The sequence below is a fragment of the Hoplias malabaricus genome, chromosome 15 (genome assembly GCF_029633855.1).
Source record: "Hoplias malabaricus isolate fHopMal1 chromosome 15, fHopMal1.hap1, whole genome shotgun sequence".
NCBI classification, from domain to species: domain Eukaryota; kingdom Metazoa; phylum Chordata; class Actinopteri; order Characiformes; family Erythrinidae; genus Hoplias; species Hoplias malabaricus.
This window is the reverse complement of record NC_089814.1, coordinates 8,734,579-8,878,757: the sequence shown is the minus strand read 5'-3', so window position 1 is coordinate 8,878,757 and position 144,179 is coordinate 8,734,579. Positions and strand designations below refer to the sequence as shown.

General features: G+C 43.3%; 3 protein-coding genes and 1 long non-coding RNA gene across 12 annotated transcripts in view; 2 read left to right on the top strand and 2 right to left on the bottom strand.

Moving 5' to 3' along the window:
- Window positions 1-9,031, top strand: part of LOC136668750 (dual specificity tyrosine-phosphorylation-regulated kinase 4-like) — a 9,467-nt gene extending 436 nt beyond the window's left edge. The window contains exons 2-23 of one of the 3 annotated variants that reach the window (XM_066646433.1): window positions 295-387; window positions 672-749; window positions 1,180-1,272; window positions 1,574-1,651; window positions 2,449-2,532; window positions 2,763-2,831; window positions 3,157-3,234; window positions 3,681-3,764; window positions 4,154-4,306; window positions 4,540-4,654; window positions 4,908-5,071; window positions 5,172-5,308; window positions 5,463-5,603; window positions 5,854-5,992; window positions 6,458-6,536; window positions 6,625-6,797; window positions 7,041-7,101; window positions 7,206-7,329; window positions 7,421-7,581; window positions 7,934-7,997; window positions 8,270-8,582; window positions 8,784-9,031. In XM_066646433.1, the coding sequence (XP_066502530.1) occupies window positions 295-387; window positions 672-749; window positions 1,180-1,272; window positions 1,574-1,651; window positions 2,449-2,532; window positions 2,763-2,831; window positions 3,157-3,234; window positions 3,681-3,764; window positions 4,154-4,306; window positions 4,540-4,654; window positions 4,908-5,071; window positions 5,172-5,308; window positions 5,463-5,603; window positions 5,854-5,992; window positions 6,458-6,536; window positions 6,625-6,797; window positions 7,041-7,101; window positions 7,206-7,329; window positions 7,421-7,514 (2,037 nt within the window). In that variant the 3' untranslated portion in view covers window positions 7,515-7,581; window positions 7,934-7,997; window positions 8,270-8,582; window positions 8,784-9,031. Of the gene's footprint in view, window positions 1-294; window positions 388-671; window positions 750-1,179; window positions 1,273-1,573; window positions 1,652-2,448; window positions 2,533-2,762; window positions 2,856-3,156; window positions 3,235-3,680; window positions 3,765-4,153; window positions 4,307-4,539; window positions 4,655-4,907; window positions 5,072-5,171; window positions 5,309-5,462; window positions 5,604-5,853; window positions 5,993-6,457; window positions 6,537-6,624; window positions 6,798-7,040; window positions 7,102-7,205; window positions 7,330-7,420; window positions 7,582-7,933; window positions 7,998-8,269; window positions 8,583-8,783 lie in introns of all 3 variants that reach the window. The other 2 variants (XM_066646432.1, XM_066646435.1) reach the window with 2 other exon arrangements.
- A 21,763-nt stretch (window positions 9,032-30,794) lies between these two features.
- LOC136667960 (uncharacterized) lies at window positions 30,795-35,991 on the bottom strand. The gene is made up of 4 exons (XR_010795452.1): window positions 35,864-35,991; window positions 31,968-32,085; window positions 31,822-31,872; window positions 30,795-31,586 (listed from the first exon to the last, which is right to left on the bottom strand). It is a non-coding gene; the product is annotated as an uncharacterized lncRNA (long non-coding RNA).
- Window positions 35,992-37,746: 1,755 nt separating this feature from the next.
- Window positions 37,747-43,585, top strand: zgc:86839 (Cyclin-dependent kinases regulatory subunit 2-like). 2 transcript variants are annotated; one of them, XR_010795502.1, is made up of 4 exons: window positions 37,747-37,972; window positions 39,604-39,731; window positions 41,968-42,463; window positions 42,546-43,585. XR_010795502.1 is itself a non-coding variant. In XM_066646000.1 (3 exons), the coding sequence occupies exons 1-3, from the start codon at window positions 37,914-37,916 to the stop codon at window positions 42,009-42,011; spliced, it is 231 nt and encodes a 76-aa protein (XP_066502097.1). In that variant the 5' UTR covers window positions 37,747-37,913; the 3' UTR covers window positions 42,012-43,585. The 2 variants fall into 2 exon arrangements, 1 of the variants encoding a protein (XP_066502097.1); XM_066646000.1 differs by having other exon boundaries at window positions 41,968-43,585.
- A 7,756-nt stretch (window positions 43,586-51,341) lies between these two features.
- Window positions 51,342-138,643, bottom strand: sema4d (sema domain, immunoglobulin domain (Ig), transmembrane domain (TM) and short cytoplasmic domain, (semaphorin) 4D). 6 transcript variants are annotated; one of them, XM_066645690.1, is made up of 17 exons: window positions 138,509-138,643; window positions 111,139-111,244; window positions 94,373-94,443; window positions 69,064-69,197; window positions 66,432-66,577; window positions 66,070-66,132; window positions 65,834-65,932; window positions 63,578-63,671; window positions 63,081-63,197; window positions 62,443-62,594; window positions 61,927-62,102; window positions 58,575-58,731; window positions 57,598-57,820; window positions 56,968-57,083; window positions 55,752-55,927; window positions 54,701-54,747; window positions 51,342-53,959 (listed from the first exon to the last, which is right to left on the bottom strand). In XM_066645690.1, the coding sequence occupies exons 4-17, from the start codon at window positions 69,158-69,160 to the stop codon at window positions 52,965-52,967; spliced, it is 2,658 nt and encodes an 885-aa protein (XP_066501787.1). In that variant the 5' UTR covers window positions 69,161-69,197; window positions 94,373-94,443; window positions 111,139-111,244; window positions 138,509-138,643; the 3' UTR covers window positions 51,342-52,964. The 6 variants fall into 6 exon arrangements, with proteins under 6 accessions (XP_066501787.1, XP_066501788.1, XP_066501790.1 ...); XM_066645691.1 differs by lacking the exon at window positions 138,509-138,643 and adding an exon at window positions 120,992-121,374; XM_066645693.1 differs by lacking the exon at window positions 138,509-138,643 and adding an exon at window positions 114,734-114,764.
- Window positions 138,644-144,179: the final 5,536 nt, after the last annotated feature.

The window sequence follows — 144,179 nt, the reverse complement described above, 5'->3', positions numbered from 1 at the left end:
CATTTTGTAGTGTTCTTAGTTCGCTCCAGGTTTACTCTGCAAAATGGCGGACAGGATTGAAGGAGTTGTAGCGACCAGTTTTGTTTATGATTGTGGTGTTAATTGTAAAAAGTTTAACATTATAAATTGTAATGTGTGTCTCTCTTTTATGAAATAAGTTCCTTTTTAAATTGTGTGTAAACAGCCGTAAGCTAAAAATGTATGAATATAGTTTAACTCGTTTTTGGTTGTTGAGTGGGTTTATAATGATTTAATTAATCACAGCTACTGATCTCAGCTTATGTACCTCCACAGGGTGGGAAGCTTGATGCCCTCCCTGCCCTTCCCCAGATTAAAATACCTCAAACTGGGAAGGCTAAACTGGTACCAGGCAATCCCAGAAAACTGGTAAGACTGAAATAAAAGTCTGTTAGTTCATGCAGTGGTAAAGCTAATTTGTAAAGTATTCCTTTTACCACTCATTAAGAGTGCACTGTGTTCAGTTTCACGGTGTATAGACACATTTACCTGTCTACTGGTTTGTACACAGCTAAATCCCTACTGAGTGTTGTTCTTGAGTGGCATGTTCATAGGATAACCAATTTTGCTGCCTTAATTGATTTGTGTGTGTGTCGTAGGGTTTATATTTAAGTTATCTCATCTTGTACTACTCTGTTTATTTGCCCTCACAGGGTGTGAAGCCTGATGCCCTCCCTCAGCTTAAAAAACCAGAAGCTGAGAAGGCTCAACCAGGCTGTCCCAGAAGACTTGTAAGACTTCCGTTCATACATGCAATAGTAAAATCCACTTGCAAGGAACTCCCTTTATCCCCCACCAGGAGTTCCCTAATTTTACGGCTAAATCCCTAAATTTCCCCTAGGGAAATTTAGGGATTGTATTACCACTTTTTAGGGATTTAGGGATTGTATTACAACGAATACGGCTCTATGCCATTAACAGAGATGACAGACTTGAACTGGGATACTTTCTTTAGACTGAGCTACATTTAAATACATTTATCCTCGTAATACAGTGTTCTGTTTCACAGTGTATAGCCACATTTACCTGTCCACTGGTTTGTATACAGCTGATACTCTGCTTAACACTGTCCTTGACTGGCATGTTTGCAGCATCAACAATATTGCTGCCTTATTTGAGTTCAGTGTGTGTGACTTAGTGTGTGTTTATCTACCTCCACAGGCTGGGAAGCTTGATGCACTCCCTGCCCTTCCCCAGATTAAAACACCTCAAACTGGGAAGGCTAAACTGGTACCAGGCAATCCCAGAAAACTGGTAAGACTGAAAAAAGTCTGTTAATTCATGCAGTGGTAAAGCTAATTTGTAAAGCATTTCTTTTACCACTCATTAAGAGTGCACTGTGTTCAGTTTCACGGTGTATAGACACATTTACCTGTCTACTGGTTTGTACACAGCTAAATCCCTACTGAGTGTTGTTCTTGAGTGGCATGTTCATAGGATAAACAATTTTGCTGCCTTATTTGATTTGTGTTTGTGTGTTTCGTAGAGTGCGTCAGAGGGTTTATATTTATTAAGTTATCTCATCTTGTACTACTCTGTTTATTTGCCCTCACAGGGTGTGAAGCCTGATGCCCTCCCTCAGCTTAAAAAACCAGAAGCTGAGAAGGCTCAACCAGGCTGTCCCAGAAGACTTGTAAGACTTCCGTTCATACATGCAATAGTAAAATCCACTTGCAAGGAGTTCCCTAATCTTTGACTGGCTGGATTATTTCTTAACACTCTCAAGTGTTTCCTGCTTATATCAGGAATAGTGCTGGATGAGACTGACACAACACCAAACTACTGTATAATAGATAAAAATGGTACCACAACCGGGGCGGCACGGTGGCGCAGCAGGTAGTGTCGCAGTCACACAGCTCCAGGGGCCTGGAGGTTGTGGGTTCGATTCCAGCTCCGGGTGACTGTCTGTGAGGAGTTGGTGTGTTCTCCCCGTGTCCGCATGGGTTTCCTCCGGGTGCTCCGGTTTCCTCCCACAGTCCAAAAACACACGTTGCAGGTGGATTGGCGACTTGAAAGTGTCCGTAGGTGTGAGTGAATGTGTGTGTCTGTGTTGCCCTGTGAAGGACTGGCGTCCCCTCCAGGGTGTATTCCCGCCTTGCGCCCGATGATTCCAGGTAGGCTCTGGACCCCCCGCGACCCTAAATTGGACAAGCGGTTACAGATGATGGATGGATGGATAGTACCACAACCCCATTTCCAGAAAAGTTGAAACGCTGTGAAAAGTGTGAATAAAGAGTGCAGTGATGTTCAAATTATTTTAACACTATTTTTAATTCAAAATGGTACAAAGACAATATCAGATATGAGGAAACAAAACGATATATATATATGTCTGTTGTTATCTGTGTGTGTGTGTGAGAGAGAGAAAGGTTTGTATTTTTATTTCAGTAATCTCAGTTTGTATTGAGCTATGTTTATTTGCCCCCACAGGGTGGGAAGCTTGATCCCCTACCCCAGATTAAAAAGCCTGAAGCTAGGAAGCCTCAAATGGGACCAGGCTATCCCAAAAAACCGGTAAGACATACTTTCTCTAGACTGAGCTACATTTAAATACATTTATCCTCATAATACACAGTTTCACAGTGTATAGCCACATTTGCCTGTCCACTGGTTTGTATACAGCTGATACTCTGCTTAACACTGTCCTTGACTGGCACGTTTGCGGCTTCAACAGTATTGCTGCCTTATTTGAGTTCAGTGTGTGTGACTTACAGTGTGTGTGATGTGTTTATCTACCTCCACAGGCTGGGAAGCTTGATGCACTCCCTGCCCTTCCCCAGATTAAAACACCTCAAACTGGGAAGGCTAAACTGGTACCAGGCAATCCCAGAAAACTGGTAAGACTGAAAAAAGTCTGTTAATTCATGCAGTGGTAAAGCTAATTTGTAAAGCATTTCTTTTACCACTCATTAAGAGTGCACTGTGTTTAGTTTCACGGTGTATAGACACATTTACCTGTCTACTGGTTTGTACATAGCTAAATCCCTACTGAGTGTTGTTCTTGAGTGGCATGTTCATAGGATAACCAATTTTGCTGCCTTAATTGATTTGTGTGTGTGTGTGTCGTAGAGTGCGTCAGAGGGTTTATATTTATTAAGTTATCTCATCTTGTACTACTCTGTTTATTTGCCCTCACAGGGTGTGAAGCCTGATGCCCTCCCTCAGCTTAAAAAACCAGAAGCTGAGAAGGCTCAACCAGGCTGTCCCAGAAGACTTGTAAGACTTCCGTTCATACATGCAATAGTAAAATCCACTTGCAAAGAGTTCCCTTTACCCCCCACCAGGAGTTCCCTAATCTTTCACTGGCAGAATTATTTCTTAACACTTTCAGGTGTTTCCTGCTTAAATCAGGAATTGTGCTGAATGAGACTGACACAAACTACAACGAATACGGCTCTATGCCATTAACAGAGATGACAGACTTGAACTGGGATACTTTCTCTAGACTGGGCTATATTTAAATACATTTATCCTTGTAATACACAGTGTTCTGTTTCACAGTGTATAGCCACATTTACCTGTCCACTGGTTTGTATACAGCTGATACTCTGCTTAACACTGTCCTTGACTGGCATGTTTGCAGCATCAACAATATTGCTGCCTTATTTGAGTTCAGTGTGTGTGACTTACAGTGTGTGTGATGTGTTTATCTACCTCCACAGGCTGGGAAGCTTGATGCACTCCCTCAGCTGAAAAATCCTCAAGCTGAGAAGCCTCAACTGGGACCAGGCTCGACAAGAAATCTGGTAAGACGTCCGTTGATTCATGACTAGATAAAGCTCACTGTAAATATTCCTTTTACCACATACCACGCATCCGCCAGAGTTCCCTAATTTTTGACTGGCAGGATTATTATAATTTCTGAAAAATGCTGAACGTATCATGTGACTTGACTGAACTTTAAATAAATGTTAATAAATATAATTAAAATGCACGATGGAAAGTTTTCGTACGGTTTGTTTGTGTTTTTTAATGAAGATTTCATGAATGAGGCTTATTTTATTTAAAGTACCGTGTTGTACAGTTAAAATGGGTATACTTTGTATACAATGTAATTGTGAGTGTGGATGGAATAGCAGGCTAGACATGTGACTGTAATGCCTTGGGCACTCACTTGCCTTTTCTTTTTATGTAGAACAATGGATGTCACAAACTTCCACAAATAAAACCGAAGCCTCAACCTGCAGCCTTTGCTAAGTCCAAGGTCCAAGGAGTGGGTAAATTGCCTCATATCAATGACAAAAGGCAGCCCAGTTCCGGCTTGATGACACACAAACGTCTGAATCCTGTAAGTAGCCTGGCACCCAGCTTTCTACAGACACTGAAGCCATCACAATTAAAATAATTGATTGTCAAACAGAACTAAAGTTGACATATCTCCTTTACAGTGGGACTGTTACAAGATACACATACTACAATATGTGTGTAATATATGCAAATATATGCAGTAGTATTCTTATTGGCCAACACTGGCACATTTATCTGATTCATGTGCATTGTCTGTGGAATATTATCAATAAGGAGACAAGGCCAGTTCAGGGGAACTCTTCAGAGAACAGTGCCTCCAATTGCTCATCCTTCATGCAGCAGCACAAGAGGCATCTGGAGACTTATCCGCTCCCCATGTGTCCACAAGGTAAAAAAATGTAGAGTCTACATTTAAGAAGCATCTCAGAATAGGAAAGCCAGTCTGTACATTTTCCCTCGGCTCCAAGAGATTTCTTGTGGTCTTTCTTGCATATAGAAAATGTTCTTCCATTTGTATCCTTGTAATGTCACAAAAAGTGTTTCTGAAACTCTTAATATCAATGGACTCCTCACAACTACACCTATTAGGTAATGAAATGGAATCAAAAAGGTTTATTTACCATTTTTTGTATGTCTTTCAGACGTACAAAAGAACTTTGGGCAGAGGCTGACTGTGTTTGAGCAGCAAGAGGTTTTGGGGTACTCTGAGATTTGGTACCTGGGACTGAAAGCCAAGAAGATTCATGGCTGTTTTGGCAAGGCCCATAATCATGGCTACGATGATAAGCATGGTGCCTACAAACAGGTGGGGTTCTAGTTCATTTCTACATGAAGAAGCTTAATACCGTCCGTCATTTCAGTAGATGAAGGGGAGGAGATCAAGTTTGTTGTTGTTATGTTTTCAGGTGATTCATGACCACTTAGCGTACCGCTATGAAGTCTTGGGCTTCATTGGACAAGGAACCTTTGGCCAAGTCTTCAAGTGTCGGGATCACAAAACCCAGAAGATGGTGGCTATCAAAATCATTCGAAACAATCCGAGGTTATTATGTTTGGTCATATAATGTTTAACCTTTATGACTTCTCACAATTGATGTCTGCAGTATGGTGCTAATTAGTTAATACAGTATATATTGCTAGCTTACACATGGTACTTTCTAAACTGGTTTTCTGGGTGTTGTTTTGCCTGTGTTTAGTCACCATAAACAAGGAATGGTGGAGCTAAGAATGCTGCATTATTTGCGGAGGAGGAACATAGACAGTACCTACAACGTTATACGTATGGAGGAGTTCTTCTACTTCCGCAATCATCTATGCTTCACCTTTGATCTCATGGGGTGAGTGTATATGTGTGAGCACAGCTTTATACTACTCTAATTGCTCCCCGTCCTGGAGAACAAACACATCCACCCTGTTTTAGAAAGGGCTTGTTAATTAGCAGACTAATGATAATAATTAATCAGCAAAAAAACATCAAAACATAGAAAGCAGAGGAACTCCAAGATGAGTGTTGGAAACCACTCGACGAGGTATCCCCTTTTGCAGCATAGGGTCCTTAATTAATATTACACCTTTTTGTCTGCTCAGGCCAAACCTGGATGAGAAAATAAAGAGGGAAGGCCCTTACGGCTTCAGCCAGGAAATGGTGCGCCACTTTGCTGAGATGCTGCTAAAATCCTTGAACATTCTGAAGGAGAAGAAGATCGTCCACAGTGACCTTAAGCCTGTGAGTACCACCACAGCCAACATTCGCTGATGTTTAAAAACCATTTGAGGATGTTGGAGTCTGTTGGATCATCATTTTAACTCAATTTTAATTCTGGTGTTCCAGATTTTGTAGATTAAGAATGGCTCATGTTGTGTTCTGTACTGTTAAACCTATCAGCCCCGATGCCTGGTTGTGATATTTTCAGAGAACTTGGCAGAGTCACATTGTAAATCAAAATAAGGAAATGGAAATTTTCCATCATTATATAAAACAACAGAATTGTTCCACACGAGTGAACAAGCACACTTAGAGTTTGTATTGCTGAATGCTGCTATAGATATTTTTCATTTGAGCAACAACACACAATAACATGATCAAAATCCATGCGCAGCAGTGAGACTTGTCTTATATAAAAGGGAAAGTGTAAACAGGAAAAATAATCTCATAAATAAACAGCTGATCACATCATTATTATGTGTAAAGGGGAACATCGTGGAATCACAAGACGGCCTAGGCATCACTGTGGTTGACTTTGGATGCAGCTACAATGAAGATTTCAGACGTGAGTGAAACAAATTTTGCGTACCTGTACATGTATGTGGGACCAATATATCTTTTTTTAATCTTTACGTCTACATCTTGCTCTTTAGCGCGCACAGGAATCGGAACCCGGTTTTATCGCCCTCCGGAGTTAATGCTGGGTCAGCCCAGCTCCTGCGCTATTGACATGTGGAGTTTGGGCTGCATCCTGGCTGAACTCGATATGGGTCGCCCTCTTTTTCCCGGAGCTGATGAGAATGATCAGATTGAACAAATCGCTGAGGTAAAGGCACACTTTGCTTTTCTAGTTATATATGTAGTAATAATAAATAACAGTTTTGAATTCTCATCACATTTCCCAATATCGCAGGGGTCTCTGAGCTAGTTGAAACTGGTAATATTGTTCGAGTTCATGGGCAATAAGCCTCATGATCATACGGCACACTATTTAGCACATTAACATTTTAGATAACATTATTTTCTATGTGACGTGTGTGTGTTTATTTTCTGTAAATGTATATTTCAGGTGATTGGCCTGCCACCTTATTACGTTCTTCAGACTGGTTACAGCAGACACCGGTTCTTTGGTGAGCACTTCATGTGGGAAGGATAAGTGTGTGTCATGATAATAGGCAAGGATATGGTATTGAGCGGTCTGTTTTATATATTTTTATTTATTTTTTTGTCACAGATGTAGACGAAAGCCTTAATTACACACTCAAGGGCAAGAACCGAAAGCCCAGCTCCGTAGATCTGGCAGCAGTTCTAAACACGGACGACCCAGCGTTCGTGGACTTTATCAAACGCTGTTTGATGTAAGTGATCACTGAACAGTTTTATTCAAAAAGGGATCTGTTGTTGTCTGTCTGGGTTAATGAGGCATGTGTTATCACTTGACCCCTTAAGGTGGGACCCCATGATGAGACTTACCCCAGAGGAAGCTTTGCGACATCCATGGATTCAGGGTGGCACAACATCCGACTCTGAATCCAGCGAATGAATCTTGGGATGATGACGGGCTTTGCCCGCGAGCAATGTTGAATTAGCCTCCCTTAAATGCTGGAATTGTGAGTACATTTGTTCATACACTCAAAAAAATTCCCTTGTCTGGATACAAGAGTATTGACATATTCTTAGTCTTTAAAAACCATGCTGTTTCTCACTAAAATTCTTTTTGCTAAAGTTAACTTAAATTTTCAACAAACAAATTTCTGTTTATGGAGTCACTACCAGTAAAATAAATAAATATTCATCTCAGTGGAGCAGGAATAGAGCAATATCCTCATTTTATTCATGCTTTTCAATGTATGGAGTTCTCTCCATTGTCTAAAAATACTCCAGGTGCCTCTGCCATGAGCAGAGAAAAGAGAAAGACAAGCACTCCGGACTGAGACCGTTTGTTTTTTCACTCATTTACAGACACTGAGGCTTCATAAACACATCAAACTGGTTTCCAGCACGCAAACTGGAGAGCTAGCAAATGGTGAGGAAACCTCTTCTAAATTCTATATAAAAAAACGTGTTTTTGGTTACAATTTTGTACGTTACATTTAAATATGACCTTATATCAAAATTATCATGCATTTGTTATTAAAGCTGTTCAAGCTTCTTTATTGCTCCAGTAAATTCAGTTGTAAAGGTTTTTCAGATTAGAGACACTGTAAGAGACTGAAACATGACGGAGGTGTGACCTATACGTACTGAGAGAAAGCCAGCTTCTGAATGCAGAGTGGTTCTATTCTTTTTATATTTCAGGTGCTTGGACTACCACAAACCAAATTTCTCAGGCTTGCCTATGTCAAAGGGGTCAACAGGAAAGCTGGTCAAGAAAACTTCTCTGCAGCTGGTTCTTCATCTGGAATCAAGAGCATAAATATAATCGCTCCATCACCTATTTCTATCAAATATAGAACATCTGAGGTGTATTTCAATGACACTACTTTGCTCCTTTTCTAGTGGAGAATTCAAGATGGAGGCCTCCAGCCATCGTCTCCCGCCAATAGGAGCCAGTGGAGCAGAATGCCCAGAGAAGTTTGCCAGATGGGTTACTGGACACATGGTAGTTGAGGTGATGAAAAGAGAAATGACTTGACGTTTCATTGTTGGCTAAGTGTTCTTCATAGTTCATGGGATTGCCCACTGTGTGTTACATGGTCAGAGAATCTTGAGGCTTAAATCTCATGGCATATCAAGAACACTTGGCACTCTAAATGTAAGTGTTACATTCCGTCTCCTGTACTGACGTGGGGTGTGTGTGTTCTCTTTACAGATTATTCAGAGTATTATTACCAGTAGACTGACCAGAGGAGGATGGGTCACCCCTTGTGAGCCTTGGTTCCTCCCAAGGTTTCTTCCTCAGCTGAGGGAGTTTTTCCTTGCCACTGTCGCCCTTGGCTTGCTCACCTGGGGATTTTTACATTTCATTTCAAATATTTGTCTTACTGGAATTCTCTGAAGCTGCTATGTGACGACACCAGTTGTAAAAAGTGCTATACAAATAAATTTGATTTGATTTGATTTTGCCTCAAGTGTGTCTTTCAGCATCTTAACCATGTACAACATTGCCAATATGGGTTAATAAATTGTGATTGTATCTAATGTAAGGATTTGTGGTTATTGTGCTGAGATATTTTTGACTAAGCACAGTCCTGCTCATAAACATATGTTTGTGCAACTGAATGTGTATGTTCCTTTAGGGTACAGGAATTAATTACTAAGAAAAGGTGTCTGGATACTTTAAACCTTACAAACAATGACATAAAACTGATAAACTGATGAAAAAAAATTTGTTTTAAAAAATAACATACACTCTGTTTCTACTGCATCATCATCATCATCATCATTTTCTTCTCCGCTTCTCCATTTCAGGGTCGCGGTGGCAACAGGGCGAGCAAAGAAGCCCAGATGTCTCTGTCCCTTGCAACATCCACCAATTCCTCCTGGGGGATCCCAAGGCGTTCCCAGGACAGCCAGGAGATATAATCCCTCCAGCGTGTCCTGGGTCTACCCCGGGGCCTCCTTCCAGTTGGAAGTGCCTGGTATACCTCCAGTGGGAGGCGTCCAGGAGGCATCCTGATCAAATGCCCAAACCACCTCAACTGACTTCTCTCAATGCGAAGGAGCAGCGACTCTATTCCGAGCTCCTCCCTAGTCACTGAGCTCCTCACCCGATCACGGAGAGTACGCCCAGCGACCCGTCGGAGAAAGCTCATTTCGGCCGCTTGTATCCGCCATCTTGTTCTTTCGGTCATTACCCAGAGCTCATGACCATAGGTGAGAGTGGGAACGTAGACTGACCGGTAAATTGAGAGCTTTGCTTTATGGCTCAGCTCTCTCTTCACCACAACGGTGCGGTACAGTGACCGCATTACTGCAGACGCTGCACCTATCCTACGGTCAATCTCACCATCCCTCTTCCCATCACTCGTGAACAAGAACCCGAGATACTTGAACTCCTTCACTTGGGGCAGGTTCTCACCCCTTACCTGAAGGGAGCATGCCATCTGTTTCCGGGAGATAACCATGGCCTCAGACTTGGAGGTGCTGATCCGCATACCGACCGCTTCACACTCGGCTGCAAACTGCTCAAGTGAACGCTGGAGGCCTCCGTGCGAAGAAGCCAGAAGAACAACATCGTCCGCAAAAACCAGAGATGCCACCTCCCGAAATCCTCGACGGAAGCCCTCCTGCCCCAGGCTACGCCGCGCCACCCTGTCCATGAATATCAGGAACAGGAGTGGAGATAAGGCACAGCCCTGACGGAGTCCAATGCCCACACTGAACAAGCCTGACTTACTACCAAGGATGCGAACACAACTCAAACTCTGAGAGTACAAGGACCGTACGGCTCGCCAGAGCGACCCTGGCACCCCATACTCCTGGAGCACCTCCCACAGAATCTCTCGGGGAACACGGTCATATGCCTTCTCCAAATCCACAAAGCATGTGTAGAGTGGAGTAGCAAATTCCCACGCCCCCTCAATCATCTGTGCAAAAGTAAAGAGTTGGTCCATAGTTCCACGGCCAGGACGAAATCCGCATTGTTCCTCCAATATCCTAGGTTCGACTATCAGACGGATTCTCCTTTCCAGCACCTTGGCATAGACTTTCCCGGGGAGGCTGAGAAGTGTAATGCCACGATAATTGGCACACTTTCTCCGGTCCCCTTTTTTGAAAATAGGAACCACCACCCCGGTTTGCCAATCCAAAGGCACCGTTCCCGAGATCCATGCGATATTGTATAGGCGTGTCATCCAAGACAGCCCCACAGTATCGAGTGCCTTCAGTAACTCGATACGAATCTCATCCACTCCTGGAGCTTTGCCACTGCGAAGCTTTTTCACCACCTCAGTGACTTCAGCCAAGGAAATGGAATCTGACCCCCCAGACACTTCTGGCCCTACCTCCTGTACAGGAGGCATGTCTCTCGGGTTAAGGAGTTCCTCAAAGTGCTCCTTCCAACGCCCAACAATACGCTTAGTTGAGTTCAGAGTTTCACCATCCTTGCTGAGCACAGCTTGGACAGTGTCCCCCCTCTCCCTCCTGAGCTGTCGGAGTGTTTTCCAGAACCTCTTTGAGGCCGCCCGGAAGTCATTCTCCATGGCCTCTCCAAACTCCTCCCATGCTCTGGATTTTGCTTCAGCAACTGCCACAGCTGCAGCCTTTTTCGCCTGCCGGTACCCATTCGCAGAATCGGAAGTTCCCCGAGCTAGCCAATCTCGAAAAGCCTCCTTCTTCCGCTTGACAGCTTCCCTCACCCCTGGTGTCCACCAACGAGTTCTTGGGTTGCCGCCATAACAGGCACCGACAAGCTTTTGACCACAGCTACATGCAGCCGCTTCCACGATGGAGGTCCGGAACAGTGTCCATTCAGACTCCATTCCCCCTACCTTCCCCCGGAACATGTGAGAAGTTCTCTCGGAGGTGAGAGTTGAAATCCATCCGGACAGAGTCATCTGCCAGCTTTTCCCAGCATACCCTCACAATACGTTTGGGTTTACCAGGTCTGTCCGGCAGCTTTCCCCGCCATCGGATCCAACTCACCACCACATGGTGATCGGTTGACAGCTCAGCCCCTCTCTTTACCCGAGTGTCCAAAACATATGGCCTCAGGTCAGAAGACACAACCACAAAGTCGATCATTGACCTTTGGCCCAGAGTGCTCTGGTACCAAGTACACTTATGAGCAATCTTGTGTTCGAACATGGTGTTCGTTATGGACAAACCATGGCTCGCACAGAAGTCCAACAACATCACACCACTCGGGTTTAGATCAGGCAGTCCGTTCCTCCCAATCACTCCTCTCCAGGTTTCCCAGTCATTGCCAACGTGAGCATTGAAGTCCCCCAGCAAAACAACAGAGTCAGTGCATGGAATCCCCTCTAGAACTCCAGTCACTGCCTCCAAGAAGGCCGAATACTCTGAGCTGCTGTTCGGTGCATACGCACACACAACAGTCAAAGTTTTCCTCTCTGCAAGCCGGAGCCGCATTGAGGCGACCCTCTCGTTTACTGGGACAAACTCCAGCTGTACAGGCGCCAGCCGGGGACTTGTGAGTATCCCCACACCCGCCCGGCGCCTCTCACCCTGTGCAACTCCTGAGTAAGAGAGAGACCAACCCCTATCTAGGAGTTTGGTTCCAGAGCCTACACTGTGTGTAGAGGTGAGCCCAACTATATCTAGCTGGTATCTCTCAACCTCACGCACCAGCTCTGGCTCTTTCCCCCCCAGTGAGGTTATGTTCCACGTAACAAGAACCAGTTTCCGCTGACAAGTTCCACGACGCCAGGGCCCCCCTTGCCCCCGCTCTGTGCCCGATGGGCATTGCACCGCACCCCTACTCTGGATCTTGCGGGTGGTGAGCCTACATGATCCTCCCACGTTGCCATTTCGGGCTGAGCCCGGCCGGGTTACGTGGGCTGCCCAGCCACCAGGCGCTCGCCGTCAGACACTACCCCCAGGCCTGGCTCCAGGGGTAGGTCCCGGTAACCCTTTCCCGGGCAGGGTACACTAAATTTTAATGTGTGTACTCATAGGAATGCTTTTGGATCATGTTTGTCTGGATCTTCACTCCAGACCTGTTTGCCATGGGAGACCCTACTGGGAGCTAACAGCTCCCGACGACATAGCCCTGGAGGTCATGAGACCACACAAGCCCTTCCGCCATGACAAGGCCCTGATCCAGGAAGGGCTTCTACTGCATCATAATCTGTAATGAAAAATATTTAATAGATGTGAGGTTCGTGTGACAGTAGGAGTTTATCAGTGAGATGGTTCTAATTTGTGCAAACAGTTCCACTTCTTGTTGTGTGAACTTCTTTTTCCAAACTTTTGATTTTTGATTGATTTGACACCTGACAGCACACTGCCCCCTCACTAACCAATCTGTGGTCTAAAATATGTAAGATCTTATTTAAATTTGCTCCCTGCAGGTAACGTGTTTACACATTTTGTGTATGATTGTAATAATTTTGCATACAACCATTTGTCTTAGTCCTAGTAAAAACATACAGTGGATGTGGAATTAACTTAAGGAAATTTGTGTTTGGTAGATTATTACTTTGTTGTAACAATGTAGCGATCAATCTTATACCGTTGGAAAGTTGTTAAATACCATTTTAAATGGTGCCACATTTGTAAGGAACAGGCACTTGTGGTTTACCACACCACAGCAGATTTTTCAGCAAACTTAGGCTCAAACTACAGATATTTAGAGGATAAAGCCATATACCTGTGAACACAAAGTCGAGTGAGGGATTTTCATACTGTAGTTAAATATGGTGTTCCACAAGGGTCTGTGATTGGCCCGGTATTGTTCACACTCTGCATGCTGCCACTGGGTAGACTAATCCGTAAGCATGGTATTCAATTCCACTGTTACGCTGACGACACACAACTGTATATATCAGCCAAACCTAATGATGTTGCTTGTCTAAGTAAATTAACAGAATGTCTCTCAGGCTGATGTGGGAAAAGAGACAACCGTTCGCAGGAGTAGAGAAAAGACTTTAATCACGCAATAATCCGAAATCGAAGTGAGCAATCCAAAAGGTCATAGACTGAAAAACAAGTCCGAGCAAAAGTACAAAAGGGGCAATAGCTAAGAGGAATCAGAACGACAAAACCTTTTTCAAAAAACGGATAACACATTGAATGCTTGGTAAAGAATGAGACTAGTCACAAAACAATACTTCACAAAAGAGTCACAGAGAGCATGCCAAATAAGTAGACCCTGACAGGTGCAAGCAATTCAGTATTCAGGTGATGGAGAACAATCGCTCCTCTTAGCTTATAAATCTCTAAATGCTTTAGAGCTTTAGAGATTTAGAGAGCATTTATATCTAGCTGGTTTCTCTCAACCTCACGCACTAGCTCTAGCTCTCTCCCCCTAGTGAAGTTATGTTCCACATACCAAGAACCAGTTTCCGCTGACAAGTTCCACGACGCCAGGGGTCCCTTTGCCCCCGCTTTGTGCCCAATGGGCATTGCACCATACCCCTACTCTGGATCTTGCGGGTGGTGAGCCCACATCATCCTCCCACGTTGCCATTTCTGGCTGAGCCCGGCTGGGTTATGTGGGCTGCCTAGCCACCAGGCACTCGCCGTCGGACACTACCCCCAGGCCTGGCTCCAGGGGTAGGTCCTGGTAAACCTCTCCTGGGCAGGGTACACTAAGTTTTAATGGGTGTACTCCTAGGGATGCTTTTGGATCATGTTTGTCTGGATATTCACTCCAGACCTGTTCGCCATGGGAGAGCCTACTGGGAGCTAACATAGCCCTGGAGGTCATGAGACCACACAAGCCCTTCCGCCACGACAAGGCGCTGATCCAGGAAGGGAAAAACAATCATTAATTACTGTAAAAGCTATACTCAATATTGAGAATAAACAAAAAAAGATAAATAATGATATAAATAACCATTTAATCATAGAAAATTTAATCTAAATTGCGCATTAACCTTCTAATCGTTTTGAGGGTCCTTGCTGAGTTGTTGATTGACGTACATTTCATCCAATCACATGACAACATTAAACACAGGAAACCAGGGGAAGGGGGATTAGTACGGGGATTTACGAATAGGTTTCACAGCGGTCAGTCTCCCAGTAGCAGTGTTGCCAACCCCTCAGTATGGAAAGTAGCTCTTAACGTGTATCTTATGCACATATGATATTAAGTGCAGCACCAGGAAATGTTTCACTGTTTATTCATATGGGTTATTGTTGCATGAGAATAAAGTATTTGTAGTAAACTCCTTTCCTGAAAAGTAAGAAGGCAGGAAGCTATCATTCTTTTTTCCTTTCCTCAGTCCCAGAGCAGGAAATAATGTAAACAAGATACTATACCATTACCTTATATAGAAAGAAAACAACCTATATAAACCGTGAACTTGGGGGGTTGATGTCAAAACTTCTCAACAAACAGTCCACTGGTGCTTGTTTGATGCAATTGTTCTCATTGTAATGAAACCTTTTTTTTTTAAAAAAATGTAAAAAGGTGTCTTGAAGGCGTATAAGTCTTCATCATCATCTTCTTCACAACATTGAAAATAAACAACAGTCTTTATATGTAATGTGGTTCTAGACAAAGTGATAAAGTCATGAAGGTATTTTGAGAAGTGTGGCATATTTCAGTGACTAAAATAACAAGCCAAGAATCAACAGAAGAAAGAACTACATTTGTAGTTCTAAACATGCTTAGAGGCGACCGCTAACTGCTAATTGCGTTAGCTAATAGATGCCCGCAGTGTTGTGCTGAGTGATGGTGGAATGGAAGTTAGTCCTCCACTTTCTGTGATCTTTGCAATGTCTTGTGGCAGATGGCTGTGGCATCATCAGAGACTGAATTTGCAGTGTTTTAAAAACAGGAACCGTGTTTAGATATTGGTGCTATTAAAAATATTTATATCCCTGTCCTTGTTTGCATTCAGCTGACAAAAGTGTATCCAGGTCATCTAGTGTCCTCTTTCTCTTAAACTGTGCATAAAGAAAGAGCTGCTTTAAGATTGGCTTCATTTAAAAAAACACACCACACATTTTACGCATGTCCCCAAAAGACAACCTTATTAATAAACTGCTTATTTAGTTAAAGGAACAATCAGCGCTTTTCATTTGTGCTTTATTTCCCTCAATAAATTAATCAATAAGGTATCTGTCTGTCTGTCTTTTTTATTTCACATCATAAAAGTCATTATACTATCGCCTAGTGGCCTAAGTATATCAGTGATTCTGCACTAAAGTTTCACACACCGTCTCTGTAGTGAAGAGTATTCCAGCTAGATCTATGACATAAAGAGTAAGAGAAAACCGAAAACCAAATTAAACATGACCGTCCGCACTGAGGGAACCACAAGGTCACAAGGACTAAACATTATTTCAACATCCATCCATTCATTATCTGTAACCATCCATCCATTATCTGTAACCGCTTATCCAATTTAGGGTCGCGGGGTTCCAGAGCCTACCTGGAATCATCGGGCGCAAGGCGGGAATACACCCTGGAGGGGGCGCCAGTCCTTCACAGTGCAACACAGACACACACACATTCACTCACACCTACGGACACTTTCGAGTCGCCAATCCACCTGCAACGTGTGTTTTTGGACTGTGGGAGGAAACCGGAGCACCCGGAGGAAACCCACGCGGACACGGGGAGAACACACCACACTCCTCACAGACAGTCACCCGGAGGAAACCCACGCGGACACGGGGAGAACACACCAACTCCTCACAGACAGTCACCCGGAGGAAACCCACGCGGACACGGGGAGAACACACCAACTCCTCACAGACAGTCACCCGGAGCGGGAATCGAACCCACAACCTCCAGGCCCCTGGAGCTGTGTGACTGCGACACTACCTGCTGCGCCACCGTGCCGCCCCTTTATTTCAATATTTTACTCTTAAATTATTATTATTAAAAATTGTAAATAAACTAGTTAAATAAACTGATCTTTAAACAACAATTACAAGCTCAACAAGACAGGTCTGATAAAGCTAAAGAACATTGTACTAGTAACAAAATAAAAAATTAACCAGAGAATTTCCCATGAAAAGCAAATTGTCATGCTTATGGTAAGTGGAGAAAGGCAGCACAGAAAGAGGCACATAGGGAAAAGGACCAGGTGTGTAAGCACACATCAGAGACCTCACATAAAAAAAAAGAAACAGTATTCGGTGGTCAGTTTTTGAATTTGCAGAAAGAATCCCTGGATGATTGGCCTCCTCCTCCTCCCGCGCCGAATAATGACGCAGATGAAACAGCAGAAGAGGGAGAAGAGAATGCTGGCAATGAAGTCATTATCAACCCTCCTCTAATCTCAGCTACTCCCCAGCCCCCACAAGCTCAACCCAACACCAAAGTAGTAGAAGGGATGAAGACGAGAGGAATCTTCCTCCATCAGCAGAAGGATGAAGTGTTTGAACGTTTGCAGCAACGTGCTAAAGTCCTGGAAGAACAAATCAGAGAGCTGGAAGAAAGAAGCAGAAAAAAGAAAGCAGCAAGACCTCCTCCCACTGCACCACCTCAGGAAAGCGAGGAAAAGAGGGACCGAGCACCTTGCTTCAAATGCCGAGTATCCAGGTGATGGGGCCTAATGGGGCAGATTATGTTTTCAGACCATGGACAATGGAACACATAAAGACTGTATGTGAAGATCTCCCTCCGATTTCAGAGGGAGGACCGAAGTTTGTGGTCAAGCTGAGGCTTTTTGTGAATGGGTGGAAGCCCTGTCGCTGGTGTGCATGAGTATGAGACAAAGAGTGTCGTCCAGGACAAAACTCTCCCCTTTCAAGATAATGTTTAGCCGTCCGCCAAATACAGGATGTGCTCCCAAAAGATAAACACTGGCCTTGGAAGACGATCACATGCAAAAATGTTGTGCAACATTGTGTTCTGTTTTGTCTGATGTGCACAGGAGGGTGAGAGAGTCTCTACCGAGCAGTTACAGGACACACGGTGAAGCCTGGGGACTAGATCCTGACTAAAGTCTATAAGAGGGCGAACTGGAAAGTGGATCGCTGGCAAGGACCGTTCCAGGTGCTCCTGACTACTCACACCGCAGTGAAGATTGCTGAGAGGGACACATGGGTCCACATCTCACACTGCAAAAGAATAGACACAACAAATTCACCATGGCAGGAACATTTTACATCTTGTTCAGCCTCTGCAAGGTGACAGCATTCATCTTCGCCAGCATCATCCTGACAGCGTCCATCTGGATGACAGTGAAAATACGCAGGGAAGCCAAACCTGAGACTACAGAAAGGTTTATAGACTACAGTAAAAATGTTTACTGGCAATATGCAAACTTCACAGTGAAGACAACTGGTAATGACCATGACACATGCACTGTATGTTCACTAATGCCACATTCCAGTACTGATCCTTCTGAATCTTCAGTTTCTGAAAATACATATGATGAAGTGAATAAAACTTGGATGGGTTTAGACACAACTCGTTATAATTTTACCAGCAAATTTATTCAGGAACCTTTAAATCCCCATTCTCCATTCTCAATCCATCTTCTTAACCCTTCTAAAAGGTTTCCTATATGTTTCATGCGATATGATGGGAATGGCACTGAACCAGATAGAGAAGCAAAAAATAAGTGTGAATTAACAGACCCATGTACAACAGAGAAATGTGTTCATTTAACCAATGGTAGCTCATGTAAATGGCAGAAAGGCATACAGTTTTCCCAATGTAATACAACTATAAATCTTAAAAATAACTCTGGGGGCATCACAACTTTTAGCTTGGACTGAAATCTGTGGCTCCCAGACTGGTATTGGTGGTGTGGGCCAGGCCATGGCAATAAACTTTGGTTCTATCTTCCTAAATTGCAGAGAGGACCTTGTGCTTTAGTACAACTGGATGCCCACCTTGTGGTACGCTCTTTTGAAACAAAATCTAGTCGCACCGTACGTGATGTAAGTGAAGTAACAGGGCTCTCTGTCCCAGATGAACATGCTCTAGTAAGTGAAACCACCAGATTTTTTTTAGATACTATTCCCAAATGTTGGAGTGGGAAAAAGTTAGAGTACAACTTAACAAAGTCCACTATAGGCTAGCTTTGTTTGTTAATAGCACAAACAAAGCAATTGAGGGGGTGAAGGAAGAACTAATTGCTCTTCGCCTCATGGCAACTCAAAACAGAACAGCGTTAGATATGCTCCTGGCAAAGGAGGGTGGGGTTTGTGTAATGGTAGGGAAACACTGTTGCACCTATATACCACCTAATGACTCTCCTGAAGGTAACATTACTACAGCTTTAGGCAACATGAAGAAAACTGCCCAACAGCTTAATCAAGATGAGGAGGGAGCTAGAGTGTGGGGATGGGATTTTTGGTCCCTCCTTGCCTCATGGAAAGGTATTTTCATGGCTATGCTACCCACCGTTGTTCTGATATGTCTCTTAATCTGCTTTGGACCCTTGTTTTGTCAATGTGTAATGTCCTCCGTGCAGAGACAATTTCATTACCAAATGCTCCAACAGGTTGATAATCTTGAGGAACTTGAGGACCTAACGGAGGCTGAGACAGAATTCTTTAAAACCACCTCCTATATTGAAATTGATCAAACCAATAACTCAGTTTAAATGTGATGATATTACAATGTTTTGCCTCTATTTTAAATATGAGAATTTATGAAACTGTTGCAGAAAGTCTAACATGTAACAGCGGATGTTCAATCTTGTATTTTTTTCATATTCTGTAAAGGTTATATATATATTATTTTTTCCTCTTTTAACCTCTATGTGTACTAATACAAGTTTCTTTTTCGGTATGCAGATCCTAGAGTTTCTGTATGTTCTTAGTGTCCTTAGAAACAAGGGGAGGATTGTAATGGACAATTTTATATTTCTCTGTTGCTTGTTTTGTCTGTATATTCATTTCTAACCATCAACACAACTCAGAAAAAGTGTGTGTCAGGTCAGTTTCGAGGTCAGTGTTCTATCAGAAACAAAACATTTTGTCCTACATCTTGTTTATCAAACTGGAATGTCTCTAAGGAAAATAAGCTTGCAGAAACATAGAGTGATTATCTTATGCTTATGACGAATAAACTACCTTCATAAACACTCTGTGAAAACATCATCTTTGTCCACATTCACATAGTGCTCTGTGCTATTGTGTGTTGACCACCTTAAGGTTAATAAACTACTTTCTGATTGTAAATGCTCTGTTAGATTTCAATTCTTAACACTTGTACTTATTTTCTCCACCACAGTGACCTTATGCTTGAGCAGCTGCTCCAGAGCGTCCCATTCCTATCTGCTCTTCACCAGAGATCATACAAGCAGTGAGAGCACAGTTGACCTCCTGTGCCAGCAGCTAGTGCACCTTAAAACAGATATATTTACCCTTTCATACGAGTATATACATGTCCTCTTTTACCCGGACATGTCCTCTTTTTTAGACTTAAAAAAAATGTCCGGGCGGAATTCCACAAACGTCCGGGATTTTGTTTTTCTAGAGTTTACATAGAATTTTGAGAAGCGTTTTGTTCACAAACTAGTCCCGCCCTCCCCTACTCCGTTTGGTACCACATAAACACGATATCAGAGCAACAAGTTCTGCGCATGTGCAGTCCACATCTGGCAGCAGCACAATTCTAGTAGCAACCAAATCTCATAGGACAGTTAAAGTACCCGGAAGTAGTTGTTACTCCGCATAAAATCACAAGAAGGCATTGGTTCATGACTTCCTAATGAGAAAGATCTGAAATCCCATAATTTACGACGGCATCACGAATTTGTTTATGCAGGGAACATTCTTTTAGAGTAAACAAGTCCTTTTTGTGGTTTTGTGTCTAGAGAAACGGCCCTAGACTAAGTTGAAAAGTGCCAAATTACTTGTTATAGTATTCTTCCTAAAATTATTATTTGTATTTAATTTTTCATATAGTTTCTGTTGTGAAAAACAGGCTGTCAACAAATTCTCTTCTTCATGTTGTTTGTTAACAAAATGAACACTGAAGGCAGTTCTCCAGAGCTACTTTTGATAGTGCACCTCTGTTTCCGTCTAGTGGTGGAGAGCACAGCCCAGGCTCAGACAATAAAGTGTAACACATTTAAAAGTGCTGTATGCAGTTCTGGAGAATGACTTTTGGTATTTGAACTCATCAGAAAAACAAACACACTGCTACCTTCTGTACTCCTTCAGAAGCCCTGCCTCCAAATTCATGCACATACCTGTAGATACACAGTCACCCTTCCTCTCATCTTCCCAAACCTGAACCTGAACTCCTGCTGCACATTGACTACAACAGTATTTGTGCTTCTCTTTCCAAGCCTCGTTCATTGTCTCCTTTTTGCAGAGACACAGCTGAGTTCATACACCAGACAGTTTCCAGTGTGTAAACAGACCCTAGTGCTAGTGAACGGTGAAGGAACATTTTCTAAATGTGCACAGGGCCTTTAATTACAATGTACTGCGGGGCTTTTAGAACAACGTTTACAGATTTACAGGTTTAAAAGGCGTTAAGGTGAATGGCAGGATCAGTGCTGTGTGTGCTGCTGTGTTTACTCTGAAAGGACAGTTAGTGCCAGAGAGAAGTGTGTTTTGTGAATTATTATTTCTACTGAGACAGCGTTCTGAGGTGATGAAGTGGGGTAGTTTCTAGTGTAGCTTTGGAGAAAGCTGTGTTTCAGTTCCCATCCAGGACACAACAACATGCTACACCCATAAGAGGTCATGAGTGTGTATATGACAGAATGTCTGTGTGTGTGAGTGAATGTGTGTGTGAGCTCAGATATGGATTGGAGCTCTATCCTGGGTGAAACCCTAGAGCCTAATGCAGTCCTCCGGGTGGACAGTCGTTCCTGATTGAGGGTACACTGTGCGTGTTTGGCTGCCATTTCCCGCCACTTCTCATGTGTGTGGATTGAATGTGGATTGTAAATAAATAAATGGGCAAGAAAATAATAATTATTGATTTTATTTATGTACCACATTTCAGAAAATTCAGCTCTGCTTTACATTCATTAAAACAATCAAAGAGAAAAGTGCATAGGAACATTAAAGGCTATAAAATTCAGTTCATTCATTGTCTTAAGCGCTTATCCAGTTCAGAGTCACGGTGGATCCGGAGCCTACCCTGAATCACTGGACGCAAGGCAGGAACACACCCTGGAGGGGGCGCCAGTCCTTTAAAAATGCAGTTTATTTAAGAACATAATATAAAATACAAACATGAGAACATTAGATCAAAAATAAAACAGTGAAGAAGAAAAGCTGAGCTTCAAAAACAGACATTAGCTCATTTGTGCCTCAAAAAGATGTGAGTTTCAGGAAGTGGTTGAAAGTGGTGATTGCTGACTGGGGAGTTTAATGAAATGTGACAAATTGACTAAGACCTGATGACTACAGCACTGAGGATCAAACAGCCCAGAAGCCTGTGAGACATTTTATAGAAGTTCCAGTGTTCTTCCTCTGAGGTTATGACACAGAGGCAACAAACAGGAGGTAGGTGACTTCAGCTCTTCTCACTCTGACCTGAAACACCTGTTCATTCATTCATTCATTCAGTCAGTCATTCATTCAGTCATTGTCTGTAACCACTTGTCTAGTTCAGGGTCGTGGTCTTGTACATTCAGATCATTTTTATTTTATTTGTAGTAACCAGAGCAGAGCCCATCTGAGATGTCTGAGATGTTTGAAAGTCAAAGACTTTGGGAAGCTAAGGTTCATCAAAGGTTCATTAGTATTGTGTTTACATTTTTTGCTGTGCCTAATATCTTGTAATAATTATTTTATTTATTAAAATTAAGATTTGTCAAAGCAGAAATACCCCTGACCTCACCTTCACATAAGAAATGCCCCAAAATAAGAAACATTCTTGATCTTGGCAGTGTGGCGTCTGATTTTCTAGTAGTGTACTAACATTCAATTACAATTACTAGTATTTACCTGAGACAGTCATAAATACTCAGTGTGTCATTGTCACAATGCTGATGTATATATGTATGTATCTTTGTGAAGTTAGATGTATTTTCAAAGTCAGTTTTAATTCAAATGAAGACATTTACCAACAGGTCAGTATCTGTCATAAATAATGATTATCAGAATATTATCCAGTGGATGTTAACCACTCCAGTATATTTCTCCTGAACAAGCAGATGTAGGTGTATTTTTTTTAGACAGGAACAGAAATGGTCATATCATTCATATTTATGTGATTTATTTTTGTTTGTATTATTTTATTTTAATTTGTTTTATTTATATTTATTTTATTTATATTTTTTATTTTTATTATTTATTACTCAGTTTTCCCTGCAGTCACCACCACCTACACTCATCTGTCAGGACCCCCCCCCCCAATGTCACTCTACAGTCACAGAGTCAGCTCCTATTCACTGATGCCACTGTGTTATTTATTCTACACTAGCTACTATATTCATAAAGAAATACAGAAACAGCACTGTAAACTGCTGTAGGAGAATAGTATGTAGAATATATTAGGAACAGGGTTAAGGCTGATTTGTCAAGCTGAGGAGGTGTACATCAATGAAAGACAAATTACATTTAGTTTGTGTGTGAAAATTCACTGAAAATCACAGGAAAAACACTGATATGACATTTCACAATTTTTTTTTTGCCACTCGGGGACTGCCCATGTTCCTCATAATTTAGATCATAAGCCTAAAAGGACATGAGGATGTGATCAGGCCACACTTCATTTTTTTAAACTCCAGAGTAATATACATACACAACAATTACAATCACACTTAACACAATCTCCAAGTCAGTCAGAATGGACAGGTGGTGGGAGGTATTTTGATGACCAAGTTGGCTTCAGTAGGCAGTTCATCTTTACTATTTGAAATGATGACTGTGATTTATAAAGATCCCGAGTGAATCACACCTCTCCTCACAGCTGGTTGACAACAGATACAACACAGTCATGTGGTGTCACTCATGACCAGGGCTGAATGATTTGATGAGAATATCTCTTTAGGATTGTTTACCAATATGTAGAATGAAAAACATAAAGTCCAGGCGTATGAACATCTTTCTTTCTTTCTGTCATTTTTTTTCTTTCTTTCTTTCTTAATAGGATCCAGATGTGAAGACCTATAGGAGAAATGCAACAGGAAAGTAGAAGTGTGTCTTTACAAGCCAGTGGAAGTCAGAAGTGGAAATTCAGAACAAAATGCTTTCCTTATTGAACATTTTTGCTTGTTAAAAATAATAATTCTGAAATGTCAGGTCAGTTTACCAATCAGTAAGCCTTATAGTGTGAATTAATATCTGAATATAATTGATGATCAATTGATTCTAAGTTCTAAGTCTTTCTCACAGCTGAGGTACTTTCACACACGGAGCATCCTGAAGCCAAAATGGATCTCAGGCTGGTGATACTGAGTGGAGATGCTACCTATAACAGCTACGTATGTGGAACTATACTCAGGCATCATCACAGAGATGAGCTCATTAGTCCACGAAGAGGAAGCTGCTTAGAAGGGACCATTAGTGGAAGGCAAGTATCAGTCTTCAGAGCCCCGTCCTACTGGATGCAGCACTTAGCAAAGGGCTGGAGTTTTTCAAACAGAGTCAACTCCATCAGACACGAGATCGAGAACTGCACATCAACCCTGTTTCCTGGTCCTCACGCTTTTCTCTTAGTGATGCAAGCGGGTCACACTATGGGAAACGAGCATTATCTTCTAAAGGCCCTGACCTCAGTGTTCGGAGCTGAAGTTTTAGAATACACCATAGTGGTATTCATCCATTCAGAGGATTTGGAAGCTTCAAGCGCTGCTTCTCAGGACGAATGTGTACAAATGTGTAAAGGAAGGTTCTACCTTTTGGAAGACACTGATGAAAATGTAGAGACATTTCTCAAAAAACTTGAGACAATGACAAAGAAGAAAGAAAAAAAAAGCAGGTTTTTCGTTCAGCAGAATTATGAAAAGCTTGTGAAAACCTGCTTTGAATCATGGGAAAGTGCAAGACTTCATGCTCAGCAGAGCGAGGTAAACAAGCTCAGAGAAGAACTGCAAGAAATGAAAATAAAAGAGAATGAACTGAGGAGAAAACTGGATACATTTCATCAAACTGAGAGGGGTTTACAAAATGAGCTGGAAGCATGTAAACTCAGTGAGAGTGAACTACGAAGAGAGCTGGAAGCATCTAGACTCAGTGAGAGTGAACTACAAAGAGAGCTGGAAGCATGTAAACTCAGTGAGAGTGAACTACGAAGAGAGCTGGAAGCATCTAGACTCAGTGAGAGTGAACTACAAAGAGAGCTGGAAGCATCTAGACTCAGTGAGAGTGAACTACAAAGAGAGCTGGAAGCATCTAGACTCAGTGAGAGTGAACTACAAAGAAAGCTGGAAGCATCTAGACTCAGTGAGAGTGAACTACAAAGAAAGCTGGAAGCATCTAGACTCAGTGAGAGTGAACTACGAAGAGAGCTGGAAGCATCTAGACTCAGTGAGAGTGAACTACAAAGAGAGCTGGAAGCATCTAGACTCAGTGAGAGTGAACTACAAAGAGAGCTGGAAGCATCTAGACTCAGTGAGAGTGAACTACAAAGAAAGCTGGAAGCATCTAGACTCAGTGAGAGTGAACTACAAAGAAAGCTGGAAGCATCTAGACTCAGTGAGAGTGAACTACGAAGAGAGCTGGAAGCATGTAAACTCAGTGAGAGTGAACTACGAAGAGAGCTGGAAGCATGTAAACTCAGTGAGAGTGAACTACAAAGAGAGCTGGACTCATCTAGATCTCACAATGCAGCAGGTAGAAGGGAAGAAGAAAATCAACCCCCTGATTCAGCCAAAAAACGACGTGACAGCATAGACCTGCCACCATACAGTAAGTTAATTTACATTTTGTAAATAAACAACCAAATTATTAAATAAAATCGTATGATTTGGTATATAGTATGCAGTATTACTGAGTGTCTATAAGCTACAGTTGTTGAGTACATTTACTGAGTGGATACAATTTCTAAAATTATTCACTTTAAAGAAGCAATAAGCCATTTTTAAATTTGCTAAAAACAATAATGATCATTTAAGAGTAAAATGTTGAAAAAAAAATTCCTTGTGACCTTGTGGTTCCCTCAGTGCGGACGGTCATGTTTAATTTGGTTTTCTCTTACTCTTTATGTCATAGATCTAGCTGGAATACTCTTCACTACAGAGACGGTGTGTGAACCTTTGTGCAGAATCACTGATATACTCAGGCCACTAGGCGTCAGTATAATGACTTTTATAATTCATTCATTCATTCATTATCTGTAACCGCTTATCCAGTTCAGGGTCGAGCCTACCTGGAATCATTGGGCGCAGGCGAGAATACACCCTGGAGGGGGCGCCAGTCCTTCACAGGGCAACACAGACACACACACACACATTCACTCACACACTCACACCTACCGACACTTTTTTGGACTGTTGAGGAAACCGGAGCACCCGGAGGAAACCCACGCGGACACAGAGAGAACACACCAACTCCTCACAGACAGTCACCCGGAGCGGTAATCAAACCCACAACTCCCAGGCCCCTGGAGCTGTGTGACTACGACGCTACCTGCTGCACCACCGTGCCGCCCGACTTTTATAATGTGAAATAAAATCACAAGAAAAAAGACAGATAGACAGACAGATACCTTATAGATCCTGAGGGGAATTGGGCACAGATGAAAAGCGCTGATTGTTCCTTTATTTAAATAAGCAGTTCATTAATGAGGTTGTCTTTTGGGGACATGTGTTGAATGAGTTGTGTGTTGTGTTTTTTTTAATGAAGCTGATCTTAAATCCACTCTTTCTTTTTGTTTCTTTATGCACAGTGTAGGAGAAAGAGAAGAAGACACTATATGACATGGACACAGATTTTTCAGCTGAATGCAAAGAAGAACAGGGATAACACCAATATCTAAGCACTGTTCCTGTTTTAAAACACTGCAAATTCAGTCTCTGATGATGCCACAGCCATCTGTCACAAGACATTGCAAAGATCACAGAAAGTGGAGGACTAACTTCCCTTCCACCATCACTCAGCACAACACTGCGGGCGTCTGTTAGCTAACGCAATTAGCAGTTAGCGGTCTCCTCTAAGCATGTTTAGAACTACAAATGTAGTTCTTTCTTCTGTTGATTCTTGGCTTGTTATTTTAGTCACTGAAATATGCCACACTTCTCAAAATACCTTCATGACTTTATCACTTTGTCTAGAACCACATTACATATAAAGACTGTTTCAATTGTTGAAAACAATTTTCAATGTTGTGAAGAAGAAGATGATGATGAAGACTTATACGCCTTCAAGACACCTTTTTTACATTTTAAATAAAAAGGTTTCATTACAATGAGAACAATTGCATCAAACAAGCACCAGTGGACTGTTTGTTGAGAAGTTTTGACATCAACCCCCATATAGGTTGTTTTCTTTCTATATAAGGTAATGGTATAGTGTCTTGTTTACATTATTTCCTGCTCTGGGACTGAGGAAAGGAAAAAAGAATTATAGCTTCCTGCCTTCTTACTTTTCAGGCAAGGAGTTTACTACAAATACTTCATTCTCATGCAACAATAACCCATATGAATAAACAGTGAAACATTTCCTGGTGCTGCACTTAATATCATATGTGTATAAGATACACGTTAAGAGCTACTTTCCGTACCGAGGGGTTGGCAACACTGCTACTGGGAGACTGACCGCTGTGAAACCTATTCGTAAATCCCCGTACTAATCCCCCTTCCCCTGGTTTCCTGTGTTTAATGTTGTCATGTGATTGGATGAAATGTACGTCAATCAACAACTCAGCAAGGACCCTCAAAACGATTAGAAGGTTAATGCGCAATTTAGATTAAATTTTCTATGATTAAATGGTTATTTATATCATTATTTATCTGTTTTTGTTTATTCTCAATATTGAGTATAGCTTTTACAGTAATTAACGATTGTTTTTCCCTTCCTGGATCAGGGCCTTGTCGTGGCGGAAGGGCTTGTGTGATCTCATGACCTCCAGGGCTATGTTAGCTCCCAGTAGGCTCTCCCATGGCAAACAGGTCTGGAGTGAATATCCAGACAAACATGATCCAAAAGCATCCCTAGGAGTACACCCATTAAAATTCAGTGTACCCTGCCCGGGAGAGGTTTACCGGGACCTACCCCTGGAGCCAGGCCTGGGTAAACCTGGTTCTTGGTACATGGAACATAACTTCACTAGGGGGAAAGAGCTAGAGCTAGTGCGTGAGGTTGAGAGATACCAGCTAGATATAGTTGGGCTAACCTCTACACACAGTGTGGGCTCTGGAATCAAACTCCTCAACGGGGGTTGGTCTCTCTCCTACCCAGGAGCTGCACAAGGTGAGAGGCGCCAGGCGGGTGTGGAGATACTCACAAGTCCCCGGCTGGCACCTTTACAGCTGGAGTTTGTCCCAGTAAACGAGAGGGTCGCCTCAATGCGACTCCAGCGTGCAGAGAGGAAAACTTTAACTGTTGTGTGTGCGTATGCACCGAACAGCATTCTTGGAGGCAGTGAGTGGAGTCCTAGAAGGGATTCCATGCACTGACTCTATTGTTTTACTGGGGGACTTCAATGCTCACGTTGGCAATGACTGGGAAACCTGGAGAGGAGTGATTGGGAGGAACGGCCTCCTGATCTAAACCCGAGTGCTGTGATGTTGTTGGACTTCTGTGCTACTCATGGTTTGTCCATAACGAACACCATGTTTGAACACAAGGTTGCTCATAAGTGTACTTGGTACCAGAGCACTCTGGGCCAAAGGTCAATGATCGACTTTGTGGTTGTGTCTTCTGACCTGTCCTCCTGACCTGTCCGGATGGATTTCAACTCTCACCTCAGAGAGAACTTCTCACATGTTCCGGAGGAGGTAGGGGGAATGGAGTCTGAATGGACACTGTTCCGGACCTCCATCGTGGAAGTAGCTGCATGTAGCTGTGGTCAAAAGCTTGTCGGTGCCTGTTATGGCAGCAACCCAAGAACCCGTTGATGGACACTGGGGGTGAGGGAAGCTGTCAAGCGGAAGAAGGAGGCTTTTCGGGATTGGCTAGCTCGGGGAACTTCCGATTCTGCGGATGGTTACTGACAGGCGAAAAAGGCTGCAGCTGTGGCAATTGTTGAAGCAAAATCCAGAGCATGGGAGGAGTTTGGAGAGGCCATGGAGAATGACTTCTGGATGGCCTCAAGGAGGTTCTGGAAAACACTCCGACAGCTCAGGAGGTGGAGTGGGGACACTGTCCAAGCTGTGCTCAGCAAGGATGGTGAAACTCTGAACTCAACTGAGCGTATTGTTGGGCGTTGGAAGGAGCACATTGAGGAACTCCTTAACCCGAGAGAAATGCCTCCTGTTCAGGAGGTAGGGCCAGAAGTGTCTGGGGGGTCAGATTCCATTTCCTTGGCTGAAGTCACTGAGGTGGTGAAAGGCTTCGCAGTGACAAAACTCCAGGATTGGATGAGATTCGCCCAGAGTTACTGAAGGCACTCGATACTGTGGGGCTTCTTGGATGATACGCCTATACAATATTGCATGGACCTCTGGAATGGTGCCTTTGGATTGGCAAAACAGGGGTGGTGGTTCCTATTTTCAAAAAAGGGGACCAGAGAAAGTGTGCCAATTATCATGGCATTACACTTCTCAGCCTCCCAGGGAAAGTCTATGCCAAGATGCTGGAAAGGAGAATCTGTCCGATAGTGGAACCTAGGATTTTGGAAGAACAAGCCGGACTTTGTTCTGGCCATGGAACTATGGACCAACTCTGTAGTTTTTCTCAGATCATTGAGGGGCCGTGGGAATTTGCTACTCCACTCTACACATGCTTTGTGCATTTGGAGAAGGCATATGACCGTGTTCCCCGAGAGATTCTGTGGGAGGTGCTCCGGGAGTATGCTTTTAGTGGACAATGTTGTTCTTCTGGCTTCTTCGCACGGAGGCCTCCAGCGTTCACTTGAGCAGTTTGCAGCCGAGTTTGAAGCGGTCGGTATGCGGATCAGCACCTCCAAATCTGAGGCCATGGTTATCTCCCGGAAAGAGATGGCATGCTCCCTTCAGGTAAGGGGTGAGAACCTACCCCAAGTGAAGGAGTTCAAGGGATAATGAGATTGACCGTAGGATAGGTGCAGCATCTGCAGTAACTCTCACCTATGGTCATGAGCTCTGGGTAATGACCGAAAGAACAAGATCGCGGATACAAGTGGCCGAAATGAGCTTTCTCCGACGGGTTGCTGGGCGAACTATCCGTGATCAGGTGAGGAGCTCAGTGACTAGGGAGGAGCTCGGAGCAGAGTCGCTGCTCCTTTGCGTTGAGAGGAGTCAGTTGAGGTGGTTCGGGCATCTGATCAGGATGCCTCCTGGACACCTCCCACTGGAGGTATACCAGGCGCATCCAACTGGAAGGAGGCCCCATGGTACCATGGTAGACCCAGGACACGCTGGAGGGATTATATCTCCCGGCTGGCCTGGGAACTTCTTGGGGTCCCCCAGGAGGAATTGGTGGATGTTGCGAGGGACAGAGACATCTGGGCTTCTTTGCTCGCCCTGTTGCCACCGTGACCCTGAAATGGAAAAGCGGAAAAGAAGATGACGATGATGAATAGGATGAAAGGCACTTTTATTAAATACATTTGCCTTGTGTTTCAATTTCAAATTATATAATCTATTCAGTAATATATAAAAATTGTTATCTCTAATGAAGCTTTCTGTTCACTACAATGTAGTGAAGTTTCAAAATGATTAATTGTAAAGGAGGTTAATGTGTGATTAGCTCATGAATATACAACTACATTATTACTGGTGTCTATCCATCTATTTATGTATTTTATATTTTTATACGTACCTATGTGTAAACAATTGACACAAGTTCAACTAAACATGTTTATACTCTTTTTGTTAAAGAAACTGCCACTATATTTTACATTGGTTAGAAATTAGTCAACTTACTAGCAGCTGTTAACTTCATATAGATGTTTTCATTTTTATCAATTTATTATAATTAGAATTTCAAAATTATGAAGAAAATTCTACGTAAGATCCATCACAGCATCCACAGAGCATCCACTAACCCCCAAAAAGCAAGCCATTGGCAACAGTGGCAAGGAACAACACTGTCAGGAAAAAAACTTGGAAGGAATCAGACTTTAAGGGGGAGCCCATCCTCCATGAGCTGAAAAATAATCAAGAAAAAAAATAAATTCAATACCTGTTTAATTTCAGTAAGATTGTTGACATATTTACATATATACAACAGTAGTATATAGCTTTTGCAGATCTGCAGGTTTGTGGTTGAATAAACTTTCATGACATCATGGACCATGTTGCAGGATAGCTGAGTGGTGGTCGAAAACTGATTCACAACCAGGAGTTCCAATGCACCAGAAGTTTTATTTTCACCCAAGTACCAACAGTCAAAGAAAATCAACACTTAATATAGTATCTTATCAATCAAAATACTAAGGTCTGCATCCCCATCCAGCCAGCCGAAAAATGGCGGAGTTCCCCCTTAAATACCTTTAGGCTATAGGCCTGGCCCAAATACAGGTAAGTTTACAAATTGTAGGGTTTAACCATAACCTATCTTTCTTAATTCAATTAAAACCACTTTTAATACTCAATGCTGTTTTAACTAAACAAACCCTTATTTAAAACATTCATGCAATAACATAACAAACAAAAAATACAAGTAGGAAACTTGAGAGAACTCACACCCCTCTGCTTAATATGGAGGATGGTACAATCCTAACTTTAGCACACACTCAGGACTACATAACCCATCAACCCCCTGTGCCCGTGACTCACAGCAGGTCACCGGCATGCTGGAAGAAACCAGTCAGTCAAACTCATTTCAGACCCACATTGAAACTATTATTTCAGTTAAATATGCCCAGATAATGCTTACACAAAGTAGAAATCATCAACAAAATAAGTGTGCTGGACAGGCGCCACCATGATCACAGAGAGTTGAATAAAAAAGTCCTTAAAACCATATAAATTGTCTGTGCTTTTGTTCCTGGTTCTCTAAAATGTCCTCAGCATGAAACGGACGAGAGCTCCGTTACAGACCACCACTGGATAATTGGGACTATCAGTCTCCAAAGATGTATCTAAGGGTAAATCAGAAATAAAGCCAAAATAAATACGTAGTTTTGATACTAACTTAACATTATTAACTAAATATACTAAAATTGAAAAGGCTCTACTTTGCATTGCTCAGAGTTTTATACGTTTTTATAAATTATTTTTTACATAATATTTTAATTATTAAAATTCAAAAACCCAATGTACGAAACCAAATCATGCCAAAAGTTAATTTACAAAGTAACAGTTGTGGTTACTTACAGAGTTTGTGATCGTGTCATCATGACAGACATGTTGAAACAATGCTATGGACTTAAAACAACACAAAAAATTAAACAAATTAAATGTCTAAGGTGTACTAACATAATATGATTACAATGTGACACTCAAAATTTTATTTTACTTACTGTGAATAGAGGAAGACTGACTCTTAACTAACTTCAGGCAGTAAGCGTAGGTAACCCGTGAGGTTTGGTGTCATCTCTCTGGCGTAGATGAGAGACAACTGTAGAGCAGCAGGAGGACCTAGAACACACAAAAACAATTGTGTATATGACTGTAATAGTACTACAAATATAGGGTGACCAAACGTCCTCTTTTACCCGGACATGTCCTGTTTTTTAGACTTAAAAAAATGTCCGGGCGGAATTTCACAAACGTGCGGGATTTTGTTTTTCTAGAGTTTCCATAGAATTTTGAGAAGCGTTTTGTTCACAAACTAGTCCTGCCCAGAGTACTGACAAATCACACATTCCTGATTTTGTTGGCTCTTTCAAAATGTCCCAAAACAGGGCTCATAGTTTAGTAATTTTTTCATGGACTATTATACCTTTCAGCATTTTATCTCAAATGATAGTCAATGGAGAATAAACAGAAACATTGTGAGTTACAGCCAGCAGAACTGCTATAGCTGTGAACAATAGAGTAGAAAAACCTAACAGGTGAACTGGAGGTTTTAGTGAAGTCTGCTCAAAGCTCACTGTCCTTTTAAACATTGAGGTGCTCAGTTCAGATCCTCCATTACTCACCTATTTTAACACCCAGTGTAATATTCAGAAGAAAGATGTCTAACAGATCTGGGACTTTACAGATTTAAATACACACAGCTCCAGGGACCTGGAGGTTATGGGTTCGAGTCCTGCTCCAGGTGACTGTTTTAGAGGAGTGTGGTGTGTTCTCTCTGTGTCTGTGTGGGTTTCCTCCAGGTGACTGTCTGTAAGGAGTGTGGTGTGTTCTCCCTGTGTCTGCGTGGGTTTCCTCCGGGTGGCTGTCTGTGAGGAGTGTGGTGTGTTCTCTCTGTGTCTGCGTGGGTTTCCTCCGGGTTACTGTCTGTGAGGAGTGTGGTGTGTTCTCCCTGTGTCTGCGTGGGTTTCCTCCGGGTGACTGTCTGTGAGGAGTGTGGTGTGTTCTCCCTGTGTCTGCGTGGGTTTCCTCCGGGTGACTGTCTGTGAGGAGTGTGGTGTGCTCTCCCTGTGTCTGCGTGGGTTTCCTCCGGGTGACTGTCTGTGAGGAGTGTGGTGTGCTCTCCCTGTGTCTGCGTGGGTTTCCTCTGGGTGACTGTCTGTGAGGAGTGTGGTGTGTTCTCCCTGTGTCTGTGTGGGTTTCCTCCGGGTGACTGTCTGTGAGGAGTGTGGTGTGCTCTCCCTGTGTCTGCGTGGGTTTCCTCCGGGTGACTGTCTGGGAGGAGTGTGGTGTGTTCTCCCTGTGTCTGCGTGGGTTTCCTCTGGGTGACTGTCTGTGAGGAGGGTGGTGTGTTGTCCCTGTGTCTGCGTGGGTTTCCTCCGGGTGACTGTCTGTGAGGAGTGTGGTGTGTTCTCCCTGTGTCTGCGTGGGTTTCCTCCGGGTGACTGTCTGTGAGGAGTGTGGTGTGTTCTCCCTGTGTCTGCGTGGGTTTCCTCCGGGTGACTGTCTGTGAGGAGTGTGGTGTGTTCTCCCTGTGTCTGCGTGGGTTTCCTCCGGGTGACTGTCTGTGAGGAGTGTGGTGTGTTCTCCCTGTGTCTGTGTGGGTTTCCTCTGGGTGACTGTCTGTGAGGAGTGTGGTGTGTTCTCCCTGTGTCTGTGTGGGTTTTCTCCGAGTGACTGTCTGTGAGGAGTGTGGTGTGCTCTCCCTGTGTCTGCGTGGGTTTCCTCCGGGTGGCTGTCTGTGAGGAGTGTGGTGTGTTCTCCCTGTGTCTGCGTGGGTTTCCTCCGGGTGACTGTCTGTGAGGAGTGTGGTGTGTTCTCCCTGTGTCTGCGTGGGTTTCCTCCGGGTGACTGTCTGTGAGGAGTGTGGTGTGTTCTCCCTGTGTCTGCGTGGGTTTCCTCCGGGTGACTGTCTGTGAGGAGTGTGGTGTGTTCTCCCTGTGTCTGCGTGGGTTTCCTCCGGGTGACTGTCTGTGAGGAGTGTGGTGTGTTCACCCTGTGTCTGCGTGGGTTTCCTCCGGGTGACTGTCGGTGTGGAGTGTGGTGTGTTCTCCCTGTGTCTGCGTGGGTTTCCTCCAGGTGACTGTCTGTGAGGAGTGTGGTGTGTTCCCCCTGTGTCTGCGTGGGTTTCCTCCGCATGCTGCGGTTTCCTCCCACGGTCCAAAAACACACGTTGGTAGGTGTATTGGAGACTCAAACGTGTCCGTAGGTGTGAGTGAATGTGTGAGTGTGTGTCGTCCTGTGATGGACTTGCGCACCCTCCAGGGTGTCTTCCCACCTTGTTTCTTGTGAATCCGGGTAGGCACCGGACCCACCACTGCCCTGAACTAGATAAGGGCTGACAGGCAATGAATGAATGAAGGCAATCGTCTTTTTTTTTTTTTGTCAGTTAAAAGCTGAATTGCCTGCTGTTAATGTATAACTCATCTGATATACATACAGTCTGTCCATTCTGTTCTATGTGACAATTGCTGTATTTGTGCTTTTATTCCTTTGGTATATGTTTTTATCTACAGTAAGAAAAATGTGATGCTTCTGCTTCTTTTTTTTTCTAATTGTCAAATTAATAATGACATCAGACATCATATTAGTCATAATTGCTGCCAGTCATAACTGTCATACAGTGTGTATGTGTGGACACTGACTTGTCAGGCCATTCAAGGCCAGGAATACAAGACAGCGCAGTGTTTCTCTCTCTCTTCCCTCTCCCCTTAGTACAAACACATTGCTAGCCAGTGTAGGTGTCTGTCACATGACATAACTGCTCTGGGAATTTAGTGTTCTCCTCCATGCGTGTTGAGTTTCATTGGCGTTCAGCAAATTCAGTACAAATCTGGAAGTCGGTTTCACATGTCTCCCACATGATCTTCGCTTTCACGTGCTGGGGTTGTTATGTGTGACTGGGGAAGTCCTAGCTAATAGGGAGAGTCATGCTTATAATCAGGGAGGAAATTGTGCTCTGCCTCCAGGGCTGTGTACCTTTCTCTACATCCACATCTGCTTTGTCAGGAAAAAATACATCCAATATTAAAGTCCCCTTATTCTTAATCTTAAAATCAATATTGATAACAGATGCTGATCTGTGTGTTCATTTATTCATTGTCTGTAACCCTTATCCAGTTCAGGGTCGCAGTGGGTCCGTCTACCCTGAATCACCCTGGAGGGGGCGCCAGTCCTTCACAGGACAACACACACACTCACACCTACGGACAATTCTGAGTCTCCAATCCACCTACTAACGTGTGTTTTTGGAGTGTGGGGGGAAACTGGAGCACCCGGAGGAAACCCACGCGGACACAGAGAAAACACACTGATCTTTGTGTAAATGTCTTAATTTTGTATCTAAACTATATTCTGTATTAAACCAAATTCATAAAATTACACAAACCTGTGGACAGTTTCACACACTCTCCTAGTTACTCACACACTCAACCAGTCACACACACTCACCCAGTCACTCACACCTGTGGAACTAGCTATACTTTGCCTTTCAGAATGAATGATTGTTACTATGTTTAAGGAAACACATTTCCCACACGGTAAATTCCTGAAATTCATTTGCTTATATCCCGTTGCCAAAAGAAACTTCTCATTGGAGCTTTCTCCTGATCCAGGATTAAATTTTCATCACTGTATCATTACATTGGGAGTTAATTAAATTGGGTCATTTTTGTTGAATGGAATATAATAATGTTTTTAAATGTAATTTAGACATAAATACAACACAACTCATACTCTGCAGTAAAATTAATTAATTAATAAATATATCTCTAAAAATAATAGATTTTTATGAAACTGGATCCCTAGACCTCTCTGATGGGACAGTTTTGTCATCTAAAGTAATATTATCTGACTGTACAGGTGTTTCATGTCAGTGTCAAGTAGATCTGATGTCACCTACCTCCTGTGTGTTGTCTCCGTAGGATTATCACTACCCAGGACGACTGAGACATGTAACATATAAGAGTGTGAAGTGAGTATTAAAGAATTAATACTTAAGTCAGCAGGATTTTTCTGTGGTCATATTTTGGGCAACTGCCAGTTTATGAAAAGTTCCTCATTTTCAAAAAAGAAGTAACAACAAGTATATTTTTCAAAAGACAAAACAGCTCTCTTTCCCCTTGAAGCCGGTACCCTTTTAGTCAAGTCTGTTTGAAACTCATTTGCGTCCGTCTCCATCAGTCCGCCCGGTCCTGACAGGTGGCAGCTGTGGTGATGTTTTGCAGGCATTCGATTTCTTCCTCAGGTCGTCACATAATTATGTAGTTCTCTGAGTTTCAAATGAACCATTCTGCTGCTACAGTTTGCCGTGGGTACTCAGGGACAGCCTGTGTGAGCATTGGCTCTTTCTGATTGGAGCTGTGGTGTGTTTGGCATCTCAAACCTCATCAGTGTCTTCTATCTGCCGACTCATACCTTGCCAGAACATAATGTTTCTGGCCCTGTGTTTGCTCTTCTCTCCTCTAAAATGTCCTGTGTGTGCACTATAGCATTTTTTTCCAGAGCTTGTGATTGATTATAATATTTATAAGTGTAGTCTTACTAATGTGCAGTAATGTATAGACTTAAGTGTACAGCAATTTCTTAGTTTACATTAATCTTAAGTGTAATCTCACTGGGCCATTACAAAAAAATTCCACAGTAGAATTTCTTCATCTTCAGGACATCAATAGTCTGTTATATTGTGTCTTCAATGAGCCTTTCAGATTTTTGAGACACTTTGAACAAAGAGATAATATCCGCTAAAGGAAGCTAAACGTGTAGTTTATCCATGGTGTGGAAGTTGTGTTCGTATTTCGCCACCTAGCGGCGACAGGATGGAACTACTGCAGCATTTAAGGTGAAAATGAAAATCCAAATGAATCGATTGCTCATCCTTGGTGACCCGGATGTGACTCTGAATTTTTTGTAACTCGTATTTTGGAATCTGAATTTCGTCTCCCGAATTTGAGCAACTTCAAAATATATTGTTTGAATTTTTTTGAGCTTGAATTTTTTAAACTGAATTTATTAACCCTTAAATAATAACAGTGAAAACGTGTTCTTGAAAATTCACGAGTTCAATTCAAGAGCGATTATATTCATAATTTCAGTGCAAAAAAAAAATGTGCTACAAATTCAAAGGTGGTGATAGTTCAAAGTCTGATGAGACAGATTTGCTTCCACACTTATGGTCATTCACGTAGTAACGTTTTTAATGTGTTCTCAAAATATACCACACAAACATGGGCTTTACTTGACGATGACACAACTTTCCAGCATATAAGTATAGGCCCTGTCAACCCCACATCTATGAACTTGAAGCGACATGAGTAGAGAATGTGTGGTTCTGCCTGCCCTTACACAGTGATATAATGATCTGTCACTTAAGATCATTAATACGCAGAGTTTAATACAGAAATATTATAACAAATAAACACTGGTTACATTAATGTTTTATCAAGTACCACGTTAAAAGACGAATAAAATTTGCTTTCAAAATTTGTTATAACGTGGGCTAAAGTACATTAAGAACATTGGGGTGCGTCCCAAAGGCCTCCATGCTCCCTTTAATAGTGGACTTCAAAAGTCAGAATGTGGCTTTAACATCTTATTATTGCCTCGGTAGACACTCCCAAGCGTCATTCTGCACGGGCACTGAATCGTTTGTGCATTTTCTGGTTGTAAAAGCGATATCTCCGCGGAGTTGTTTAGTGCCCTACATAGTGGGAACTAAGCTAATTACGACGGAGCCCCCCGCGTCGCTCTTTCTTTCGCGGGTTGAGCCTCGACCAGTCATGGTTTCGCTTTAGTGTCACGTGAGTCCTCAGCGTCCAATCAGAGGAAGGACATTTTGTTTGAAGCGGACGTTCAAAAGCCGTGGCGTTCAGATTTCAGACGCTGTTTAAACTCACCGAAATTTATTTTGATTTTTGCATTAGTCTGAATAAAAGTTGTCGCTCGGTTTTGAAATGGCGCACAAACAAATCTACTACTCTGATAAATACAACGACGACCACTATGAGTACAGGTAAAGTGAAAAAAACAACGAGAATGAAGTTGTATTTCTTAAATTCCACCTTAAATTTAAGGTAGAACCAGAACTTCGAATAAGAAGGCGAGCTTTAGCTCTGCGGTGTAATATCCCTGTGTGGGTAGATTAGATCTGTGCCTTTTCTGACCGAATTAACGAACTGTGAGCCACTGTTTAATCCCGGTTTTGACAGTTGTCTCTGTTTTGTTTGTCGGGTTAGATAGTGTTAGCTAGCTAGGTTTGTTCGGGCCGTCCTGCATGGAGTCGACGAGTTTTTCTTTTAGGCTTACTATCGATAACTTACACCGACCAACCTCAACGTCACAATTACCTATTTTATTTTCACACTCACTGTCCATTCTCTCAGCTCCACTGACCAAACTGTAGCGCTTTGTAGTTCTACAGTTACACACTAGTCCATCCGTTGCTCTGCATACTTTTTAGGCCCACCCCGTCCTTCAATGGTCAGGACCACCACAGAGCAGTGACACTGACGTGGTGGTGGTGTGTTAGTGTGTGTTGTGCTGGTGTAGAGTGGATCAGACACAGCAGTGGCTGCTGGAGTTTTTAAACCCTGTGTCCACTCTCTGTCCACTCTGTGAGACACTCCTCCCTCGTTGGTCCACCTTGTAGATGTAGAGTCAGAGACAGTAGCTCATCTGTCGCTGCACAGTGTGTGTTAGTTGTGCTCTAGTCGTCCATCAGTGGACACTTGCTACTGGACCCTACTGCCAGAATAATTCGGGTTGGTGGATTGTTCAGTCCAGCATTGACGTCAAGCTGGTTTAAAACGTACCACCACACCAGTGTCTGCAGTGCTGAGAACGTTTACCTAAATAAAATCTACTGTCCACTCAAATAATGCCAGGTGGTCCTGACAATTGAATAACAGAGTAAGATATGCACAGCAACAGGTGGACTACACTCTCAAATGAGCTACACACTGCTAGCAATAGATGGACACGTTTGTGAGAGCTAACCGTGCAGCAGTGTGATGAGTTTTCTCAAGCCACAACTTCCTACCAGTCGCTGAAGAGTTGTGGGGGCATAAATGTGTAATTTCTGCAGAGCCAATGTGTGGGTTTTAGGCTTTTTCTCTCAGGAAGCTTTTTATTAATTTTTTTTTGTCTGGGACGCCTATAGGAGCTGTTAAACACAGTCATTTTATTTGGGAACAACTGCACTAGGCGGGTTCAGTGGGATGCCTTGCTGTTACTGAAGTTCACCTGTTTCAATAACACAATTGTCTCGCAGTGTGTGGGTTGGTAGGCTTCAGATTCCTTAATGGTATGTCCCATTTAAGGACAAATACTTTACTTTTATTAGACTTCTCTTAGCTACCTTAGTGTCAGAGAGGTCCAGCGCAGCACCAGTGTAACCTCAGACATTAATTCTGTGTTTGTTGATCAGTGACATTTAGAGTTGTAGATGTTTCTTTTTACCAGTCATTTACTGGATTTTGGATCTTAACATCTGAACTGTGTTAAAAGTATTTACATGACGAAACCTAACAATTTTGTGGCCTCTTTGTAAGGGCCTTTAATACTTTTTGTTGCACTGTTAGGCTGTGTGTTTACTGCATCTGCTGCTTTCTTCTAATCCTTGTGCTCTCTTCTTTTGCCTGTCAGACATGTTGTTTTGCCCCGAGAGTTGGCCAAACAGGTGCCCAAGTCTCACCTGATGTCTGAGGATGAGTGGAGAAGGCTGGGAGTGCAGCAGTCTCTCGGATGGGTGCATTATATGATTCATGAACCTGGTCAGTATCATGTGATAAAGCAGGGCTGCGAAAAGATGATCCACAAAGTTGGGCTTGGCCAGTTACAGAATATGCTCTCCATCAGACAATCAATGAAATTCTCTATTTTTCCTGAGATAAAAAGCATTCAGGAATTATGATCTCGGAGAATACTGATAGATCTATTTCTATCTGTAATCGGTAAATCTTTCTAGGTAGAGGAGTTATGGAGGAAAAGGAGGATTGAAAGGAAAAAAATGTTTGTATTTGTTTGTTTATATATGTACCAGTCTGTGTAGTTAAACACGATTAATCACTCTCGTTACATTTCTTCATATTTTACACAAATATTTAGAATGTGCTGTTTTATATTCAGTGCATTTAGGTATAAACAAGAGAGGACAAAATGAGCTTTATCATGATGAAAATATTAGTGTCAGATATTCGTTATCTTTAGCCCTTTTAGAACAGTGCTTTAAATCATTCTTCTCCTCTGACATCATATAGTGAAATACTGATCACTGTCATTTACTCTTACATACAGTTACAATACAGAGACACTCTGAAAAACTGCATCTCATACTTTTCTGCAGTGACCCAAAAACAGTGGAACAAACCTAAATGAGCAGAAAACATCACATTTTGGATGCTGCCAGCTGCCAGTTTAATAAACAGTCCAATGTGACGGGCTAATTTTTGAGGAAAGCGACACGTCATTTTACTTACCAACAGAATTAAATTAAGTCGATTTACATAAACTATTATACAATATTTTGTGTTGTGTTGATAGTAGACATGAACACACAGAATCTTATTTTATTCAGACACTGGTATGTTGAAATTCATTCTGGTCACATGCTTGGCCTGTTATGCATTTTTCAAAGAGGACAGTCAGTGTTCTGATGAGTTTTGCTTCCTGGTCAAAAGTGCTACCATATGGCGCTTTTCCTCTCCATAGAACCGACTCGACTCTTTTGCTTTTCCATGGGCCAAACCTGGTCTTGGTCCCTGGACCCGGGTACTTTTTCAGTCCCAGTTCACTCCAGGTTCCAACCGAGCTGAGTAGGCACTAAATGGTGACGTGTAAACCCTGCAGAGCACTGACTGACCACAGAAACCAATCAATCACCACGAAATGCAGAGCTCATTCAAATCCACCAGTTGTAAAATCTCTTAAATTACAGCAGCTTTCACGGGCTCACAACGGCAGCTCATAACTTTACCTCAAGGCGTTTTGAAGAGGTTTAGACGCTCCTCGGGCCGACGGCAGACACAAATTTCCAGTGAAAGCCGAACGTGCAACAAGTAACTGATCTGTGAGAACTGGGGGCGGAGCCATGTTCAATCCAAAAAGCAATAACACGCAAATACACAATGAGTAAACAGCGCCTTACTTTACCACCGCCTCAGTTTCGCGGGGGAGACCTGCCAGCATAAAAGTGACAAGCTTTAATCATGCCGAGTCGCGTAGAGCCGAAAAAACTGACACCGATAGTGTACGTTAATAGGTACAGCTGCCTAAATAAAACAGTAGATGGATATTATAATAGGCTAAAAATGCCATATTAGAAAGTGCTCCCAACAGAAGTATTAACAGTAGCCTAAGACTGTATAATGCACCTGAGGAAGACAATTTTATAATGAAAATATTGAAGATTGTGGATCTGAGCATGCACAGAACTGCTAAGTAGCTTTACCTGCCAAAACACAGGCTCCCCCTGGGGGAGCTCTCTGGTAGCTTCAGCAGAGACTCTGTATCTTCTGTTCACGTCTGTGATGTCTATGTATGGTTCCCCATTGTCACCCTTATGAACAGATCGTGTCGGGTCCTTTTAAAGTGCCCTCTACTGAGAATACAGATATTCAGTTGTGCACACAGCTTGTATAATCATACAATTGGGCTTAGAGAGGTATAAAATAAAATGGGACTCTCTGGTGCAGCTGCACACGAGCCTAGGGTCAAACTACACAATGCTAAACATGAACAGTGAGTGTTGTAAATTGTAACTGTACTTTTGAAATGAGTTGGAGTTGTGTTAGCGAGTCCGAATAAATCTTCCGTCCTCAGTTTCTGACTTCAGTAAAGTTCCTGTAGCCAAAAGCCTCCAAATCCTCACAAAAGTGTTCCAAAATCTAGTGTAAATTCTTCCTGGAGGAGTACTCTACCGGTTACTGCAGTGACGGGAGAGCAAACTTCCATCATTTCAGAGGAAATGGTCAAAAGATCTCCCCTAAAACTCCTGTGTTTTTCCTCCAGAGCCTCACATCCTGCTGTTTAGAAGACCCCTGCCGAAACAATGACGACGACGACCGTGGCCCTCATCTTCTGGAGCCTTCCTGTGGATTATTGTGGTATTCAGTGAATACTCGCGACCTTAAGTGTACGGCTTCCTGTGCATGAGCTGGATTTTTCTCAGCGATTCGCTCAGTCAGAAAACAGAGAGACGATGGAGTTTAATAAAAAAAAAAAAAAAGAGTCTTTTAAAGGAACAAATCATGTCTGCCGTCTGATCAAATTGCCTAATTATGATGACGTAAAAGGATCTAGTGTTAAATAAAGGTTTTGCTGCATCTATAGCAATAATCTCCAAATCAGTGTTTTGTCTGAGGGGGACAAGAGATTTTTTTCTTTTCTTTTAAAAGCCACTGTAAACTCAAGCCTTTCAGTGTGTTTCAACCACAGAGTTCTCTGGACACGGCGCACCTTGGTGATATTTTCAGGAAAAGCAACCAAAGATGCATCCACATTAAATGTAAGGTTGTCCTGTTTTGAATCTCGGCAGAGCAGCTGCACATGTTTGTTTGTTTTTTTCACCTTCTCTCTCTCCCCCACAGTGAGTCAAATCTTTGCAGCAGTGGAGCATTCCTTCATTTTATCAACGAAACTACTTATGACTGACTTTTTGGAGCACTCATGAGATTGAAACCTGATTTGTCAGTGAAAGCCCCAGTGTTATACTCCATAGAGAACACTCATGTTTAGTGTAGGTTCTTGGATACGTGCAGGTAACCCACTGTCAGTGTGAAGTGACTGACTTCCACCTTAATCATGTTACAGTGTGTGTCTTCAGTCATAGCTCTGGGTTCTTAAGGGCTGTACAGGTTTAATCAGAGCCATGTTGGATTGAGAAATGCACTTGGGCTCTGCTCCCCACAGCTTCCAGAACCTCGACCCAGATGTGGAGGAGACTCATGTGTTGTGTTTTAACATTTATTTCTGAAACAATTAAGGTTCCTAAAAAAAATGCCTTAATCACGGCTGGGTTTCAGTTCGTTTGTGACGGTCTGGGTTTGTGAATCAGGAGTAGTTCCTATGTATTTTTCAAATAAAGTCGAATCCCTTTGATGTAGGATAACTCCACATCATCCAACATTTTTTTAAAAATGAAAGGTATTAACAGGTCGATTGTCCCTTTGTGTTTCTGTGTGCACCAGGTTTTGGAACAATTTTCTGTGAGGATTGGATTGAAGTTAACTGTTTAAGCTCAGATACAGACGCTGGAAGATTAGATCTGAATCTCAAACTCCGTTCTTATGCGTCCTGAAGGTTAAGGACGGCGCTCCACCACGGGAGAGAATGCGGTTCCACAGCCCCATACGCCACTAAAGTCAGGCTCATGTACAGCTGTGCAGTGGCATTTGTGATTCAGAACTAATCCTCCAACATCAGTACTCGGTGTTGCTATCAAATCCTACCAGCTATGTTCCAACACCGAGGCAGCAAAGTGAGGGGACAGTCTCGATTATTGATTATGTGGGTGTCACTGGGTGTAAATGTGGCATGAACTGGACTGTGGTTGCATTTCTAAGGAACACATTTAAAATTCCAATTCATTTTTCACAGTGTAAATCCAGCTTGTCTTGTACAATTTAATAAACACTTTTTCATATTGAATCTTTGGGTGGTGTGTGAAGTTATTCACATGTGTGAGTGTGAGAGAGGTGTGTGATGGACATTGTCCAGACACTGTTACCCTAACCAGGATGAAGCAGTTTCAGAAAGTGAATGAAAATCTGGGGCTAACCCCAATGGTGTAATCTCCTCTTTAACCAGAAGAGGGCGCCATTGATGAACATTGGCCTGTACCGTGTCGGAAAGAGAGAGAGTGAGGTGGCCTTTAGTGGGTTTGAGGTTGAAAGGCTGTTATTTACCTCAGTTGTGTCATTGTGCTGAACTCTTAACTGCTCTGAGTGAGGACTGTCCAGAGAAAGCAGGTTTATTTCTGCTGTAGAGTGGGGACATGGCTTTAAAATACACAGATCACTTGTGATAGTGTTTAAATGTGACTTATAAAGGGTGGTCCTGGGTGTCTCTGTCAAACGGCTTCAGTGTATTGACGTCCTGGGTTCAGTTTTTCACTTGGGTCGCTGTGAGGAGTGTGGGTTTTGTTCCATTGTCCACTGTGAAACCGACCCTGCCACTGGGTTTGCACACGCTGGAGCTTGTAGTGCCACTCTCATGTCCGGAAGAATAGGAGAGAGGTGTCAGGAAGGGCCTCTGGTGTAAAACCTGTGCCACGTTGAATATGATGATTGTAATCATTTGCTTTGGTGCCTTTTTCCTGCCGTCTGCATTGTTCCACAATAGTTTTTGGAGTATTTGTGGTTTCAATCTCAAATCTAAACGTGTAAACAGCAGAAGAGATATTAATTAGAGCCAGGGCTGTATTTTCTCTAAGTGTCTAATATGTAATTAATCCATTAACATCATAAGCAGCATCTCAAGTGGACAACCATAAAGACACAAGACGGCAGGACGATACGGATCAAACCTTTATTCAAAAAACATCTAAACGCTCACAGTTTGAAAAGCCAACAAAGGACTAAGACGTTTGGGAAAGCACATGGATGATGGAGTTCTCTAGAGTGAGCTGGGGTTTCATTGTATTGATCCTGTTAACCGAAGATGAGCTTTAAACCCCTCGCTCTGAATCCATTTTGACGTCCTCCTCCATCACATTTTAAAGTCTCTACCTTTTAGAACATAAGAATTATTCTCCTCAAAACTGGCTCCAGATGTTTCCACACCAGAGAGAGAGGTGCTTCCTTGTGGTGTGTGGTCGCAGCCAGGTGAGGATGGGGTTGTGTGAGGGTAGTCCACACGCATCGTTCAAGCTGAGTTTAGACTCAGACTCAGACTCTGGCTCTGGCTCGGGCTCACTGAGGCAGTGTGTCTAGTTTAAAGTGTGAAGACTGTTGTGGGGTCAGTTCCTCAGAGGACGCCCTGTCCATCACAGCTCTCCTGTGGAAGAGAAACAAACAGGACACTTAAAGGAACACTAGGTAAGATTTTGGTTTTATGCTCATGTTTGTTTTTATAGCACTTTACTGAAAGAAACAGGAGGAGCGTGTGGTTTCCTACCCTACTCCAAATGTTACATAGTACAATTTCTGCTGTGCTGAGCCTGCCCAGTAAACAAGGAACGTCCCTGGACGTTCAAAATAGGCCAAAAATCATCTGTCCGTCAAGGACTTACTTTAAACGTCAATGGACGTCCAAATTCCATCTTAATAAGTTAGTTAAGTGGTGACCAATCGATAACGTCAGTGGACGTCCAAAACGCGTTTTATACAAGTAATTTATTTCGGGACCAATTAATAACGTCAATGGACGTCCACAATACGTCTAATAGTCGTCTTTTCAATGTCTGTGTTTGAACGTCTTTTCAACGTTCATTTTCAACCTTAAGAGAACGTTGATTAGACGGCAGTCATTACGTTATTTCAACGTTGAATCAACGGCTAAATGTTTACTGGGTGGAGAAGCAAAAGCAGAGGCTTTTTTACCAAATAAATACACGTCAGAAAACATCACAATGAGTGTGAAGCTGTAATTTTAAAGTTAAAATATTATGTAGTGTTCCTTTAATGCGCAATTCCATTAGGATTTCCTCAGCAAACATTTGCATCTGTGGCTCTGAGTGAGTCATTTTTTAAGTTACAGTGTGGCTGCCTGAGCAGGGAATTGAACCTGAATACAGAGAAATTACAGTAGAATTTAAAAAGTAAAAGAAAATAAAAACCAGTATTAAAATAGAATTAAAGCAGAATATATAATAAAACAAAATAATAATGATATAAAAGCTATTCAATATTTAATTTTATACAAATGCTCTGCTGTTAAACTGAGCAGTGGCCTCATGTCTTTGCTCCTTGCTGCCAAACACAGTCACCTCTGTCTTATCTTTGTTTAGTTGAAGGAAACTGTCCCTCTGACAGAATGCAACTACTGCACCATTGAAGGTGGAAGAGGAAATCCAAATGAATCGATTGCTCATCCTTGTTGTCCCGGATGTGACTCTAAATCTTTTGTAACTCGTATTTTGGATTCAAAGGTGGTAATAGTTCAAAGTCTGATGAGACAGATTTGCTTCCATACAGATACGATCTGAACCAGCTGAGAACTGTTCTGAAAGCCCTGCCCAGTTCTCTATTCTGTCTAAAATACGAAATTTTACCGCTGTCTGTGTTCAGACAGATGTCATTTAGGATCTGAGTTTCTGTGCTGTGATGTGGACGGAGGCCTGACTGGAAGTCATCATAATAACATTGTTTATGTAAAAATTTACTGAGCTGAATAAAAACAACTTTCTCAATAATGTTGCCTATGAATGGAGTTGTTCAGAAGACTGCTGTCTAAACTGCTCTTTTTAAAGAGGGGTTTGATTACTGCAGTTTAGAGCTTGAGGGAAATTTCCCTGAAAGTCGTGACCCCCTTTACTAATCGCAGTACGTCCTCAGATAGACAACAGAAGACTTCCTTCATAAAGTGTGCAGGCAGCACGTCGTGTGGATGTTTTAGCTGCTGGACAGTTTTCTCTAGAGTTTTCAGATCAACAGCAGTGAATTCAGACAGGGTACATTTCAAATTCATTACATCATTAGATTCATCTAAACACCAACGAGGTCAGATGGAAAAATTAAGCAAAACGTCTCATGAAAACTTCCTTTCCTTCATGAAACATTCATCTGGGCAAGTGTTCTGTGCGCTGCCTGAGTCAGAAAACACAAGACAAAACGAGCCGTTCTGATTCTGCTCTGCTTCTGACGTGAAGTGACTCTAGAATGGCCCCGCCCCCTCGTCTGAGTCTGTCCAATCACAGCGCTGGACCCGTGTTAATGTGAGAGCTCAAAGACGAGGTTAAACTCAGCAAAACAGACACAACGAGCGCAGAGGAATAAGAGCACTGAGTAAAAACAGAGAAGAAAGAGAACAGAGTGAAAACAGCTAAAAATCAGAGCTTCTGCCCTGAGATGTAGCTATTGTTGAAAATAAAAATAAAAGCACTTGAAAGTTTGTTTTTGAAATGAAGTGGTAATTATAATCGCACACATGATGTCAATCCATTAGAGCTACTTCGCACCTGCAGCCACCAAAATTACTGTTGTGTCCTACCCCTCAACACTGTGGTTCCTGTGGCTGTTTATGATCAGATCAGCAACCAGCTGCCCTTTAACAACTACAGTTACTCACAGAGCACTCACATGAGCACCCACTGCATCTTCACAGGGGTCATCACTGGGTAGGAACCTCCTCTCATCAGGGTCTCACTGAATTAAGCCCAGGACACCTCCAGAACAACAGTGAAGTCTGACGTCCCAGACCCACTCCACTCTGAGCTCGCGTTACATCAACCCTTAATCATCAACAACCGTAAATCCACACTGGGGGAACTTTCCTATTCTTACAGCCATTTACACGCATGTGTGTATAGAAACACACACACACACACACACACACCCAGCTCAGCGTGTGCTGCCCTGATGAGGCTGCAGTACAGTGTAAGTGCTGAGATTAATAATGGATGCCTCTTGCCTTGCTGACATGCCATGTTAAGGTGGCATGCAAAACAGCAACCACAAGAGCTTCCTCTGCAGAACACACACGTGACAACACACACAGCACTAACCAAAGGAAAACCACTGAGAAGTGGCACCATTAAGATCTGCACAGCAGTGGCACGCAACAGTTACAAGAGCCTCATTATAAAACACCGATTTGGCTTTTTAAGGCTCAGAATTGAAAAGTACATTTAAGCAGAGAGGAATAAAAAGTGAATTCGCAGCGTGACGTTCTCCAATCAACATTACACCCTCGTTATACACTGAACATCTGTATGTATCCGCTCCTCCCAGCGCCATGTCAGGGTCACTGCAGCGCTGAGAATGATCCCCCACCCAAATCACACCTGCTCTGGGATGAATTACAGTTTAAAAAAGTAGCGTTTCAAATGCTTCTGTATCATCCCCTCATTGGGTCCTGAAATTCCTGGAGGGGCCCTGAATGAGGCTTCTTCATTTATGAAATATCAAAGAGCAATGTTCCTTAAAAATTCTGTACTGTTGTCTACAGGTGTGTGTGTGCGTGCAATGTCCGGTAATGGACTAGCACTCCCTCCAGGGTGTGTTCCTGCTGTCCACCCATTCCAAGTGTGCCGCGGACCCATGGGTGAAACAGTGTGCATGTGTGAACGTACCAAGGCCCTCTTCCAGTTCTGAAGCTGCCTCTCGTGCTCCGCCAGTGCGTCTCTCCACTGATTCAGCTCCTTAGAGACAGTACTGGCCTCATCTGTAAACAGAAAGATTTCCTACAGAGTGAAGGTAACCTGGAGCCTGCAGAGCTGTGGTAGACACTGATACGCGCTTCCTGTCAGCGCCCCATTTAATAAATCTTGAGAATGTGAGAGTCACATATGTTTAATAACTGCTTTCAGAGATGTTAAATATGTTTGTTTAACCCTCAGGTTATCTCCCGTTTCAAGAGTAATTCCCACATGGATTAAAAATAAGTGTCAGAGTTAAGAGAAGACAGAAATCCCAGAGGACAAAATACCACAATCTCAGCAGAGGCCTGTTCTCCAAACCGAACTGGACCCATTACCTCTGCTACGGAGTCGAAGGTCAAGTTTCGACGTGTCGTTCCCGGATCTGGACGCAGCGACGCACTGGTACTGGGCGTCTTTGCTCAGAGGCTCCTCCCTCACCCAGCTGCTCACCAGCACGGCATCATGGGTAAGGGCGTGTCTGTACTCGTTAAGGGACGTGTCCAGTTTCCGCCCGTTCGAGTACCACTGAACACTAAGGTCAGTGGGACCTGGGGGAGGAAACCTGTTTATACAAAACCCAACAGAAAATACTGCACCACACCAAACTCACACTCCAGCAGCGACCAAACAAAAGCGCTCACTCCATCCAGGGGTCGCAGCAAGTTTAGTACGAGCCATGCTTTGGAGTTTAGTCAAGAAGCAACCACTTCAAACTCAAGGCAGACTGTCTGCAGTGAAATGTGTTTGACCACTACACCACCTCACTCTTCTGACATTTTGTTTCAGATTAAGAGCATTGGGCGGCACGGTGGGGGAGCAGTCGCAGTCACACAGCTCCAGGGACCTGGAGGTTGTGGGTTCAAATTCCGTTCCGGGTGGCTGTCTGTGAGGAGTGTGGTGTGTTCTCCCTGTGTCTGCATGGGTTTCCTCCCACAGTCCAAAAACACACGGTGGATTGGCGACTCAAAACTGTCCGTAGGCATAAGTATGTTGCCCTGTGAAGGACTGGCGCCCCCTCCAGGGTGTATTCACGCCTTGCGTCCAATGATTCCAGGTAGGCTCTGGACCCACCACGACCCTGAACTGGGTAAACGATGAATGAATTAAGAGCATTAATGAAGCCCTGGTACTAACACTTTTCTGGAGAGAGGATCAGAACATTTCTGTGAAGATCTGATATCAGAGACACATTAATTAGAACAGGTGCTGAGGTAATGATTAGTTCTGTATCACAAAAACTTCCCCCACTCTTCCAAGTGGTATTCATTCAGAGAGCACAGCTCCACTGCTCTGGTCAGGGCTGAGTGGAGGGGTTTACAGCCCTTTTTACATGATCATGTGCAGCAGCTCCAGAGCATCCCATTGTGTGGTTTGTCATGAGTTTGTGAACATGGACCACAAGTCTAACAGAGAACAGATGTAGATGTTATTTCCAAGTTAAAATGCCTTAAACGTGTTTTAGACGTAACTCTACACCTTCATTCAGTACGCACAGACCTGTGAATATACATCTAATCCTCACCTCCATCGCAACCCACCCCTCCGCTGCACACCTACAGCTCAGAAGAAGCACCTGAAAGTTGATGGGATCTGTTCCTTTGGTTTGTGACATCATAAACCCTGTCTGTCTGAATCACAGCGCCCGAGACAGTTTGGAAGGCTGCAGTTTTAGATCTGAAGCGTTCTGCCATGTTGCTGATAATTCTCTTAGTATATGGCTCCTAGCGTAAAAATAACACACACACACACACACACACACACTAACGAGGCCTGACACTTTTCACAGGAGGAACGGTCTTTAAATGGTTTCTCAGGTTCCTTTAATCACAGTAAGTTTTAAAATGAAATAATGTGATAAATAAACTATACACCAAAGTCTATCGCTGATACTACTTTTGATTAATTTTCAATTAAAACATCTCTTCATTTAAATATAATTTCTGTCCAAGAAAGAGCGTGTATCTCTGTGTTTGTGGATGTTTGGTTTACTACTACATCTGAACCCAGCAGCTGTCCTTTACACTGTGTGAAAATATCATGACGATTCGACCAATAGAAACGCTCCAAATTTAACTGGAAATAAAACTTATCTTGACTTTCACTGAATGTTTCCTCCTCCTCAGATAAAGTTACTATATTTGTGTATAATGTTTGTCTTTGGACAGAGACGATAGAGAACAGCGAAGGAAGGATAATTGAAGGAATGGCACAGATGTTTGAGTTCAATTCAAAATTTATTGAACCTCCCTAAAGTTGAAAAGAATATGAAATATGTACAGGATGAATATTTTCACGTGGTTCTATTTACACTGTACATCAGTGACATACTGGAAAAGTCAAATACAAACCGTACTCAAATTCATTTCAGTTTCTCCTCTTTTTCCTAATTATTTAAGTCCAGTATCCCAGGATGTGAGAAAATATACACAATAAAAAACCCCAAGAGACAAACAGAAGTCTTTGAGAAACAGCTTGTTAACAAAAAAAAAATATATACACAAAACTAGGAATTCAATAAATTATCAGCCATGGAGATGTGCAAAAGTCCTGTAAGTCCGAAAGATCCCACCCCCAACACACAGCCCCCACCCCCCCCTCCAAACCCACCCTATATTCACTCCAAAACCTATTGACATCCCAGGCACAAGGAACCGGTGCGTTTTCAAAAGATCTGGCAACATGCATCACTTTCACACACAGGCATCATCTCAATACTCCGCAACAGCCTCCTCACACTCTGACCTCAGCCATCTCACAGAAAGCAGACGTTAAGGGAGAACACTCAAGCGACCAATCAGAGAGTTCCGATCAGCTGGAGACAACACTGAGGTCAAAACAGAGGAGGAATACAGGAAGGAAGATGCTATTTTGTGAAGTGAGCGGAATGGGGAGTGAGTGAGTGAGAAAGAGAGAGAGGGGGGGGGGGGGGGGACTAAAAAGGCACACAGCACCAGCAAGCAAGAGAGATAAGATTAGAAAGAAGAGAGAAATTAATATGAGAATAGAATAAATGAGAGAAACAGTTAGAGAGAGAGAGATAGAGAGGGTCAGAGGTACCACTCACCGAGGGCAAGGCAGTAGAGGAGGAAGGCCTGCTGAGAGTGAACGCCCCAAAACTGTTGGGACAGCAGTGGGGGGAGGAGCTTCGGACCCAGCGTATCAAGACCCCCCCACACTGAAGAAGAAGATGATGTGGGGGAGGAGTGAGAAACTGAAGAGCAAACTGTGCAGGAAAACCAGGGAGGGGAGGAGTGTAAAGAAGGGGTGGAGGGAGAGAGAAATCAAAGAGTGCTGAGGATCATGGAAAAGTCAGAAATCTCACACACACAGCAGAGTTGGGGCCAGAGTGAGGGTCTATTTATTCTTTAAAGCCCCTCTAAAGGACGATGAGATTATGAAGGATGTCTACGGATAATTAAGCTATTATTAAAACTGAGGGGGAAAGAACCTATCGCGGCTAATTTTAACATTTAAATGATGATCAGTTTTAAAAACTAAAGACATAAAGCTTCTTTTTCTTGGAATAAAATCATAAAATTAAAAGCACACCCTCTGTCTGTAGAGCTTTAAATAATTCTGATCTCAGAGATGCAGATATGGCACCAAAATACGGCCTAAAGAGCTCCAAAACAGACGAATCCATAACCAAAAATCAGCACGTGTAAATGAGAGCGCCGTCGTTCCCCTCTGGGGTTTTAAGCACAGCTCTCCATGTGGTATTTTACATTTATAAATATTCAGTTTCTGGTTTCGAGTCTCGTTTTCAACTCCCCATTTGAGTTTTTACCTAATGAGCCAATCACTGACTGATTCTTTCTTATGGATTCAATTTGGATTCTCAAAGCTCCCGGACTTAGACGCCATAATTTTTCTCTCGCTTAGAACACAGGACAGAACCAAGCCCACGACACCAATCCATCACTGGAACCCCCCCTTTTTTCACAGAACACAAGGAGTAGCAGGCGCTCACAGTGTCACAGATGCAGTGTAAAGGCTTGTGGTCGTAAGAGAGCACAGTCTCCCTTTATTTATTTCAGAGACTTCAGTGGATTTTCCCCACTCTTACACTGTCTCCTTTTCTATTAAAACACTCCAATACTGACAGTGCAGGACCATCATCAGCCACTTTAACCAGTGTCACCTTCATCTCCATTTCAGTGGAACCAGACATCTTCAGACTTCAGGAAATTCATTTCTACTCGCTCCAGGCCTCACGCTCCCAGTCCCCTGCCCTCTCCGAGACTCTGAGCAGTGCTTCCACTCATTCCGATACTGAACGTGTGGATTATAAAAACAGACAAAGATTTGGCGATGCAACATTCACGTCCCTGAGAGTAGTCCACAAGGCTGGAGGCCAAAAGAACACGGATTGGCACACGGCTCCGCACAGCTTCAGGGCAGAATGTGTGGGGAAAGAAATAATAAACCCCAGCCCAAAAATTTCCAAAAACAATACAAGATATTCCCAATCCAATTTGGAAAACATTAAGCTAACTTACCAATTTGGTAAACAATGTTTCCAATTTGGAATCATGTCATTTTTCTTTTTTTCTTGCGCTTGCTGAACCATGCGTTTTCACCCCCGATCTTTCACAAAGAACAAACACCGTGTCAGACCAGCAAGACCAAGCTCTCCAAAGGCTGGTGTGGTTTCATTTTACCCTCAAGATCATTCTTTAAATGACGAGACTCTGTGTTTCTGCAGCTCTCAGTAAGGTACATCTGCGTCTGCGTACTCGATCGGCTGTGACTCGCAGTCGATGTCGAAAGGCCTTTGTTTTGAGGGGCTGTCGTCAGGCTCTTCGTAGCCGTGCGACTGTATCTTCCCGTTCCCGCACTCCGGTTCTGTTTCGTAACCGGTGTCTCTGAGGGCCTGGGGCCGCTGCTGAGCTCCGTTCTGCTGCAGCTGTTCGGTCAGATCCGGCTTCTCTGAGACAGGCTCCATCAGACCCGACTCACAGGCGATATACTCAGGCTGGGGTTTTTTGGGCGAGCCGAGGAGAGCGGTGCGAAGACGAAGGCATGGTGCCGGAAGATACTGCATGTAGCAGTTATACGACAGCGCGCAGAGGAACAGCAGGAAGAAGAGGAGGAAGAGGAAGAGCAGAGCTCCGCTGTTGTCGTTCTGGAGATACTTGGCCGAAGGATCGAGTGTCTCGGGCCGAGGGTTTGTGTCACCGGTCTCGGGGGGGATGGAGAGTTTGGAGTGAGGTTTGGAGCTGCTGGTGGAGGTTAGTGGGGGTTTCTCCGTGGACGTTAGTAGAGAGATTCCTGCAGTGTGACCGTTACTGTCATTACCTTTATCATCTTTAGCTGCTGCAGAAGTGGAGCGCAGTGTGGAAGTGTCTGGATTAATCTCCTCGACAATATCGATGGAGGAAAAAACTCTGGATGATGAAGACGACTCTGAGCTTTCCAGAAGCTCCAGCTTCAACTCGTACACAGCCACAAGGCGAGAGAAGTTCTTTCCAGACGCTGGCTCCACTGACCAGCACTCGTAGCGGCCCTGATCCTCTGGGGCCACGCTGTAGATCAGCAAACTTGTGTCTCTGATCAGCAAGAAGTGAGACGCCTCAGTGAGGACGCTGCCGTTGACCTTCCACAGAATCTGAGCCAGGTGAGAGCGCACCCTGCATGGTAGCTCTGCAGAACTGCCAGGCTTCACCACCACATGCTGGTAATTCTCCATCATCCGTGGCCTCGCTGCAGGAGACAGACACAGAGTTAAAGGCGGGTTACACCGAAGAAGACAGGAGACAGAACTTAATAAAGCACCCCAGGATTTAGGGTACTTTAACCCAACATTTTCTCTCCTGACACAGACACCGGAGCCACTACGGTACTTTTTAATCTCTGAAAACTCAAAGCGTTTGTAGGAGAACCTCAGCTACCAATTCTGACAGAGGCAAGTTATGGCAAGCATAGCACTGGGGAGAGGCAAGACCATCCCTTCCAGATAAAACCAATGCTTCGACAATCTTTAATTTTCCAGCTTTGACACACTTTCTTAAGTGGGGCTTTTATTTTGACACACAGATTGCTTTTCATGTTTGCAAAGAAATGTTTGGCTATAACAGCATCGTTAATAATTTCACACAATTTGGGAATTATGTCATAATTTTGTTTGAAATATTTCCTTCATATTTATTCCCAGCTAAACAAGCTTTATTTGAAAATGCAATCACAAGCACCAGAGTGTGATGGGACAAACTGCTACGTCCCGATCACCAAAAACACAAAAGCTCCCATGTTTTACACATTAGATTTTCTAGTCATTTAGTACATTAGCTAAAATCTGCAGAATGACTGACTGCATTAATGCACTGCAGACAGATGTGGAACAGACTCTTTTCACATCATCGTCATCATCTCCTCTCCATCAGTGAGCCTCCGGCCGGAAAACATTCCTAATGCTCTTAATGGCTGTTTACAGCCCTCACTCACCTGAAGGACACACATCAGCATCTCCTCGCAGGTTCTGAATTAACTTCCTGTAAAACAAATATATAACACAAAAATCAATATCCTTCTGCAAAAACAGTTGTCTGTTTCTGTTTCTGCATTCAGGAGATGTATTGGAAACCTCAGGTCATTTCCGGACAGGAATCTAAGCTAAAAGGCTTTAGAAATGTCACCTAACACACTTGCATGTAATGGCTTACAACTTCTGAAGACAAGGTTTGAAACACTAAAATCGTGTGCCTTAATAATAAAGGTATCAATGTTATATTCAAGATTAAATCAATTATAATGATAATTATATAAACAAGTCTTGCACACACTAAAGCTGAGCAAAGCATCAAAAACATGATTTTGCTCAAAAATGTTTTAAGTTTAACATCTAATATTTTATAATTATTATTATAGCATCAAACAACTCATTTCTATGTAAAGATATAGTGGAGTAAAAGCGCTCTGAGCAGAAAATAAAGTCTCACTCTGTGTGTGTTGTACTCTGCTCTTTGTTTTCATAGTGGTGCAGACCAAGCATTAATGCTCCCACCCTCCCAAGTTTTGTTTTGCCTTCCTTAAAAGATCAACAGTGTTCTGGCAATGTGAAAAGATTTGCTGACTGACCCTCGCAGTGTTGGTGCCATCATGTGTGATGGAGGTGTTCAGATAACGGGTAACAGGGTGAAATCGGAGAGTGTAATTATTGGGTGAAAACTTTGGCAAGGAATAGGGTGTAAATAAAAAAAATTAAAATAATAAATAAATAAATACTGGGCTGTCTATTTGGGCCAAAAAAATGGCTGATTTAAACGGATAACATTTGATAAGATGATAACGAAACTGAACCGAATGAGAATTTAAATGACAAGCTTGTGATAACTTAAAGAACAAAAAAAAAAATCAAAAAGAAAGAAGAACAAATCAGAGGAAGCAGAAAGCCTGAACCCTACTGAAGGAGAAGTGGAGATTTAAAAGTCCCCAGTGTACGTGCCACAGTCTCAGTCACTTCTCACACTGTGGACAGGTGAAAAAACAGTCTCACCGCTTCTGTGTGTTCTCACTCTTCTGGAAAACGTTGACACAGGAAGTGCTGTGTGTGTTCCAGGCACAGTAAGGGTCCCGAGAGAGAACACAGTCCTCACAACTCAAGTATTTATCACAGAACGCAGTGGGGGACTGGACCACGCCTGAGTCAGAACCAGCGTACAGGAAACCGGCCTATAGAGAACATACAAAACACACAGAAACAAAAGGTTTACTTCAGAAAAATATAGGCATGCCGGAAAATAAATGTTTGTTGGAAATAGAGCTTGAAATACTTCTCCATTTCTCATGAGACCAGACTCTTCATGTCAGGTTTGGTTCAGACATGCAATCAAATGCATTTGTCATTTCACAGGGGGCATAAGAGTGATATGGCAAAAATATAATATGAAAATATGGGAAGACATGTTCATGATTACCAGAACACAATATCTACGATTGTAATTTCTTTATAAACTGCTGTGCCTCATCTATCAGTTTTAAGATGTGAAGTAGCTTATGGATTTGGTTTGTAACTCACTCACTCGTATTTAGCAGGTGAAAAATTATCCAAAAGGGGCAGTGTATGAGGTCAGATAGCTTTTCACGCTACATAAGATCAGTGCTTCAATGACACTTGGTCCATGTGAGTCGACTGGAAGAGTCTGGAGAAATAACTGAGTTTGGGTTGAAAATATAGTCAGATAGTGAGGTCTGAATTGAAGTAAAGAGAATATTCTTAGGTAATTTATAGTGATATTATCAGGTAATGTATAAGTTCACAGGGAGAGAGAGAGAGAGAGAGACAGAGACTCCCTCAAAACAAAACAAAACAAAAAAGGAAAAAAAAAAAAAAACCAGAAACGACGGGGATGTTGAATATAAATATATGTTTGGTTTTTTTTTTGCGAGGTCAGATTGTCGTCTGTGTAAAGAGACTGACTGTCTCCACAGCTGGATACTTCCCTTTTCCTCAACAGCTGAGGACACATGAGTCTGGAGATATCGAACTCAGCGAACCTTTTTCTCTTGAACTTAATCCAATAGCAAAAAAGATGTATTTAAAAAAAAATTTTTTTTGATTCTGATTCTGAAATTGTTAATACATAATTTCCTTTTTCTTCATATAATCTTCTTTTGTACTGAAACTTCAGAGTGAGAGAGAGAGACTGATTTTCAGAGTAAAGTAGAGTGTGAGTAAAGAACTAAGTAGGTAAAATATTTTAAGGTGGTACCCCTTGTTTGGACAGCAGTAGAGTTTTAACTGGTTCCTGCTTCTTCAGGAGCTGGACCTCTTCCACTGTGTGAACACCACTTTCATACACCACCGATTTATGCAGAACTCCTTTATCTGGATAACAACAAAACGAAATCAGTCAATTAGTCAAATTAATTATTGTATTTTTTAATTAAAGGTGGATAAGGAGTAGACCATCTGATATAAAGAAAGAAACCAGGAAAGAAGCAAGAAAAGAAGTGAGGGAGGAAGGAAAGAACAAGGAAGTTTTGTAGTATTTGAAATGTAATACTCCTGGCACCCTTTGTGGTCAATCAGAGAGAAGTGGAGCAACCTCTGCATCCAATAGGAATGTCCCATAACTATTCTATAGGACAGGGCAGACTTTTGACTTCAGTTATATAGTTAAAGAAAAAATCTGTCATTTTTATCCAATGTTTTTTCATCATGTTTCATCAAAAACAACATAATAACACCCCAAATACAGTGGCCTGGATGTTTCAGAGATTCTGTACTTATGATAGTTTAAACATGGCCTCCCATATGTGGAAGACCCATTCTGTGAATCATAAACTGGTGCTGATATCCAACCACTTTGGGTCAATTTGGGACCCACTCTAACACTCACCAGTGGCAGTAAAAATAACGTGGTACACATTCCCGTCGAGGGCAGTGACTCTCTCCACTGCGATCTGTGTGTAGTTGACATTTTTGGCGATGAGGCGGGGGCCGTTGGAAATGGGCAGCACAGGGTCCGCCAACAAAGGGTGGTCCTTCACAAACTGCAGAGTTTTATCAGGCAGCAGCAGAGAGCTGTTTATATTCTGCAGACGGTTTTGGTTATTAATGCACTGTGGAAACAATGGAAAAGAGGTGGTGTCAGATGTGCTTTTAAAGATTTATTTATATTTATTACTCATTCAGAAGGCAGTCCAGGCTGAGACACTCCTCATAACTTCACTGTGAATAGTCAGGGATTAGAAACGGTACGATTCCTACTTGAAAACCTGAAAAGGCATTCTTTCCCTAGTTTAGCTTTGGCTTATCATCACGGTGGGGACAAAACCCTGTATCTCCTTTTTTTATATTCTGCCATAAACGGACAATACCAGCTGCCTTTGCCAAAACGTCATGAGGGATGTCCAAAATAACATAATAAATCATCTCTGAACATAGTTCTCCAAGTCCTGAGAAATGACCATCTTAAAGACACAAGGCTTAGGCAGTGCATCGATATTGTAATGAAATTTAAAAAGTGAGGAATGTCTGTGGTTTGATACGAACACTTTAACAGAGCATTAAGTCACTATCATCAATTACGTCTTTATCAAAGTGATCCTTTGTTGTTTGACATTTTTTCCAGTTGTGCAGCTCATATGAGAGACGCAATGAAACTGTTCTGCAGTTTCTGAATGAACCCAGTTATGCTCCACAGAGCTGTTCGGTTACAGAGAGGTGACCGTGTTTATGATACATCTCAGAATCTGATACAGCTAGGTGGGGATGTGTCAGTGTAATGGCAGTTTTTATAACATCAAGAAGAGTAACTGGAGAAAATGACTGACTGCTCTTCTAAAGGGTGGGTCTGCGTGGTTATATACCCACCGCTCCAGGGCGAGGCGAGGGAGTCATGCCGTTGTATCGAACCCACTTTGTGTGAGACTGTTCCACTGTGGCTTTCTGCATGTACTTGCCGTTTGAGAACACCTCATCCACAGAGGTCATGTTGTACACACACACAGCGGACAGACCCACATTACCCCTGAGAGAGAGAGAGAGAGAGAGAGATATTTCATTCTAAACAATGACATGACATAAACATAAAATTAAACATTCTGTTGTTGACCTTTTAAAATGAACTGCGAAGTGCGCTAACAGCTGCTACATTCAGAAACAAATCAAATATTCATTGAATTGTAATCCTATATTGGTTTAAATAGATTTAAAAGGGCTCACCCCTGCCTCAAATGACTTCATTTGTCCTGATTCTAGTGCTATACTCCTAACTGTCACCTGGAACTGGCCTGAACTGTTCGTTTTAAGGATGCTGATGAAGGCAGTTGGGCTTCAATAGCTGGATGACAAGCAGCTAGATGTGATTTCCACCGTTTCACAGCCACAATTTTTTCATATTTCCTCGTCTGAATTGACTTGCTCTCCCTTTGTTTGCTTAAAAGCCAACATTCTCCCAAACTTATGAAGTTGAATTTGGTTTTGTGGCTAGGTTCACTGCCATTGTGTCCATTTTTTTATAAAACAAAGGCACTCAGTCGTTCAGCAGCTGGTCAGAAGCCAACAGCTGGGAAATGCTACAACCTTTTTTTTTTAATCCCTGATTATTTTAAAGACAAATTTATTTAACATTCATTGCGCACACAGTAAAGTGTAAAATGGATGCCCTGTCTAGGGTGTGTTCCTGCCTTGCATCCAATGATTCCACCCCCAACATCACCTTACGCAGGATGAAGCAGTCACAGGAGATGAATGAATGAATGAATGGCTTGAGAGAAAATTAACAGTAAGTCAGGAGGGAAGTTCTGAATAACTTCCTTGTTTTATTCATATCAACTGTACTCCAGTTCCTGCTCTGATGGGGAGTGATGGTGTTTATGTGGATGCTTATGAACAGGCCACATCAGGGCAGTCTCGATATGATTAATAATGGTCCTATTTTAGGACCATTATTATTTACATTATACATGTTACCGCTAGGCACAGTTATAAGAAACCATGACATTAACTTTCACTGTTACGCAGACGACACACAATTGTATATTTCAGCCAAGCCCGATGACAAACACAGATTAAAGAAAATAGAGGACTGTGTAAAAGACGTGAAAGGCTGGATGTTGCGTAACTTCCTCCTTCTAAACAGCAACAAAACAGAGGTCCTGCTTTTGGGTCCAAAAGTGACAAGAAATAAATTATCAGATTTAATTTTAGATCTAGCTAACTTTCCAGTTAAACCTGGTTCAGCAGCAAAAAATCATGGTGTCATAATTGACCCGGATTTATCATTTGATCAACACATAGGTAGTATCACTAGGACAGCTTTTTTACATCTTCGCAATATTGCTAAGATTAGAAATGCCTTATCCCTCCAGGACGCAGAAACATTAGTACATGCCTTTATTACTTCAAGGCTTGACTACTGTAACGCACTACTGTCAGGATGCACCAGCAGCAATTTAAGAAAACTTCAACTAGTTCAAAATGCTGCAGCTAGGGTCCTCGCTAAAACTAGAAAATTTGAACATATCAGCCCAGTTTTATCATCACTTCATTGGCTGCCTGTTAAATTCCGCATTGACTACAAAATTTTGTTATTAACATATAAAGCTCTACATGGGCTTGCTCCTGAATATCTTCAAGATACAATTTCCTATTATGAGCCTCCACGTTCACTCAGATCACAGAATACTGGATTTTTAAATGTTCCCAGAATTCAGAAGGCCTCAGCTGGGGGAAGAGCCTTTTCTTATAAAGCCCCCCAACTCTGGAATGATCTTCCAAAAAATGTTCGGGACTCAGACACAGTCGCAATCTTCAAATGTAGGCTAAAAACTCATTTGTTTAGTTTATCATTTGGTAGCTAATGCTCCCCCATAGATAAAGGCGGCAGATCCGGGGGGTCCATGGACACAGGGAATTATAGTATACTGAGACGCTGGTGCTGTCGTCCCGCCGCTTCTCGCGATCACTCAGGTTTGTTGACGGTGGAGCGGAGGGATGCCAGTGTTTCAGGATGCTCCCGTGTCTGTGTGTCCTTCTGGTTCTCTCCTTTTAGTTAATGCTGTCATAGTCAGATCTGCCGGAGTCATTAGCCACACTCTGGAAATTTTCATATTTTCTACTTTACAAACACAAAACAGTTCAAAACTAATTCCATCCCTTTACATCTTTCCGAGTAAACGACTGCCCACCTGTCTGTCTGGACACTGATGGATGACTGTCGAGATCCTCCTCCACGCTTCAGACCAGCTGCCCACGCTCCAGCAACCACCAAGTGCCTTGAAGCTGTCCCTACACTGAAGTTCTCATGGACTACTAACTATCATCACCAGTAGATTGACCAGAGGAGGATGGGTCACCCCTTGTGAGCCTTGGTTCCTCCCAAGGTTTCTTCCTCAGCTGAGGGAGTTTTTCCTTGCCACTGTCGCCCCTGGCTTGCTCACTTGAGGGTTTTACATTTGAGGGTTTTACATTTGTCTTTACATTTCATGTCAAATCTTGTCTTACTGGAATTCTGTGAAGCTGCTTTGTGACAACATCAGTTGTGAAAAGCGCTATATAAATAAATTTGATTTGATTTGATTTGATTAACAGATAGAGGAGGTTTCAGGGAGGTAGTCACACACTGGAGGAAAGAGATTATGCAAAGAATAAAAACCCACTCACAATGAGCTGTCAGTATATGATACACCTTATAACACACACCCTTCCCACCGCAGCAGCGCTCTGAAATGATTCTGACCTCCTCAGGGACAGCACTGACTACTGATATCTGGACTGTGCTGTGACACTAGACAGCTACGTGTTCACTTGTTCATACAAATGTTTTTAGAAACATCTAACAACAAAGCTTTGTAACTAAGTTCTTAATTCTATAAATAATACGTATTATTATATTATTACAGTAAAATGAGTATTTTGGAAGGGAGTATTATTTATTGGTAGTGGAGCAAGTTCCTACCTCAATGGCCAATTAAACCCTGTGTGTGCTGTGTGTGTGGAGGGCACTAGTGTAAATAAACCCCTAACGTTACACCACTACTAACTGACAATGTCACAGGATACACGTCATTCATTCATTCATATTCTCTAACTGCCTCATCCTGTGGATCCAGAGCCCTCCTGGAATCACTGGGAGCGATGCAGGAACACACCCAGGACAGGACGCCAGTCCATCACAGCACTACAACAGTACATTTATTACACTGTAGGCACTCAGATTTACCACTGAGAGGTGAAGACCCCGTATATGACGGTCTCTCTCCAGTCGGGGGACTTCAGTATAAACACGTCGTGAATCACGTTGAACACAAAGTTGAGCTCAGGCATGGAGCACACCAGCTTCGCCTTCAGGAACGAAGTCCACTTCTTCTGCAGAGTCCTCTGACCTCCCAGATCACCCTGAGAGAGAGAGAGAGAGAGAGAGAATTTAATATAACTCCTAAACATTTATGTCCAAGCTTCCATTTCTCACTGTTATAACTAAACCAAAGAGTTTGTAAGTGAGAATGTAAGGCTAAGGAGAGAGAGACAAAATGAGTGTGACATAGTGAGAAAGCAAGAGACTGACAGAGAGAAAGGAAGCAGGAGAGAGAGAAAGAGAAAAGAGAACAAGAGAAAAAGAAAAAGCAAGTGAGTGCAAGAAGAGAGAGAAAGAGACAGAGCCTGTATTAGTCGACTGTATGAGCGTGATGCAGGCAGCAGGTGACAGGTGTATGTATTAAGTGTGTGATGGCGTCACCTTGCAGACTCTGGCGATGCGGGGGATCAGGAGTTTGCCGAAGAACTCGTACTCCACAGAGACCTCCGTGAAAAAATAATAAATCTTATCATCATCCCCGTCCGCGCTGTTCCTGCCCTCCCGGATCACATCAGCAAACACGAAACTGGGCTCTGCACACAGGAGATATAACAAAGATACATATCACAACTGCGTGTTCTAACAGTATTTCTTTTAATAAAGGGGTGAAAATACACCTCTTTTTTTCTAAGGCTGTTGTTTATTCGATTGATCTCTGATCATCTGCTGCTATCAGAACTCTGGGCATCTGACGGAGGCCACAGAATGTGAAACACTGCCCTATTTTGGTCTCCTGTGGTCATTCATGGTCATAAATATTGTTTACTTCTAGACGGCTGTGCCCTCAGAGAAGGTGTGTGTGTGTGTTAGCATACATAAACACACACATACTGTATATTCACGTGTGTGCATAAGTGTGTTTATATCTGTGTCACGTACACGTGTAGGTAAGTGGGTATGTAGGCATATATATATTAATTACACGGCTGTATTCATCTGTGTGTGAATGTATTTGTGTGTATATGGGTGTGTAATGTGTATGTATACATGTGTATATACAGGGGCGGATAAGGCTGTACCATTGAGCCAGGACGTGGAGTATTCAGTCCGGAGGAGACTCTGAGAGAGAGAGTATCTGGAGATGATGGGTTCACTGCCCAGAAAGTTATAGGCAGTTCCTGAGTACAGCTCTCCGTCTAAACACACAACACACACAATCAAGAGAACAGTCAGAATCACCATGTCTTTAATAACCCCAGACTCCGAGTCTCCAATAAAACAGCCAGAAGGCTCCGGACATCCACAGAGTGAATGCTAACCTCATTTCACAGATTCACTGTGGTGCCGCTTCACTCTAACCCTTGCCAATAACAGTCTGTACCTTGTTTTTGTGCCAGTGGTCAGCAGAGGCAGTAGAGAATATGAGGAACTAGAGCACCCCTCTGTGTCAGAAAGCTACAATGTTTAAAAACACTGCTAGCTTTCTGTAGCACAGGAAGGGCTTATGTACTCGGGCAGGGGTTAATCACTGAACTCATGTAAACAGAGGCTTTTTATGGTGGACTTTGACACTCACCAACCATCACTGTAGTAAAACTCTGAGCAGGATCAAACGAGCACTTCCCCCTGCCGTCCTCCTGCTTATTCATCAGCTTGAAGTCTGTTAAATTCTAGAGAGAGAGAGAGAGAGAGAGAAATACGTTTTGTTTTAACAGTCTGGTTCACATCTGTCGCTACGTATGGACCTCTGGCTTCCTGGATATTCCCGTAACCTTACGACAAGAACGTCCAGCCTAGGGTATTTAATATTTAAAAAGAGTAGAACGTTTAACAATGGGGTTCCGAATTGTCGGACCTATCAGTGGAAGACAGCAGGATCAATCCCAGTGGTGCCTCAGCCATCCAAGGCCAGGAGACCAAGAGAGCACAGCTGGTTTTGATGCCTGGGTGAGCAGGATGGACCCCACTTCTTCGCTTATCACACTGTGTCTCGGTGCTCGCCGGAGCAGGCGGCAGTTAGTGGATATCAGAGGTGAGCTGTCTGCTGGCGTTTTACAAATAGCAGTTCAAAAAGAAGCAGTGGTGGATGAAGGAAGATCTATTCTCATAGAAAGCACGTGCCTTCGTCCGCCTTGGCACTGTGAGAGACAGGGAGGAACTGGCCAGACCCAATGACAGAGGAGAATCCGTGGCAAATATTTACGGGATATAAGTTAAATTCAAGTTATTAGTCAACGATCTCAAAGAGAGACAAATTGATCATTTGTAAAGTGCTAAAACGTCTGTGATCTGTGCAAAAAAAACCAACAGGCTCCAGCCTGGAAAAATCTGAGACATTAAACAGGCTACTTCTCACAGCTTTTATCATCTTCCTCTGTGTCACTCTCTCAGCCTCGTTTCCTTTGCGAATGCTAACGACCTGAGTAACTATTCACACACAGGACAAAACCCAGAGCAGAAGGCTGCAAACTAATCACTCATCCACCCAGCTTCATTTCTGTAACACACAGGTACGAATGGGTAATGTACAGAAAACCGAAGGAGGTTAACAGAAAGTGGCTAAGTAACAAATCTACCACTGGTTTTTGTTCCAAATGGAGGGACACCTCTGCCTCCGCTGCTGATCTGAGCCTAGGAAAGAAGCCAAATAGTTGGAACAAAACCCTGGGGAAGATGTTTAAACGTCTAGAAAGCAATAACAAAGTTGATTTGTTTATAATTAATACGAACCTGTAGATCATAAATACAACATCCTCAATTTTAGACTCCAATAAAATATGAGTCCAGAGGGCTCAGGACATCCACAGAGTGAACACTAACCTCATTTCACACAGAGTAAGATTCACTGTGGTGCTGCTTCACTCTAACCTTTGCCAGTAACAGTCTGTATCTGTTTTTTGTGCCAGTGGTCCACAGCCTCTTTAATAGCACACTGATCCAAGACGGACCCATACATTATTAGGGTCTAAAGTGCCGGAACTGACAAAGTGAAGAAACAAATAGAAAGAGTATTCACATTACTTAGGAATCACTTTATCAATGATTAAATCATTCATTCATTCATTATCTGTAACCCTTATCCAGTTCAGGGTCGCGGTGGGTCCAGAGCCTACCTGGAATCATTGGGCGCAAGGTGGGAATACACCCTGGAGGGGGCACCAGTCCTTCACAGGGCAACACAGACACACACACATTCACTCACACATTCACACCTACGGACACTTTTGAGTCGCCAATCCACCTACCAACGTGTGTTTTTGGACTGTGGGAGGAAACCGGAGCACCCGGAGGAAACCCACGCAGACACAGGGAGAACACACCACACTCCTCACAGACAGTCACCTGGAGGAAACCCACGCAGACACAGGGAGAACACACCACACTCCTCACAGACAGCCACCCGGAGGAAACCCACGCAGACACAGGGAGAACACACCAACTCCTCACAGACAGTCACCCGGAGGAAACCCACGCAGACACAGGGAGAACACACCAACTCCTCACAGACAGTCACCCGGAGTGGGAATTGAACCCACATGATTTAATCACTGTCTATCAAATACAACAGCTGAAATATCGATGTTTCCAATAAAATTTCACTGTCAACACACAAACTGGCCAATCACACACAGATATTTTAATCATATGAACCAGGAGAGGAAAAAAATATTCCAACCAGACACTACCTCATACGAAGAGATCGCCGAATTGTTTTTAAATATCGAGAGGAACATCATCACAAAATGAAGTAATATGACCACAATATGGTATTTTCTCCACACTCATGTCACTCTTTCTACTGCTTCAACCTTGCCTTTGGTGGAATACGTACCAGATAATCGCAGAAAGGCTGAAAGGCATGAGTCCCACACACATACAGCGTCTCTTTATTCAACATTTGCAGAACGCGAATGTAGTTTAAACAGTCCGTCTGTAAAAGAGGGGTCAACAATGGCTCAAAAATATGTTTCTAAAGTCAGATAAAATGCCAATGCAGTGATTAATCATTAAAAAAATTAAAAGAAAAACAACACCCAGGTGGCTCTGATAGTTTATCGAAACACTTACCTCTTTAGATTTCCCCTTTAAGGTGCACTTGTTGATGTGGGGCTCTGGAACTTTCCATAACACCTTGAGTTGGACACAGAGAAACATGTCGATATTTAGATGTGCTTTTATTACTGGACATAAAGAAGCACTTGGTAATATCTGGTATGTAGCAATGGAAGCAACTACAGAACTATGATACGACTCGAGTCGTCCATTTTAAGACCTATCACTATCAAAATGATAGGAAATATCATATCATATTACTTCCTCTTGTAGCCATAGCTCCTGACATGAAGTGATACTGAGTCGTTATTTCTCTCTGCTGCATTTCGAACTGTATGCTGTGGGATATTCCTCAGGTGCAGTAGACATGTCCTCACCTGGTTATTTTTTATGGACACGTTGTGGATGTTGAGCTCAAAGATGGCCTCCCTGGCCCCGACATACAGCGCCTCTCTCTCTTCGCTCAGCAGCAGAGTGGAGTAGTTGAAGACCCCAGACTCTGAAAACTCCACCAAATTCAAATCTGCACACACACACACACACACACACACACACACACACACACACACACACACACACACACACACACACACACACAAGGTTAAAGCTGTATGTTCTAAACCTGCTCCAAACCTGGCTGACCCTGTGTGGGTGACCTACTCTGGAACATGACTGGGTTCATCCAGGGACAATAAGGCACTTAGATTCTCATGTGAGTTACAGTTTATAAAAAAATGTTAAAATAATAATCACTTTCAGAAATGTTTTTTGGTAAAAATGACTGACTGCTCTTTAAAAAAAGTTTCCCTTTCAAACAGAGGGGAAAAAGGGAAGAGAACAGCTTTTAGGGACATTAGAAATGTTCAGTTCTAAATGTACATCCTTTAATTTGCACTGATGCGAGGGCAATAATAAACTCTTATAAAAAGGCACTAAATGACACAGTGTGCGTTTCCAAACAAGTGTTCTCTGCTTGGTCTCTTACACTGCAGAAAAGTTTCTGTAGCTAAGAGTGTGTCTGAGAGAGAGAGAGAGAGAGAGAGAGAGAGAGAGAGATAGCAAGAGAGAGAAAGAGAGAGACAGATACATAGATTAGATAGAGATACATAGATAGATAGAGAGAGATAGAGATAGATAGATGCAAAAATAGATATAGATAGACAGAAAGAGATAGACAGATACATAGATTAGACAGAGATAGAGAGATAGATACATAGATAGATAGAGACAGAGAGAGAGAGAGACAGAGATAGATGATAGATAGATACAAAAATAGATAAAGAGGAAAAAAGATAGAGAGAGAGCGAGAGAGATAGATAGATAGATAGAGATAGATAGATTGACAGATAGATAGACAGAGAGAGAGAGAGATAGAGAGAGAGAGAAATCACATGCTGTGCTCTCAGGATGTCCAGTTTGACAGGATGTTTGACCTTCCCAGTATCTGGATCTACTCATATGTGCTAGACTTTGTTTTATGCGTGTGTGTGTGTGTGTGAGATATATATATATATATATATATACACACATATGTGTGTAAAGTATCTCAAGTTGCTTGTGTGTGTGCAGACGCCATAAAGGCACTGAAAGATGCGACCCAAAGTTTCTACTTCAACACCTCACTTACAGAGCTCTGATCTCTCACTTCCTGCCGCATTACAACCTTCAGCGGCGTCTAAAAAGGATCCTGTTAGAAACGTCTGCAGATGAAAGGCCACTGCAGGTGGCGCAGACAGAAAAACACGCATCGGTTCCTGAAGACACTGAGTATTTCTTTCAAATGCTTTCAAGAAATACCCAAATCCAACAGCTACAGCAAATACCAAGTTTATGCCCCGAGAGACAAAGAAAAAGACACGTCTACGTTACTGCCTCAGGGTCCACCATCTCTCTCTGACGCCAGCCCTGCCGAATACACCTCCTCATGATCCAAATGTGGGTTATTCTTTTCTGAAATGAAGGCTGTGAGCATTAGGATGTCCACGTTTACTGCAGTAACAGCTTCTAAAACTGATGTGCATTCAGTCAGGAGGATACTACAGAGAAAAAGTACTGGTTCTGAGTGATGTGTGCTGGACTACAAAAACCGTACTCCGACTAATTCACTAATTCAAATTTTATTTTTATTTAATGGTGATGTGCAGAACCACAGCGTGTTGTGTAACCGTATCCCGTGCAGCTGTGTTCTGACTTGTATTATGTTCAAAACTCACAACAAGGAAAAATATGTAAATGAGAAGGACGTGTTCCCTAATGAAACAAGGCTGGTCTTCACTCGTACAGTTTCTCATCTGGCATGTAAAAGCTGGTTTATTATCAGCCTGAAACAGACCCTGGATCCAGTGGGTTATTAAACACCAGGGTCTGGTCTGTTAAAACTTTAATGAAAACCTTGATTGCATTCGTCTGGATCATGTCACAAAGCCCCAGTGCTTTACACAACATTCAAATCAGCAGCTGATTACTGTAATAATCCCTAAACCACACGGGCAGAGACCTACATCATAAAATGAACTATGAATCATGGCCCAGAGCTGGTTCTCTGACACAGATTAACAGACCGTAGAAAGGTCATTCGGGGGAGAGAAAAAAAAAAAAAAAAAAAAATCTACCACAAATCTCACAGGACCTTCATCAGAAAGTACAGACATTTTGGATCAAAATAACAGCTGATGAACAACAGGATTCCCATCAACTCTTGATTAAATCAATAGTATGTTTTCATCCTGGTGGGATTCACCTTTAACTCTAAAAGTGGAAAACTTCGTAACTCCAAAAACAGCAAGTTTTCAACAGAATCAAAGCACATTAGTAATTTATTTTAATTCTTTTTGAAGTAACCAGATTTGAGTTTTACAACATTTCTAGACCCTTTCTATTGCTCCATTCTTTATCAAAAATGTTGACAAAACACAAGGAGCATCTGGAATTTCCACATCATGTAAAAAGAAGAACGATGGAGATACAAGTTTTTGCTCTGAAACGATGAAAGCTAATCATTGCTGGTACCTTCATGTTTCCAAGAACTCCGGGGGACGCTGGAGGGTCCGTGGGTTGAAACTTCCAGCAGTAATCCCAGGAACACTCCCAGCACACTGAGAGCCATGTTGGACTCCGGGACCTTGGGAAGTGTGAGGTTACCCCTGTGGAAGGCAGATGCAGACAGATGTTAAAGAAATAGAGAGAGAAAGAGACAATAAGACCTCACCGTGAGAGCCTTCTCAACACACGCAGCGCGTCCTTCACACGCGACTCTCGCTTAAACAAAGGAAGTAGCTTTTTTAAGAGATGAGAGGGACGCGAGGCTGACGCGTGAGAACAAGTCATGCTTCCCTTTCATACGACCGACAAAAACTCATATTGAAAATGTATGCAAATGAGGTGACTGTTTACAGATGAAATGAAATATAATAATGTAATACCTACAGGAACACACATTTAATTAGATTTATTTACAGCTCCTTATGTTATCATTATATTTTTATTCATATGCACATATAGCAACTTTATAGACACCCAAGACCCTTTACATCCAGTTCAACACACACACACACACACACACACACACACACACACACCCCTGATACCCCACCACCCTCCAGAGACCCCCACTGACAGTTCTAAAAGAACTGTATCTCACCTGCTCCTACTGTAACGTTCATTTTATTTTAAAAATGTAATAAACCAGCATTACTATAGTACACTGTGGATTCACAGTCATTTAAACATTCCTTAGTCTCAGAGAGTGGTCTGCTCTGAAATACAGAAATTTTCACAGCAGTGGTGAATGGAACCAGACGTCTGGGGAATTTTAATTATAGTAAAAGAGAGAGACAGACACACAGAGAGAGAGAGAGACAGAGAGAGAGAGACACAAAGAAAGAGAGAGACACAGAGAGACACAAAAAGAGAGAGAGAGAGACAGAGACACAAAAAGAGAGAGAGAGAGACAGAGAGACACAAAAAGAGAGAGAGAGAGAGAGAGAGAGAGACAGAGAGACACAGAGAGAAAGAGAGAGATGCAGAGAGAGAGACACATAGAAAGAGAGAGAGGGAGAGAGAGACACACAGATACAGAGAGAGAGAGAGAGACAGAGAAAGAGAGAGAGCGAGAGAGAGAGACACAGAAAGAGAGAGAGCGAGAGAGAGAGACACAGAGAAAGAGAGAGAGAGACGCAGAGAGAGAGAAAGAGAGAGAGAGAGAGACGCAGAGAGAGAGAAAGAGAGGGAGAGAGAGACAGAGAGAGAGAGAACCATTGCGAATATGTTAATTGGAAGTGTTAATATACGTTTTTACGCCTAAACAACATAAAAAGCAAATATTAATCAAACATGAAGCCCACACCTAAAGGCCGACATTTTTAAGTGCCACTCACATGAGATTAGGGAACAAATTACTTTGTAGAACCCCTAAAGGAAACAGTTTATACTCGATACCACAGGTCCCCCACATGAGGGCGACCATGTTTAAATTTTAAAAGGTTTAATAGACAATCTGACACATCCAGGCCACTAGGTGTCATTATAATAGCTGGCGAATCAGAAGAAAATATGATGCATTGCTACTTTAAGACAGTTGTAGTTAACAGAACCCTATCTGAACTGCAGACGCTGCACCCAACCTATGGTCAACCTCACTATCCCTTGTCCCATCACTCGTGAACAAGAACCCGAGATCCGTGAACTCCTTCACTTGGGTTAGGATCTCACACCCGACCTGAAGGGAGCATGCTGCCTGTTATAACCAGGGCCTCAGACTCAGAAGTCCCCCAGCAAAACAATAGAGTCAGTGCATGGAATCCTCTCTAGAACTTCACTCACTCACCTCAGAGAAGGCAGAATACTCTGAGCTGCTGTTCGGTGCACACACACACACACACACACAACAGTCAAAGTCTTCCTCTCTGCGAGCCGGAGCCACATTGAGTTGACCCTGTCGTTCTCCAGCTGTACAGCCGCCAGCCGGGGACTTGTGAGCATACCCCCAATCCTTATCGAGGAGTTTGGCCCCAGAGCCCACACTGTGTGTAGAGGTGGGCCCAACTACATCTAGCTGGTATCTCTCAACCTCACACCCCAGCTCTGACTCGCCCCCCTCCCCCTGTGAGGTTATGCTCCACGTGCCAAGAACCAGTTTCCACTGCCAAGCTCCTTATATATTGTTATATTACCAAAACCAATAATCCCATGGGTGTGTTATTTTTATTGAATGTATGGTTTGTGTGTACAGTGTATTTCCGCAAATATGAGATCTCACGCAATGAATCGCTTCCAAATTTATCTCAATGTAATCGGATCACCGCGAGGTCAAGCTATTTACATTTCTATCACATGCTTATTCAGCTCCAAAGGTTTGGCTCCTTTGTTCTTGTCCTGAGAGGATGGGGGAGCGGGGGTCTCTTCAGGCTGATGGAGCTGTGATAACATCCAGTTGCAGGTTTGTGATTAGAAGAGGGTTTTATTCAGCTTCAGTGACTCAAAGCTGAAAGATGACTCCCAGGATAACAGCTCCCACGGGGACCACAGTTTAGCGTGGTCCACTTTAAAAAGTGAGTGGGGCGTGACTCAACAGGTGTAGCCACAAAGTAGCGGCAAACGATATCTGAGTGGTTATTAATTATGGAGATGGAGAATCAAACAGCTTTGTTCATTCTGAAAGAGACCGTTTATGCTCCACAGAGAGGGTCCCCAAAATAACAAGTTTAGCACTTCCTGGTGTTATTATCATCATCATCATCATCAAAAGAGAAAATATTCTACTCAAGTCTGGAATATTGAGAGTACCCACTGGATCAGAAAGCGAGGGAGGTGTTGTTGTCAAGTGAGAAACATGAGAAGTGAGCGAAAGAACAGCAGATAAACACTCATTTTTTTAGCGAGCACAAGATTGCGCTAAGTGTATAAAAGCGAGGAGCTCTGCTTGATGAAACGACTTGTGTTTAAGACCCAGTGAGTCCTAGGCATTTACTGCTATAATGACTGACATAACAGAGGGCAGCGGAGCAGGTCTGGACATGCGGCGATATGCGTCCGAAAGTTTGTAAACACAGACTCCAATGGGTGAACTCTGCTCCTTTGTGGTGCTTTCATTCTGACCGCAAATGTGCACATATTGTTTGTATACGTTCTGTAGAAAATGGGTTCCTCTGGAGCAGTGGCATGAGTCTAAAGTCTCCATGCTCAAAGCCAAGTGGAAACTAGAGGGGTGTAAGACCCCTGCACTGGGGCGTGGAGCGGTGGAAGTGCATTCTCTGGAGTGAAGGAGCTCCGCCGAGCTGGAGTGCCAGATCTAATCATCCATCAGCACTTGGCCTCACTGGTGTTGACGCAGCTGAATGCCGTCAAATGCTCACAGCAATGTTTGAGTATATATTGACTGAGTGAGTGTGTGATGCCCAGTGACTATGTGTAGACTCTGGACCCACGTCCACACTGAACAGGAAGAAACGGATACAGAAATTTAACTAATTAATGAGTGTGTGTTTTGACACTCATCTAAAATTAGTAACTCGGTCATTATACGTTCTCTACTGTTAAAGATAAACACGGGAATGTCTTTAAACGAAAATACAAGTTATTGCTTAATGTGACCGCAGGACAACCCCGCTCTGCCCCTCCCGCCAGTGACTCACTCTCATTAAACATTATCCAAGAACGAGAGAAAAGCCAGAACTTGATACCACACCTCCACAATCATCCCTTTCTCTTCTGGAGCTCCTGAGGAGGAAGCACGCCTCATTTCTGCTCTGCTTTTACACTAAAGGTGTGGAAATGGGTGTCACACACCAGCAAAAATATATACGTATGTTCACATAAGTACATTCAAATTCTGTATAATTCAAGTATACATTTTAGAAATGAAAAAAAGTAGTATTCAGTTGAATCAGCTCCCATCTCTTTTTGTAGTTCACCTACCTAGCCACTAGAGGTCGCGCATCCTGAATCCCAAACAACACACGTGTGCACAAGCCCAAGTGACCTCAAGCCGGAAAGTGTGCAAACCAAAATAACGACAGCCCCTCAGTCTTGGAGTGCAGTTTTCCAAACACAGAATGCACTTGTGCTGATGCCGTGGCAAAACCGAAACTTCTTCATGTTTCACAGTTAGTTTGTTGTTGTTAAAGAAGCAATAAATAATTATATGCATGTCCTCTACATGTTAAAGATGCAGTACAGAATCTCTGATGTAACCAGGCCACAAGGTGGCAGTGTAACGGCTGTTTAATCACATGAAGAAGAATCTGTGCTGAAAATGACTGACCGCTTTTCTTTTTCTAATGTCTTAATTAATTCATAAAAATGTAGTAAAAATATAAAGTAGGTCCAGCCGTTGTAATTGGGTGGGCGTGATTACTTTGAGGTGTCAAATTTTCAGTAGCCAATTGTTGACTAGAACCTGCAAGTAACTCAAGCGAAACAGAAAACAAGACTGAGCCACGTATCTGAGGTCGACTTGAGGAAAAACACGTAAACGTAGATGATTAGAAATAATACAAAATGGATGGATCATACATTACGAAAAATGGCAGCACTCTCCTTTACAAACACTGATGCTCATGGATTACTCAGTGTCTCAGTTCTGTAAACCTTTGGCCTTATTCTGACGCCATGCTCCATGTTCCTATCTTCAAAGTGAATCATCACGTCAGCAGCAGGACTCTAAGCAGGGATTTTCAGCTCGGTTTCTCTCCACAGTTCTGAGATCAACGAGAATGCAGCAGAGCAGCCAAAAGTCTCAACGAGATTATCAGTGCTAGGGTTTAAACCTGTTCTTTAGAAAGCTCCGCTGAGGCTCTGTGAGAAGCTCTGAGTTAAAGAGGAGCTGGGGGGGAATGTGAAAGCTTTTGGCTGCAGTATCTCACAGCCGAGTTCTCTCTGAAACACAAGACAACAGCAGCCCACGCCTCGAGGGTTTTTTTCTGGCACAGTTTCGACCACCAAAATGTGAGCAAAGAATAACATACCTATAATGTTTTAGTTGATGATAACAGCAGAGGGTTCCCTGTCATGGATGAAGCCTAGTTTTGGACTAAATTGCAGTGCCAACCCCTATTGCAAATTCTTTTTAGTCATGGTATAGACTAATCCAACTCTGAATTTAGCTTTTTACAAATCAAGATGCTTTCCGTAAAGGAGACATCCTCCACGTTTTCCCCCGTGAACACAATTCTAGTTTGCAATGAAATATCTGTGACCTGCTTTGATCAATAACCCACAAGGACCAAACCCCACAGCAGTGTTCTCCCCCTGTGTAAACAGCCCTGTTCAGAACGCCCGCTTTCAGCACCTGTTCCTTTAAATGATAATGAGCCGCTCGCTGTTCACCCCGACCCCGAGCGCACAGCAGTGAGGAGCGAGGAGCAGAAGCTCTGGTTTTTAGCCGTTTTAGCTCTGTTCTCTTTCTTCTCCATTCTCATTTTCTCCATTTTTACTCAGTGATCTTGTGTTTAACTTCGTCTTTGCGCTCTCACATCAAAGCAGGTCCTGCACTGTAATATGCAGCACATAATCAGAACAAATCATTTTATCCCATACGTTCAGATTTTGACAGCCCACAAGAAATTGACTGGGTGGGTCTTGTTTCACAGTGTGGGAGTTGGTGGGTTTCAGATCAAGTGATTTTTTTTTTTCCAAATGTCCACATTATAAATTTCTTGCTTACTCAACTTTTTTTTCTTTCTTTATAAACTCTACAGTTTCATTTATGGCATTTAGCAGATGCTCTTATCCAGGGGGAGTTTCAATTTAATCATGTTACAGTGAGAGGGTAGTGTAGCATTCAGAGTATTTCCCAAGGGCAGAAATGTTATCCACTAAGCTATAAATTAACATTATTGTGTGGTTAAACTTGCAAATTACAGTATATATTGTTAAATAAACAAAATGTGGGCAGGTAAACTATTTAAGAATTTACAATGAATTTACAATGAGAATCTATTTCAGATTTACAGTTTCATACTTCCACCAATTTTTTTTTAAACAAATCAGTTTTCAGATTCGCTCTGTGTCACCTATAACTTTATTTTTAAATGTTAAATGTTCTCTTTCCCTCTGATGGTCGTTGATGCCTTAAGCACTTTTCCAGACTCTGAACAAAGACACAGTCACCGCTGTGAGCACTAACACTGCCTCCTTGTGGAGCATTGCCTAAATACGCCCGAGTATGTGAGAGAGGGAGTAAACAGTTCCATGAGGTGCTTCTCTTCAAAAACTAAGCTCCCTCACACACTCATCTTCCACATGACTGACTGTTCATCATCACGCTTACACAGGCACAGGAGGATTAATCACAGACTGAGCATCTAAACCTGGGTTAACTGCCTGTGGAGAAAAGAGCTGACCTGTTTGTTAGGCTTAATGAAGCTGATACTTCAGAAACACTGATCTTTACGAGACAGTTCGCTCTGACTAAAGTTTCAGCTTCAGGTGTCAGTCTGCGTGCCTCAAATTTATGTCAATATACCGTGGATATGACTTGCCTGGGTGTGTGTGTTAGTATCAGTTGGCAAAACTGCTCTATTTCAACTGTTACAGGATGCAGTTATATCTAAATATGACACTGCTTCCTTTATGTTCAGAATATTCATGCCTGGTCTTGCTTTCAGCTTGGAAACGTTCATATCATTTAATATTTGTTTGTTTTTGTGTGTGCGTGTGCATGTGTGTCCGAGCGTGAAGCCCATCGCGTGCCACGCAGCGAGAGTGAGGGGGTGGGGGGCTAATAGGGCTGGTCGAGCAGGTTTCTGAGCGTTTACAGTTCAGTGAAAGGACTTCAGCAGCTCTATAGAGACTGCTGGATTAGAAACAGTGACCAATACTGTGATAATAACATGGCAGATTTAGACCTGATTAAATTTGCATGGAGCCCTGAGGTCACTGCTTCTTTAGCAGGTGTGCGTCAGTGATTTTATCTCCGTCCTGACTGGCCACGTCAGGGTGTCTTCCTCCTGCCCTGAGGTAATTAAGTTCAAACTACACGCAGTGTTTCACCAAACTCAGTGGCGGTCTCCTCAGTTTAGAACCAGGTGTGGTGCCAGTCGTCAGACACCAAACACGCCTTGGGTCAACAACGTGTCCAAATATTTGTAGACACCCCTTATATAATAAGGAAACCTGATCATTTCCAGCGACGTTCAGCTCCCCACACAATTTGTTCTCCATCTACACAGCCTAAGGTTATTGTGCCCAAAGCTAAGTGTGTGCCAGAAGGGTATAAAGCCCCTCAGTACTGGGCTATGGAGTTGTGGATTCATGAAACACTGCCCAGTAGCTTTGGGATGAGTGGGAGTGATGTTTGCGATCCATAACTTATCACCCAACATCAGTCCCTGACTTCTCTAACAAGCTTAGAGCTATTAAAGCAACGCTAGGTAGAATTTCTACCTTAAAATGACAGCTTCAAATTACACTAGGTAATGTTTTTAGACCCGCCATTGCTAATCTGGGCTCAGCACTGCAGAAACTGCACTATATCACTACAGGAAGAGGGTAGGAAAACACTACCCATTCCCTTGATTTTAAGACAGTGCTGTAAAAGTGAATTACACTCTGCAACTGTAGGGGGAGCTCAGGAGCATAACAACACATACAAAATCTTACCTAGTTTTCCTTTAATACCCTTCAATGTGGAATAAAGCCTACTAAAGGCCGTGTCTACTAACTTGTGGCCACAAGCTCCAGGCAGCTTCGCCCACTCTCCTCGGTCTGATTCTCATTTCCCCTCCTTCATCGCGACAAGAACGAAGACAAGCAAAGGGAGCAGAAACCGAAATCAGAGCAGGAAAGACAACCCAGGGTGATCTGAGTGGGCAGATGCCTGTTGCCATAGCAACAGATTAATCTGAACATCATTTCAGCGAGGCGTGCACACACACACACGGGAAAGAGCTTATTGACTCTACTGGACACTCGCCCCGAGCTGAGGGGGACTTCAAAGGCCAGAGAGAGAGGCTCTAAATGAGTTTTTCCAGTGGGATCCATTTCAGTTTCCCTCCTCTCGGCTGCGGGGGAAACTCCAGAGCACCCTCGCAACAAAAGGCCAACAGTCAGAGGCCCGCAACGATCCGAAACCTAGTGTCAGCACCAGACCGATACCGGCATAAAACTCTGGATCAGGTATCAGAGGGAAACAAGAACCAAACTCCAGTTCTGTACCATTCACCAGCCTAAGGTCTCAATGCCCTGTGCCAGGGGTGGGCAGGAGGGCCGTAAGGCAGTGGAACTGTTCTCTAGAGTGTGATAGACCTCCACCCAACACCTTTAACACGAGTCAGTGTGGCGTTTGGGATCCAGAACTAATCATCCATCATCACGACCTGACCTCACCGACGTTTACGAGGCTAAACGTCATCAAGCGATCACAGCCATGTTCCAGTTCCTGGTGTAAAGTGTGTGAGGAAAACCACACCAGGCAACAAACTGTGCTCTCGCAAACTGGAAAAACATTGCTCTACAATCAACACTCAACTACAATCCACACATCCACACACACACTGGTGAAAAGCAGCAGCCAAACCCACACAGCGTCCTCTCGACCAGGAACCACCGTCCACCTGGAGGACTGCATCGGGCACTAGGGGTTCATCCAGGACAGAGCGCCAATCCATATCTGGGTTCACACACCCACTCACACACCAGGGCAATCATTAGAGAAGCCAAATCACCTAACCTCCATGTTTTTTGGACATCTCTAGTTAGAGCACGTCCAACCAGTCATTAATTCATTCTTTTTTCGTTTATTCATGTGTCTTCTGTAGCCACTTCACCGTGATCAGGGACGCTATGGGTCCAGAGGCCAACTGGAGAATCACACCCTGGACAGAGCACCACACCCTCACCCAGTCACTCACATACACACACTCTCCCAGACACACACAGATCTGACAACCAGTGTGTTCCTGGACTCTGGGAGGAGACCGGAAACCCACACAGACACAGGGAGAACACCAAAAAAAAGCTCCAAATGTAAAGATCCATATCCCATGCAAGGAGTTAAAAACATGTTTACACTTGTTTTATTTGTGAATGTGTCATTATTTCATAAAAGGGAAAGGGGTAAATGAAATGATAACGATGAAATGAAATAAAAACTGCAGGCGGAACTGAGAGCGCTGCAGAATCACTGATCTCAATCAGTTTGGTCATTCCCTTCGGGCACTACGCAAAATAATCAATGGAACTGATTGGAAACTGGTTTCACGCACACACACAACAACCAAACACACACACACACACACACACACACACACACATTAATTCTGAAGGTCAAACATTAAGCAGCGAAACCCAAAGATCTGAGTGAGTGACAGACTGAACTAGTCAAACCCTAAGCCAAACCTAAAGCCTCCAATTCCAGTTTGTCGAGTCCAGAAAAGTGGATTACTGAGTGAGGGAGCAGGGTTACTGACCACTGTCCTGTTTAACACAAGCGTACCAGGCCTTTCATGAGCGGAGCAGAGTGTTAACGGCAGGGAAAACACAGACAAACCAAAGAGGAACTGAATCTGAATGAAATAATACGTTGGAACCTTTCTGTGAGCATTTGATTGCATTCATCCACAAGAGAATTTGTGTTGTCAGGCAAAGATGTGGAGGAAAAACACCACTCCAACTCATACTAGTTCCATCACTCCAGAGAACGAAGCTCCACCGCTCCACAGCAGGGATTTACACTTCTCTGGCCAACACTTGGCATTGGTCATTGGACATGGTGACCATCTTAGGCTTACTCTGGTTATTATACGCACTGTAACTGGCGAGGGCACCTTCAAATATCTGAACACACTGATTAAGAGGGGGATATAGAACTTGAAACAATGTATGTTGTAGATTTAAAGCAACAGTAGGTTGCATTTCTACCTTAAAATTACAGCTTCAAAAACATTGCGATACTTCACTGAACTGTAATATGGAGAACAGACCCTCTCATTGCTACTCCGAGCTCAGCGCTGCAGAAAATGCACTATGTACCTTCTGGAGGAGGGTAGAACACCAACCCCAATTCCCTCTTTTCAAGACAGGGCTGTAAAATTAATCTACACTCCTCAACTCTAGAGGGAGCCTGGGAGCAAAAATACCAGATCTTACCTAGTGTTCCTTTAAGCCCAGTCAGCTCTCAGTTATGGATTATCATTCCGACTAAACATTAACATGTTACAGAGCTCACATAAGGAAACAGAAATGTACGGCCAAAACTCACTTAAGCGGCTTTACCCAAGTGCCTCCTGGTCTTTAAGCCCTCAATGTGTTCAGCACCTGTTTGATCCACGCTGCACTTTAAAGCTCGGAAATGCAAATGGGTCACAGACCCTGGCTCGGAGCCCACTGGGCAGCCGTGTGCCCACTCCAAATATTCAGCTCCTGCCAAACTCTCTCTCTCTCTCACACACACACACACACACAATCCCCTTTCCCCCAGCTTTACCCCCTCAAGACCCCTGGCACCCGCTCAGATGGCACACTGACTGGGCATCAATATGGTGCCACTCCGCCCCAAACCAAAATGCCTTTATGCCAGAATCTGCTTTCCCACTGGGCTCATTGAAATCTCCCACGATCCCCACACTCTCTCAAGAGCCTGTCTGCCTCTGTGTGTGTGGTGTTTTAAAGCACTCATCCTCTTCCTGTGTCACAGCAGATCCCTGTTGTTTTGATTCATGTTTGGACTCATCCGTCCCCCCCACCACCACACCCCACCCCCAGAGACTGGCCAGCCACCTCTCTTCATTTCTCTCTGTCCCTCCCTCCTCTCTCTCTCTCTGACTGGAGTGTGAATAGGGGGAGGTGGTGTATGTGCTGGTGTATGTATGAGAACTAATCAATAAACTTGTTTTGCTCATTGCCAGCCCAGTCGTGGCCCCAGGGGGGATGCCCCTGACCTTCTGACCAGAACAGAATGAAATGATCACACCAGGAAGAGGAAAAATACGAGAACCAGGGGGGCAAGGGGGGCACCTTGGACACACTGTGGAGAAAGTGGGATCATACCTTGAATAAGCCAAAATATAAGAACTGAATACTGCCCACCTACTTGTCTGTCCTTCATTTACCAATAAAATGTAAAATAAAACTTTATAGGAGCAGGAAGAGAGCATCTCAACTTAAAAGCGCACCCATGAAGAAATACTTGGTTGAGTTCATTTAAGTATCTGGAGCCCACCAGCTCACACACTGTGAAACAAGAACACCCAACTCAGTTTTCTGTGGGCTGCCTCAGTCAGAAAACACTATGCAGCACTAACTATACTCCTGCGAAGGATGCTCAAACCATGGCCCATTTTAACCTCTTATAGGGTGTAAATAGAGAATTTGTGAACACTGCTGTGAGCATGTGATTGTATTCCAGGATAAGAGCATTTCGTTGTTGTCCAATTAAAAACATGCATCGTCCCAAGTAGTAGTTTTACAGAAGGAAAATGCCTTAACCGTCAACGGAAGTGAATGTAATTTTAGAGCATTTCTGTTGATCGATTCGTCATTAAATATTCACACAGCGTGAAGAACAGCTGCTGTGTTCAAATGATGTGGTAAACTCAACATTTTTAATTGGACAGTGACGGTTTGTGAGGTCAAGCTGTTGTATGATTAGTTCTGGCACTCCGACTAAGGCTCTGCTCCACAGGACAGCGCTGGGGGTCTTGCAGATGCTTGGCCTTAGGTTTGGTGACTTAACGCTTATGTGCAGCTGCTCCAGTGCCTTCCTATCTATTGGTCAATGCTTTACTATCGAGATTGTACAAAGATGTGTGTTAGCAACTGAAAACATCCACCTTAATACAGTGGAAATGATTATGTATAGTCAGTGATATTACTGCATTATGGTTTACACAGTTCTGTCCATAAGGTTTAGTCCAGTGAAGGGCTGTGGTGTCAGGTAGCTGTCTGCAGCAAAATTCTGAGAAACAGAGGAAACAAGCGGGTGACAGACGTCTGCTGCACTATAAATAATAACCCAAAGACTACGGTCTGGCACTGGATCTGACACACTGCTCATGACATCACTCTGGAGGGTCTGTGAGTGCTTTAACACTGAGAGAAATGCAAAAAAAAGTGCAAAACAAGAAAGAAACCCTGCTAGAAAATATACCACAGCTAATCTTAATGATGAGTATGGGCATTACATTTAACCCAGAGCGTGAGTATTACTCAGAGACAGCTGAAAAAACTGGAGGTTGTACAAAGAGACCACAGGAATGACACACAGCTTTCACTGCTGAGCACCTGTTAGTCATCAGACATTCAGCAGGGCACAGCCATTATCTCTGAGCTCCAAACCCCAGGCCAAGCCCAACACCAGGGTTTCAAATCACTTTCCAGTGTTCCTCTAAGAAGCACAATCAATGATCTACACAGAGAGCTTCATTTAATACAAGCCTAAACCATAAAACATCTGAGAGAGCATGTGACGCTCTAGTTAAACCACAAACACGTGCTTAATAAATAACCTTTTGGTAAATACAAGTTTCAAAGTGTTCCAGAAAAGTTGTGGGACATAAATAAGTCACATCTCCAGTGCACATTAATGTGTAGCCGTTCCTGTACCTGTTGGTTGAGTTTGTTTGGAAAAAGCTGTTTTGCTTGCCCTGATTTTTCTATTATTTCTCTTTCTTCTGTTATTTCTGTTCTTACCACTTACTAACCATCAATAGATGTATTCTATAGATAATCTCCACAGGATTATTTACCAAAGTGTGGCATGTTTATTTTAACCCCCTTTTCCACTTCACGTTCGACATGTGACATTACCTACTCCTTTAGGGGTGCCTGCAGTGACAGGGAGCCAGTGGCAACCTTAGACTGTTCGCTAATAGGAGATGTCTGAGGTTAATACAATATTAGGATAGGGGCAATATAAGAGATGATTAAACTGGCCCAGACGATGTCTGATGCTGTAATTTGCTCTGGTCCCATCCCAATGCGGTGCGGCACAGAAGCATACAGTAGACTTTCGCCGTTAAACTGCTGGATGTCCAAGTGGTGTTCCGAAGGGGAAGCCTGGTCTTATAGGTAGGGATGGTATCCACCCCACGCGGGAGGGTGCTGCCTTACTTTATTGCAGCATAGTGCATAGTCTTTTAGTTAGTCAGCAGAGTAGTGTAAACCACTGCTGACAACTCAGAGCCGGGACCAGGCCGCAAACAGACAGGCTAAACAGACCGTCTGCGAACTGCCTTGAGGCGTCACCTCTTTGCCCCGAATGAAATGTAAAGGTAGAAAAACCCAAATCAGCCCTTTTCCACAACTTGATCAATATTAAATCATATTCAGATGATAGCAGCAACACCTCAGATATAAAGTTTGGGTTTAGATCAATATAAGATCACTAAACTCAAATGCAGTCATCATAAATTTAAGTATAAGTGATCATAAATTTGATGTTTTCTGTCTCACAGAAACGTGGGTTAGACCAAATGAATATTCAGCACCAAATTAAGCCACCGCTGTAAGCTATAATTATGTACATAGCCCAAGCTTATCATGCAAAGGAGGTGGAGTATGTGTAATTTACCAAAATGCTCTAGATGTCAGTCATAAACAACGTGACACCTTCACTTCTTTCGAGGTTCTTTCCACCATTATTACAAATCCAGTCACAAAAAAAGAATGCATTTTTAATTTGTAACATATACAGACCAACATAGACAAGCTTAGTATCTAACTGCAAACCTCAGCAATCTCTGACCATTACCTAATTTCATATGAGCTTCGTCATATGAGCTATATATGCACGTCCCCTCGCTATTCTACAAAGTGTATAATATAACCATCTACCGCCCTACAATTTATACAAAACCTCGCAGAACTATGAACCCCAATTCCCAGTCCATCAGGCCCAAAGGAGCTAGATGTACTAACTGACTACTTTGAAAATACCTGTCGAGCTACTGTAGAAAATGTGATGCCACTTAAAAGAAAAAGTATGAGACAGAAAAAGCTTGCCCCATGATACAATGATAAAACTCGTACCTTAAAATAAACATCACGGAAACCAGAGCAGAAATGGCAATCAACCAAAATGGAAGTGTTCCACTCTGCCTGGAAGGACAGTTTTATAGAGTATAGAAATGTACTCACTAAAGCTGATTTACAATAATAAATATAATCGTAGCAGTAGGGTGCTGTTTAGTGTGTTTTCCAAAACGGAACCACAAATACCGCAACTCTCACCAGTGAAGTTTTTATGGACTTTTTTAATAATAAAATTGAAAATATTAGACAACAAACTCAACCCACAGTATTAAATCCAACCTGGCTGTCATCTGATTTGGTTGATATAAAACGTATATAACGTAATTGAAATATAAAGACTCTTTTATATTTAATATAAAGCTTTTAATCCATTCCCACAGTTAGAACTATAGTAAACGCATCCCTTTGCCTGGGCCATGTACCCAAAGCATTTACACTAGCAGTTTTTAAACCTCTGATCAAGAAACCAAATCTAAATACTAGCATACCTATGTCAGAAAATGTGACTGCAGACACTTTAGAATTACCCTGCCCCTTTGTCTGTGTCTGTCCAATCACAGTGCTGGACAAGCGTTTGTGAGAGTGCAAAGACAAGATTAAACACAGCAAAACAAACAAGGAGAAATAAAGAACACTGAGTAAAAACTGAGAACACAAGAACAGAGAAGAAAGAGAACTGAGCAAAATCAGAGCTTCTGCTCCTCGCTCCTCACTGCTGTGCGCTCGGGGTGAACAGCGAGCGGCTCATTATCATTTAAAGGAACAGGCGCTGAAAGCGGGCGTTCTGAAAAGGGCTGTTTACACAGGGGGAGAACACTGCTGTGGGGCTTGATCTTAATGGCGTTTTGACCAAAGTAGCTCACAGATGTTTAAGCATTAAATATGTGACTTTACACAATTATACGTCTCCCTGTTTTATTACCTACTGCTCTGAATTGTGTAGAGTTGGGTTTGGAGAATAATACAAGAACTGTTTTTTACTGAAAAGATTCCCAGAGAGATTACAGATTGTTCTTACTGTGCCCCAAATTCTTAACCTGATGGAAAATAAGTTTATTTTTAAGTTAATAAGAAACCTGGAAAAACGTGACCAAACTAACGACTCAAATCAGATTTTCAGCTTGAGGATTGGGGTCAAGTTTGATCCACTGTGCTCTGCATATATATATATATATATATATATATATATATATAAAATATGATGTAGTTTACAGCCCTCAAATGAGGCAAACAGCAGTGTGTACTGCTGCAGAGCTTGTAAAAAAATCAGAGGGGGAATCCAAGAGGACTTGGCAACCTCAGCTCTTTGCAAAGTACACAAAATAGATACCTTCACATATAATTACAGCACTGAGACAGGGCTCTAAGCTGGGCCAAGGCTGCACTGACCACACTAAAGGCAAACGTGGGGTCAGCTACAGTAAAAGGCCTATATTTAGAGTCCAAAACACCACATTCCCCTAAGAGTGCTCACGAGAGGAGGAGGAGGAGGAGCAAGAAATGATCAGGGGAGAGGGGGGGGGGGGGGTGGAGTGTAAACAAACAGAGTCTGCAGAGGTATACTAGTTTGAGGGAGACTCTCCTGGGGATCTCTCATACGTTTGAAATGCAATGCTAGAACACAGGGTCATTCATAATCTCCCACATCCACTTTACACTCACACTGTACCAACTTTATTTATGCAATTTGCTTTCACAAATATTTTTCATATTGTTAGAAGATTAGATTAAACCCAATCCACTTGCATAAGGTTTCCACAGTGGAACACAGTTCTGTTTTTTAATGAAACGTCTGGGACCTGCTTTGGTCAAAACCCCACAAGCCCCACAGCAACATTCTCCCCCTGATTAGAACGCTCTGTTCCTTTAAATGATAATGAGCCGCTCGCTGTTCACCCCGACCCTGAGCGCACAGCAGTGAGGAGCGAGGAGCAGAAGCCGTTTTCGCTTGGTTCTCTCTCCGTTTTTACTCTTATTTCTCCATGCACACTGTGTCTAACCTCTTCTAAGTGCTCTCAAAAAAAATGCGGGTCCAGCGCTGTAAATGACTTATGACAGATCTGGGCAGTTTGCATTCACTTATAGAGCATTAAATTGTTCAGTATCATTGCAGTTGCGACTGATTGGAAAAGACGAAAAAGTGCTGGACTGACCTCAAGTGTCTGGTGTGCCTTTGTCTCCACCCGACCCTCCTCAGACCGGTGCTGCTGTGTGAGACTGGGGACGACTTATAATCGAGGACAAAATCGGGTACAATTTGAAGGGTGAAAAAAAAAAAAATTAATAATTTCTCTCTGGGTTTCTAGTGTTTCCAACATGAAACACACCCACACACTCTTCTGTTCTCTTACAACTCTGTAAAATGTAATTACTGGCCTTGCAGCCTCTCCATCTCTCCATTAAAAAACGGCCGGGTTAAAAAATTGTGGTCTACTTTTAACATCTGCTGCTGAAGCTCTATTCTGGTTTGGAGGTCAAACCTTTCAAAGTCAACTAAAGCGTGCGCAAGCGATCCTGTCTCCGTCTGTAAAGCAGCACAAGGAGGGGGAAAAGAAGCCTCTATGGGGGTGTGTTTATTTCTGGAGGAGTGGGGAATTCTCTGGAATGATGGCTGGTCCGCCCTGTCATTCACATCTCTGACCGTGTCTGTCTTTCACCCAACGTGGTGTGTGACCCACGAAGGACTGGTGGGAGGAAGAAAAAAAGAGAAATTTCAGTGACCATGTTTAAAATGACCTTTAATTCACTCTTAACACCTTAATGCATCAGGTTTACAAAAGCGATCACTGTCTTTACAATCTTTCCTATAAAGAGTAACCCTCACTGCTAACGTCGGTTTCATACGTAAAGGAGAATCACTAGAGAGAACACTGAGACTCCCTGAAACACCTTGATGAAGAGTTTAACAACAAAACCCAGTCCTCGCGTTTTGTATACTGCACACTTTCAAGTCACAACTGTGATAAAAACAATTACTCTTTCACCCCTAGTCGTCCTCAGTCACCCACACGGCCTCGTTAGGAGACAATTTAGACACAACTTCCGCCTACATCCTAAAGAGAATTCTCCACGACAGACACATGGCTCTTCAGAGAACAGGTGTGTGTCTGAGCGACGCTGCAGCAATGAGAGCAGTGGAGGCGAGGAGGCAGAGAACACGTAGACAATGAGAAACTCGAGACACAAGCCAGGGCCAAATGCTGAAGGCTACTGCTGTCAGTGGAGCGCAGGACTGTGGATGGTATTCTGTGCAATGCACATACACTCCCTGTTAATGGGGAAAGAGAACAGGTGTCTCTGAGGATTCACGTCCACCAACACCACACACTCCTCCACATTTTCCGAAAACATACTCAAAATAGTCAGACCTTTACGGCCTCAGATTTCCTCCTTTTGTTAATACACCACCATTAAGCACAAGAAATAAATTATTTCACATCAGGGGTCCCCCACCCCTTTCAGTTTCACTGTTCATTGCTCGTTAGCAGCTAAACGCTGCATCACAGAGAGACACCAGTGTTTAAGGTAATCTGATGTTATTTTAAAATATTACTATATATTATTTTTATTATTATTTAGCTATAAATCAAGTTTAGTGTGAAACTAGGAGCAAACTGAGTCTGTATGAAGGAAGTGGAAAATTTGAACGAACCCATCAGATAAACAACACAAACAGGGAAAAGAGAGTACGGTGTGTTACAGTGAAAGCTTCTCTAGCCGTCCTCTGCGAGGATTCTGCGAGGAGTCCACAACAAGTGGAAGTGAAGTGATGTGTAGCGCACCCTGTAGTTTCATATGTCCTCAGGCTCTCTCTAACACTCGCTGTGTGAGCATCGTTTGCCATGTGTTCGTTTGTTGCCTGTGTATTGGCTGCGTCTGTGGGATAATAACACTTAATGTTTTATTCATTCCCAGGTGTGCGTGTGTGTGTGCTGCTTTACTGCAATTGTCCTCTGGTTTTTCTTTGTTATCACCAAAATCTCTTCAATTGAAAAACAAAAGAAAAACATTAGAAATCTGACTTTTTTTTAATGAAAAATGCATGAAATACACAAGAGTTCAATGTTCTTTTGCTTAAAGAAAATGCTGTTCTCTGGTTTTTTTACATTCAGAAGCACTGTCTTAAAGGTGGAACAGTGTGTTTGAGGAAATACGTAATCTGTATCAAAAAAAAAAAATTAATAAATAAAATAATAATAATAATATATATATATATATATATATATATATATATATATATATATATATATATAGAGAGAGAGAGAGAGAGAGAGAGAGAGAAAGAGAGAGAGAGAGAGAGAGAGAAACTGTTTACATCCAACATTTCTACTGAAAACATGGTTATCATTTAAGCAATTAATCCAAACTGACATTCAGATCTTCTAATAATTTATATAATCTATATCGATTATATAAATATTTAAACATTTTTTAAATTCTGTTATGTCCCCAGGGTGTGTTCATGTACTGTCCCTTTAACACCACACTACCACGCTGTAGACAAGTGATTCTGCCACATGGAAGCAACATGAAGGAGAACCTAAATGCTGAGGCTGACCGAGTGAATCGAGCGGCTCGTACCAATGAAACACAGCGTCTGTGGCTGGGACATGTTTTGCTTTGACTTTAATTAAGAAGACACCGAACAAAAAAAAAAAAATAGTCAAACGTAAACACTGAAAAAACAGTTTCAGCCAAAGCACAATCACACACCAAATATAAACAGTGCTCAAAAAACTAGAGAGGAACAAGCTCCCAGTGTCATTAGAAATAAATATCCCAGCTTTAACACTGGAGCTTACTGGAGTCACTGAACAATGAGGGTCAAAATTCATTCATTCATTCTTTATCTGTAACCCTTATCCAGTTCAGGGTCGCGGTGGGTCCAGAGCCTACCTGGAATCATTGGGCGCAAGGCGGGAATACACCCTGGAGGGGGCGCCAGTCCTTCACAGGGCAACACAGACTCACACCTACAGACACTCACACACTCACACCTACGGACACTTTTGAGTCACCAGTCCACCTACCAACGTGTGTTTGTGGACTGTCGGAGGAAACCCACGCAGACACGGGGAGAACACAGGGTCAAAATTATAAAAACAAAATAATTGTTCATTAATCGTAATCGTGATAAAATGTCAAATTAATCGTGATATTGATGTGCGCTCAAATCGCCCAGCACTAGTGTCAATGTGTCCGCACCTTTCACTACTTCTACTCTTTGGTGATGGCTTTACACAACACGTTGGAACATTGCTGTGAGGATGGGACTGTATTCAGCCAATCGGTGAGGTCAGGTTCTGATGTTGGAGGACTAGTTCTGGATCACAAACACCACTCCAACTCATCCTAAATGTACCACATTCATGAGACAAGGCTCTGGGTTTAAAACCCTTTTAGTCCACAGTCACTGTTTACAGAAACCTCCAGAAGATCCCATTCTATTGGTCTGTGCTTTTCTATGGAGATGGAGATTACAGGAGCAGAGTTGGATGGTGGGTCAGTAATGCAGCTGAACTGGACAATGGACATACTCTGAACGTGTGAATATATGTCTCTGGTCTACACTCACTCCTCAGGTAAAACCTCCTGAGTGATAACACCTCCCCCACAAACCCCAGCAAGCTCCTAACCACAGGAAAATGACTGGCTTCACGAGCCAGTAAAAACACCACCGCTTCCTTATAAACTCTCTGTCTCTCTCTCTTTCTCTCTCTCACACACACACACACACACACACACACACTAAGACCCTCGGAAATGAATAAAACAGAAGCAGACTGAGCACTGAGCAGAGAGGAGAGGCCAGGAAAAGAGGAATACAGGAGAAAACAGAAGTAAATACATGAGAAAAGAGAATGATGGACAGTAAAAAGTAGAAAAGAAAAAGTGAAGAACACAACAAATATAATATTTATTGTTATTTATTTTTTAATTTGTGTTCAGTGTATGGGGGGGGGGGGGGGGGTTCAACACTCTGCTCACTGCAAAGAGAATCATTTGTGTCGATTTACAATGATCTAGAAATCTTTTGCATCGGACTGATATAAATTTGGTTGTAAATCATCCGTCCAATTTTTAAATCAGTTCATTTTTAATATATAGGATATATTTCCTAAGTACCTGTGTGTGTTTGAGAGAGAGAGAGCGAGCGAGAGAGGGTGAGAGTGAGAGAGGGGTGTAGCTCATGCCCTCTATAGCACTATTCTGGGAGCCAGTAAAGATCAGAGGCAAAAATCACAGGCCTGAGTTATGATGTCCTACCGCAGGTGCGGTGTGTGTGTGTGTGTGTGTGTGTGTGTGTGTGTGAGAGAGAGAGAGAGAGAGAACACTAGAGACAGATCGGGTTTAACCTTGGAGGGCCAGATTACTTTTAGCGAGTGTTAGTTATCATGATCCCTAACTGTCTGTGTGAAAGTGTGTGTGTGTGTGTGCAACTTGGACAGCTTTAGTTTCCAGTTTCTCTCAGGACATAAATGAGAGTGAAGCCCAGCAGGAGCTGGTATTTAAGTCAATCTGTTTCCTAGAGTTTCCTTCCTCTTAGAGGGGCCTGGCATTGCTGTAATTCTCTCTCTCTTTCTCTAACACACACACACACACACACACACACACACACAGTACCCTGAGAATTCATTATGGTCTTGTATTACTGTAACATACAACCCTTCATTAATCCAGTGTTCTGCTAGTGTAAGGCTTCTGCTCAGTGCTGTGTTCCTCTGAAACCACGGATCTCTAACCCAGGACCTGGCTTTAACTCACAACTGCGTCTAAGCTAACGTCACGTCCACGGTTCACACACTTCTGGGTGTATTAATAAAGCATTATTAAGAAGGTCTTACTCCCCGTTTTCGAAGAGGACTGCCTTCTATCATCAGGACTATCATCAGTGTTTTGGAAAAGAGGCGTCGAGTCGAGGCAGAATTACAAACATACGCAGATTTCAGACAGAACATAAATGCCTTAAAGAATATTGTGTGGTTTTTATGTCGCTGTGTTTACCACAGACTTTTAAACCTATGTACTTCTGATGTTTTGCTCGTCACTGCATTTGCATTCTGGAGATACGACTGTTTTCAGATATGACTTTAGTTATTGATCATTTAAGTCTAATCTAATTAATCGAAATCAACATTCAGAACTTCTAATCGACATAATCTTGTCTATATCAGTTATTTTTATTCTGTTGTGTCCCCACTGTGTGTCCATGTACTGTCCCTTTAAAACCACGCTACCAAGCTGTAGTCACGTGATTCTGCCCCCTATCTGCCACATGGAAGCGTCCTAAACGCAGAGGCCGACTGAGAGACTCCAGCAGCTCGTACCAAAGAAAAACATTGCATTTGTGGCTTGGACGTGCTGCGTTTGACTATAATTAATACAACACTGAAGAAAAAAAAAAGAAGTCAAATGTAAACACTGAGAAATAATGAGAGGAACAAGCTCCATTAGCGACATTAGAAAAAATATCCCATATTTAACACTGGAGTATATTTACAGCACAAGCCTCGTCACTGAACTGAGGGTAAAAATATACAAAAACAAAATAATTGTTCATTAATCGCAATCGTGGTAAAATGTTAAATTAATCGTGATATTGATTTGCGCTTATATCACCCAGCACTATTTTAACTGTACATCTACAGCCTCTGAGGTGAAAATCCAGTGGTTAGCATTGTTAGCATGTTTGTTTTGTGGTGTTTTGAGGGAAATGAGCAGTCAGCACCATGGCTGAGGGTTTCCACAGTGAAAAACGGATTCGGACAGCCAGGGTTTCTTACACCACACACCTAACGTAAAAGACGGAAATATTCTTCACATATTTGATCAATATCAGATAAGGTCTTTAATAATTCTACATGAATGACACAGTGCTCCCTCTGGATGATTCGAGGGCTGGTGGATGCAGGAGAATTCCACCTGCTGACATGCACAGTGTCAAGTTTTAAACACGGAACACGGATCTGGGAATTGTTTTTCATAATTTGGGCCTCATGGTTCCAGTGAAATTAAGACTTAAAGCTACAGAACAGTCAGCTTCTAGAGAACAGTGTGCTCCCAGCTTTGGGGAAACACTGGGGGCACAATGTGAGGTCCATAAAAATGATGTGAAGAACTCTGAGTGGCTGGTGCAAAGCCCGGTCCTCGGCCATATCCAGTACGTCTGAACAGATCGGGACTCGTATCATTGAATCGTGACTTACTGACTAAAGTTTTGAGATTAGTGGATATATTATTGAGGGGAAAAATAAATAAATAAATAAATCACTTGTTCAAGAGCCCACCAACCCACACACTGTGAAACAAGACCACACAGTCAGTTATCTGTGTCAGTTAGCTGTTCTGTCCCGCCCCCTCTTCTGAGTCTGTCCAATCAGAGCATTGGACCTGTGCTTATGTGAGAGAACATGTTAATGTTAAAGAAAATAAGAGCACTGAGAAAAAACGGAGAAAACAAGAACGAGTGAAAACGGCTAAAAACCAGCGCTTCTGCTCCTCACTGTTGTGCGCTCGGGGTCGGGGTGAACAGCGAGCGGCTCGTTATCGTTTAAAGGAACTGGGCTGTTTAGACGGGGGGGAGAACACTGCTGTGGGGTTTGATCCTTGTGGTGTTTTGACCAAAGCAGGACAGAGAACTGTGTTCCGTTGTGGAAAAGGGGAGAATGAAGGATAGATTTCCAGAAGGCAGAGGCTAAAGCGTAAAGCGGGACAAACTCAAACTACTTAAACAGAGGTTTCACAACGAGACGTTCCATAAACACACATGGATGTGCTTAGTTACACTAGTAAACAAACATTTAGACACCCCCGGTCAAACAGCGCTAACTGGATATTTTATTTTACTTTATTTAACTTCTTAACCAAGAAAAAGTCTCTTATACACAACTGCAGCATGGTAAAGAAATCGCAGGATGTTTTTCTGACATTTTACTGCACAAGTTCTATTCATTTGTGAGGAAGGGTGTTCTCTGTAAAGAGCGTGCACCTGACATCACTCAAACCATGTGACTAATGACACGGGGCTCGGGGGCTCCCTGTATTTCTGACCCCCTTGTGATTGCTTGGAATGCTAATTAAAAGAGAAAACAAAGCAGGGACATATTATTTCCTGCTGTATACACTCCTGAGTCTATAAAACAGCCGCCTCTCTCCAGGCCGAGTTAAAGAGATGCTGTAAACACAGCGGTTTTTCCTGCAGTAGATCAGCTCCTTTCCTTGGGCTCTTCGTCAGAGACAGTGCCCCCTCTGCGTCCATTCACCACCGCACCACAGCGTCCATTTCACACAGAGATTTAGGGTTCAGTTCACACAAAAAACCTCCTGAAGAACTCTCAGCAACCTCTGGCACTTCCAGCCTGCTTGGTCTAGAAGCTGGCAGGAACACACACACACACGCTTCTCACTGTCTGTTGCTCCTTTAAACTCACATACCACTCTCTCACTTTTTCTGGACCCTAATAATCCTCTGTTCAGATTTTCATTCATTGGTTAAGTGTAGGCTCTCGAAGAAAAGGTGAACTGCAGAATGTAACATTTACGGTTCCTGAGGTTAACTGTAGCGAGTCAAGTTCTGATCCATAACTCAGTTTTATTGTTAATTTGCTAAAATCTTAACACGGCAAGTATTCTCCCCCGCTCCGCCTCTATTCAGCCTCCCCACTCCGCTCCGCCTCTATTCAGCCTCCCCACTCCGCTCCGCCTCTATTCAGCCTCCCCGCTCCGCTCCGCCTCTATTCAGCCTCCCCACTCCGCTCCGCCTCTATTCAGCCTCCCCGCTCCGCTCCGCCTCTATTCAGCCTCCCCGCTCCGCCTCTATTCAGCCTCCCCCGCTCCGCCTCTATTCAGCCTCCCCACTCCGCTCCGCCTCTATTCAGCCTCCCCCGCTCCGCCTATATTCAGCCTCCCCGCTCCGCTCCGCCTCTATTCAGCCTCCCCGCCTCCGCCTCTATTCAGCCTCCCCCGCTCCGCCTCTATTCAGCCTCCCCGCTCCGCCTCTATTCAGCCTCCCCCGCTCCGCCTCTATTCAGCCTCCCCCGCTCCGCCTCTATTCAGCCTCCCCCGCTCCGCCTCTATTCAGCCTCCCCGCTCCGCCTCTATTCAGCCTCCCCGCTCCGCTCCGCTCCGCCTCTATTCAGCCTCCCCCGCTCCGCCTCTATTCAGCCTCCCCCGCTCCGCTCCGCCTCTATTCAGCCTCCCCGCTCCGCTCCGCCTCTATTCAGCCTCCCCCCGCTCCGCCTCTATTCAGCCTCCCCGCTCCGCTCCGCCTCTATTCAGCCTCCCCGCTCCGCTCCGCCTCTATTCAGCCTCCCCCGCTCCGCCTCTATTCAGCCACCCCCGCTCCGCCTCTATTCAGCCTCCCCCGCTCCGCCTCTATTCAGCCTCCCCCGCTCCGCCTCTATTCAGCCTCCCCCGCTCCGCCTCTATTCAGCCTCCCATTTTTTCAACTTCATACCGCAAGAAAACACTGGCTGAGAGTTAGAGAGCCTGTGCATCGGACCTGAAGTTCGGGACAGCCCTGTATCACACATTCACACTCTCCCTTACTCTCATATTCATGCCCTCACTGTCACACACGTGCAGTCCATTCACCTCATCCACCCTCACACACACATTTTAATTACTGTCACAAGAGTACACTGGCTGCACTGGCAGCATTTCAGTACAACACTGAGATCAGATTTGGATCAATACAATGACAAACAGTACCGGGATCTGCAAAATCAATACGGCTACTATTATATTCTCAAACCAGAGGCAAGAATAACTGATATCTAACCCCTCACGAGGGACTGTCATAGTGTACGGCTTACAGACCGAATAAAAACACATTCAGGAGAACGCAATACATTAACATTGGCCTGAATTACAACGGATCATTTATTAACATTCACAGTTAAACACAAGACAGTGGAAGATTAGATTAGTCTCAAAGATAACTCCCCATGGGGAAGGTGAGAGAGAGACGTCATTTATCAGATTGTTTAGTGACAGCGAAGTCCTTTCAGCAGCAGAGGCGCGGTCAACTGAGGACACGGACCGCTGCTGTCTCCAAGCAAAGCAAAAAGACATCTCCTCTGAGCAAGAAAAACAAACCAAGAAACCCCATCAAAACACGAGAAAGCAGGTTCACACACAACGTACGACTCCAAAACAAACACGAGGAAGAAAGTTATTAAGGAAAATTAATACTGAACAGTTTCACAAGGAGAATAATAAATAAATAAATAAATAATAAAAAGGATAGATTCCTGTGCTGAACAAAAAAGGAATTACTAATAAATGGAGACAAAGAATAACAGAGGGGAACAGCAGACAAACAGAAGGGAGAAAAAGAGAACTTTCTGACCTGTAACTCTCCCACGATGCTCGACTACACAACAGGATCCTTCCTTCAGAGAGAACTATAAAATCCTCCAGCTAGAAAGAGAGAGAGAGAGACACACACACAGATAGAGAGAGAGAGACAGCGAGAGAGAGAGAGACACACACACAGAGAGAGAGAGAGAGCGAGCCCAGAGAGAGAGAGAGAGAGAGAGAGAACAGACACACAGACACAGAGAGAGAGAGAGAGACAGACAGAGACAGAGAGAGAGAGAGAGAGACAGACAGAGACACAGACAGAGAGAGAGAGAGACAGACAGAGACAGAGAGAGAGAGACACAGACAGAGAGAGAGAGAGACACAGACAGAGACAGATAGAGAGAGAGAGAGAGACACAGACAGAGACAGACAGACAGAGAGAGAGACAGACACAGACAGAGAGAGAGAGAGACAGACACAGAGAGAGAGACAGACACAGAGAGACAGACCGAGACACACAGAGAGAGAGAGAGACAGACACAGAGAGAGAGAGAGAGAGAGACAGACACAGAGAGAGAGACCGAGACACAGAGAGAGAGAGAGAGAGACAGAGACAGACAGAGAGAGACACACAGAGAGAGAGACACAGAGAGAGAGACAGAGACAGACAGAGAGAGAGAGAGAGAGAGAGAGAGAGAGAGAGAGACAGACAGAGAGAGACACACACAGAGAGAGAGAGACACAGAGAGAGAGACAGAGACAGACAGAGAGAGAGAGAGAGAGAGAGAGAGAGAGAGAGAGAGAGGACAAACCAGAGTTAATCACTGTGGACTATTTAAAGATGTGATGGGTTATAACAGTAGATGTTGATGAAGGATGCTCTGAAGGAATGTTCCAGCATGTGTCCTAATCTCCGTCTGCTGCGTCTGTGGTCATTAACATGAACATTAACTATTTAAAAGCTCTTGAAATCTGAAGGAGCCTGAAACAGACGTGGGCTTTTCCCCTTAGGATCCAGACGTTTCTTTTCCTGTCCGTTTAGTCTCAGGTCATCAACAACAGAGCTTTTCTCAAACACCCTCCAGCGTGGCCAAGTGAAAGGCAAACGCAGCTGTTAGCAGAGGGTCTCCGTCTGTATGCATTAACTGAGCGTGTGTCTAAATGAAGGCGAGCCACTGGCTGCTCCCGTCTGCGCTGGGTTTCAGAGACTGATCACTGGTAGCACCTTCAGAGCTGAATTTACTGGAGGACCATCCTTGTACATCACACTACAGTGTGCCTTCAGCACCTACGTGGGCTACATCTCCCTAAACCTGACACAGAGGGCCGTGCGTCTGATATCGAAGTGTGGCTAATTCCATTGCCACTGTACTGATAATATTACGGCACTGCTAGTGCCTGCACAATGCAAACAAACCCAACCTTGGTTCAGTTTGATCCAGACCGAGACCATCTCTTGTGGTCAGACTAGATCTTGGTCCTGTTGGTCCAGACCGTGGTCCAAGAATACGTTCGCTCCTGCTGTTTTGGTTCAGATAGACATGAAAGGTCTGAGGATGCAGACCAAACCAGACAAGAGTGAATGCAGTTGTGGAAGAGGCCTGGTCGGACCAGCTGGGTATGGGACAGTTCTCAGTAGGACTCTGTAAATGCTGAAGAGGGGCGAGGACATTTGCAAATATCAAGTGCGCCACTTGCTTGTCAGAGGGGCATCAGGGGCTGGAAACTAAGGGCAGCTGTGAAGGACTTATCAGAAACAGCTGAAAGGTGTAGTCAGTGGCTGTGGATAAGGAGAGCACAGATTACTTGGGGAAACACACTGTAGAGGTGCTGTTGTGGTGGATGGAGATGTAGCACGTAGAGTTCACTTGGAACTGGTGGCACTGAGCATGCATTAACGGTGCCAGTGGGGATATTTTACATCTTATCCTGTGTAGGGCTATAATTAATGTGGTTTTTAAAAGTGTGGACTGGGCCTCACTACGGGACGCCATTAGGGAGTTGATAAATTCGGTGCATGAGCATTTATAATTTATTCAGTTGTGCAATCAATGAATACTGCCTTGAAATATCGGTCACATGCTGTTTCTCACAGCGATGAATGTGACATTAAATTAGGGAAGTGTATTAAAGTGTGACTAAAGCGTAGGGCTTTCCCATTCTTTTTTTTCCATGCAGTAAATTGTTTTATTATGCTTTTAAATTGTTTATATGATAACTGAGCACGTTACAGACTCAGACGGGGATCAGTGCTGGAGAATTCCTTCAGAGAAACACACACAAGTGGAATGGAGACTAAACCACGCAAAACAAAATGCAAAAGCACAGATGTGAAAATGCAGAAACACTGCCTCAGCTCCAGGGCTCTGTCTGCTGTTCATTAACACCGCCCTGATACAAACAAGCCACACACTCGCATTGGCCTCTCTGACCCTCGCTCTCAGGCTCCTTCTGACCCTCTCTGCCTCTGATTATTGCACTTTTAAACCTCTCACACTATGGGTGACTGACTCTCTTTCTCTCTCTCTCTCTCTCTCTCTCTCTCTCCCTCCACCCCCCTCTCTCTCCCTCTCCCTCCCTCTCTCTCCCTCTCCCTCCCCCTCCCTCTCTCTCCCTCTCCCTCCCTCCCTCTCCCTCTCCCTCCCTCCCTCCCTCCCCCTCCCTCCCTCCCTCCCCCTCCCTCCCTCCCTCCCCCTCCCTCCCTCTCCCTCCCTCCCTCCCTCCCTCTCTCTCCCTCCCTCTCTCTCCCTCCCTCTCTCTCCCTCTCTCCCTCTCTCTCTCTCTCTCTCTCCCTCTCTCTCTCGAACAGGAAGAGACTGGGCAGCTGTCACAGTTTATTTTACATCTGGGGTTGATGAAGTTGACACACTCGTAAAACACTCACGCTGACATGGCTTTCAATTTGTGGTTGTGTGAGTGTGTGTGTGTGTCTGTGTGTGTGCACCATCATCATGCAACATCATCATCAGCGCTGCTATGAAGAGCCTCATGCATCATGCATTTAAGAAACATGTGAGTAAACAAAGCTGAGAGGCAAACCTGCTAAATCAGAATCATGGATCAACAAGCGGTGTCATGGAGACATGAGCTGGTCTCCAAAAGCTGTGAGAGTGAGACACTCGGAATAATCTGCATAGCTTCTGAGCAAATAAACAAAGAAACAAAGCAACAAACACCTTTACAAATGACTATGCAAATTTGTGGCTGAATACAGACCACTATTCGCTGGCACTCAAGCTCTAACTTTATTTAATATATATATTTTACATTTATATACGGAGTTCAAACAAAACATCGGGTGCCAAACTTTTGCACACGTCTGTAATGAACCTCTCTTTACAAGTGATGTGAGTTTGGCAAAAAATGGATTCATAGCGAGTTATGGCACGCAGCCGTGTGTTGTTTTCCAAAAGCAGGTGATGTTCCTGGCGTTGGTTCATCTGTGGAAATTCATCCCTTCAGGGCTGTGAGAGTGCATCACACACCCAGCTCCACCAGCTCACACCTCCACACTTGTTTATTCACCGCTACGAGAACAAAGGAGCTCTCTCTTATGATAAACAACCTGTAGACAGACCCATATACACACACACACACACACAATCACACAAACTAGCCATCCAAGCCATGGCTACAAAACAGCCATTGTTTTCCAAGCACATGCAAATGAGAACGGTCCGAGGGCTGCTGGGAATAAAGGGGCTGATAAAAGGTCTAGCATTACGCCTCTATTAGAGCCAAAAAAACAGACGTCCTACTTCTGAGAACGACAAAGGAGAGATTGAGGTCGCCCTGAGAACCGTACCGAGCTGCGAGGCTGATCCGAGACCTGCACGAAGGGTTAAACAGGTCACAGTGAGTGCGTTAAAACAGATGGCAAGTGTGTATTCCGTTCATAGTATTTACTTTTTAAAAATGAAGATGTTTCAAAGCTACGAGTCTCAGACCACCTCCTGTGCACAGTTCAGAGAAAGAGAGAGGAGTGGGTGGCTCCCGACTTCTGTTACACACTCGTATAACGACGGTTTGTCATTGTAATCCATGTATTTACTGTAGAAGCAGACTCTGAATGTAATATGGCTCTGATTTTGGGGGTTAATTGTAACATAAATGAATTCAAACATTTTCCTGTGGAGGCCCCTCACTGCAGAATGATAAAGAAATTACGTGTTTCTTAATTAGAATGAGGAAAATACAACTTTTATGACAGTCCACTTCACCCCCAGATCTCTCCTCCCACCTATGCCTCCTGCCATTCTTTTGTGGCATTTATTTTAACGTCATCTGCTGAGGAAACCTTGCACAGAAGTTTGACTCCAAATAAATTTTACACTATATTCACTTAATAAACAAACACTTTCTGTAGCCGTCAACTGGAATTAAAGAGAAGAAGTTCATGTCTTTAACTGCTGTTCAAGTTCTGTGATGCAGGACGGAGCATTACACAGAGCTGTGAACTGGGTTTAAATTCATTCATTGATTCATTATCTGTAACCCTTATCCAGTTCAGGGTCACGGTGGGTCCGGAGCCTACCTGGAATCACTGGGCGCAAGTCGGGAACACACCCTGGAGGGGGCGGCAGTCCTTCACAGGGCAACACAAACTCACACTAACTCACTTAGAGTTATGGACACTTGATTCACCAATTCACCTACCAACGTGTGTTTTTGAGACCGTTGGAGGAAACCCACGTGGACATGGGGAGAATACACCACACTCCTCACAGACAGTCACCCGGAGGAAACCCACACAGACACAGAGAGAACACACCACACTCCTCACAGACATTCACCCGGAGGAAACCCACACAGACACAGGGAGAACACACCACACTCCTCACAGACAGCCACCCGGAGGAAACCCACGTGGACACGGAGAACCACACAACACTCCTCACAGACAGTCACCCGGAGGAAACCCACGCAGACACAGGGAGAACACACAACACTCCTCACAGACAGTCACCCGGAGGAAACCCACGTGGACACAGGGAGAACACACTGAAAACATAGTCAGTCATTTGACAGTCAGTCGGGGGTTGGGACTAGAGAGTATGTTCATTCTCTGGTGTTTTTGTTCCCTATGGTTTATTGATGTTGACGTAGCCATGTTGCTAGCTAACTGCACCTAAACAGACCATTTGTGTCTCTAATCTTTCAAACATGTTTCTTTAGCACAACAATGTAATGTCCACCGTAGGCAGCGTCTATTGTGACCGTGTTTTAATGTGGGGTTCTGTCCAACAGTGCAGTCCCTCTCTAAAGCTGCTCAGCGTAAATCAACACGTACAAGTAACTGCTCTCTCGTGGCCTGTGGGGACTCAGCAGAGATGACGACGCTCGGATAAAGACACAATCTGCCACATAGTTCAATTTAGGTCAGATTGAGAGCACTCAAGCATCCACTCAGAACTCCCACCAACAGCAAACAATCACTGCAGCTCAAGCGGATGGAATTCCATCACACACACACACACACACACACACACACACCCTCTCTCTCTCTCTCTCTCTCACTCACACACACACACACATGTCAATTTCTTTTAAATTGAAGAGTATTAATAGGGACTCTACTCTTCTGAGATGGCTTTAAACTAAATGTACGAACACTGCTGTGAGGCTTTGATGGCTTTCAGTCCCATAAACATCAGTGAGGTCAAGTGCTGATGTTGAGAGATTAACACCACTCCAACTCATTCCGAACGTATCGGCTGGAGCTCCATCGCTCCCAAATCACACCGTTCTACTGCTCCACGCTGGTTTCTAAGTGAAAGGAATTCAGCACATCCTCTAAACATTGCGTTTCCCAGACCTTACTCCTGTTACGGTGAAAGTGCAATCTCTGTAGACGATGTGCTCTCTTCCTTTTACTCAGAACAATCAACAAACCATGACATTGACCCTTCTCCATTTCAGAGATGAATTCTGAGCTGCTGGTGTGTTCTGACATGTGCCAAGAGCTGGAGACAGATCCAGATTTCCAGATCCAGACGTATGTGCTCGTGTGTTATAAACTGGGTCAGTGTGCGAGGAGATGAGAGCCACTTATACAAGCCCTACACACAACCCAGGAGCTCCCTCTCAATGTGTGGGTGTCGTGAGACCTGTGGACATCTGCTCAAACGATACGCAACGTCGGGCGCTTGTCCCCTTTTTGGAGGAGGTTTTACACCAGACCAGGGGCATGTCTGTAAAAGACCAGGGGCCAAGGTCTTTTACAGACAAACAACTGAATGTCAAATCTAATTACAATTCAACACAGGACTGGACGAGTTATAAATAAAAACTAAATAAAATTCTCTGCTCATAACTAAGATTAAAAATTAAAATAAAGTGTTATATAACTTGTCTCGTAGTGGAGCTTGACTCTGCAGATGTTCCTCACCGCTGGGAGCGTAACCTGTAAGCTGATTGGTCCTTCTCTGTTGAAGGGTGGGCTAATAAGACTGAAGGGCGGGACTTGACTTGAACTCAGACCCTCGTTGAGTGTTCTAATTGGCTACTCAGATCTGATTGGCTGAGCATGGTCTTGTGCGACATGGGATTGGTCTGGGAGTGTTTCCTTGGCTACTAACGTCTCGTTTCACACCTAAGACTCTGCGGACTCTGCGTCCACACCGTGCCAGAGGATTCTGTAACAGGAGGCCGACTCCGATCGCTCTGGGAACAGATCAGAAGAGTAAAGATTGATTTATGGACTCTCCACACTACAGGATCACCCTAAAATCAAGAGATTATCAAGAGGCTAGTCATAATCCAGTACCACTCTGTTTAAAATTAAATAGCTCTGAACAGTTTCAGTTATAGGCCCAGGTCCGGATAGGACCACGTCTAGGCCCGGACCCACGTCATGACCTGCCCATTACTGACCCCTGCACTAGACACTGGAACACTGCTTAGAGGATCTCACTGCATCCACTCAGGTGCTGGAGCTGGACGATAAGTTCTGGATCACAAGACCCACTCCAACTGGTACTGGATGGAGCACCATCACTCCAGAGAGCACAGCTGCACGGCCCCATAATCCCACACTGGGGGCTGTGACTCTAAAGCAGCCCCTGCTGAGACTTAGCGTCCCCTCCCAACCCCAAACGGATGCCTTAGAAATTCACAATTGTCCCTAATTTTCACACTCACTCGGAAGTAGCACATTCTCTCGCTTTCATCCACATCCTCAAACTCTCATTCCCTCTGCGTCCTTCCTCGGGCCGTCAGAGCCTTGAAGGAGACGCTGACAGGAGACTCAGATTGATGAGCTCGAGGTCAGGGTGTGAGCCCCCGGTCGACATACGGCGGAAGTGCGCTGACGAGGCTTCGACCCGAGCGCACAAAAACGAGGCCGGGGCATCGGACGCGTCCCATTCTGACGTCAGGACGTCACTCACGTTCGTGCTCCTCAGACACAGCGAGAGGAAGCGGTCGTGTCATGGGTCAGTCGCTAAATAACGGGCGATTTGGTTTATTGAAGCAGTGAGACAATGGGTGGATTGTGGACGAGGAGATGGGGACACATCGTTTTGAGAGACGAGGTAAACAGAGCTGCACTTGAGTGAGGGGAGGAGGTATGGGCTGGTTTCACATGGAGCTTTTACAGCTCAAATCCTTCAGGTTGTGGGGAGTTTAAATCCAATTTTGACTTGCTGCTAGACCTTTTTACCAAATGAAACCCCCACCATTTGCACCAGTTTTGATGAGAACCAGCACAGAGTCTGCTTTAACCAGAGTCAGGACAGATTCATGGTTTATCCACTGTTTACAGCAGTGTCGAATGTTGGATCATGGTTATGCATTTACGCAAAAGCCATGTTACACCTGAACCAGTGTTTACACTTTACGTTGCCCTGTGGAATGTGCTGCTATTGTATGATGCACCATGAGCCTGAAAAACCACAAGATTTCCCAATGTTATATACGTCCCTGTTGGTAGGGATGCCTCACACCACACTTGAGTGGGTTTTCACATATATCCTCTTGGCACGACTTTGTAGAGGCCGAAAGAATCAGGTTAAAATGTCCGTAGTGAATATAATTCCGGATGATCACAGGCGTACACTGCACATGTTTTCAGGTTTGATTTGGTCAGCGTTTCTCAACTTGAAATCGATCAGGTTTAACTTCATACATCTTTCATGAGCGAGGCTGTGAGGCTCACACTCAGCCAGACAAACACAGAGCTCCACAATGGGGAAATGTGTGATGTTAAAACAGTCAAGAGGCCAGCACTGAGAGCATATTTTCTGGTTAAGAGCTTTTTAAACCTAAAAAGCTAAATTAATGGCCACACTGATAAAGGTGTTAAAATAAAAAAACGAATAAATAAGAAGGTTGCACAAATGAAGGCCACGTTCCTAAATCCACTGAAATGTGATGAACCACGAACCAGGAGAGAGAGAGAGAGACACACAAGAAAGAGAGAGAGAGACAGAGAGAGAAAGAGAGAGAGACAGAGAGAGAAAGAGAGACAGACACAGAGAGAGAGACAAGAAAGAGAGTGAGAGAGAGAGACAAGAAAGAGAGTGAGAGAGAGAGACAAGAAAGAGTGAGAGAGACACAGAGAGAGAGACACAGAGACAAGAAAGAGAGTGAGAGAGAGAGACAAGAAAGAGTGAGAGAAAGAGAGAGAGACAGAGAAAGAGAGAGAGACACAGAGAGAGACACACACAAGAAAGAGAGAGAGACAGAGAGAGAGAGAAGAGTGAGAGAGAGAGAAAGAGAAAGACAGAGAAAGAGAAACACACAAGAAAGAGAGAGAGAGACAGAGAGAAAAAGACGAGACAAAGAAAAAGATGAGACAGATAGATAGATAGAGACAGAGAGAGAGAGAAAGACGAGACAGACAGACCGAGAAAAAGACGAGACAGACAGACCGAGAAAAAGACGAGACAGAGAAAGAGAGAGAGAGACAAAGAGAGAAAGAGAGAGAGAAGAGACAGACAGATAGAGAGAAAGAGAGACACACACACACACACTGGTGAGTGCCAAGGGACTGAAATATATCATTTCCCCAGATTAAATCTCACCCAGTCAGTCAACACCACTTCCCTGTCTCTGTATTTTTACGACCAAATTCATCACTGCCAATCTCTTATTTGAAGGCGTTTTGGCACAGAGCGAAGAATCAGACGTCCAACATCCACATGCCCTCTGAGAACTTCTGCCCGGACTGTAAAAACAAACAGGAACTTCCACACGCTCGATCAGGTCCCATTTCCTTCTCAGGAGTCGACTGATCAGAATTTTAGCCTCTACCAAGCAGCGCCACCTGCAAAACACAGACCTAGCCTCACTGCAGTCGCTCTTCAGCACATTCACCAGCACCAGCCGCTAACATTAAAGAGGAGAGTCACTGAAATTAGAAAATCAAACATTTCGGAAACATCTTTCGGACAATTCAGTGTTTGAGATGATTTTGGGGTTTTTTTGGTGTGAAACATTTGATTGTAGAGAGTCTTACAGACGGTTTGCTGAGATGCTGGATGGAACCAGACGTCCCCATATTTGCAGCACATTTATTAAACTCAGCAGTGACCCTAAACACATCTGAGATTTTAATGCACAACAGTTTTCTGTGAAAACTACAGCAACATGTCTGTAATGAAAGGGTTTAAAAATAAAGGTTTTTTACTGTGGGGCATTTGACTGTTTATTTAAATGAATTAAATGCAGACATTTTTGAATGGAATTCCCCTTTAAGAGGAAATCCCACATAAACCGTGTTGCCCTACTTTTCCATAAAAGTGAAAAAAAAAGTTGCCAAAAACTGCCTTTTATCCCCAAAACACACCAAAGCCAGACTCGCTCCTTTGCAGAAAGAGCTTTGGAGCGGTGAATAATCAGCTGAAGGCTGAGAACGGAGAACAGGATTACAGGGATTTTACGCTGAAACAGAAACAGAAAAGAGCGGCTCCTCCGAGCACCGTAATCTCAGATCTGGATTTAAACGTGTAGCGCTAGCAGCGGAGTCCAAACACAAAAGGCTGCTGTCGACAAGGCCTCGGCTCGAAAAAGCTCTCAGACACAGCTGCCCCAACAGGGCCCCAGACTTCTCAGAAACACTGCAGTGTCCTAAAATAAGAGAGCGCTCAGACACTCGCTCCTCCAGCTCAGGAGCTCTTCTGTAATGCGCTGCCGCTGTGCTGTGGTCCACATCGAGTCTGGAGCTTTAGCTTATTATTTCAGACCAAACTGATCCAGAGAGACAAGGGCAGAGTGGGACACGCTTCAGTTCCTGTGCTGAGAAAAGCTGGACGTTCTGGCCACAGTGCAGGCGCACACACACACACAGGATTTTAAGCTGAAATGCATTGATTATTTAAATTACTTTTTACTTGAAAACAACATGAACTTTTTATTCTACCCTTTCTTCAGGAAGTGAACACAGTTCTGGGTCTTAATCTGACATTAGTCAATATACCACAAGGATCAAACCACACAGCAGTGTTTTCCCACTGTCTAAACAGCCCTGTTCACAACACCTGCTTTCAGCAACTGTTACGTTTTCCACATAATATGTCCCTTATAAGCAAATGTCTTTGTGCTCTGAAGGTGCTTCACTGTTGAACCTAATCTAACTGAGTAACTAAGGCCCCACTGTGTTTAAATCCATTCTCAAGACCTCCTTCATCACGTCAAGAACCAGAAGACGACCCTAAATCAACAAATGAGGAGCTACACGTCTCTGCAGCTTCACTGTCTCTGAGCCAAGTGCCTGCAACTTCACCAAACGCGTCCAAACGAGCGTAAAGCCCACATCTCGCTTCGGACCTGAAACAGGCCACAGCAGTGTCCACGCTTCCACTGTGAGAACAACTATAATCAGACGCTGCTGATGTCCCCAGAACAGTTCAATGGCCCCAGAAAATGCAACTGACTCAGGACTAAATTGTGTAGTCTCCTGAAAGAAAGCTAAAAAAAAAAAAACACAAACAAAAGGAACCTGTATTAAAGACTCAGGTTGGACACAACCTACTAACCCACACACAGTGAAACAAGCCGCCTCAGTCACAGCGCTGGACCGTCAAACAACTCTAAAGCTAAAACAGCCCAAACAAGAGTTTCTGCACCTCACCCGACACTGCTGCTTGCTCGGGGTGAGCGGCGTGCAGCTCGTTGTCATTTAAAGGAACAGGCACTGAAACCGGCCGCTGTGAGGTTTAATCCTTGTGGTGTTTCGAACAAAGCGGGTCACAGATGCTTCATTAAAAGAAGAAGAATGTCCGGTATAAATACGTTTCTTTCTCTTTTCCTGAAGATGTATTTAATGCAGAACGTAATTCATTTTTAGAGCATTGTCCTTCAGTCAAGTTCCTACCCTCCTCCAAAGGTTAGTGCCGTTTCTGCAGTGCTGAGGCCAGAGCAGCTCAAAGTTGTAATTGTAAGGTGAAAATACTATCTAGTGTTGCTTTAATGATGGTGCTGTAGGGAGAGAGGGGGAGATGCTAGTGTATTAGCTCTGTCAGGTGAAGTAGAGTGTGAGTGGTGGAGGAGTAGACTCAAGAAAAGCATGAATCTTAAGTAGCTCCGAGTAGAGGCAGGCTTTGTTCACGGCCCAATCCCCAGGCCTAGCCAGCGAACTCTCTCGCTCTCTCCCCCTCTCCTCTCACTCTGTCCCTCTCTCCTTCTCCTCCACTTCCCTTTGGCAGGACATTTATCATTCTTCCACACCAACAATCGCACGACAACACAGGCCAGCACGGGCAACACAATGGACGACTAAATCAGGGCCTCCGTTGGCTGCTGGAAACGGTTGCTAGGAGACTTTTGAAGCCTTGTGCGGCTCGTCAAAACTCGTCGCTTACTTTGGAGACGAAGACACAGCTCTAGTTCTGTCACGCTGATGAAACAGGGTGAAAGTTCAGCGGCTGTTAAATAAATAAAAGTTCAGCGGCTGTTAAGTTGCCTTAATGTTTTCAATATTTCTAGATTTTAAAAGGGGATTGATTATGTAAAAATTACTTTTTCAATGAGAATGCATTAGTTATCATGAGTTAATTACACACACAAATAAAACCACCCTGCCCAAGTCTAAAAGCACGGGACAAAACAAGTTGCTCTGATTTTGCGTACACAGAAGACACTTCAGATTTGTTCTGCCTCCTCATCTGACTCTCTCCCGTGACCGCGCTGGACCTGCGTTTACACAAGAACTGAGAAGAAAGAAAAAGCAAAAATGACTAAAAGCAAGTGTTTCTGGTCCTCGCTCTGCGCTGCCGGGCGTCTCGCCTTTGGAATAAACAGAGGCTTGTTCTGAACAGGGCTGTTTAGACAGGGGGAGGACACACTGCTGTGGGGTTTGATCCTTGTGGTATTTTGCCCAAAGCATTACATTAGGATCATTAGTAATCTAGTAAAAGGGGACATACGTTATTATACTCCATTTTCCACAGGTATCTGTGTCGCCAAATGCTCATCCAACATTTCTCTAAAATGAATGGTTTTAACCAGAACCTTTTAAACTTCTTTGAAGCAGGATTCACACGAGACACATTGACTGATGACGTCTGGATCACAAACACCAATCAAGCTCATTATGAACTGGATTTAATGGTGTTCTGTCACTCAAGAGATTTCAGTTGCACTGCAGCACAGTGCAGCGCTGGGGTTGGGGGATGGGGCTTTACACCCCTCCAGCTCACACTCGGCACTGAGCACGGGGACAGCTCAGACGAAGCTACTCCAGAGCATGTCTTTCTGTTGTAAATGCTTTACTAAGGAGATCATACAAACTGTGTGTGTTTTTGGACTTAAATCGGATGTCAGTAAAGAGACTGTTCTAGAGCAAGTTTAATCAATATGTTTGAAAATATTCATGTAGTGTCCACAAACATTTGTCCATATAGTTGCTCTGTTATAGCTAGGCTTGTCACTATATCCACTATATATTTGTGGTTGATATACTGTCACAGAATTATCATAAATTATATTATTGTCATTTTAAGACCATTTTATCCCACTTAAGTAATATTATTATAATAATAGGACTGAAAGGTCTTGGGTTCGATTCCCACGAATGTCAGGAAAACTGGGGGCAGTGGGAGTGAAGGAACAGCACTGGCCTCCTTCTCAATCCACAGCTGAGAGGCCCTTGAGCAAAACACCGAACCCACAACTGCCCCCCACTGCTCTAGGTGTGTGTTCACAGCCCCTAGTGCACTAGCGTGAGAGTGTGTGTGTTCACAGCCCCTAGTGCACTAGCGTGAGAGTGTGTGTGTTCACAGCCCCTAGTGCACTAGCGTGAGAGTGTGTGTGTTCACAGCCCCTAGTGCACTAGCGTGAGTGTGTGTTCACAGCCCCTAGTGCACTAGCGTGAGAGTGTGTGTGTTCACAGCCCCTAGTGCACTAGAGTGTGAGAGTGTGTGTGTTCACAGCCCCTAGTGCACTAGAGTGTGAGTGTGTGTGTCCAGGGTGTATTCACGCCTTGCGCCCAATGATTCCAGGTAGGCTCTGGACCCACCACGACCCTGAACTGGATAAGGGTTACAGATAATGAATGAATGAATGAATTAATAATATGTAATTAAAGGTTACGGGCCTAGTTATATCATTACGTAATAAAGATTAAACAACAAGAAAGCAGCCCCTTGCAGTGGTTGCTGGGATACCTCTGACGAAGCGGTCGGATCCCAAGAATCTCTCTGTTTACCAACAAGACAAGGGTATGTCCACTTTCAGAGCTGAGTAAACACCGTGGGAGAAGTGCAAGTTATTGTTAAAAGTTATGGAAGCTTTTGAAAATGTACATCTCCTTAAGAGGAATACAAATCCTGAAAGATTTTACAAACCTAATAACACAGAACACATACTGAATGTATGGCCTGGTTGCTAGGATACCTTTGACAGCTCATCAAGGATCCCATTGCTTCCTTACAACATTCGTTTCTGAGAAAGATGAAGACATGGGCCAACCAGTGTTTCCCAACTCAGGTCCTGGAGGCCCTCCACATTTGAGGTTTCTGCTTTAATACACACATTTAAGTGATGATTACCAGGATCAGATGTGTTTGGGGCACATAAAAACATTCAAATGTGCAGAGTCACAGGCAGCGCTTGAGTTTAGAGAGTCTAGTCTTCTCCACAGATACTTTAGAGTGCCCCTGTAGTGAATATCCAGGGTTTCGGCTTGTTAGCATGAGTGTGTGGTGCTGTTTATAAGGTAAAAGATACACCATGCATGAAATAAGCAGTCAAATGCATGGCTGAGCATTTCTGCTTTGATACTAAAGAGTGCCAAAGAGGCTTTGAGAACCACAGATTCAGACAGCCATGGTTTCATAGATCATAAACCGAATCTTGTTAAAGCTGCAGGGCAAGTGGTGAAGGGGCCAAGTTAAAGAAACCATCTTCATTTTGCTAAATTTGCACCTAAATGTATATGCATCAGTGTAGCTCTTCTCCACAAACAGCAGCTGATCATTTTAAGCTTCAAGCCACTTGCTGCTAGTGTTGCACGGTGAACAGATACTAGAAAAGCGTCTCAATACTTTGTCATTAATAACAGTACAATACCTCCAGTACTTTAAGAAGGCGCGTTTTAAAATATTAAACGGTATTTCCAACGGGTGCCACTGGGGGCAGTGAGCGCTCGCAGCGTTTTCCTCCTCTCAATCCTTTAACGATTTGGCTACTAGAGAGTTATTTAAAAAAAATAAATAAATAAATAAAAGACTAGCGCCGGTGACTTTAACCTTAGCTACTTTTTATAGAAGAGAATCGCCGGTAGCACGACTCGTTAGAACACCTGGACTGACCCTGAGCGGGAGGGATAGCTCCTGAACTTTTTCTGAACTCCTTTCTGAACTCCTGAACTGAGATCACAATTGATTGAGGCGTTCCATCTTATTCAAATTGTAAACAATTCTCACGAACGTAAGACACAGGACCGAAGGCGCGATTGGACCCAGAAATGGTGAAACGTCACGTCTGGTGTCACACAAGCGAATACCAAAGAATTTGGCGACCGTCCTCAGCTTGTAAAGAAAGTATATTACTTTTCCTGATGTTTTAGCTTTTTGCCATGGTGTCATTTCAGTATCGGTATCGAGATATTGAGGCAGGTATCACATCGAACGTCATAATTTTGGTATTGTGACAACACTACTTGCTGCTGCCACCCATGCATCTTTGTACTGAAGCCCCATCGGCTGAAAGTAATTAAAACAGAATTCGGTTCGTCTTTGTTTCAGCTGCAGCCAAAGTCTGGAGTTAAACTTAAAGATTTGATTAAGAAGTCCCTAACTGAGTTATTAAAAACTCTATTACAGACATTTTAAATGTTATCGCAACTGTTGTGAGATTGATTTTCACTGATGCCATTTCAGTTTTTGTTAATGTTTTAGCCCCTAAGATACGCAGGGAGCTGGGGTAATGTCATTTAATAACGAACGTCAGTAATATTTATGTTGAATTCGCACCTGAAAAAAAAAAACTCTTAGTGTAAATATCAGAGATGTGAGCATCTACTCAATTCACACACTGCCATCACACAGTGTGGATCAGACACAGCAGTGCTACTGGAGTTTTGACAGTCACCATTGTTCCACTCAATGGCAGCAAGTTAACGAATCAGATTTCTAACATGTATCTAGTCCTCTAATGCATACAAAACTTACCAACAGCAGCTTGAAGTTGGTGTAATGCTTTAGCTCGTCTTGTGGATTTGAGTGTAGTGCATTATTGAGGACCTGAAGTATTTGAACTACTCGTCTGATACACCCTTTCTAGCTCCTCCATTCCTGAGATGAGTATGACACCGGACATGACGGAATAGTCCCCCACATTTCTATTCTCGCTGGATTAATATAACCTGGGGTTATTCACTGCTCATTTTACAGCAGGTAAAAGACTCTGGAATGCTTCCTGAAATGGGATACTGCGGTAATAATTACTTTACCCCAGGTCCACAGGAAAGACTAATCCGAACTGCGGTTTAGTGCTTTGTTTTGTATTTGTTCTCCGTCCCTTTCTTGTCGCTCACTTTCTTTGATGCTTTGTATAGGTCTTGTGTTGCTGTGATTTTCAAGAGGCTTTGCCTTGTACCAGCCTCTCACTGCAAATAAGAACCTGTTCCTAATGATCCAACTGTAAATTAAAATAAAGGCAACCTTGTGCAAAAAGACCTTTAACAGTAAAAATGTCTCACTATGCAGCAGCTAATCCAAACGCTCCAGTGAAGGGTATTCATATATATATCGAATACTGTAAACATGTGCCTCGCTCCCTCCCTGTGGCTGCACCCCTCAGCTGACGAACAGCGATTTGCTCTCCTCAGTGTCCTACATTCCCCTCATTGTCTTTGTGAAGCGCTGCAGCTCCCAGAGTGATGGAGGGAAGGAAAAAAAGAAAAAAAGGAGGAAAACAAGCTTCAGCTCTCATCCAAGCAGCTCTGCTAAGCCAGAGAACAAGAGAAAAAGCCAGCCAGCTTCAGAGAAAACACACTGGGGGCACAGTTCCTGCTCAAACTGTCCTCAGACCAGTTCTGGACCAGAGGTGGAGAGATTTGAATAGCTGACGACTTAAAAATAAATAAATAAAAGAAGTCCAGTTTCTAACGGAGATCAGCAAACACAGCTCATCCGGAGCAGCATGCAAATCAGCCTTCATGCAAATGCCTCGCACCGCACTGGGCCCTAACAGAAGCAGCCTTTATAATCTGCGCTGAGGACTGCAGAGAACTTTCCTGTGACTGTAATATCTGCCCGAGCTCAGGGAGGACGTAATTGCAGGCCTGCGAGCCATGATGCCATGCGCTGAGGTCATGCACCAAAACACAGGGGAGATTCTTTACTGGGGAAACAGCAAACGACTACTTACTTGTACGTCATGGCGTCGAGAGGCGAATATTGATTCATTAAAATAAATCCCACTGGGTTTTCCACGTCCTAGACAGCTGAGGAGGGGCAGGAGGCTTCACACAGATCTGAGGAGGGAAGACAGTGTGTTTAGAAGTGGAGCCAACAGGGATAAAGCAGACAGAGCTTCTTTACAGCAAATAAAACACAACCAGTGAGGCACAAATCTATAAACACATTCACAAAGATTTCTGATACATTTCTCCTTGTGACACCAATAAATCACCAATAAGGCACACACCAATTAGTAAAGGTCACTTTGCAATCCAACAAAAGACACACGGTAGAAAAATTCCCATCATAACGCACCTTTATTCCGACTACATCCCTTATCCTACAACAAACAAGCAGACGGAAGAGACGCTCAGAAGCAAACCCCACGGCTAAGGCACAGCCACACAGCCCAAGCCTGACCTACTCACTCTGTTAGCCAAACCATGGTGAGACGGGGAGGGGACCGGCTTCATGGGGGACTGGGTTGTCATGGCGACCGCGGAGGCCGGGAGAATAAATCGGGAAGGTTGAGGAATGCTGCCAGAATGAAGCGAGGAACATTTACATCTAGGGCATGTGACAAATTGAAAGAATATTTTGGGCTTTTTGTAAAGGCTGGTGACATATTGAATTTAGCTCGGGCTGTATGACTGACATCACGACTGGCGGGGGCTGTGGAGAGGGGCTTGCGTTCATAATGAAGTGTAGCATCACTTAACCCCTTACAATCCCAGGCTTGGTACATCCCAGGGTTTTTAAATCAATAACTACAGGGACCGAAATGTAAAGTGAGTGTACATTTTTACCTCGAAATTCAATTGAGAAATTAACCTTTAAAATGTACCCAAGACATTCAGAGTGGTTAGACGTGGGAAAGTTGATAAGAACCAAGGGTCAACACCCAGTACATGCAGTGTTCCATTTATTATACGCAAGCACCAGCAAACTTACACACGATTCTTTTGAACCAAGATTTGTATCCTCTGACAGAACCTGAGCATTTAAAGGAGACATGAAAAAAATCACATTCATCTGACTACACGGAGCCAACCAACACGCACACCGCGAAACAAGGCCACCTAGACATTATTCCATGCGCCGTCTTAGTCTAAAAACATTGGATGAAACGAGTCGTTCTGATTCTGCTTCATTTTGACGTCATGTGCTGAGACTTTGGAATTGCCCCGCCCCCTCATTTGAATCTGTCCAATCACAGCGCTGGACCCGTGTTTGTGTAAGAGCAGACACAAAGAAATAAAAGAGAAAATGAGAACAGAGCGAAAACGGCTTAAAACCTTCTGCTCCTCGCTCCTCACTGCTGTGCGCTCGGGGGCGGGGTGAACAGCGAGCGGCTCATTATCATTTAAAGGAACAGGTGCTGAAAGCGGGCGTTCTGAACAGGGCTTTTTACACAGGGGGAGAACACTGCTGTGGGGCTCGTGGGATTTTGACCAATGCAGGTCACAGAACTGAACCAGTTCACTTGACAAATGGGGAGAATTTTAATTCCCTTTAAGGAATATCACACTGTTTAGCTTCACTGCACATTCGACAGTTACTTTCTCTTTAGGATCTATGTAGGATTTAGCCCCACAACTGCTGTACCACTCTGACTAAAAGCTGTCCAGCACAGCTGCACTATTAAGAGATTCTGCAGGCAGCGATAAAAGCCTGCTGCTTTATATCCTGCTCTCATCCATCCTATAGCCACATGTGTCCCAGTGCATCAGCAGAGCCTGGCTTAAGCTCCCGCGCTTATCTCCGCATTACAGATTAAAATAGCAACGTGTTATTAGCTTAATAGATTACACAGCACGTCAACACACCGGCCAATGAGTTCATAACAGAGTCAGACTGGCTTCACCAAAGCAGGGAATAACAGAAACATAAACCATTTATCATTTCGTCTTCCTTATAATCACCACATGCATCACAGGACAAATGCTCCCGAGGTCCAGATGTGGCCTGAGCTGAGGTTGTGTGGTCATCACTCAGCGTCCAGCTGCTCTCGCGTGTTGTTCAGCTTTAGCCTCCCGATCTAATCCAGGCAGTAACTGGATTTATGGGCTGCTGATCATATTAACCCTGACAAAGATATGCAGGACATGCAGAGGGCTTCCTGCTGAGCCAGCACACTCTCATTACCACTGTAGTGCACTTCATACACCACCTTCCTTCATGCACCTGATAACGACGGAATCCTCGATTCACAGTGGGGTCTGGAAACTTCTGGACATAGATAATGTAGACTCAAATGGCACAGTTCACCGCTCTGCCGGCTGTTGACGGATCTCCTAGGAGGGTGAACAGGGGAGTGCTGAGAGTGTGATTGGGGACACAGTCTCCTCTACCGCAGACCTTTGGTTTGACAGGAGTTCTCTGGGGAGGAACCCCGTCATCTGACAGCTGCTTTCTGAATGCAACTCATTAGAGGTCAAAATATCCACTCCACCTAGTGCTACCGAACACACACACATACACACACACACAATAATACTTTTATCACTGTACAGCACTGAGCTCCCAGAGTGTAAGACAGAATACAGTAAATATAGCCATTAAGAGGAATTATAAACAGCACTTGTTCACTGAATAGGCACAATGTGTGAATCTGGAGCCTACCAACCCACACACTGTGAAACAAGACCCCAGTCAGGTTTCTGTGTGCTGCCCAAGTCTGAAAACACTGGATAAAATGAGCCGTTCTGATTCTGCTCCGCTTCTGACGTCAAGTGCAGAGACTTTAGGATGGCCCCGCCCCTTCGTCTGAGTCTGTCCAATCACAGCGCTGGATCCGCGTTTATGAGAGAGTGCAAATATGAGGTTAAACTCAGCAAAACTGACACATCGAGCGCGGAGCTATAAGAGCACTGAGTATAAATGGAGAAGAAAGAGAACAGAGTGAAAACGGCTAAAAACCAGAGCTTCTGCTCCTCGCTCCTCACTGCTGTGCGCTCGGGGTGAACAGCGAGCGGCTCGTTATCATTTAAAGGAACAGGCGCTGAAAGCGGGCGTTCTGAACAGGGGCTGTTTACACAGGGGGAGAACACTGCTGTGGGGTTGATCCCTGTGGTGTTTTGACCAAAGCAGGTCACAGACTTTTCAGTAAAGGGGTGTTTATGATGGTGGAAAAATGCAGTTCTCACTGGTTTGTTCACATTCGAAAGCTCCACATGTTTGAGTGGAAAAAAACAACTAGACGTGGTTGAAGCGTAAATTCACCGTTTGAATTACCACAGAAACTCGTGTAACTCGAGTTGTGGAGTTATGTAGCACTTGCGGTAATGCAGTTAGCGGTCTCTCTAATTTGGGTTGTGCTTTTTTTTTTAAAGTTTGGAATCCGTTGTCTAAAAAACTCCAGATGCCTTTGCTCTGCCAGGAGCCGAGAGAGAAAGTCTAGCATACCGGACCGAGACAGATTGATATATCATTTACCGTGACATATTTCTGATTAGATTAGAAAATTAAACAGAACACTTTCCAAAAACAGATTTTTAAGAAATATTAGAAGAATTAGATTAAGAAATATTTTAAATGTTAGAACTCTACCAAGAAGCACTTACTGATGAAAGGATACACGCAAAAGGACGAACGTGTATAAATCAAACAAGAAGCTGCTGGTGTTTCTCAGAAAAATTTGGCAGATCACCCAGAGAAACCAGACCTTAACATTGCCCCATGTGTCAGAAGTTAGTTGGATATTCTTCCTCTCACAATCCAGCTCCTTTTCTAAGGCTTTAACCTTTAGACCAATGAAAACTAATCCCTGCAACCTTCCAATACAAAATAAACGTGGGTCTAATGAAAAGAGTGAAAGCTGGAATAAAGGCTAACGCTTGCACAATATTGTGTGCGCTTTCAAAGGAAACGTTTCCTAGTCGTCTAACAGCACTTTAAATATAAAACACCATCCGTAAGCTGTGCTAAGTGTCCATTCTCTCTCTGATCTGATCCCACACTGCTCAGGTTTCAGCAGGTTCCTAATGAACCAGCTGTGGGGCGTGGCCAAGTATCGGTATGATGTCATCACTGAACATGTAAGCGATTCCTGAGTGTGAGAAGAAAAAGGTAAAATATTTGGGGACACGGCTGCAGATTTTAATTCTATCCAGAATATGGCCGTTTAAATGGGACGTGTGTTTACAAAAAAAAAAAAAAAAACACCATTAAAGTTTCAGTGTGAAGTTTAATGTGAACATGTGCATGTTCACATTAACATGGGAATCTGACGCCCACCAACCCACACACTGTGAAACAAGACCCCCGCCCCCCCCAGCCAGTTTTCTGTGCGCTTTCCAAGTCAGAAAACACAAGCTAAAACGAGACATTCTTATGCTGCTCCATTTCTGACGTCAAGAGCAGAGACTTAAGAATCACCCCGCCCCCTCTTCTGAGTCTGTCCAATCACAGCGCTGGACCCTTGAGCAAACACGGGCTGAAATTGTGAAAAACCGAGCAGAAACAAGTAGAAAAAAGAGCTAAAAAACACTTCTTTCCTCTCAGTGTGAACTGTGTGCGGCTCATTCTCATTTAAAGAAACAGGCCCTAAAAACGGCTGTTCAGACAGTGGGAAAAGACTGCCGTGGTGTTTGACCCTTGTGGTGTTTTGACCAAAGTAGATAGCATGTTACTGATATTTCTGTAACACAATATTTCCCCCACAACTGTGTTCCCTTGGAAAAAAGGGACAGGAAACACTGAACTCACAGCTAGAGATGAGCTTCTGTGGGGGATTTGAAATGTAAAGGCATGTAAATAAAACGTAAACTCTTGTGGGAAGTGTAAGGCAAGACGACCTTAAACAACGGCCCACTTCAAGGCAGATGGCGATAGCATCATAATGCCACAGTGTTTGTGATTGTACCATATTGTGCAGGACCTAAAACCTACACAGACGTAGCCCACTGAAATGACCCTTCTCTATACAGTTATTGTAAACACTCACTATATATAGTTATTATGGCTGTCACTGGGAATACAGCCACGTTCCTGAAAGAAGCAGCAGCAGCAACCACACCCACAGTGAAGCTCTGAACGCTCTCGGCAGAGTGCAGAAAGCTTGCACGTTATCACTAAAACACTGCAGGGAGGCTCAATTTCCTCTGGCCATCAGCCAGGGCTTCAACTCGACTGATCCAGCAAAAACCAACAGCTAACTCAGCTCTGAGTGGGGACCTCAAACCCAGTGACGGCGTAAAACATTTATAGGGCACTAAATAGTGGCTGTGGTTTGTGGGCACCTGCTCTTCCTATATTACTTCTGGATTGAAGGGTATTAACTGGGAGTTTGCTCTCCTGCGCTGCAGTGACAGCCATGACTCTTCTGGAAACACTTTAGACCGGTTGCTGGAACCTTGCTGTGAGCGTCTGCTGGCAGCCAGTTGACTTTAGAGCTTTACAGCCCTTTTCCACTGAGAGATCTCTCTGGTTCTTCAACTGGTTCCTTTCAGGATTCTTGGAACGGTGGTCCTCTCCAGTGAAGCAGCTCCCTCTGTGTTTGCACCAGGTTGATGGGAACCATGGATGTGTCATCGGTGCGGAGGGGGCGCTGTGAGGTTGCTCAGTTCCAGCATTACTATAACACACAAGCCCCAGCCTCTTTTCTTTTCTTTTCTCATAACAATGACCATGACCTGTCCAGTTCCACTGTGTGACAACCATTTGTCTGAGGCTCTGTGCTCTTTCTGCAGCTTCTTTATCTTGATGCAGCCAATGGACGCCATCATGTTTCAAGAACCTGTCTTCTTTGGATACAGCAGGGAACGAAATCTGCTGGTTCGCAAACCAGTTAACGTTGGTGGAAAAACACCGAACTGTTCCTAAGAAGGTTCATGAAAGCGTTATTAATAGAGGCTGGATGATTAGTGCTGGATCGTAATCACCACTCCAGCTCATCCCATGGGCGCTCCATCATGTCAGGAAACCCTGTTCTACAGATCCACAGGCCAAAGCTTTGTGCCCTTAGAGCCCACGCCTTACACGGTTTGCCCTGTGGCTGATGTAAATGAGCAACTGCACAGCTGCATCAGCAGTGAGCGAACCTTGAGGAAGTTACATTCACGAAAACCAGAGTCTGTTTATATAACTCTCGACTGTGCAGTTAAATGCTGCCAAAAAGAAACACAAAGAGGAATGTAAACAATTCAAACCATGACATTTCTTGATTAAAAAAAGTAAATACATCAATCAAGCAAATGAGAGAGCATAAGCAAAGTCATCTGGGGAGAGATCACAGCGTACCGATGCATATTGGCCATGCCCCTCAATGAGGAAACAATGGAAACCTGAGCAGTGTGTGGGAGAGAGAGAGAGAAGGAACTTGGCAGAGTGTAATGATGTTGTTTTCTGTTTAACTAAAATCATAACCAGCCTTCATTAAAGCTTCCAGAACAAGAACTCAGAAGTTGGGTTTTCTTGTTTTCTACATTTTCAACAGGAAATTAAATGAAGGTGTGTTCTGGTACAGTTCAGCTGTAAATAAATAGCACTATCACCATGGCACAAGGTTGGAGAGTCTTTGTGAGGGGCTTTGGGCCGGGCCTTGGGGAGTATCACGGTAAAGCAGTGTATACAAGGTTCTGGAAAACGGTGCCGGTGACTAAAACTGATAACATGACAAAGTCCAGTAAACAACAGTGAATGGTGTTCCCAAAAGACAAGAACACTTCAAAATGAACACCCTTCTTTACACTGGCTCACATTAAGACAGAACTCCCCCTGTTTTAGTGGCTCACTGCTAGACCTTTTCCACCAAATCAACTGCGTTTGTTGAACTGGTTCTCACTGCTACTCAGAAACTGGATAAAGACGTGTGGGCAGCAGAGAGAGTCGGATGTAAACAAATACTTTTGCGATGAAAAGAGCTGCCTGCTCGTATTACGGAAAAACCTGTGTGTATGCACATGTGCTCTCACTATATTACAGGCTTTATCAACATTTCAGCTATAAACCAGTACACAGGGGGAGAAGAAGAAAAAAAACAACAACAACCGTTCCTCCAGGACCACAGTGCACTACAGAACGAGTCACGGTAGCCATTTTGTGTGTCCGATATATTGTCCCAAAGATAACATTAACGGCATTATAACGCCATTCACACTTTTAAAGGGCAATGCACCAGAGGATTTTCCAACAAACGGAAGCTCAAATCAAACATTTCGAGATAAAGCCTCAAAGCTGTGAGCAAAGTCGAGTGACTCTTTTCAACTTCGTTCCTCTCTCTTTGAACCCAAACTCGGCGCTAAACTCAAGACTGCGGTGGGCTACTGGACATCACCAATCAGTGAGCTCACACAGCGCCCCCTCCCTGCGGCTCTCTTCAATGCGCATGAACGAACTCTGGCCTTGTGCTTAATGAACAGAACAGAAATTTGACCCACACACACTTTGAAACACCTCCCTCATTTAAAGATACCCAACCCTAATCCGAACAGCTGAATACTCAGAGACTACACCTCACCACAGCCACAGTGTATTCATTCATATTTAAAGGTTTTCTAGCTCTTTATCTGTGTGTTTTCATCTCTCCTCAGTGATGGGGTTACGTACAGCCTTATAACACACGTCCCCTGAGCTGCATTAATCTATAACCTCTGAGTATAAAAGTACTATTTCTCCTGAACTGTTTAGAGATCCCTGCATCGCTGCAAACGTCTTCCACATTGCACAGAGGCCGTAAAGGAGCGTGTCAACTGCCCCTCAGCCGTCACGACAGGGCTGAAGTGGAAAATGATAAACATGTAGATTTCCCTGTTCTGTGGGTTTGCCACGAGGCGGTCACTGGCTTCATTTTTGAAAAATCCGTACGGTCGATAGCGTGGAAAAACAAAAAACTCTCCAAATGTGGGTACGACGTTCCTGAGGAGCAGCATTCCAAGAAAACCTGATCAGCTTTAATTCAGACATTAAATCTCAGGCAGACTACTGCTTAACATCTTTCAGAACAGGCCCCTGGAGCTCCGCAAATCACTTTTGTGCTGACTATTAAGTTAAATAACCATGCTCTGAATCCACGGCATAAAAGCAGAGACCATTTAAAGGGCCCATATCATGAAAAATCCTATTTTCTCCTGTTCTTTTTAATTAAGAGTTTGATGCAGTATGTAAACATTACCATCTTCAAACACTCATCCAGCACCCAATTAGATTTAAAAACTGGTTTTGTGATGTCATTTTTCATACATATTATACCTGCCTCTGCCTACTGAGCACACAGTAGCGTAGCTGAAGTTATAAGGAGTGTTTCCGCCTGAATAAGACACAGTTCATTTACATACATAGGTTTTAAAAGCACAGTAACTCTAATATTTTGGTTTAAAAAAGTGTGTTATATAGGCCCTTTAAGTTGAATCCTGTGCTGAAGCTACAAAGACACACACACAGACGACTCCACACAGGCTCCAAAGAGAAAACCCCCCTCATTCAGAACCACAGAAGCAATTTGTGAAAAACACCACCTGACATTCCATAGCAGACAGAAACCGAGGAATAAAAGCCCACCCCACGCTCTCCCACCCACACACACCTCTATCTTCATAAGGAGGATTACAGCACAGAGCAGCACTTATGTCAGCATCGTACGATGTACAGGAGTATCATTTAACAGAGTCACACTGGAGACAAAAGGCTGGCTCTGTGTGTGTGTGTGTGTGTGTGTGTATGTGTGTGTGTAGCGGCATCGCTGGCAGGCACGAGCGTCTGGAGCTTTGAAGTCGCCCAATAGCGCTCAAAAAGTCATGCAAAAACAAGCTTTGATCTCTCAGAGGCAAGAGTTGCCTTCTCCAGCACAAACCTCCCTTACAACAGGCAGAGACCGCTCGTATACAGCCCCCGGCAGCAGCAGAGCGCTAATAAACAAACAGTAAACAGAAAAACACAGGTAAACTACACAGAGCTGGAGTTTAACGGTGCTGTAGAACATTAATAAGTAAGTCAAATTTGCAGCGTAGCTGCCTCAACCCCACACAGAGTCGACCTGCCAAGTCTGGGGTCTGATGTTTGCTTCTTCACTCCTGCAGTGGAGCTCCAAGGCTAACGTTGAACCTGCCCCATGCATCACTCATTCAACCATGAACTGTGACTGTAAACCCAAACAGACGTGGAGACACTAGGATACCGGATGGGGCTACATTTCCATGGAGTCCATGAGCAATTTTATATTTGGGGGTGGGGGGTCCTCTCTGTGTTGACCATTGTTAGTAAGGCTGGAGTCTCATCTGCTTCTCTATATTCTGACAGAAGAAGATTGTAGCTCTCTCCCTCAAACACACCATCAAATCCTCACAGCAACAAACTTCCAACATACCCACAGCAAAAGTGGACTAGTGCCACACAACCCTCTACATTCCCCAACAATCCCAGAGTTAGCTTGCGTCCACATTTCTGCACATGAAGTAAAACCGCGCAGCTTCACGAAGCCATGCAGGAGGCCAGACATACTTTCACTGAGCCAAGCCATCTGGAATAAAGAGAAAACGAGGTGCAACTTTGATTTCCGGCCAAACTATTCCTTTAAAGCGCTCTCAAATGCTCCACAGATGCCCATGAGGAGAGAGAGAGAGAGAGAGAGAGAGAGAGAGAGAGGAGTGCAGCACCTTTCTCCAGCTCCTCCTAGGAGAATTACAGAGGACAAGAGTGTATAGCAACGTGCAAAGACACAGCAACAACAATAACAACAACAACTCCCGCTACAAGCCCTGTGGATCAGCTTAATGACGCAGCTCTCATCCACGCACCCAAAACTGTGCTGTCTATATCATTTCTGTAATAAAGCTGCTTTAATTACAACAACATTCATATGAAAACACCTGACTCTTACTCACCACACAACTCCGGAGGGAGAGACTCCACCAGACAGAAGAAATAAGAAAGCTGCAAAGCGCTGGTTGATTTTTTTTTCCTGTCTGGAGTTTGTTTTGGTTTAACCCTCACTTCTGAGTCTTGGTTCCACTCAGTGGTTCTTCCTCATGCTGTCAGGAAGGTTGTCCCATCACTATCTCCCTCTGGGATGCTCTTTAGGGGGCTGGACCCACATGTCTGAGGAGCGTCTGGTGTAAAAAGTCCTATGTTAAAGTGCTACATCAACAATGACCTGCGCTGAACAGGCATCTCGTCCTGAGACGTGGATCACAGGAGATCTATTAATCTCCACGGCTCTGTAGCAAGGCAGGACCAGCGGCTCGAGCTTGTGGCAGGGATAAGACACGGCTCCCTCCCCCTCTGGTTTGTGGAGGTAAAGCCCTACAGAAAAGGCATGCCTGCGGAGAACAGCAGCAAATCGCGACAAAAAAGGGGAGACAAAAAAGGCTCCTTAAAATCCGCCGCTTCCTTTCACTCCCCCTACGGTCACTGTCACTTTGTCTCACGCACCCCTCTTGCGCTTTCTCTCTCTCTCTCGAAGCAACACCACAATTAAATATTTAAGAAGGATCGGCAGCAGAGTAGAGAGAGCAAGCGCTCTTCTCTGTCTCTCTTCCTCACACACACACACACACACACACACACACACACACAGAGAGAGAGAGAAGGTTCAGTGGAGAGAGCGGTCCTGTCACTGTGACAGCTTTAAACAATAGCAGTCAGCTCAGCTGGTCGTGAGAGAGACAGAGAGAGAGAGAGAGACACACACACACACACAGCTGCCATATGACTAGAAATCCATATTATGATCTAATAAAATCAGCGGCTGACAATGAGTAGTGTTTGCCTTCACTTTTAAAAGGCAGCAGTGAGTAAACTTTGCTCCTAGCACCATTAGAGGGCAGCAGTGAGTACTGTTAGTTTATTTGAGGTTTGGTGACTGTACCTATAGAGGACAGTGGTGAATGTTTGTTTATTTGAGCTCCAGCTGTGTGTTGTCAGTTGGTAGCTATTAGATATCGGCAGCTAGAACGCAAGACAGCACAGAGGCATGGCCACTTTAAGACTGTACATTGTTGTATACATTGAACAGAAAGTTAATAAAATTAACTCCCGAGGCGTCTACACAGACCCACAGAAGTAAACATAAGTAAACACTAACAGCAGCATTCCTCCCTTGTGAGATTATTTGTGGCAAGGGTGTGCTATTGTTTATGGGGTCATGGTGGGCTCCACGGTGAGTGGAGGGGGTCTGCTGCCCCAGCTGTCTGCTGTAAATTAGCTCCACGCTTCACAAAGGTTCTCGGACCTCCTCAGTGTGGCAGCAGCAGGAGAAAAATCACAAATCTGCTTTTAAGTACAAGATTTAATCACCACTTTCCTTTAGGGCTGAACGGCATTGCTACATATTGCAAATGCTATTTAAATGTACATACACACACACATATTCAAACAGTACGTTCTAAACTGAAAAGGTAACAATAAAGGACACTTCCTTAAAGGAACACTGCGTAATTTTTTTACCTTAAAATTACAGCTTCAAAATTGCTGTGATGCTTCACTGTCTTGTAATAAGGGGAACAGTGTGTCAGTCATTGCTACACTGGGCTCAGCACTGCAGAAACTGCACTGTGTCATTTGGAGGCGGGTAGGAAGCTAATTCCATCCCTCCCCCTCCACAGTGATTTCAATACAGTGCTGTAACAAAGAATTACAATTACAAAGAGTTGCAATGCAATGGAAAAGCGCCAGTAGACTCCACCACCACCACCACCGGGCTGCGGAGCAGTGGAGCTGTGTTCTATGGAGCTCCGTCCTGTATCTTCGGGATGAGTTGGAGTGGCGCTTGTGATGCAGAACTAATCTTTAAATATCAGAACCTGACCTCATTGGTGCTCAAGTGGCTGTCCCTATATTTCTTAATGTTTTCAAATGATGATCTAAATGTAGTGATATTTTAAAGAGGTCTATTCAGGAGATTATTAATGAGCTTCAGAAAGAGGAAGAGCTTCAGGGGTTTGTCAACCATCAACAGTCCAGAGGGATTTCACACACACGCACACCCCTCCACCCAACACACACACACCCTCCATCCAACACACACACATCGCTCATTTCTGCAACTGTCCAATAAGAAACTGTTACTGAATACAGTCTGTTCATTACAACAGAGAGAGAGAGAGAGAGAAAAAAAGAAAAGGAACTGGGCAGAGTGATGAGGGAGGGGGAGCACGCAACTGAAACATTGTGAGAATGTGTGAGATAAAAAAAATATATAAATAAATATAAAATAGTGTGAAAGGAGGAGGAAGAAAACGCCCATTTTTCTGCATTTGTTAGAATTCACTCTGATCCCTAGCTGAGGTCAGAGGTCTGCTCATGACCATAAAATGTTCAAAGAATACTTCTAGATGAACTTGTCCAGAAGATGGAGCAACACCCCAGTTCGGCCATGTTCGGGTTCCAAATAAACGGAGGGCACTGTGGCTTGATGGTGAGCACATTCACCTCCCAGCGCTGGGATCTTAGGTTCAAGTCCCATCTGAGTGGAGTTTCCATGTTCTCCCTGTGTTTGCATAGGTTTCCTCCTGGATCTCCGGTTTCCTCCAGTCCAAAAGCACGGAGGTTAGGTGAACTAGCTTGTCTAATAACTGTCCTGGTGTGTGTGGGGGGGGTGGGGAATGGTATTCTGTGCAGTGTTGATTGTAAAGCAACCTTGGGTGTCTAGAAAGGTGCTGTATAAGTGTAACTATAAGTAAATAATAAAATAAACCAAACCTTTGTGGGGATGTTAAGGGTTAAATGCAGTTTGTGCCACCATAATATTTTTAAATCAAAGAAATGTCATTACTTTAATATATATTAACACCATTTAACATAAAATGAGGTTTTAACAAACAAATCAAATACCCGTATCGTGTAAAAGTAATTCTCTTCTGCTGTTGCTATGGAGATGGTTAGCCTGGCAAGGGGCTTGTGATTTGTATGCTAACGCTAGCTAAGGTATGTTTATAAAATAAACATAGTTAAAACACACAATACAGGCCGTCCTCAATTTCATTGATCATTTACAAAGTTTAGAAATATTACTCTTATGAAAATTCATATTAAATGCCGTTTTACAGCAGAGTTTAAGGGTTAAATTCGTTTACTTAGGGTGGATGTATATGATATACTCTTAAACATTGTAACTAGCTGTAAGAGATAAGAGAGCCTTATCCATGTGTGAATTTAGAAGATTTGCATATATTTAAATGTGTGAGTTCTTCAAGGACTTTTTAAAATGCTAACTCACATTTCAAAAAGTACATAAACGGCATTTGTGTGTGTGTACCCACCACTACAGCCCTCTGGTAATGTATGTATGCGTGTGTGTGTGTCGTAACTAGTTCTGGATCACAATAATACTGTTTCCTTACCAGACCTGACCGTGCGTTCTGATGACACGCACATTCATTCAGCTCAGATACAATCATCAGTCTATTTCCTGCCCTCCATCGAGGCTGAATTCAATTTTGTTTTCTTCTGCGTACCTACTGCTGCCATTTAAATCAATATTCTCTCTCCTCATTTCCTCGAGGGGGGAGCATCGTTCTGGAAGAGTGAACCCAGCTCTGTTTGGGTGCTCAAAGGGACGTGGACCATTTAAATTACATCAGGTCAATGAGGCAATTGTGTGGAAGTATTCACCCCCTCCTCCTCCTTTACTGAAGCAATGGAAACCAGGAGGAAAACAGCACACACGGCATATATAACCCTCCCCAGCAGTTTGCATACTTTTAATAAAAGCAAAAGCCAAAAATATTTGGAATCGCAGTGGTCCAAGAATTCATAAATGTTTCCAATGGACTGTGCTCCAGATCCAGCCAGCTCCTCTATTATTGATTATTCTCTCTGGCCAACACATAGATGATTGCTAGCACGTGTGAACAACAGACAGGACGTTTTAAACACATTTAGGTGCGTAAGGAGAGTATGATTAAGGATTAATAGCCCTGCTGTGTTTCTTTGAACCAGCAATCCATCTCATTTCTCAAAGTGCAAGAATCCTTTAAGAAAATGGATGGTTCTGGATCTGAAATCTGATTGGTTGCATTAAAACCCATTGTATAATCAATACACAGCTCAATATAACACACCAACATCCACCTCACAATAAGTGAAATCTGCTTCATGTGTTCAACTCATTAAACCTCATCAGACGTTGAAGTCGTGACATTCTAGAGTCATCATGCCCATATTAGGAATTTCCAGGTAAAAGCTTGATTACTGTGGAATAGAAACTTATAGAATTTACCAAAAACTCACCAATCAAAGCTCAGTAGGAAAAATAAATGGTAAAAATCAGGCATTTCTGTACAGACCGTTACCCTCTGAAATGTTGATGGTTCACATTACATACAAGATCATTCAGGTCAAGATATATATTTTGCTGTATGCAATCTAATACTGCTATGCACTGAAATATCAATATTAAACAACCTCTACATCCCCACATACCAGAGAGATGTGTCCAGTGTGTTGGGGGAAAATAACAGCTCAGTGAGTATCAGCCTCCAGTTTGAGGAGCTAGTATTGTTATATAAACCTAAGATAGTCTTATCTTCAAGATAAGACTCGAGATAACTCCAGAGACCAGGGCACTAACAAACAGTGTAATTCTATTACAGAAGCATGGCCCTCCACCTAAATAGGAACCAAGGGAATTAGACCCAGGAAAAATGCTGGAAAACTGTAGATGAATGGTGCAAAATGTTCCAGAAAAAATGACTTTCTTGGTATGTATGTATGTGTGTGTGTGTGTGTATAAATAAATAAATATAAAAGTGTGTGTGTGCGGGTTGGTGGTGGTGGTTACAGTCAGGCATATTTGACCATGGCTGAGCAATTCTGGTTTGAAACTAGGGGTGGGTGGTATCCAGGTTTTTCATACTGCCTCAAAATATCATCACGGTATACGGCATTACCGTAGGGAAGGGTTGCTCTGTCAGACTGCACTGAGCTTTCTCGGTCTATCTGTGAGCACAAATTCGAGTGAATTTAGCTAAAAACAGCCCGATAGTGCACTCCGACACGTGTTGATGATAAAAACCCGTATCTGAGAGAGGGCAAAGTTCAGCAGCTGGTGCTGGAGGAACAGCCATATACCTGTGAACACAAAGTCAAGTGAAGGATTTGGAGTATTTTGCCTGTTTACAGCTCTCTTTGAACCCAAACTCGGCGCTAAACTTACAACTACGATGGGCTACCAGGCTTGTGTTTTTCTACAGCCGTTTTCAGACCGTGACATCAGCAGGCAATTGAGCTCCCACAGCACTCCCTCCCTGTGGCTCTCAAACGCACGTGAACATTTTAGCCTACATTTAAAGACACAGGACAGAAATTTGACACATGACAAACATGCCATAAATACGTTGTTAAATACCACGGTATACGTTATTACCATAACACTGCCCAACACTATCTGAATCTGCACAGAACCAACTACATCAACTCTGGGGGGGACTTTTGAGCTGCAGGTGAGCAGCACAGTGGTGGGTAGAGGTGGGGACCAACAGCACGTTAATTGATCTGGGCGTATTCATAGATCACTGCACAACGTTAGGGGTTTTATTTTTCTTGGCAATATCTTCAAAATCTGTCATTTTCACGAACAGAGCCGAGTGTCTAGGGGGTCAGTACAAGGCAGGATGGGGTTTTAGGAATGTTTCTCCTTCTCATACTACACTGCCATGTTGGAGATGCATGGGTTTGTCCTGGTAGTGAAGGTATACCACAGTACACTACACAATAGATCATGATCCTTTGGCCCTGGACCAAATACCAATAATAAATTACAGTAATATATGACCTCACTGGATACATTAATCACTGTAGACTATATAATAACAATAACACTGTATAATGCAGGATATGATGATTTAAAAAAAAGCACCTTGAGGTTTCCTGTGTGTTTCTATATTATGCAGATGTTAATCCTGTTTAGTGCTAATTAGACATTCCAGCCTGAGGACACTGGGTGTGTCTATGCCTGTGTGTGTGTGTGTGTGTTTGTTTGCCCTTAGGGTAGTATACAGTCGTCTTCTCTGCAGGGGGTAAAGAGCATGTCAATGTGGCAACTGTGAGTGTGTGTGTGTGTGTGTGTTTGGAGACTATTATGGCAGTCTTGACCAAGGACAGGTCAACGGGGGTGGGGTGTCAACTCCATCACAGTTTTCACAGATTTCTGGGTTTTGTTTTGTGGTGGTATCTTGGCCAGAGGAGAATCCAAGCTATTGGAATGCTGGCATGGAAAAGAAGAAACTCCTGTCCTCATTTTAAAGCTTTCCAAACACAGGGAAAGGAAAGAACGCACAGTATCTGCTCAGTTTTTCCAAACTGCTAAATTACTGAGTGTGCAGTGTCTATGCATGACACAGATCTAAAAGCTTTTTTTTGTCCATACTTTTACAGTTAAACGGTTTATTCCTCAAACTCATCTTTAAAAATGAACAAGTTGTAAATCATGATGAGCTGTCAATTTGCATCACAATACATATTTAAAACTTCCTCTGACGGTCCGATTCACTGCTGGTCAAAACGAGTCACAGTACACACTTTACATAAAAAACAGCGCAGAAGGATTTTTTTTTTCTTTTAGCTGTTTTTACTCTGTTCTCTTTCTTCTCCGTTTTTACTCAGTGCTCTTATTTCTCCGCGCTCGTTGTGTCTGTTTCGCTGAGTTTAACCTCGTCTTTGCGCTCTCACATAAACACGAGTCCAGCGCTGTGATTGGACAGACTCAGGCGAGGGGGCGGGGCCATTCTAAAGTCTCTGCACTTGACATCAGAAGCGGAGCAGAAACAGAACGCCTCGTTTATTCCATGTTTTCAGGTTTGTGGGCTCCAAATAAACACATTAATTGGAATAATTTTTCAAAAATCTATAATATTTCCCTTTTAAAATACACTAGAAACTGAAAGCACCAAGTTGTAACATACGTCTCAAGTCCCAGCAGTGTATTTATAATCATATTAATTGCCATTCATAAACATTTCAGACAACTGACTATTCCCCACCAGTGTGAACAACTCTGACTTAATGTGTCTCTAAAACAGAGCATTTCACACCAAACCAAACCCACTTTATTTATATCTGAACCATTAATCAGGGGCTCAAGGGGCTCAGACAGGAGACTTACATTCACGAGACTTAAAAGCCAGTCGTAACCATCTCTGTGAAACTACAGAGGAAAGCTCTGCTCTTCTGAACAAACCAACAGTGCTCATGTCTCCACAAGTGAATTTCACAGATCTTCTGCGTGTCATCCCAGCTCCACAGCTCTTATCTGAGGAAATGTCACAATACGAGGAATCAATGTCTTTTTTTGTGCAGAAGGGCAGCACACAACAAACCTTTTCAGGGGAGAGATTCTTCAAAATAACATTGCACTTCCTTTCCCATAGGCCTAAACCGATTACCACTGGAATGAGGCCATTCTGGGAGTGTGGACTTAAAATATATTATATCTAATGAGAAAGGGCATCCTGTGAGATCCCACAATGCCCTGCGCCGATCTCATGCGTCCAATAGAGCTGCTTAAGCCGTTTACTTCCATAACAAACTAAGTTGTCTCAAACTGCTGCGGTGAGAACTTTCAACATGTTGGATAAACACAATCTAACGTTCAGAACCACAAGTAAACAGGCCTTTTACACAGGGAACTTAAAGTACATTTAAAGAGTAATTTTAGGATGTGTTTAAGAAGGGCATTTTACAAACATTAGTCTATAATTTACAAAAACACTATAATCTGCCCTTTAAAAAAAACTCTCAATCAACGCAGAGAGCCAATGCTAATTAAAAATGAGTGGTGAAATAAAAAATAAATATTCACATAAACCCTTTAATTAGTTAAATTATTATTATAGTATAATAGTTTATAATAGTTTAATCATGATCTTCCACATTATACTATGTCTTAACTCCAGAGATAAACTGCGAGTCAGAGTCAGGGTTCATCCACGGTTCACAGTGGGTTCTGATGTTGCAGAGTTGTGAGCACTTTCCTGTTTTTATTTCCTTTTACTTGTTTTATAACACACTGTAAATGACCCATCCAGCTCCAGTCTGTTATAACACTTTATTTGAGGCTCTGTGCTCTTTCTGGGTGTTTACCGGACGCCATCACATTTCTCGCCAATCCAAAGGACCAATTCTTTGGTTCCAGCTGAGAACAATGGTTTCTGGTTCAGAAACAATTAACGTTGGTGGAAATGCAAATTAGGTTTGTGAACACGTTGCTGAAAATAGGCCATCGGAGCTACTCCTTCACTCACAAACACTCCTCATTAAGTAAATGCTCAACAAGGGGCCATGCCCAGTATTTCATTTCATCTCATTTAATCAGTTAGTTTTGATCATTTATAGAAAACAAGCAGCTCTTTACACTGGGTTAAAATTTCAAGTTGAAACACACCCCAAAAAAATAATAATAATAATTTTTCCGTGAAGTTTAACCTCTCCATTTAAAGGAGCTTTTGTCCTTCTCCTGTAGCTGCCATTTTGGAGATTCAGGATTTGGTTCTGACAGTGTCAACGTGCCGAATCACAGCATAATCATACGATTTGTAGATCAATACGTCTGTGCAGATGTGCATTAAGTATTCTTAGTGTTCAGTGAACAGTGATGTGGATGATTTAAAGCTAACAAGCCGAGGCATATCTCTGACCTCTCATTACCTGCAGCTGCTTTTCACAAGCAAAGCCAAACACGGGCCTGGAGGTGGACAGAAGAAAGAGTGAAGCAGAACACATCAATAGAGGGAAAAGAAAAGCCAGGGTCTTTAACATGGGCTCCCAGGCCTGTTGTCATTAGCCCGAGCTAACGGAGTGAGGAGGCTCATGTGACGAGCAGCTGATCCAAACATTAACCAAACATGCTTTCACACAAACACACAGCAATAGACGGACCAACACAATCTGCACAGAAACATGTCGAGACGAGAACTGCTTTCTCACCCAGCAAAACACTTATTTGACTGTGTAGCATTTCATATGTAAAACTACAGAATGAGCCCAAGGCTAGGGTTTTTAAATTCCGTCCTATAGGGTCAATATACTTAAGGAGCCTTAGACAACACCTACCTCAATGCATGAAGAGCCTGTGTTATCAGCTGTAAGCATTAACCTGTGGGGCAGGGTGCTACCTTAAAGCTTGCAAAGAAGACTGACCATAAAGCCTTTTTTCTGCAGTGTAAGTGGTGCAGTGATTCCTGTAGAATGTTTTTTTTGTAGCAGTTAAAATACTAGTAATTCTTTGTATGGGGAGGAATAAACCTGTATGTGTGTGTAGTAAACCTGACAAACTGGAGAGAAGAACCCTTTTCCTTCATTATAATTATCTCTGTGGAGTTTTGATGATACATTCATTGTCTTTAACACTTATCCAGTTCAGGGTTGCGGTGGATCTGGAGTCTACCCGGAATCACTGGGCGCAAAGCGGGAGCACACCCTAGGGGGGGCGCCAGTCCTTCACAGGGCAACACACATTCACTCACACCTATGGACACTTCTGAGTCATCAATCCACCTACCAACAAGTATTTTTGGATGATGGGAGGAAGCCGGAGCACCCAGAGGAAACCCACGCAGACACAGGGAGAACACACCACACTCCTCACAGACAGTCACCCGGAGGAAACTCACACAGACACAGAGAGAACACCCCACACTCCTCACAGACAGTCACCCAGAGGAAACCCACGCAGACACAGGGAGAACACACCACACTCCTCACAGACAGTCACCTGGAGGAAACCCACGCAGACACAGGGAGAACACCCCACACTCCTCACAGACAGTCACCCAGAGGAAACCCACACGGACACAGGGAGAACAACCCACACTTCTCACAGACAGTCACCCGGAGGAAACCCACACGGACACAGGGAGAACAACCCACACTCCTCACAGACAGTCACCCGGAGGAAACCCACACAGACACAGGGAGAACAACCCACACTCCTCACAGACAGTCACCCGAAGGAAACCCACACGGACACAGGGAGAACAACCCACACTCCTCACAGACAGTCACCCGAAGGAAACCCACACAGACACAGGGAGAACAACCCACACTCCTCACAGACAGTCACCCGGAGGAAACCCACACGGACACGGGGAGAACTTATGAGTGTGTGTGACTGTAAAAATTGTGCTGTCTTTTCATTTCAGCTCTAATTCTAGTTCAGTTCTAGCCAGAATCGTGAACTCACCAATAATTCCACCTTAAATTGTTTATCGCTGAATTCCACGTTAAATGCCACTATACTGATATGAGTTGCCCCCCCCCAACCTTTAAATTACATTAAAGTTCTAAGACTCTTTCTACGTCTTAACTGTGCTCGTTAACATTCTACCGCTAACACTGAGTGCCACCTTAAATCTTTCATTTGCACTCTGGGATCTGTATGAAGTAAACATGCCTCTTAAAATATGAAGCTCAGTTTTGTCTTTGAAACAAACCTATTTCTAAAAAAAACAATAAAACTAAGGTTTGTATACTTACTGATCACATAAAAAAATTCCTCTCATGATGTTTTACAGCTTTACATAAAAAAATAAATAAAAAAAACATCTATTTTAGCTTAAACCCTCAAGCCAAGACACAACCTTCCAGAACTCACCCTATAAAACAAACCCAGCTCCAACAGAACCAGAGACACTCCTTCTTCAGAAACTTTCTGGAGAAGTATCAGAGGTCACAGAAGTAGACAGTGCCTTTGGTTATTTGTTCTTTAATGAACAAGACGACAGAAGCTCATTTCTGAATTTCTAATGTGGCAGTTTCTCTGTGGGTACGTTCCAGTTCTGTAACAGAATAAGGGCACCCACCTGTCTCCTCTAACCTTTCCCACTGCACTCTGTACACACACTGAGATGCTGGCACAGTGATACAGAGCTGGTCTCTAGTCTCTCTGGAATAGAAAGAGAACCACGTTGTGCCAGTCTGCCCCTGAGAACAAAAGCCACTCCATCATACCCACACCACACTGGTTCAACACTGGCGTGGAGCTAGTGGAGGGCTTGGCCTTTAAAGTGGCAAAGGGCTAATGTTTAACCAGCCTTTGGCACCCTCATTTCAATAAGGATTATGGATGCAGTAATACAGCATATCACTGTGTACTTAATTGTACTGCAGGGTGATATATTGTGGCACCATATACAAGCATATTAACTTGTGGTTACTGTGAGTGTGAGAGGAGCCCACCAACCCACACACTGTGAAACAAGACGACCCAGTGAGTTTTCTGTGCACTGCCCAAGTCTGAAAACACAGGATAAAACTAGTTGTTTATTCTGCTCCGCTTCTGATGTCAAGTGTAGAGACTTTAGAATTGCCCCGCCCCCTCGTCTGTCCAATGATAGCGCTGATGTGGGAGCGCAAAGACGAGGTTAAACGCAGCAAAACAGACAACGAGCGTGGAGAAATAAGAGCACTGAGTAAAAACGGAGAGACAAAGAGAGAGGACCTGGCTCCTCACTGCTGTGTGCTGGGGTCAGGGAGAACAGTGGCTCATTATCATTTAAAGGAGCCGCGCAGTTTAGACTGGGGAGAATGTGGCTGTAGTGTTTGATCCTTTTGGGGTTTTTTTTATAAAGACCTCAGAAGTCAGAAGTGAGTTCCTCACCACAGGATCTGAAGTGTATACCAATCTGTCCTTCTCTTTCTGGATCATTTTGGTCTACAGCTCCAGGTGTTCAACCAATCAGAGAGCAGCACAGCAACAACACACAACAGTCACTACACCACACAGCAATGGACCAGTGACTAAGTTTGGATTATGAACAACCATAAGCTCAAGGAATGAACAGCATTATCTTAAACATACACCGATCTACTGGTGGAAAAACACCAACATCCATCAGGAAGGAGACCTGAATACACTGCGGTACGTCTCTGGACCCACGCTGCGTTTTATCACCTTGAACTCAAAGCTAATGTTTCACTAACTAACAGAGCGTGTGATGGTGAGAAAATAAACATGGACCTGTGGTTTGACCCTTCCTCCCTCAGGCTCTAAGGCTATCCAAGCGTTGCACCACCAGGATATTATTTCCAAAAAACATCAACATCAAGAACACCATCAAAATCCTTTCTGAGCAGATGCAGACCATATGAAAGTCTGACATCTACCAACAAGCTCCTACATTTCTTCAGCTGTAGAAGAACTGACAAATCCAGGACTGGACACGTGCACCCCCACTCTAGGTCTCTGATGCCACGATGTTCATCCCCTGATCAGGGGCGGGACAGGCCTGGAGCCAACCTGGAACCACTGAGCGCAAGGCAGGAACACACCCTGGACAGAGCACCAGTCCATCACAGGGCTTTACACACTCACACACACCCCTATGGATAATGTTCTGGGTTGGTCCAGAACATCCGTGCTAGTTCACAGACTAATATTCAGTTCCATTTAATCGTCTAAAACATCCGTGCTGCTAAACTTGTAGCTTGTGACATTTTCAAACTGTGACTTCGACTTAAAAGCTTTTAACTCTTTGGCTTGACTTGCCATTTTTTTAAGAAGCGCCAAAGAGGACAGTGCCTCTTCATTTCTCTGGGCGTTGGAACAGTTTCTGTCAGTCTCCAAAACACCAGGCAGCTCTGGGAGTGCGGCTTCACACAACAATGCACTGCACTAATTATTAGGGCAACATTAGCAGCTAACAACATGAATATATTGAGCTGATAATCAGTTGATTTTATCAGTCTACAAGTGCATTGTTCAAGGCCTAGAACACGTCGTCACGCGAGCCAGACGCTCCAGCAACACCAGAGAAAACGCGTCTCTGGATCTGGTTATTGATACTTGGATATAGTTTGGTTTACAGGGTTCCTGGGTGCTTGTTGTTTGACCCACAACCAGAGAAGCATAGCTCCACCACGTTAAACCAGGAGCATCCAGCTCAGCACATTGCACACACACACACACACACAAAACAGTGGCTAATTAAAATAAACCTCCCCAGGGGAGTGAGAGAACACTCATTAGGAAAAGATGAATGCGACAGCATCTGCTCTAATTAACTAGCGGATAGTCCGTATGACTGGAACAAAGGATGAGGCCATGAATGAGGGCGAATCACTCAGTGACTAAAGGTATGAATCAGGCGTCTGACAAAGGAAGTTCCTTAGAAGAGCCTTGGTTTTCAAGCCGAATAGAAATGAACACTTTCCACGGTGACAGATCTTTACATGGAACTGGGGGCTGATGATTCTATGATCATACACGATTTCTTCTGAAATGAAGGGTATTAACAGGAAAACCTTTCCCCTGTGCTGCTGTAACAGTTAATACTCCCCTCTGAGAAGAGATTACACCAGATGTTGGAACATTGTTGTGAGGATTTGATGGCATTCAGTGGTCAGGCGCTGATGTTGGAGGATTAGCTCTGGATCACAAACACCACTCCAAATCATCCCAAAAGGCAGCAACACACCGCTCACTGACCAGGCAGCAAAACACAACCATCAACAACAATGAAGAGAGTTGCTCTGTGATGGAGAGCCGTATTTCAAACAGGTTTTCTCAGGCACGGAGTTTCTCAGTGCAGCAAATGTTATTCACTGCTGTTTATGGAGAGTAAATACAGACAGTGGAGATGCCTGGTTCCATTCACACACGCTGTAAAGAAACACATTAGTAAACAAGTTTTAGAAAACATCTCCAATATTCAAAAAGGACATTGTTACTCTTCATATCATCCAAAATTATACTGTAATCATATAGGGAGGTATTCCCAGACAAGGACGGAGCTTAGTCCTGGACTACACAGGGTCCCGCCTTCCACAATCCCAAACACTGAAGTGCAAAGGTTACACAGGTCTCTCAGGATCCTGAAGAGAAACTGAATGACCTCTAATCTCACGGGTCACTTTTCAAGCACTTACAATCCCAGCACTGACACACAGCAGTTCCTCTGAGGCTCGTTTTTCACCCGAGGCGCCCTGCTCACACTTCTGCATTACTGTGTTAGGGTCCTTTGCTTGGACTGAAAACAGATATTAAAACACAAACAGCTGTTGTTCTGAGCTCAAGAGTTAATCAGAAAATGGAGCTGGGTTCGTCTGAATTTTCTGGATGATTTGCAGAAGCTGTTAAATAAATATTTACAAAATAAGAGCTGAATGAGTAAACTATGTAAAATTGGGATTGCATATGATACGTGCAATAAAACAAAGTGAAGGATCAGGATGAGGCCCTGCTCAGCAAATTAGTTTATGCTCCATGGAGGGGGTCCAACACATGCAGGTGACCATGATCCAGGCCACTAGGTGTCAGTATAGCAGCTGTGTTCATAACATTACAAAGATTAGATTTAAAATATTGGTCCACATCTGTGTTACTCAGTGTTAGGCTTTTTTTTTTTAACTGAAAACAGATATCAGTCAAAATATAAACAGCTTATATTCTGAGCTCAGTTTTTCCATCAGGAAAGGAAGCGGCAAAATCTGAATTTATTCTTAAATCGAAGCCCAGATAACAAGCAATTAAGAGCAGACGAATAATACCTCCACAGCTGAAGACCCCTGCAGCCGGCTGTAAACAAATTTGAAGTGAGCCCAATAAGGCCCTATTAAACATAGCCGCAGGCTCCTAGTGTGCAGTTACCTGTTAAAAGAGGAATGGCTTTGTGCAATGTAAACAACTCACAATTAAAAAAGTCTGGCGTGCACAGTCCAGGGGGCTATTCCACAAAGCCAGATAACTTAAGCCAAAAGCTGAGAACTGTCCAATAGGAATTACACTCAGCTCTGTTCCTATTGGACAGGCTTGACTTTGTGCTTAAGTTATCTGGCTTTGTTTACATTACACAAAGCCATTCCTCTTATAACAGGTAACTGCACGCCAGTTGCTTTGTGGGACACGCCCCCGTTTTAGAGAAACGTGTAGGTTCTGAGATGGGGAACAGGTGTCTGAAGAGTTTAAAGGTGCACTAGCTTCACTGGAGGACTTGTCTGTGTTATTGTAGTTCAAATAACTTGCCACTAGTGCCTCCAAATCCCTACCAGTGCATTACTGCATACTGCATTAGTCAAAGCAACCCTCACTGACCAACAGACACCTGTCCTGTGCTGACTGCTGTTTTTCACACAGGTTTTCTTAGGAACAGAGTTTACTTGAGCTAACCTCGCTGTTAAAATAGCCATAATTTTTAACATTGTGCTTCTTTAATGCTTTGAAATCCCTTCTAAAATGAAAAATGCTTTAAATGCAATGCCATTGAATGATTACAATAGTTTTCTGAAAAAAAAAAGTTTTTAAATTAATTTTTTTTTTAGATTCACAACTATTTCAGCTTTTAGAAGAGTTTAATGCTCTTCAGACCGTTTGGGTTCACTGCTGCTTATGGAGAGTTAATAAAACACTTTCTGCTGCTGACACAGTGGAGATGCTTGGTTCATTTCAACACCACTGCAAAGAAAAGAAAACAATAAATAAAATAATGGCAACTAAAGAATTACCTCAAAGTTATATAAAATATCATTATTATTTGCTCTTTTTTTTCCCCATCCAAAATGATATTTTAATCAGTTTATATGGTATTATCGACTGAAAACACCTCATGTTCCATTTGAAACCATTTAAACTCTTCACACTGAAGTAAACAAGAGGTTGTTAAATATGGAGCTCGGACGGATGAAGAGATATGAGGGGTGTTGGATTGTGCACAAATTTCACACAAAATGAGATCATCATCAGACCAAACTAAGAACGAACACAATCACCGTTATCGGTTCTTCCAGTTTGGCCAAGAAGCTGCTGCTAATACAACTACAGATAATTCAGAATAAAACAAATACAGCCAGGACTGACCACCCACCGGCTCTACTTCACAAAGAGGGGAAACATAGGGAGCTATGGGAGTCAAAGATACCTCAATCACAAATGTGTGGGAACAATAATAATAAAAGACGTTTTAGACGTGCGTAAAGTGGCCTTAACAACATCATAATGGTCATGTATCAGAGACTGTACAGGAAACACATAGCAGCATTTGTGCCTGTCACTCTGACTGCACTAGACCACGAGTAAAATTATTCAAAAACTGGATTAGTTTTGTATAAATGTTTGAAGGAGTTCAACACGCCACACTTCACTTTTATACATTAAGCACCACATGGAACTGGCTTGTAACTCACTCACATTTAGGAACTGCTCCACAAGATGGGTTAATGAATCATTGTCTACTGTCTAAACTCCAAAATTGCATCATTTCCCTATTAAATGCCAATGTATTCAATTCAGTGCCAATGCTTTGGCTTTTCAAAAACACAATTTAAACTATCAGGAAGTCACTTCAAGTGCTTTTACAAATTTGAATTTGTTTTTAAACTTGTTTTAATGATATTGAGAGACTGAATGAAAATTATTTCATTTTAAATAACTGTTTTGGTTTAAAATTAAAATGTATTATTATTATTATTATATTCGATTAAATTACAAGAACATCCTTAAAATATCTCTTTCCAAAGCGGAACCCATTGTGAAAGTAAAGAAAAATAATGAATTCATTTCTTTATCACATCTCATTTTCCACTCCCTCAGTACCTCATTATGACGTCTACATCATTATCTCGTTCTCTTCCAATGTCTCATTTTTCTACCTCAATAGCGTTTTTGTATCTCGCTATTTATGTCTACGTCATTGTCTCGCTTTTCTTTTAATATCGCGTTTGTCTGCCTCAGTATATGCTTTTTTTGTGTCTCGTTATCTAATTTTTACCCTCAAAATCATTTTGTTACCTCGCTATCCGATTTTGCTTGTTTTACTAACTCATTTTTAAACCTCAGCATAATGTTTGTATCTCAATCGTTATTTTAACACAATTTATCATTTTTCTACCTCAGGATATCAGCGCCTTTGTTGATCGTGATTTAATACGTTTCTCTTGTACGAGTCTGAGTAAATATATCGTTTGTACGTTTACTAGATTTGGACAGACGCTGCTGAAGTAAAAAACTGACATATTATTTCGGTCCTTGGCCGGAGAAAATGCAGGGTTTTCTAGATTTAACGCCGAAAATGATACAAAAACATACGGAGTTTGGTTTTCCAGAGTTGGCGGCGGCTCAAAGGTTTACCACAAATCGACCGTTCAGAAAATCACAGACAAGCGGCGAAAATTCAACCTGCTTCAAAAACACTCCCCAGACGGAGCACAGAGACCCTCCTGCGCCTCAGAACCGAGACACAGTCACAAACTTAGAGAAAAGTGAGAGAAATCCGCGTTAAGAAGGAGCTCTCCTCCACCGCGGTGCAACAAGTGGAACAAGTGCAGGAGGAAAGTTGGGAGAAAAAAAACAGCGTGAGTTCAAACACTAACATCAGCCATTCACTCACACACTCTCTCTCTCTCAGCGGGGCTTTACACACCGACACACACCAAAACCGGGAGCTCAAAATTACGATTAAGAGACAGAAACTTACATTTTAGTCTCGCGGGACTTAGATGCACACGCAGTGGTTTTCCGGGAGAAAGAGACGGAGGGAGAGAGCGGCGAGGAACCAGCGGCGAGACACAGTCACAGAGCTGAGCTCCAGCAGCATGGCGGATACACACACACAGAGAGAGAGAGAGACACAGTGTGAGAGAGAGAGAGAGAGAGAGAGAGAGAGACACAGTGTGTGTGAGAGAGAAAGAGAGACACACACACACAGTGAGAGAGAGAGAGAGACACACACACACAGTGAGAGAGAGAGAGAGAGGCACACACACAGTGAGAGAGAGAGAGAGAGAGAGAGACACATACACACACAGTGAGAGAGAGAGACACACACACACAGTGAGAGACACACACACACACAGTGAGAGACACACACACACACACAGTGAGAGAGAGAGAGACACACACACACACAGTGAGAGAGAGAGAGACACACACACACTCACTCTGTGTGTGTGCGTGCGAGAGAGAGAGAGAGAGACAGACCGACCCAGTAATCCTCACTATGTCTGTTGTTTCTAACACATTAAAAACAGAAACCTAAAAGTAAAACTTTTGCACAAGCGGTGTCCCATGTTTCTTTTGCATTTAACTATATATTTACTTCATCTTTTGGTGGATTTCTAAATTGAAATAGGTTCGTCCTCTACAGAGAACCCACTGAAATATTGTTTTCTGACTGAGACCATTCTGTTCAATATAGTTTAAGAGTGAAAGACTCATGTCTAAAATATTAAATATGATAACCCAATAAACAAGGGACGTTCAAAATAGGTCTAAAGGTCAGTCCGCCAAGGACATAATTTCAACGTCAGTGGAACATCTTAATAAATTTTAATTTAATAAAGTTGTGACCAATTAATAACGTCAATGGACGTCCAAAATGCGTCTGATAGTCGTTTCAACGTCTGTGTTTGGACGTCTTTTCAACTTTAATTTTCAACCTTAACAAAAACGTTGTTTAGACGTAATTGCGTTATTTCAACGTTGAATCAACAGCTAAATGTTTACCGGGAAAGATTTGCATGCTCGAGTTTTTTACTGTTATACTCTTGAACGGAAATTCATAATAAAATATAGGTTACAGTAACTTTAGATGAACTCTAAGAATAGCTGCTAATGATACATTTTGAAGGGATAATGACATTCAAATTAACCTTTTCTATGTAAAGCACTTAATGGAACTGTAACTCACTCACACACGCTTCCTCATTTTCATTCTTTCACATTCTCACTCATTCACTTATAGACACAAACTTAACTGTTCACTCTTCCATCCATCCATTTATTATCTGTAACATTCATTCATTCATTCATTATCTGTAACCCTTATCCAGTTCAGGGTCGCAGTGGGTCCAGAGCCTACCTGGAATCATTGGGCGCAAGGTGGGAATACACCCTGGAGGGGGCACCAGTCTTTCACAGGGCAACACACACTCACACATTCACACCTATGGACACTTTTGAGTCGCCAATCCACCTACCAACGTGTGTTTTTGGACTGTGGGAGGAAACCGGAGCACCCAGAGGAAACCCACGCGGACACAGGGAGAACACACCACACTCCTCACAGACAGTCACCCGGAGGAAACCCACACAGACACAGGGAGAACACACCACACTCCTCACAGACAGTCACCCGGAGGAAACCCACACAGACACAGGGAGAACAAACCACACTCCGCACAGACAGTCACCCGGAGGAAACCCACACAGACACAGGGAGAACACACCACACTCCTCACAGACAGTCACCCGGAGGAAACCCACACAGACACAGGGAGAACACACCACACTCCTCACAGACAGTCACCCGGAGCGGGAATCGACCTCCAGGTCCCTGGAGCTGTTTAACACTACCTGCTGTGCCACCGTGCCGCCCCTGTTCACTCTTTCACGCACTCATTCTTTCAGTCACTCATGTTTAGGAACTGCTCCACAAGGGGGTGCTACTCAGTGGCCTGTTGTGATTTGTTTGGTTTAGTTTTGTTGGTTTGATTTATTTATTTTTTGATGTTGTTTTAGACTTGTTACCTTTCGTTTAGTTGTTATATTGTTTAAACGTGTTTAGACTGGTTTAGTTTAGTTTGGGTTTGTTTAGAACTGATTTTTTTTAATTAATTAAAGTAATTTTGGAGCATTTTTATTGGTCCATTCATGACATTTTCACACAATGTGAAGTACACCTGCTGTACATTCGCAAAAATGGAGATTACATTTGTAATTGGACAGTGACAACATAAGTGTTAAGCTGTTTTGATTCATTTAATTTTTGGTTAATTTTTTTCTTGTGTTGATTATTTTGGAGGAATTTAACTGAGTCGATTTCTATTTGTTTAACGTGTGTATTTTTCTGATTTGTTTAGACACAGCAGTGATCTCTCATGTCTCTGCTCCTCACTCTCAGATGGAGCAGATGGGGCGGGTGTGTTTTCTCACATTGGAGCGAGGGAGAAATCATCTTGACAGGTTTTTGCCACATGATTATAGACCATCCACTACAGCTCCGTCCATCTCACACACGCGAACACACACATACACACACATTATGAGAGAAAAACATTGGAGGAGTTTAATAACAGAGTTTCTTCTGGAAATAATTTCACAAAAATTATATCGATATGAAATTTCAATTCTCCACAAAGAGCATTTCCACTGAATATTCATATCTGAAAATACTGTGGTGTCTGCATCCAAGAAGGCAATGGCCACATGGCACTTTAGGGAGAATGCTCTTCTGTAACAGTGAGCAAAAAAGAAAAAAGAAAAGACGTAGGATTGTGGATTCATCCTTGTACACAAAACAGCTCCTCCACAAAATACCCCTTATGTTAGAGGAGCAAGCTTGTGTCATCTGGGGGCCAACTGTGTCTCCTCCAGGGTTAGTGTCCTCGTGGTCATGGATCACATGCACTGCAGCGTAGCGTGTTGGGTAGGTTTGGTTTCAGTTGATGCTTGGAGAGTCTGATTCATCTGGCTTGAATGGTCTCAGTCCTCCAACTGAAGTGGTTTGAGCAGGTCGGGTGTGTTTACACCTGTATTTTTAAGGTGGATAATCTGTATCCACTCAGAACCCTGATACTCAAGACATATGAAAAAACAAGGTGTCTTACTGAAGACTAGTGCTGGGCGATATGAGCGCAAATCAATATCACGATTAATTGTACATTTTATCATGATTACGATTAATGAACAATTATTTTGTTTTTATATTTTTGACCCTCATTGTTCAGTGACTCCAGTAAGCTCCAGTGTTAAAGCTGGGATATTTATTTCTAATGTCGCTGGGAGCTTGTCCCTCTCTTGTTTTTGAGCACTGTTTATATTTGATGTAATTGTGCTTTGATTTGTTTTGTTAGTTTTTTTGTCAGTGTTTACATTTGACTTCTTTTTGTTCAGTGTCATCTTAATTAAAGTCACATCCAAACAACAGACTCTGTAATCTTCTTTGGTACAAGGTGCTCGAGTCGATCGGTCGGCCTCAGCGTTTAGGTTCTCCTCCATGTTGCTTCCATGTGGCAGATTGGGGCAGAATCACGTGACTACAGCTTGGTAGTGTGGCTTCAAAGGGACAGTACATTAACACACAGTGGGGGCATAACAGAATAAAATAAATGTAAAAAATATATATATATATAATCGATATAAACAAGATTACGACAATTAGAAGTTCTGAATATTGATTAATTCGATTAATTTTTTGATTAATTGCCCAGCCCTAGTGAAAAATTAACTGACTTCACAGAACAGCTGGCGAAACATGAACCTAGAGCAATTTACAGCAAAAAAGAAACAAGAAAAATTGAGGACAATGTGTAGATTAATCCGAGAAGTCGTTTTGCATCTCACTATTAAAGTAAGAACATATGGACAGTGGGGAAATATAACATTTAACATTCATTCATTCATTCATTCATTGTCTGTAACCCTTATCCAGTTCAAGGTCACGGTGGGTCCAGAGCCTACCTGGAATCATTGGGCGCAAGTCACATTTAACATTAGGACTCTTTAATCAAAGAGTGGTTCAACTACTGAATATCTAAGTGTTCTACCATCACAGATTCAAGCCTTCAAAAAAAAAAAAAAAAAAGAAAGAGTGTTCTCCTCCAAGTGTGTTGAGCTCCAGTGGCATTGTGTTAGCAGCAGCTGTTTGGAGACCTGGTTAATGGGGGGAATTGGCAGTGGCTAAAAGTTGAACCATATTAAGTTTGGTCACTGCACGGGGCTTGAAGCTTGAGACCGAAGTGAGGCCTGTCCAGGTTACTCTCCAAGAAAAGAGTCAGAAAATAAACATTGGTCTTTTTTACAGGCGTGAAGAGGCGAGACGTGAAAAGGTCTTTGTCACAAAGGTCAAAGGTCATACGATATTTCTGTTGGGGGCTGGGGGGGGGACTGCATCAAAAACACAGCGACAGAGAGCAGAACGGACAGAGACGGCTTTGTCTTTACCAGCCAGAGAGAAAAGAAAGAGTCCACAGAGAGTGTGTGTCTGAGAGGGAGGGTGGTATAGATGGATGCAGAGAAGGATAGAGAGTGAGAGAAAGGCAGAAAATCTAGAAATCTCAAAAAGATTGTGAGAAGGAGAATGAGAGTGTAAAAAAGAAAGATGGAAAATTGAAAAAGAAAAGGAGAAAAAAAATTGGAGTGTGGTGTGTTCTCTCTGTGTCTGCGTGGGTTTCCTCCGGGTGACTGTCTGTGAGGAGTGTGGTGTGTTCTCTCTGTGTCTGTCTGGGTTTCCTCCGGGTGACTGTCTGTGAGGAGTGTGGTGTGTTCTCCCTGTGTCTGTGTGGGTTTCCCCCGGGTGCTCCAGTTTCCTCCCACAGTCCAAAAACAGACGGTAGGTGAATTGCAGACTCAAAAAAAGTGTCCTTAGGTGTGAGTGTGTGTCACCCTGTGAAGGACTGGCGCCCCCTCCAGGGTGTGTCCTTGCCTTGCACCCAGTGATTCCAGGTAGGCTCCAGACCCACCGCCACACTGAACTGGATAAGCGCTTACAGACAATGAATGAATGAATGAGTGTCTTTGTTTACCTCTCAACCACTGATTTAGGCAGAAAATTAGCCAAATTAGTGGAATTTCCCTTCGGAAGAGAAGACACACTCTCTGTTCTGGTAAATTATATCATGTGTCACTTATTAAGACGGAATTCCCCAAAGACATGATGCATGTGCTGGGTGAAAAAACCCAAAGCAAAAGCAGCTAATAATAGTGAAAGCGCTTTAAAAACAGTTCCCTCCTTTGGCAATATTTCACTTATTATAATGAAGAGGTTTCAAAGTCACAGTTAATTAAAATTACATCAAGATTTATTTAAAACAAAGATTTCTTTATTTCGAATTACGAGATTCTGGCTAATGTTGTTGGTCCACAGTGAGTTTTATCCAATTATAAATTATCCTCAGTTCCACCATTAGCTAGAACACCCCCAGTCACTCACAATGCCACCCGCCTGGGAGGGTGAAGGCAGGCATATGCTTCCTCTGAGGAGTCTCAGCTTATTCTAAAATAATTTTCAAGCTCATGGAACAGCACTGGAGGAGAATGCAAACTGCCCAGATCTATCACATCAGCCAACAAATGTCCATGCTGGCCACCACTTGTGTGTCTGTGGTGATGTGAGGTCTGCCAAGGTTTTTTATCACATAATATTTCTT

Excerpts from the sequence above, each read along its gene's own strand:
- sema4d (XM_066645687.1), bottom strand. The coding sequence starts at position 111,176 with ATGAATCAATATTCGCCTCTCGACGCCATGACGTACAA. Across the intron at positions 62,595-63,080 it reads CTCCACGTCCTGGCTCAATG|AGCCCAGTTTCGTGTTTGCT; the intron begins GTACAGCCTTAT and ends TCCTGTGTGCAG. Across the intron at positions 57,821-58,574 it reads CCTCGCCTCGCCCTGGAGCG|TGCATTAATAACCAAAACCG; the intron begins GTGGGTATATAA and ends TTGTTTCCACAG.
- zgc:86839 (XM_066646000.1), top strand. The coding sequence starts at position 37,914 with ATGGCGCACAAACAAATCTACTACTCTGATAAATACAACGACGACCAC. Across the intron at positions 37,973-39,603 it reads GACGACCACTATGAGTACAG|ACATGTTGTTTTGCCCCGAG; the intron begins GTAAAGTGAAAA and ends TTTGCCTGTCAG. Across the intron at positions 39,732-41,967 it reads TTATATGATTCATGAACCTG|AGCCTCACATCCTGCTGTTT; the intron begins GTCAGTATCATG and ends TTTTTCCTCCAG.